At 43.3% G+C, this 139,291-nt stretch overlaps 1 protein-coding gene across 1 annotated transcript; it reads right to left on the bottom strand.

The window, feature by feature from the left end:
- Positions 1 to 51,010: 51,010 nt before the first annotated feature.
- On the bottom strand, positions 51,011 to 125,860 carry LOC145405302 (tRNA (uracil-5-)-methyltransferase homolog B-like). Its single transcript, XM_080276722.1, has 10 exons — positions 125,825 to 125,860; positions 124,194 to 124,280; positions 116,477 to 116,623; positions 115,810 to 115,980; positions 115,316 to 115,557; positions 114,860 to 114,977; positions 103,675 to 103,771; positions 71,119 to 71,261; positions 52,447 to 52,525; positions 51,011 to 51,249 (listed from the first exon to the last, which is right to left on the bottom strand). The coding sequence occupies exons 1-10, from the start codon at positions 125,858 to 125,860 to the stop codon at positions 51,011 to 51,013; spliced, it is 1,359 nt and encodes a 452-aa protein (XP_080132848.1).
- Positions 125,861 to 139,291: the final 13,431 nt, after the last annotated feature.

Raw genomic sequence — 139,291 nt, 5'->3', positions numbered from 1 at the left:
GTTGGGGTTTATTGGCCACGTAATGCCACTCAGGGATGAGTGAGGCTGGTCACTCTTGTCTTAAATGTCAGGACCAACTTGCCTAGCCCCGGGCTTCTATGCTGCTTATGGGGCAACACAGGATTGGATGATGATGTGATTCTGGCCGTATCTGGATGTGAACCTGGTGGACTGCAAGCTGAACTTGTCTTTTTCCTGCAGCCCACTATCCAGTTTTCAAGGGACAGGGAGGAGGGTGAGGGAAATAAGTGCCTCCACAAAAAGCACCCCCAGTACCACACTCTGAGTACAAAACAATAATATAATGTAAACTGGAGGAAACTGTCAAATCAGCTATATTGGGTGACTGGAACTTTTATGTAGATATTTTTTTTATGAACTTTGAGAGATTTATAATGAAGGTGGACTTTATGACTGGTGGTAATAATAGAAGTGTTGCATCATTAACTAGTAATATCTTGCAGTGCAGTGTTGTCCATCATCAGCAGTGGAGTCACCTCAACTCATCATCCTGGCTTCATGATGGCAACAAGATGTGTGCAGCTTTTATGCCATTGGAGTGTTGCTGTGGCTCTTTACATTGCACATCAGTAACAAATAATAATCTGATGGACTGGTGTTTGATGTGCTGCTGCTACAGTAAGGCAGGTTCCTTGTTTGTATACTATTTGTAAACAAAATACCACACATTATTAATGCTTTATATAAGGCAGTGTTAATGGTTTATATCAGGCATTGCTTATGACTTATACCAGATATTACTAATGGTTTATTCTAGACATTGTTAATGGTTTGTACCAGGCCCATTCAATGATGTTTTGATAGTGGTGATGGTGTTATATATAATGTGTTAAGATGGTGGTGGTGTGATGGCAGAAGAAATTAATTTGAATGATGGTTAGGGTTTGTGCGCCTGGCACCTGATCATCAGTCCTGTTATACTCTAGTGGTTTGTTGTTTTCCAACAGAACTGGGCCACTCCCACAACTTGTTTACCAGGTTGTGGTTGCATGAAATATGATGAGCCTTAGTTATTTAGTTAGGAAGTAGTCTCCGTGGTTGTTAGTCAAATCTTCCCTCCTGTTTGAAGACACTTTGCCATCAACTAAGATGAAAAGGGTTACAGATCTTTGTCAGGGTAGGGTAAATGCTGTGTGCCGGGGATATAGGTGTGTGTGTATCAGGGATATAGGTCAGTGTCACACACACAAATATCGTAGATTATATCTTGACAAGGGGTGGGGATATTACCGTTGTTCAGTACAGTATACACGTTTGTTCGTTCATTGTTATCAAGGCGTCAACATACTTGCACGTGTCAGCGTTGGTCAGCCAGTGGCGGCTGTCCATGCTGTCACAGGAAATGTGTGGGATAGCTCGGGTGGTGATTGTTGGCCTGATTTTGATAATTTCTGTATTGGTGTATTATGATGGGTTCATTTGTTATTAATGGACCGACAGTTACTGATAACCTTATGCCAGGAATTGGTCTCCCTCAAAATTGGTGATGATAGTAATTGTGCTGGTGGTGGTAGTTGTGATGTTGATAATTTTTGTGGAGGTATTGGTGGTGGTGATGATGATAGTTGTGATCCTGTTAAATGTGATGGTGTTGGCAGTTGTAAAGGCTGTTTGTGATGGTGCTAGTAGTTGTAAAGGTTGTTCATGATGGTTGTAATTGTGATACTGGTAACTGGTGTTGGTAGTGGTGATATTGGTACCCACTATTCACCCACCTGCCCATTCACCAAATCATGCAACTGTCTTTATCTGATTACCTTTTTATCAATTTACCCACTTACATATTTACCTGGTTACCTTTACTGGTTTACCAACCTGCTTATTTACCTGTATACTTAACAGTTTACCTACCTGCATATTTACCTGTATACTTCTCAGTTTACCCACATACATATTTACCTGTATACTTCTCAGTTTACCCACATACATATTTACCAGGTAACCTTTGTTGGTTTACACACATACATATTTACTTGTACTCTCATCAGTTAACCTACCTCCAAATGTACCTACTTATATAGTTACCAGCCAGCTTGTTGACCAACATAAGTTTACCTGTGTATTTACTTTAATGTTTATTTATCTGTTGCTGCCAGTTTAAATACAGATAGTCGTCAACTTATGACGGGGTCGTGTTCTGATGGATCAGTCACATGGCAAAAATGCCTATACAGTACAATACTGTCAGAAGTTTGACATACAGTATTTTACACATTACAGTCACACATGTGTGCAGACACTTTTATAGTTAATAATGTGCATAAATACTGCAAATAACTAACTCAGAGTATAGAGGAGTATTTAAATAATTGCAGAACAGCAGTAATAAACAAATAAAAACTATTCCTCCATGAACGTCTCAGCTGCCATCACGTTGGCACAGGAGCCTCACCTTGACGTTATGGAACATTCCTTTAGCATCACATAGAAAATAGGCTGTAGGCATGGCTTTGAGATGAAACAAGTGCATCCTTGGTAGCAAACTGTGTACAGTGTGATATATATATCTTTGCAGTAAAAGACACTGTAAACAACAACATGTAACAATTAACAGTACATTCAAATATTGATGACACAGCTGTTTATTACAGCTGTACAGTATTATTAATTTGACATTCAGTGCCATTATTCATACCGCTGGCATCACAGTCAGTTTATTGTGTGAGCGATCCTCGGGAACGCCATCACTGATGGCTACAACTGCTGTCGGTTGCAACTTGAAAGTGCTTGTGAAGGCTGTATGGGGCCTTTGTTGTAAGTTGAGGACTGCCTGTGTATTTTTAATAAGTGAACAAATAAATACAACTGAAATTAAGCATTTTTGACATGCCATTTAATGTATTAAAAATTGCTGATGTAATTCAGGTTTAAATTGCTGTTCTTATATCACATTTTAAATCCTGCGAACTGGTTAGGAGGGAGTTTTGGAAGTGGAGGCTGTGAGTTGTCATGTACTGTTTAAAGAATTACACATGTAGTAAGTCTCTGCTGATTAATGTTGATATAGAGTTGTATTGAAACACAACTTTGTATGTACATAAAGTAAGTCTGCTGATTTATGTTGTTATATACTATACTGTGATTGTACCCCTGTACAAATAATAAAGGTGAGCAAAGTGAGTGCAAGAATTATCGTGGCATAAGTTTATTGAGTGTGGTAGGGAAGGTATATGGAAGAATTATTCTAGAGAAAGTAAGAGAGATCAGAAGTCCTAGTGACTGATGAACAGGGTGGCTTTAGGAGTGGCACAGGATGTGAGGATCAAATATTTGCAGTGTGACAGATAGTGGAAAAGGCTTGTGAGAATGACTATAAGGAGTTTATGACATTCATGGATCTGGAAAAAGCATATGACAAAGTAGACAAGACAAGGATTGTGGAAGGTTTTGTGCATGTATGGTGTAGATGGTAAGCTGCTAGGTGCCGTCAAGAGTTTTTATGATGGTAGTGAAGCATGTGTAAGGGTTAATGGGCATCTAAGTGAATGGTTCACGATTGGTGTGGGGTTCGACAAGGTTGTGTGATGTCTCCGTGGTTGTCCAATATATATATGGATGGGGTGATGAGAGAGGTAATGGAAAGAGGGATGGCGTTGGTAATGAATGGTGATGGATGGAATATCTTAAATTTGTTGTATGCTGATGATGCAGTACTGCTTGCAAATACCAGACAAGAACTTGGTAGGCTATTGCAGTTTTGCTGATGTCTGTGAGTGTCATGCCTTGAGAGTAAATGTAGAAAAGAGTAAAGTGATGGTTATTGAGAGAGAAGGTGACTCCCAGTGCAATGTAACAGTGAATGGAGAGAGACTGGAGTTGGTGAGAGAGTTCAAATACCTGGGTACAGTGATAAAAAAGGGAGGAAAATGTGCAAAAGAAGTTGAAAGTCGAGTGACACAAGGAAGAAAAGTAGCTGGTATAATGAAGGCCTTGATAAGAAACGAGGCTGCACAAGGCTTATATGAAGGAGTGTTAGTGCCAACTTTAACATATGGATGTGAGACTGGTGTGGCATGGAAATGAAAAGTCAAGAGTAAGAGCAGTGGAGGTGGGACTGATGAGGAATGTATGTGGGGTACAGAGAGTGGATTGGATACGAAATAATGTGATTCGTGAAAGATGTGGCGTGAGGAAGTCTGTGGACACCAGAATCGAAGAGTGTAATGAGATGGTTTGGTCATGTGGAAAGAATGAATAACAATAGAATGGTGAAAATGGTATATCTGAGTGAATTTGAAGGAGGGGGGAGGCGAGGTAGGCTAAGGAGAAGGTGAAGGGATATGGTGGATGAGTGTGTGAGGAAGAGAGGCTTAGAAGTCGGTGAGGCTAGGGAACTGACAAGAGATCGAGCTGGCTGAATGAATGTTGTGAGGAGAAGCACATGATCAGGGATTTGGCACCCCTTTTTAATGTGACAGTGTCTGTATTGATCCTGTTGGGAACATTTGTGTAAAGCTACAGAACGTGGTGAATGTTTTTGGCGTATCAGATAGAGCCAGGATTCCGGGGGCCTGAATGATGAGTGAATGGAAGCGTGGCCTATTGGATTGGGCAAATTTGGGCTGTCTGGACATTGCTACTCCTCACCCTGCCCTTGGGTGGGAAAGGAGGTTCGGATAATGATGATGATATCCAACCAACAGCAGGACTACATTGTTCACCTCTCGACACTGCCAAAATTGGGTTTGTAAATCCCCTTCCATGACATTCTAAGTATCTTTCTTCTTAATTCACTCATTCCTTTTTTTATATCTTTTATTGTCTTTGTTCATTATTTATAAAAGAAAAAAATTTGGATAATAAAAGACCAGAATATCGGATGATGTCATTTTTTGTGTTTGTGATAAAGCCGGATGTGTGGGGGAGATTTATGCATTCTTTTATGCACTATTAATTATTGTAATGCTTAATTTCTTTGTTTTTCTTTAGCTTTCATGATTATTATGAATGCATATACAGTATATTTATATGTTAGTGAAATATATCTGTACAGTATAAAGTTTTGTAATTGGTGTCATAGGTATGGGGCCATATTTTACAAACAACGTACAGGGTTTTGCCATCAGTGATCCACTAAATTGAGGGTTTACTGTATGTCAGACATGGCAGACTGACCAGCATGCAGCTGCTTTGTCCTGAGTATATACACTTACCCTGCTGCTTTGCCTCTTGACCTTGATAATGTCATCCTTCATTAATGTAATTTATTAATAACAAAATCATTCAAAATATACAGGTAGGTCCTGTTACACAAGCCTGGGCAGTTTAGATCCATTCTCGGTCATCCAAGGTTCCAAGCTTTGCCAATCTGCTGTTATCAGTGAAAGCTTGGAGGTGAGCGGAAAATTTGCCTCTTACAGTGTTTTGATACAAATTATACTGCTTGTTGACATGTTTATTATTCAGGGTTGCTACACTCTCATCTTAAATGTCAGGACCAACTTGCCTAGCCCCGGGCTCCTACGCTGCTCATGGGGCAACGTAGGATTGGATGATGGATAGATACAGTGTTTTGATACAAATTATACTGCTTGTTGACATGTTTATTATTCAGGGTTGCTACACTCTCATCTTAAATGTCAGGACCAACCTGCCTAGCCCCGGGCTCCTACGCTGCTCATGGGGCAGTGTAGGATTGGATGATGGATGCTACATTCATGTTTCCCTACAAGTTGTTTGCAATCACTAATCAGATTTAAAAGTTTGTGGACTAGATGCAATATCAGTGACATTTCTTGGGATATTTATGTTTCTATTACAACAGATGAGCAGTAGTACAGGTCACACGTGAATTTGTATGTGTTTTAAAGGTAACTTGTTTATAATTCCTGTACATAATATTATGGATGTCAGCTGGTGGTGGTCAGTTAACCTAACCTTTTTCCCATAAGTTATGTACTTTTTTTTTACAATTTTACACTCAACAAGCAGATTTCCATAAGTATAATTATTACTTGTAATATCAGGAAGGAAAAAGGGTGTGTAGATCAGATATTTGTTCTAAGATGTTTAGTGGAGAAGTATCTAGAGAAGGGAAAGAAAGTGTATGCTGCATTCATGGACTTGGAGAAAGCTTATGACAGAATATTAGGCAAGGTATGTGGAAGGTATTAAGAATATATGGAGTGGAGGGGAAATTGTTGAGTCCTGTGAAGAGTATGTACGAAGGAGCTAGGGCTACGGTGTGAGTGGATGGTGAGCTGAGTTCTTTGATCTCAATGTGGGACTGAAACAGGGTTGTGTGATGTCTCCATGGCTGTTTAATATATACATGGATGGGGTTGTAAAGGAAGTGCAAGGTAGGGCAGTGGATATGGGGGTGGCTCTGATGAATGAGGGTGAGATTTGGAAGATTCCGGTATTACTGTTTGCTGACGATACAGTATTGTTGAGTGAAGACGAATGGGAGTTGCAAGGTTTGGTGAATGAATTTGGGACAGTGTGTAGGAGGAGGAAGCTGAAAGTTAATGTAAACAAAAGTAAAGTTAGGGTGTTTGAGAGGAATGAAGTCACAATGTACAGTAAGGTTGGATGGTGAGGATATGGAGACTGTGAGTGCATTCAAGTACTTGTGTAGTGTGATAAGTAAGGCTGGAACTTTGGGGGATGAAGTGCGTGAAAGGGTACAGCAGGGAAGGAAGGTTGTTGGTTCACTGAAAGCAGTGATGAGGAATAGGGAGGTGAGTATGGAAGTTAAGAAGTCACTGCATGATAGTATTATGATCCCTACCCTGATGTATGGAAGCAAGGCGTGGACCCTGCAAGAGGGGAAGAAATCAAGAGTGAGAGCAGTAGAAATGAGTTACTTGAGAGGAGCATGTGGAGGGACAGGTTGACGAATGAAGAAGTGAAGGAACGTTGTGGGTTGGATGTGGATGTGGTTGAGAAGATTAGGAGAAATACACTGAGGTGGTTCCGACATGTGGAGAGAATGGAGGATGAAAGACTGACTAAGAGGGTGTATGTAGATGAGGTGGAGGGATGGAGTTGAGAGGTATATGAGGGAGGGGGGGGGGTGAGTTGCGGGGAGGGTAGTCAAATGATGGGTGACAGAGCGACTTGGAGGCGTTTTGTCTGCGGCCACCCTTTGCAGGATTAGGGCGTCGGGTTATAGATAGATAGAACATCAGGACCCACCTGTATATGTTTGCAATAGTAAGTTGTAATGGAAGTGTACACTTGCATATGTTTGCAATAGTAAGTTGGAAATGTACATTTGTAGCTTAAAGGTCTTGAGTAAGGAAGATCCAAATCCACAGCCATTGTGACAAGATTTGTACTGTATACCCTTGGCTGGGTTGATCCACCATTTGGCCCAACACTGATGTACAGTGATGGATTCCTTCCCCACCTCCTAATGAAACAACCCTTGGCTGGATTGATCCACCATTTGGCCCAACACTGATGTACAGTGATGGATTCCCTCCCCCCATCCCCAATGAAACAACCCTTGGCTGGGTTGATCCACCATTTGGCCCAACACTGATGCACAGTGATGGATTCCCTCCCCTCCAATGAAGCAGTCATAGTTTTACTTCACCCCATAATTCAGGGACTTTCAGATGCAGGTGTACCTAATGTACACACACAGATATATATAATGAACATATGTTTATGTATTAAGATATTCAAATGTCAGACTTCAAACTTTATATTGTACCAATGCACTGCTTGTCCCAATTATACGAGTAAATCATTAAGAGAGGTTGTTGTATATTATGTGCTTAGTATCTGCGTAGTTTTATTTATCTCAGGACACTTGAAATGGAAGGGCCAGAAATTTCCTTCTGTAACCCTTTGATACAAAACACCCTTTTGAATTAAAATGGTAGCATAGCATAAAAGATGTTACCACACTGAAGGATAAACACCTGTATTATCATTCGTTAAAAATAAATCACCTGTAGGTAGTAAGCATAAAAGATGTAACCAAACTGAAGGGCTAACACCTGTATTATCATTGGTTAAGAATAAATTACTTATATATAGTTAGTAAGCATAGAAGATGTAACCAGACAAGGACACACCTGTATTATTTTTGGTTAACGTGTATGTATTATTTTGTACACAACATTAGTCTTGTTTTGTATTTCTCTCTCTCTTTTCTGTATTACTCCGTATCTTACTGCCCCTCTCTCTCTCTCTCTTCTCTCAAACTGACCCCTTTTCTCTCTTCACTGACCCCCCCCTCTCTCCTCTCTCACTGACCCCCCTCTCTCTTCTCTCTTACTGACTCCTCCCCCTCCTTTTGTCACGTACTGACCCGCCCCCTCTCTCTTGTCTCGTACTGACCCCTCTCTCTCTCTCTCTCACTGCCCCCCCCCCCTTCTCATTTTCATTGCCCCACTCTTTCATTCTTATTACCCCCCATTCTCTCATTTTCAGTCCCCCACCCCTCTGTCCTCTTATTGCACCCTCCCTCCCTCTCCCTTTCTCTCACTGCCCCCCCTGACTTTCTTTTACTGTGTCTCTCCTTACTAACCCCCCTCTCTCTAACTGTTGCCTCACTCTTACTCTCCCCCCCTCCCTGTCTCTCACTGAACCCCCTTCTCTTTCTTGCTGCCCCTCCTGCTCTTACTGAACCTCCCCCTCTTTCATACTGCCTCCCTTCTCTCTTTCTTTAACTCTCCCCCTCTTGTTTCTCTTTCTTACAGCCTCTCTCTTACTCCCTCCCCTCTCTGTTACTACTTCTTACTGAATCTCCCCCTTCCCCCCTTCTCTCTGAATCTCTCACTCACTGCCTCCCTCTCCTCTCACTTTCATACTGAAACCCCTCTCTCTCTTTCTCCTATTTAGTACTACTGTCCCTCCTCTCACTCTTATTGCGGGGGAGCGCAGTAGCTCAGTGGTAGGGTGTTGGGCTCATAATCGTGAGGTTGCGAGTTCGCCCCCCGCCCGGTGGCTGCCGTGCTGGGAGGGGTAGCGCTCTCCTGTAACCCTAGCAGGGCTATATGATCTGATGAGGTCTAGCTCGGGGATTAATCCCTTATCTCTCTTATTGCCCTCTCCTCATTCTTACTCCCCCCCCCCTTCTTACTGTCCCTTCCTCTTTTTAACTGCTCCCTCTCTCTTTCTTACTCCCCCCCCCCTCTCTTTCTTACTGCCTCTCTCTCAGTCTCTTAATCCCCACCCCTTCTCTTTTACTTCCCCCTTTCTCTTACTACTCTTCACGCCTCTCTCTCTGCCCCCTCTTCTAACAACTGCCCCTTGCTCGTTTGCAGTCCCCCCCCCCCTCCTTTTTCTTGCTGCCCTCCTCTATCTCTTACTTCCTTTATCATTTACAACCCCCCCCCCTTCTCTTACTGCCTCTCATAAAACTTCCTTCTCTCTCTTACTATCCCCTCTTTCTGTTACTTCCTCTCACTGAACTCCTTTCTCTCTTACTATCCCTTCTTTCTTGTACTTCCTCTCACTGAACTCCCTTCTCTCTTACTATCCCTTTCTTTCTTGTACTTCTCACTGAACTCCCTTCTCTCTCTTACTATCCCCTCTTTCATGTACTGCCTCTTACTGAACTCCCTTCTCTCTCATACTATCCCCTCTTTCTTATACTGCCTCTCACTAAACTCCTTCTCTCTCTCTCTTACTGTCCCCTTTCTTGTACTGCCTTTTATTGCCCCCCCCCCTTCTCCCTCTTGCTGCCCCTTCCTCTGCTTCTTACTGAACCCCCAATTTTTTTTTTCTCTTACTGCCCCCCCCCCCTTCTCTGTCTGTCTCTCTCTCTTTCATACTGCCCTCCCCCCTCATCTCTGTCCCACCTCTGTCACTGCCCCTCTCACTCATTGTCCCCTTTCTCTCTCACTGCCCCCCCTTCTCCCTCTTTCCCAGTCCCCCCCCCTCTCTCTCTCACTGACCCCTCCCCTCTCTTTCTGTAACTGCTACTCACTCACTACCCTCCTCCCCCCTCTCTTACTGCCTTCCCTCCCTTTCTCTCTCACTGAACCTCCTTTTTGTTTTCTCTTACTGTTCCCTCCTCTCTTACTGTCCCCCTTCTTTCTCTTCTTGCCCTCCCTCTTACTGCTTCTGCTCTCTTTCTCATAGTCCCCCTTCTCTCTTTCTTTTCCTGTCCCCTCCTCTCTTAACTGCCTCACTCACTACCCCGCCACATCTCTTACTGCCTCACTCACTACCCCCCCATCTCTTACTGCCTTCCCTCCCTCTCTCTTTCTGAACCTCCCTTTCACTTTTACTGCTCCTCCTTACTGTTTCTGCTCTGTCTCTTAGTCCCCCTCTTCTCTTACTGTCCCCTTTGTCCATCTCTTACTGTACCCATTCTCTCTCGTACTGTCACTTTCCCTTGTCCTTGTTGTCTCTTTTACTATCCTCCTCCCCTCTCTCTTACTGTCCCCCGTCTCTTTTTGTCTTAGTCCCCCCGCCTACCGCATTGGGCCCCGGATGGAGCATAATCACCTCGGGGTGAGCCCAGGACAGCATAATCACCTTGGGTGGGCCCCAGACGGAGCATAATCTCCCACCCAAGGAGATTATGCTCTATCCGGGGCCCACCAGGTGATTATGCTCCATCCAGGGCCCACAGTAATATGACCATCACATAATGTAACAGGTTATTAAATAAATACATATTGTAATAATTTTCTCTATTTGTACTTTATTAAACCCTCTCCCAGACATGAGATGAAGGAGGAAGGGGAACAAAGAGGAAAGGGAATAGGGAGGAGGAGGAGGGGGAAGGGGAACAAGGAGGAGGAGAAGAGGAAAGGGGAACAAGGAGAAGAGGGAAGAGGCAGGAGGAGGAGGAGGTGAGGGAAGAGGCAAGAGGAGGAGGAGAGGGAAGAGGCAAGAGGAGGAGGAGAGGGAAGAGGCAAGAGGGGGAAGGGGAAGAAGCATAATTAGGAGGAAGGGGAAAAGGGAGAAGGAGGAAGGAAAGGAGAAGAGGGAGAGAAAGGAGGGAAGAGGCAGGAGGGGGAAGGGGAAGAAGCATAATTAGGAGGAAGGGGAAAAGGAAGGAAAGGAGAAGAGGCAGGAGGAGGAAAGGGAAGAGGCAGGAGGAGGATGGGGAAGAGGCAGGAGAAGGAGGAGGATGGGGAAGAGGCAGGAGAAGGAGGAGGATGGGGAAGAGGCAGGAGGAGGAGGAGGATGGGGAAGAGGCAGGAGGAGGAGGAGCAGGAAGAGGCAGGAGGAGGAGGAGTAGGAAGAGGCAGGAGGAGGAGGAGTAGGAAGAGGCAGGAGGAGGAGGAGGAGTAGGAAGAGGCAGGAGGAGGAGGAGGAGTAGGAAGAGGCAGGAGGAGGAGGAAGAGAGGGAAGAGGCAGGAGGAGGAAGAGGAGAGGGAAGAGGCAGGAGGAGGAGGAGAGGGAAGAGGCAGGAGGAGGAGGAGTGGGAAGAGGCAGGAGGAGGAGGAAGGGGAAGAAGCAGGAGGAGGAGTGGGAAGAGGCAGAAGGAGGAGGAGGAGGAGGAAGAGGCAGGAGGAGGAGGAGGCAGGAGGAGGAGGAGAGGGAAGAGGCAGAAGGAGGAGGAGTGGGAAGAGGCAGGAGGAGGAGGAAGGGGAAGAAGCAGGAGGAGGAGGAGTGGGAAGAGGCAGGAGGAGGAGTGGGAAGAGGCAGGAGGAGGAGGAAGGGGAAGACTCAGGAGGAGGAGGAGTGGGAAGAGGCAGGAGGAGGAGGAAAGGGAAGAGGCAGGAGGAGGAGGAGTGGGAAGAGGCAGGAGGAGGAGGAAGGGGAAGAGGCAGGAGGAGGAGGAAGGGGAAGAGGCAAGAAGGAGGGGGAAGGGGAAGAGGCAAGGAGGGGGAAGGGGAAGAGGGAGGAGGGGGAAGAGGAGGAAGAAGAGGGAGAAGGGGAAAAAGCATAATTAGGAGGATGAGGAAGGAAGGGGAAGAGGAGGAGGGAGGAGGAAGGGGAAGAGGCAGGAGGAGGAGGATGGGGAGGAGGAGGAAGGGGAAGAAACATAATTAGGAGGAAGAGGAAGGGGAGGAGGAGAAGGGGAAGAAGCATAATTAGGAGGAAGAGGAAGGAGGAAGGGGAAAAGGGAGAAGGAGGAAGGAAAGAAGAGGGAGGAGGAGGAGGAAGGGGAAGAGGGAGGGGGAGGAGGAAGGGGAAGAGGGAGGAGGAGGAGGAAGGGGAAGAGGGAGGGGGAGGAGGAAGGGGAAGAGGGAGGAGGAGGAGGAAGGGGAAGAGGGAGGAGGAGGAGGAAGGAGGAGGAGGAAGAAGTGGGAAGAGGCAGGAGGAGGAGGAGTGGGAAGAGGCAGGAGGAGGAGTGGGAAGAGGCAGGAGGAGGAGGAGTGGGAAGAGGCAGGAAGAGGAGGAGGAGTGGGAAGAGGCAGGAGGAGGAGGAGGAGGAGTGGGAAGAGGCAGGAGGAGGAGGAGGAGGAGTGGGAAGAGGCAGGAGGAGGAGGAGGAGGAGTGGGAAGAGGCAGGAGGAGGAGGAGGAGGAGTGGGAAGAGGCAGGAGGAGGAGGAGGAGGAGTGGGAAGAGGCAGGAGGAGGAGGAGGAGGAGTGGGAAGAGGCAGGAGGAGGAGGAGGAGGAGGAAGAGGCAGGAGGAGGAGTGGGAAGAGGCAGGAGGAGGAGGAGGAGTGGGAAGAGGCAGGAGGAGGAGGAGTGGGAAGAGGCAGGAGGAGGAGGAGGAGGAGGAAGAGGCAGGAGGAGGAGGAGTGGGAAGAGGCAGGAGGAGGAGGAAGAGGCAGGAAGAGGCAGAAGGAGGAGGGAGAGGCAGGAGGAGGAGGAGGAGGAGGAAGAGGCAGGAGGAGGAGGAGGAGTGGGAAGAGGCAGGAGGAGGAGGAGGAGTGGGAAGAGGCAGGAGGAGTGGGAAGAGGCAGGAGGAGGAGGAGGAGGAAGAGGCAGGAGGAGGAGGAGGAGGAAGAGGCAGGAGGAGGAGGAGGAGTGGGAAGAGGCAGGAGGAGGAGGAGGAGGAAGAGGCAGGAGGAGGAGGAGGAGTGGGAAGAGGCAGGAGGAGGAGGAGGAGGAGTGGGAAAAGGCAGGAGGAGGAGGAGGAGTGGGAAGAGGCAGGAGGAGGAGGAGGAGGAGGAAGAGGCAGGAGGAGGAGGAGGAGGAAGGGGCAGGAGGAGGAGGAGGAGGAAGAGGCAGGAGGAGGAGGAGGAGGAAGAGGCAGGAGGAGGAGGAGGAGGAGGAGGAAGAGGCAGGAGGAGGAGGAGGAGGAGGAAGAGGCAGGAGGAGGCAGGAGGAGGAGGAGTGGGAAGAGGCAGGAGGAGGAGGAGTGGGAAGAGGCAGGAGGAGGAGGAGGAGTGGGAAAAGGCAGGAGGAGGAGGAGGAGTGGGAAGAGGCAGGAGGAGGAGGAGGAGTGGGAAGAGGCAGGAGGAGGAGGAGGAGTGGGAAGAGGCAGGAGGAGGAGGAGGAGTGGGAAGAGGCAGGAGGAGGAGGAGTGGGAAGAGGCAGGAGGAGGAGGAGGAGGAGGAGGAAGAGGCAGGAGGAGGAGGAGGAGTGGGAAGAGGCAGGAGGAGGAGGAGGAGTGGGAAGAGGCAGGAGGAGGAGGAGTGGGAAGAGGCAGGAGGAGGAGGAGGAGGAGGAGTGGGAAGAGGCAGGAGGAGGAGGAGGAGTGGGAAGAGGCAGGAGGAGGAGGAGTGGGAAGAGGCAGGAGGAGGAGGAGGAGGATAACAAGCATAATACCAGACTTGTGGTATAACTAAAATATACCAAAAAAAAGTGATATGAAGTATGACAAAATATATCAGAAAAAGCAATATGAGGCACAAAGAGACAAATACTGTGACTTCATACTGACCTATAAAAGCCCATTTAAAACACACACACACACACACACACACATATATATATATATATATATATATATATATATATATATATATATATATATACACACACACACACAGTATGCATAGAAAATACAAAATTATCACACCATGCTTTGCTGTAGTGATTTTTTTTTCTTTTTAATGAAACAATCATTTTAGGATGTCACCCTTATTATAAGATATCATCAAACGACAAGATAATCCAAGTACCTCTTATGACTAAACCTTTAAGTAACATCACCAAGTATTATGTCACCAAGCACATACTGGTACTTCGTCACCAAGTATTGTCACCAAGCATATACTGTAATGTCACCAAGCATATACTGGTACTTCGTCACCAAGTATTATGTCACCAAGCATATACTGTAATGTCACCAAGCATATACTGGTACTTCGTCACCAAGTATTGTCACCAAGCATATACTGTAATGTCACCAAGCATATACTGGTACTTTGTCACCAAGTATTATGTCACCAAGCATATACTGTAATGTCACCAGGCATATACTGGTACTTCGTCACCAAGTACTGTCACCAAGCATATACTGTAATGTCACCAAGCATATACTGGTACTTCGTCACCAAGCATAGATTTTAATGCCAACAACCATTTTACACTGCCACTAAGTAATTGTGTTACTAAACAAACTTTGTCAAAAATTGCAGCTTTCAGCTAGAGTGATCTTCATCCATATGCTTCTAGCAGCTCTAAAATATGGTCATAGTGAGGGACGCCTTCATGTGGTGGCGCTGATGTAACTGGGTACTTCTACTGCCCACCCACACAAACATCCCTCAACTATCTCCCAAACATGAGTCGTACCCTGCAGGAGAACAATTTCAACACCCCTCGCCTCATCTTTCAAACAACGGTTGTGGGCTGCAGGAAGACAATTTCAGGCTGCAATCCATAGGGTTTATTTTTCTAATGAACCTGGAGCCACAGCAACAATATATACATGAAGATCACTCTACCCAGGTCCACCACGAGGAGGTAAGCTGCTCGGACCCACACCATGCCCGTCCCAACCACCCTTCCATTGGACATGCTGCCATCATCATCATCATTGCATAGGCCTTGCAGTTTGATATGCTGAAATCTGTGTTGAACGATGGCAATAGACGTTTGACATTTGGAGAAACGTTTCAAACTGGAAGCATTTAGCCTTCAATTTCTTCTTGATCTTTGTCTTTGGAACACTCCGAGAACAGGAAGTGGTGTGTGTGACAAAGAAACCACACCAAGAGCAGGAACTGGTGTGAGACACAGAAACCACACCAGGAACAGGAACTGGTGTGTGATGCAAAGAAACCACACCAGGAACAGGAACTGATGTGTGTGACGCAAAGAAACCACACCAGGAACAGGAACTGGTGTGTGTGATGCAAAGAAACCACACCAGGAACAGGAACTGGTGTGTGTGACACAAAGAAACCACACCAGGAACAGGAACTGGTGTGTGTGATGCAAAGAAACCACACCAAGAACAGGAACTGGTGTGTGTGACGCAAAGAAACCACACCAGGAACAGGAACTGGTGTGTGTGACACAAAGAAACCACACCAAGAACAGGAACTGGTGTGTGTGACGCAAAGAAACCACTACAGGAACAGGAACTGGTGTGTGTGTGACGCAAAGAAACCACACCAGGAACAGGAACTGGTGGGTGTGACGCAAAGAAACCACACCAAGAACAGGAACTGGTGTGTGTGTGATGCAATGAAACCACACCAGGAACAGGAACTGGTGAGTGTGACGCAAAGAAACCACACCAGGAACAGGAATTGGTGTGTGTGACGCAAAGAAACCACACCAGGAGCAGGAACTGGTGAGTGTGACGCAAAGAAACCACACCAGGAACAGGAACTGGTGTGTGTGACGCAAAGAAACCACACCAGGAACAGGAACTGGTGTGTGTGACACAAAGAAACCACACCAGGAACAGGAACTGGTGTGTGTGATGCAAAGAAACCACACCAGGAACAGGAACTGGTGTGTGTGACGCAAAGAAACCACACCAGGAACAGGAACTGGTGTGTGTGTGGAATTGTAAGCTCACGCTGGGAACGGAATCGAATGCTGGCCGCAAAGCAATCCCCGCTGGTGCACGCTTAGCACCTTCCAAAAGAATGTACATCGAAAAAGTTCTAGCTAGCGAATCAAGCTGGCCCATACCACAGGCTTCATCCAGATATATTTTTTATACAGTGTAGCTTGGTGACATTTTGGTGACATCGTACTTTAGAATACCTTGGTGACGTTTCGGTGACATCATACTTTTATAATATATAAAAGTACAGTACTTCTAATCTGGAAACCTAGCAGCTTGGTGACATTTTTAACAATTAAAAATCTCATCCATTTAGGAAGCTAATGAATTGGAGGCACCCTGGAAGACACACACACACACACACACACATGCCTTTCTAAAGGCTTGCCAGTTACTACAGAATATTCAGGTGGTCCATGTGGCTGTGATCAAAAGCGATCTAACTCAAGGGGTGTTTGGGGTGCCATGCCCATCAGAGCAATGGTGCATGAACCATAGCCATCAGAGCAATGGAGTTAACCATAGCCATCAGAGCAATGGTGTATGAACCATAGCCATCAGAGCAATGGTGTGTGAAGACTGGGTGGATGTGACATATGTATCAGCGTCCCACGTATGACATTCAGGTAAGTGCTGGTGCCCTGATTAACGAGCAACACATCGGCCCAGACTATACTCAATTCAACAAGTCCGACACCATCAGGAATGACATCAGTGCCTCAGGTGTTGATGACCCCACAGATATGGTGCCAGGCAGGGTGAAAATGGCATATAGTCCGATTGTTTGTTGTACCCAGGGGTTATGGCCTCAAAAGCGTCCTCTCAGGTACATCCAACACCCACACGGCACATAATAAACATTTGTGATAAAAATTACTAAAATCAAAATTGAAAATACATTATTCAATGGAAAAAAATATAAAACAAACAACCACGTGATTGTCACACGCAAGGGCCGAGTGCATGTGATGGCCGGAACATCCTCCCTTTGTGACATCTCGCCGTTCACCTTACGTGCCCATTGTGGGTTCGCGCAGTACATCCTAGGGCCAGAGCATCACATTTAAGACCCCTTCTTAGCGACCCCCTCGTAAGAAGACCATCCCCACACAACAAGCAAGCATGGCGAGACGACATCAAATTGACAGAAACTGGGAGGATATGTATGTGTGGACTATTCTAAGTACCCAGCCACCCAGACCTCACACGAAGAGAGACAGTGAGAGAGGGGTAAGGGGGAGGGAGGGGGGGACATGACTCAGCCAGGGAAAACACCTGATATTCAGTCAGCTAAACGGTACGGAAAACCATACCGTGTCTGGGCTTGGCAAAGTTTTACGGCCGGACACCCACTCCTGACACCAACCCTCCCCAATTCATCCGGGCTTGGGACCGGCATTGAGTTGAGCTGGCATCCTCCTGGGATCAAACGCAACTCAATGGCTGGGTTAAAAGGTCATATACTCCTTCTAATTTAACTTGGCCTAAAACTGCCATCTACCCATGATTCCCTGCAAGGTTAACAAGCACCTGTCATCTGGTGTACGGATTATTTTTTTATATTTTTCCTCCCTCTGTTCTGTTATTGTATAATCATCATCATCATTGGGACCTCCTTGCCCACCCAGGGCAGGGTGAGGAGTAGAAATGTCCAGACAGCCCAAATTTGTCCAGTCCAATGGGCCACGCTTCCATTCACTCATCATTCAAGCCCATGGAATCCCGGCTGCATCAGATATGCCAAAAACATTCAACACGTTCTGTAGCTTCACATAAACATATCCAGTAGTCAATCTGGACTCTGTCACATTAAAAAAAGGGTTGCCAATTCCCTGATCATGCACTTCTCACAATATTCATCCAGCCAGCTCAATCTCCTGTCAGTTCCCTAGCCTCACTGACTTCCATACCTCTCTTCCTCACACACTCATCCATCAGATCCCTCCACCTTCTGCTTGGCCGACCTCGCCTCCTCCCTCCTTCAAATTCATCCAGCCAGCTCGATCTCTTGTCAGTTCCCTAGCCTCACCAACTTCCATACCTCTCTGCCTCACACACTCATCCACCATATCCCTCCACCTTCTCCTTGGCCTACCTTTCCTCCTCCCTCCTTCAAATTCACTCAGGTTAACCTTTTTCATCACTCTATTGTTATCCATTCTCTCCACATGACCATACCATCTTAGTACACTCTCTTCAATTCTGGTGTCCCCAGACTTCCTCACTCTGCGACTTTCATGAATCACATTCTTTCGTATCCTATCCACTCTCTGTACTCCATATACGGTACATATACATGACAACAGCAATAATAATGCAAATATATCAATGGAAATCACAATAGGAAAAAATCTACACAAGTAATCAGAAAAATTGCGCATCACAAAACAACAACAACAATAATAATAATAATAATAATAATAATGTACAGCAAATGCATAATAACAGGGTGAGAAAACGAATAACTCCCCTATATTTATTGCACGCTAATTCAATAAGCATTTTATAACCTGAGGCTGTTTCCCTCTTCTTCTTTTCTTTCTCTCTCTCCTTTTTTTTCAGTCTGATGATAAGTTTACTCTTTCAAAGCAAACACATGACCCCTTTCAGCTCAGTGACCTTATTTCACTAGTAACCAAGGAGATTCTACAGTACAATTGCAGTTGATTGATATGATTAGTAACAAAGGAGATTCTGAAGCCTGACTGCATGAAACAGAAGATTCATTTGACTAGTAACCAAGGAGACTAGAGTACAATCACAAGAATGAGGTTTGATTTGACTAGTAACCAAGGAGGTTCTTGAGTATGATTGCTGGGGAGGTTTGATTGGACTAGTAACCATGGAGTATGATCGCTGGGGAGGTCTGACTAGTAACCAAGGAGATTCTAGAGTATGATGGCTGGGGAGGTTTGATTTGACTAGTAACCAAGGAGATTCTAGAGTATGATCGCTGGGGAGGTTTGATTTGACTAGTAACCAAGGAGATTCTAAAGCTTGATTGCAGGAGAGGTTTAATTTTACTAGTAACCAAGGAGATTGTACAGAACGATTGCTGGAAATAGGTTTGATCTGAATAGTAACCAAGGAGGCTCTTATTGAACTTAGCCTATAATATTTTTTTAACAATCCAGAAATTAATTTGGTCTGAATAAAAAAAAAGACAGGTTATAAAATACTTAGTCACATATTAATAATCTATCTATCTAAATACCTAGGCTGCTTCCCCCAAGGAAAGGGAGGTGGCCGAGACAGGACGACACACTCTCCATTTACTCATCCATTCAAACACATTCATTCACATCTTAGCCCCAAAGGGGAGAACGGACAGATCCTCACCGCACCACACCGCCCAAGGGTCAACTGCGCAATGCAATCAGTGACATCCGCAGCAGGGCCCGACAGCAGAACTGGTTTACCCCTGCCACATCATAACAGACCCATCCCCTTACCCGCACCTGACCTGACTAGCTGATCAGACCAAATGCGGGAGAATATCCCCTCACGGCTGCGTCATCACTTATTTATTCACAATTTCTCTCCATTTATTTCTGTCATGCACAGCCACTCTTCCTTGCTCAACAGACATCCCTCTCGCATCCAGCGCTCTCTTCACACTGTCCATCCATCCTATTCGTGGTCTTCCTCTCAGCCTTACACCTCTCACATCAGATCTAGTTATCTTTTTCACCAATCGCTCATTATCCATTCTCTCCATATGCCCAAACCATCGCAACACCCTCTGCTCAACTCTACCAGCCATCTCCCGAACAACTCCAGTTCTCCTTCGCACTTCATCATTTCGCACCCGATCCATACGCGTCACTCCACACAAACTCCTCAGACACCTCATCTCCATTACATTCAAACTTTTCCTCTCTGCTACACCCATATTCCATGTTTCAGCCCCATATAATGCAGTCGGTACCACAACACCCTCATACAGCCTTCTCTTTACATCTATTCTAAGCGAACGACATTTAAACACTTTTTTCATTCCTCCCAGCACCTTTCCTACTTCATTTATTCTAAACTTCACTTCTGCATCTATTCTTCCATCCACAGCAACATGTGACCCTAGATATTTAAAACAATCTACCTCCTCAAGCAACTCACCATTCAAAACTATATTCATCCCCCTACCATCTATCAACCTCGTACACTTCATCACTTTACTCTTATTCTCATTTACTTTCAAATTCCTCCTTTCACACACCCTTCCAAACTCCTCTACCAACTGTCTCAATCTCTCCTCTGAATAATAATAATTAATAACAATAATGACAAGCTGCTCCTCCACTTATGAAATTATAATTATCATCATCACTGTCATTATCTATATATCATCTGTCTATCTGTCATTGTTCATTTATCTATAATAGTTTATATATCACTATCTATAAATTATCTATCACCATCTATCTATCATCACCACTACCTATCACAACTGTCTAGCCATCACTTCCACGATCTATCTAATCATCATCATCATCATCACAACTGTCTATCCATCATTATCTATCACCATCTATCTAATCATTATCATCACAACTGTCTACCCATCATTATCTATCACAATTGTACCTATCATCACCATCATCACAACTGTTCCTCATTGTCTATCACCATCTATCTATCTAATCATTATCATCACAACTGTCTAGCCATCATTATCACCATCTATCTAATCATCATAATCACAACTATCCATCATTGTCTATCACCATCTATCTATTACCATCATCACAACTGTCTATCCATCATTATCCATCACAATTGTATCTATCACCTATCTATCAATCTATCTATCAGAGGAACTCAATTTAGTGGTGAAGCAACTCTCAACATATCTATCCAACTATGTCAGTCTATCTATCCATAATATTTATCTATCTGCCTATCAGTCTACCTAAAAGGTGAAGAAACTTTTCACATTATCTATCCACCAATCTATCACTATATATCTATAACATTATCTATCCTATCCACCAATTTATCAGTCTATCTATTACATTTATCCTATCCACCAATCTATCAGTCTGTCTATCTATAACACTTATCTATCCTATCCACCAATCTATCAGTCTGTCTATCTATAACACTTATCTATCCTATCCACCAACCTATCAGTCTATCTATTACACTTATCTATCTGCCTATCAGTCTATCTAAAAGGTGCAGCAACTTAACATATCTATTTCACATGAGCTCATATGGTGGAGAAACTAACATCTATCTATCTATCAATTTATCTATCATAAGTGGTGGTACAACTGTCAACATACTTTAACTTGGTCAAAGAAAATGCTAGTCACAAAGAAGTGCTATGGAGGGATGTATTGCATAGTAATAACACTAGAAAATGATGCTAGTCTCAAAGAAGTGCTATGGAGGAATGTATAACATAGTATTAACACTAGAATATGATGCTAGTCACAAAGCAACGCTATGTAGGGATGTATAGGCCTAACATAGTATTAACACTAGAATATGATGCTAGTCACAAAAAAGTGGTATGGAGGGATGTAGAGCAATGTATTAGAACTAGAATATGATGCTAGTCACAAAGAAGTGCTATGGAGGGATGTAGAGCAAAGTATTAGCACAAGAATATAATGCTAGTCACAAAGAAGTACTATGTGGAGATGTATTGCCACAAAATTACAATACATTGGCCAAGTCAAACTGAAATATTGAATAACTCACGATTTTGATGTATTGTAGTGGTGGTGGTGGCAGTAGCAGTTGTAGTAACAGAAGCAGCAGCAGTAGTAGTAGTAGTAGTAATAACAGCAGCAACAGTAGTAGTAGTAGTAGTAGCAGCAGCAGCAGCAGTATTAGTAGTAGCAGCAGTAGTGCTGACAATTTCCTCATCATCGTCACTACACAGGATGGCCTTGCAAGAGTGCTCCTTGCCTGTGGTTGATGGGTCTGCTCCTTTAGACAACTGGGGTAACCAACAACTGAAAAAATAATCTGATTTTAGCAAGCGATATCAAGTTAAGGAACTCTCTCTCATGATAGGTTTTATCTAACTATCTATCTACCTATCTATCCATCTGATCTACCTTATATATCTATTCATGTATCAGCCTAGCAAACAATCACTCTATCTATCTTCTAACAATCAATTCATCTACTGAACATAATAAACAAACAATAACTTTGTATGCAGGGGAGGCATCATTCATTTGTATCGCTTCAGTAACATATTATTAACATATTACAATCTTTTGAGTAACATTATCAACACATTCCGATCATTGAGTACCAATTAACACATTCCAATCTTTTCAGTAACGCATGAACCCATTCCAATCGTTTGCGCATCACAAATAACACATTACGATCTTTTGCGTACCGTATCACTAATAACACATTACAATCTTTTGCGTATCACTAACAACACATTACAATCTTTTGCGTATCACTAACAACACATTACAATCTTTTGCATAGGGTGTGCCTGTTGAGACAGATGAGAATGGCAGTGCTTTAGTGGACATTTGTGCCGGGAGGGGGTTGGTGATAGCCCGTACCCTATTTAGGCACAAAATGATCCACAGGTATACATGGCGAGTGATGATAAGGGTGGGTGGTGAACTGAATGAAATGATGGCAATGATTAATTATGTGTGTGTGGATGAAAGAATGCGAAGGCGTGTAATGGATGCAAGAGCATATAGAGGTTGGGGGAGTGGACTTTCTGACCACCATTTGGTGGTGGTCAGAATTAAGGTCCAAGTAAAATGGAGAAATAGAAGGGAAGGACAGGAGGAAGGAGTAGGCACAAGGAGAGTGGAAAGGTTACAAGAGGATGAGAAGAAGGCAGAATATAAGAGAGAACTGGAGGAGCGATTGGGTAAATATGGACTGGAGCAGATGGAGGACGTGGAAGGTGTGTGCAAGATATTCATAGAAGAAATCTGTGCAGCATGTGAGGTGGTGTGTGGGAAGAAGAGAAGACGAAAGGGGGTGCAAGGAACAGCATGGTGGAATGAAGAGGTGAGACAGGCTGTGGCACAAAAAAAGAAAACATATAGTGAGTGGATGAGAAATAGGGTGTGGAAGAAGTTCAGAAACGGAAGAGAGAGTTATATGTACAGAAGAAGAGAGAGGTGAAAGGATTAGTGAGAGAGAGTAAGAGGAGGGTGGATAAGGAATTTGGAAGGAATTTGAGGGTAAAGTGGAGGGACTGTAAGAAAATGTTCTGGAAAGAAGTAAAGAGAGTCAGAGAGGGTGATGAAGTTAGTCGGGGAGTGAAAGATGAAAACAGTAAATTACTAGTGGAGAAGGGAGAAAAAGTGAGCAGATGGAGAGAACACTTTAATGAACTGTTGAACACAGAGAATGAAAGTAATGTGAGTATAAGTGGCTGGGGAATGGCTGGGAGAAGGAGGGATGTGAGAAGAGAGGAAGGAATCAGTAGGATGGAAGTTGTAGAAGCAATGAAGAAAGTCAAAATGGGGAAAGCCCCAGGAACTGATGAAGTGTGTGGTGAAATGCTGAAGCATGGGGGAGAGATATTAGTAGAATGGATGTGGAAGATGTGCAGGTTGACCTGGGAGGAAGGTAGAGTCCCGGGAGACTTAGAAGTCAGGTATAATTATTCCCTTGTACAAAGGAAAAGGGGGAAAAAGAAGTGTGTGGTAATCATGGGGGCATTTGTCTTAGTGTAATAGGAAAAGTATATGGTAGAATACTTATTGACAGAGTTAGGGAAATAACAGAAGAATTAGTTGGAGATGAACAGGGAGGTTTTAGGAAGGGAAGAGTTTGTGTAGATCAGATATTCATTCTTAGATCTTTAGTGGAAAAGTTTCTAGAGAAGGGAAAGAAGTTGTATGCGGCCTTCATGGATATGGGGAAAGCTTATGACAGGGTGGATAGACAAGGCTTGTGGAAAGTATGATATATGGAGTTGTTGGGAAGTTGTTGAATGCAGTGAAGAGTATGTATTAGGGGGCTAAGACTGCAGTGCTTGTGGGCAGTGAACTGAGTGAATTTTTCAATCTGAAGGCTGGGTTGAAACAGGGATGTGTCATGTCTACATGGTTGTTCAATCTGTATATGGATGGGGTTATAAAAGAGATACAGGGTAGGGCAGTGGATGTTGGAGTGGCCCTAATGAGAGAGGGCAGTGTTCGGAAACTCCCTGCACTGTTGTTTGCAGATGATAATGTGTTAAGTGGCAATGAAGGGGAGCTGCAAGCCTTGGCAGACGAGTTTGGGAGTGTGTGTAAGAAACGGAATCTAAAGGTGAATGTAGGGAAGAGTAAAGTTATGATCTTCGAGAGAAGTGAAGTCAGCGAATGTACAGTGAGGTTGGACGAGGAGGAATTGGAATATGTGAGTACCGGTAAGTTTAAGGACTTGGGTAGTATGATGAGTAAAGATGGAAGTTTGGAGGGCGAAGTGCTTGACAGGGTACAACAAAGAAGAAAGGTTGAAAGCAGTTCGAAGAAACAGGGAAGTGAGCATGGAAGTGAAAAAGCTACTACATGACAGTATTGTGTTACCAACTCTAACGTATGGAAGTGAAGCCTAGACCTTGTTGGAGGGACACAAGAGAGCAGTGGAAATGAGTTATTTGAGAGGAGCATGTGGAGTCACATGGAGAGACAAACTGACAAATGGGGATATAAAGGAGCGTTGTGGTGTAGATGTGGATGTGACAGAAAGCGTTAGGAGAAACACACTGAGGTGGTTTGGCCATATGGAGAGGATGGAGAATGAGAGACTGATGAGGAGTGTGAGTGAGGTGGAGGGGGAGAGAGGGAGGGAAGGTCAAGGGTGAGATGGAGGGATGGAGTGGAGAGGTATATGAGAGAGGGGGGTGTGAGCTGGGAGCTGGGCAGTGAAATGGCAGGGGACATGGCGACACGGAGGCGTTTTGTTGTGGCCACCCCGTACGGGATTAAGGCGTCTGGCAATAGATAAACAGATCACTAATAACACATTACAATCTTTTGTGTATCACTAATAACACATTACGATCTTTTGCGTATCACTAATAACACTTTACGATCTTTTGCATATCACTAATAACACTTTACGATCTTTTGCATATCACTAATAACACATTACGATCTTTTGCGTATTACTAATAACACATCACGAGCTTTAGCGTATCGCTAACTGCATATCACTAATAACACATTACGATCTTTTGCATACTATATCACTGACAACACATTACAATCTTTTGCGTGCCATATCACTAATAACACATTACAATCTTCTGCGTACCATATCACTAATAACACATTACGATCTTTTGTGTATCACTAATAACACCTTTCAATCTTTTCAGTAACACATTATTAACACATTCCAATCATTTCAGTAACACACCAGTAAAACATTCTGATCTTTTCAGTAACAGTGTACAGTATATTAACACACTGATCTTCCAACACACTAACACAGTTCGATCTTTTCAGTAACACACCATCAGCACAGTCTTTTGAGCTACACACTACTGTATTAACACAATCCGATCTTTTGACTAACACTTTATCACATTCCGATGTTTATAGTAACATGCTAGTAACATATTCTGATCTCTGAGTAACAATAATAACACACTCCAATCTTCTGAGTAACACTTTTGTAACACATTCTGTTCTGTTCCCATCCTCTGCATAACACATTCTACCATGTAATCATGTACCTCTAGGTGAAGGGAACAATTAGTGAGATAGGTGAAAGTAAACTATGTTTCTTATTATTACCATCAAAACAAGATACACCCACATGCATATACTGAAGCTGTTTTTAGAACAGTAAACCCTCGCTTTCCCATACCCCACTATACCAGATACCAGGCTTAAACTCTTACATACATGTACTGATGCTGTTTTTACTACACCAAAACCTCGCTGGACAGAATATCGGATTTAATGAACACTTGGAGATCCCTGGACAAACCATTGTACATACCAGATACCATCCAGTTAAATGGGACAAACCATGTGGACCAAATAAACGACTCTGGGCCCTCTGGACACTTTTTTATAATTTAACATACACTATCAATTACATGGGGCGTAGGAAACACCGATGCTGGTGGCGGTTCTTCCCTAGTGTTTGGGCAAGTCATAAAGAAAAGCAATGCAAGGGTGTGAAATTATGGACAAAGTCAGTGTAAAATGGGACGTTTTCATTTTTTGTCGTAGAACCTGCTGCTTCACTCATTATTTTTTCCATTATGAGTTTGAAATCCCACTTCAGGGGGGGACCATTAGACCTACCAGAATATCAGCTTCATCAGATTGGAAAGAATGTAAAGCAGTAATACTGTCCTATTCCGGCACTAAGCTACATGAAATTAATAGGCTGCAAAACGACAACAAACTGGACAAAGTTAAGTGAAGAGTACATAACAATGTAAGAAATTAGCTGGAAATGGAAAAGGTGTCTCCAGTAATTAATGAGAAGTTAACATTTTTCAGTTTTTTTTTTTTTCTTATACAGGATCACAACACAAAACCATTAAAAATCACCTTACTCCTATTTACCTCCTTTAACATACTTAATATTAGCAACTAGAATTGGCTTACCTAATACTGACAACTAGATGGAGGGATGGAGTGATGTAGGAGAGTGCAGTCACATGGCAGGGACAGGGCGACGTGAGCGGGGGATGAGTTGGAGAGAGGACAGCAAAATGACACAGTACTGGGCAACGTGGTGTCTCTGCCCATCCTCTACACCCAGGGGCGCACCCAGGGGGGGGGGGACCGGGCCTTCACCCTTAGCTCTCTGGGTCCTTTAAAAATTTATATATATATTTATTTTGATAACAGCAAAACATGAAAAACTGGCAAGTACAAACAAAGAGTAACACATGAGCCAGCAGCTCTGACTCTAAACCTGCATATGACCTCCCAGTAATTATCGGATTACCTGACCTCACCTCACTACGGCCCCCCTCCCCTTAGAAAATTCCTGGGTGCGCCCCTGTCTACACCTACGGAATTAAGGTGCCTGGCAATAAATAAGATAATGTAAGAAAATCCAAAGACAACAGAATTCCCCCCCCAAAAAAAAAAAAAATCCTACTTATCTTAATAACATATAGATTAGTAAGTAGAATAATGGAAGGAAATTAAAGTGGCAAAAAAGGCAAAATCTGAGCAGGAATTTCTTGTCTAAAAATTTTGGTATAAACCCTCAAAACCCGACAGCCATTAATCATATAAATCAGCAAATTCCTTTACCATACTTTTATTTTAGTTACCTCACCAACTTATCTAACATTAATAAGTAGAATAAATTGTGTAAATAGCCTGTGATGAGGAAAAAAAAATTGAATTATCTCGGAGTACTTGCTATGGCAACGGTCTTTGGTATCTGGTCTCACAATATAACCACTTATCAACCTAATTTCCAAAAATAGCTTAGTATACTTATATCCCAGTTCTCTCCATTAACTTTTCTAACATTAATAAGTATAATTAATGTAAGTAAATTTTTCACAAGTGGTCAAAAATTATCAGAATACAAAAATTACCAGGGCAACCATCTTCTGTGTACCTCACAATATATCATCACATAATACACCACGATTATCTTCACATATATCCTACTAATCTCCATTCACTTCTCTAACATTAGTCATAATAATAATTTGCGCAAAATACCTATAAATAGTAGAAGAGAACGGGATTAACAGGACGAAATTTGAAACGACTGAAAAACAATCAAGAAATAACTATACTGTTTTTACACTAACTTGGCCCAGATATTTGTCCTTTGCAGCATTTCACACAGCTTATTGATAGAAAAAGACAATTCTACCGCTCTACATCCATTTCATTGCACTTCGCGACTGGCACCGTATTCTTGGGTTAATCTTTCGTTAAAACCCAGTATTCAAGGCAGAGATCTGACAATTTTAGGACAAGTTAGGGTAAAAAGGGTATAATCACCTAAATAAACTAACCATATTCACCTCTTCCTTACCTCTATTAACTGATTTAACATTAATAAATGGATAAACAAGCTGTACCAGTAAGTAGGTAAAAGGTGGAATTAGAGACGGGGACTTAACTTTCTTAGACTTCACCTCACAATAGCACCAATCATATCCTCAAACAATCCTAATCTCCACTTACTTATAATTACCAGTAAACAGAAACGTGTTCATAAAATAGCTGCAACTAGAAAAAACTAAATTAAATATCGACAAAATTTAAAAAACCTAAAATCTATCTATTGCTGTCAATAATTTATCACAAAACACCAAATTCTTTACCATACTCTCATCCTCCTTATCCCTATTATATAACTTATTTAACATGAATAACAGAAAAAGGTGAATAAAGAGGCTGTAACAAGGTAGAAAAATGGAGTTAAATCAGGATATAATAACTTTCATCGCCTCACAGTAACACAATTTTATCTTAAAACAAAAACTTCCCTAACATTTATATTCTAGTTATCTCCATTTGCTTATCTAACACTAGCAGGCATATTATTGTACATAAATTACCCGCAAGAAGTCAATGTATATAGAATTACAGATGGATAATTATCTAAACTTTCTTACATTTGTTCTCACAAAAACACTAAGACATCCTTAACTGAAATCTAAGACAGTGGTTCCCAAAATTTAATATCTGCCGGAACGCTTTCTCAATCGCTATTGCTTCTCGGCACACACACACACACACACACACACACTTAATGATGTGAATCAATTGAAAATCACCGCAGAGCTTCGTCATTTTTACAGTTTTCAGCGTGGTGTATGGGCTTGCTTTTGGTCACAAAGACTATCAGTATCTGAAAGGATGCTTGTTAGTTGCAGGCGCTTATCAGGTTCTGCATCCAACTTGTCTGCATTGTTTTTAGTGGCAGTATAGCGTGAGAAACCAGCTTCACGCCTATACGGTGTAGCAAATGGCATCAGATGTTTCATAGCTCGTTTTGTAATATCAGGATACTCGTGCAAGAGCTTTCCCCAAAAGGTAAGCAGCGAGTCTTTATCAAATGTTGTTCTGAGCGTCTGTTCTGTTGAAATTTCAATCAGTTGCTAATTCTCGTTCAGACAGGGTTTGTCCTATTACAGAACCAGAATCCATAAATGGACAGAGGATCTGCCTGGCTGGGAAGTTATTCCCTCAAAGTATTACTTAATTGTTTTAAATGGTGAACAATGCATTCTCCTGAACTTCCATCCAACTACAAGGAATTTTTAGTCAGGAACGGATGAAGAGTTGGAAAACATTCACTTTGTTTTGCCTTTGCACAATCAACCTAAAAGTTTAATTTGAGAAGATTCAATTTGGCCTGAACCTTCAGTATGTCACATCTGAGCCTTGCAATGACAAGTTGTTTGTTTAGTTTTTATAAAAACATATGTAAGATATCCGTTTCATTGACTAGACTTCGTCACTAAACCTATTTGACAGAGAAAAGTCGTTTCCGGTAAGAAAGATTCTAATCTCATCTTTCGAATCACACACACGTAAATTTTGCCGCGGGATAACCAGCGCACCTCCGTGCGCAGTAACTGAGCAGTATGACTTGGGCCCATCGTCTAGCAGAGCCGTACGCAGCTGCGAATTTCGTGGTCTAGCTTTGATGAAATTTACCACCTTGAATACCTCATCAAGCATAACTTTAGTTCGCATGGCATCTTCTTTACTGCAAGTTCACATCTATGAAGGCAACAGTGTCTGCCTGATGGATCAATGTTTCTAATAAGAGCCAAACCACCTTTTACTGAGCCTGTCATTGCTTTTGCACCATCAGTGCAAACAGCAGTACGAATACAGTACTAATTTTAGCGAATTAAGTTCCCTTAGGTATGTTGTACAGTTACAGTACACCAATGACTTCGAATTTAAAATTCAAATATTCTACAGTTTTCTACCCTTCATTACAATGTAGCCGTCAATACTCACAGATATTTAAGTCAGACACGTATTGGATGCGTGCCTTGACACACGGAAACTTTGGTAGCCTACCACGGAATCGCGTAACCCTTTGGGAACCGGTGATCTCTCTAAGAAATTTACATTATCTAATTATACTAAGTAGATAAAAGTAAGTAAATTACATGTATCCTGTATATGGGAAGGAAGGTAACTCGTGCAGCATCCTTACCGGTGTCATATGCACGGAGTGACTCTATGCTGGAAGTTACCGTTCCCTTCTCTATTAAGCCTAAATTAACCTAACCTAACCAAACCTTAACCTAGATCAACCTAACCTAAATTAAACTTATTTTAATTCACGGAATGACTAATTTCACAATCTGCCTGTAACATACATATATATCTTTATATATATCCATATATCAACCTGTAGTTACCTACAGGTCTATAAGACATCCAACTATCTTCCTGACACATTTCATACAATGTTGTTGATAAATGGCACAAAATTTGAGATAACATGCAGATACCTTCAAAATATATGCCAAACGGCCACTCGGCGCATGCGCACTGAGCGGAACGGTGACTTTCAGCATAAGTTACTCCGTGCATACGACGAAATAAGGGGACAACCTGAAAAGCAGTCAACAATTTTACACCAAAAAACAATAAAAGTTTCTGACCATTCTAACCTCTAAACAATCTCTATTAACTTGCCTAAATTTACCGTGTGCAATAATGTAGCTAACTTGGTTGAAAACGGTTATGTTTGGAATCAAAGCTAAGTACATGGGACGCCGGCCTCTTGGGCGTCTGTGCACTCCATCACCATTTACCATCTCAAAACACCAATAACCCTTATGCTACCTAATTCAAAGTTATCTCTGTTACCTTTACTAAAACTAGTAACAAGAATAAAGTGGGCAAAATATGTGTAAGTAGTCAAAAATTTGAATTAGGACGGATACTCACGAAGCCAACTTCTCGGAGTCGCCTGCCCCAATCTCATATCACCTAAAAGCATCACAATTAAACCATTTCCCTACCATACCCACCTCCAAGTGATCACCATTAGCCTATCTAAAAATTAGTAAATATAGTAACGTTTGCAATTTAACTGTGACTAATAAAAAAAGATGAATTAAGGTCGGATGCTGACCCCGCTGCCCTCTCTTCAAAATGGCGTCGGGATACAATTTCCTGTCCGATCTGCTTGGCATTCATAAAACACCTTCAACAATTTCTGGGATTTTCTGGCGTCCATTAGCAACTTACTATTAACCGAAAAAGACTTGTTTGGTCAAATTTTTTCCAGTTTAATATTTCCCTACCTTGGTTGCAGTAAAGAAAAAATATAAAAATAAAACATTCTTATCCACGCGCACCTGATGAAAAACGTTTATAATTTTGGAACCTGCCCGCCGATTTCAAAAGTTCAAAGTTTGCTTCACTCATTTTACTTTAAACAGACCAAAAACTGCCATCTGTATATTTTGACCGATGAGTTACAGCAATAAATTAATAACAGAATATGAAACTGCTCACGAAGTGGTGTAGAAATAATGAAAGGACCTTTAAATTCATTCATACTAAAGTTCGTACTTCATTCAAGATAAAGAAATGAAAGAGAGAAGGGAGAAAGAAAAAAGAAATGGAAGGAAAAGAAGAGAATGAAAGATGGAAATAGAAAGAGAAGAAATGAGAAAGGAGAAACAACAAAATACAGTAGGAAAAAGAAAGAGGAAACAGAAGAAAGAATAAAACAAGAAAGGAGAAGGACGAAAACAAACAGAAAGAAGACAGAAGAGGAAGGAGGAAGAAGAGGAGGAGGATGAAGAGGAAGAGGAGAAAGAAGAGAAAGAGGAACAGGAAGGAGTAAGAACAAGAGGAGGAGGAATGAGGAAGAATAGGAAAAAGGAAGGGAAAGACGAAAAAAAAAAAAAAAAAAAAGGCAGATGAAGGACAGAGAGGAAGAGGAAGAATGGAAAAAGAAGAGGGGCAAGGGGAAGAAGGGAAAAAAATAGAAAAGGAAGAGGAAGACGAGGAGGAAAAGAGGATATAGAAGAGGAAGTGCCCCATCTCCTCTCCTTCCTTTTCTCCTCTTCATCAGACTTTTCCTTTCCTGCCTTCTCCTCCCATCTTTCCTTTCTTTTTTTTTTTTCATTAATGCATTCCTATCCTGACCCTTCTCCTCCCATCTTTCCTAATCCTTTCTTTGGTTTCCTCTCCTCGTTTTCTTATTTCTCATTTATGCATTCCTTTTCTGCCCCTTCTCCTATCTCTCAGTCTCCTCATTTTCACCAGTCTCCATCCCTCCTCTTACCTGTACTGGGATGTTCTCTACGGGTTTTACATATTTTGGCAGCTTTTGACAGATCTTCATTTATATGGTGTTTGCAATACCTTAAAGCTTGCTAGGCTACACTTTTCAGGGAAAGCCCAACCCTTGCTGTATGGGGCCACTCTTGGATCAGTATTACTGTATTATATTCTTTAGGCAACTAACCTCACTTTAGTTATCTCCATATTCACTTACCTCAGGCCTATGCTGGTTCCACCTTTATATTATTTTGTAGTATTTCCAACCACCCATCACCCATCAAAGAAATACAGGTAATATATTACAGTAGACCAGTTGGTCCACGCTAGGCAGCTCCCACACAAGTGTGACTAACAGAATAAGTTGTCATATTCCCACTGGTTGGGAAGACACCCAAGCACCTTTTCTTACCAGTTTATTTCTGCATATACATATCAGTGTTCCCCTGTTTATGATCACAAACTACCACCATTCATACATCAGTAAGGGAAAGAAATGAGTTGTGTAAGGTAAGCAAAACACATCACTGGGACTCAGGTGCTGGACTGCCTCCTGTGCTAAACACCACTGCCCACTACTAATGAAGGCTCTCTCCTTTACCTGATCTATTATCCTTTCCCAACTTTCTTGTCCCCTTTCAGGGGATGCTGACCACCAGTCCCCTGAGTTCATATCTTGCTGAGTGTGGTGAAAACAATACATGGAGCTAAATACTGAAGGATTTAATCAAACACTCAGGTCAAATGATGCCATCCTTTTTCTGAAGGAATCCCTAAACTGAGGTGAGCCATGGTACTGTACACATGGCTTGTATTCTCATTAATTAAGCAAGCTTCCCAGCCCTTAGCTATTTATATTTGGATACACCTGGGTAATAGGATTTTGTAAATTTTTCAGGAAGAGTATGGTGATATTTGAATTATTTAAATAACATACAAGAGGACAGCAAGAGGTAATAAACATCTGGTAGCTCTCATGACTGGAACGTCACTCAGCCATATTGCAGAACTTCGGCCTATCAGACTTCTTTCATTTCCCGAACTGCAGCTGGAACTCACTTCCCCAGAGTTGTTTCCCTCCAAACTTCAACTTACAGCTGTTCAAGTCCAACTGTTCATCATCCATCACCATCATCCGGACCTCCTTTCCCACCCTAGGGCAGGGTGAGGAGTAGCAATGTCCAGACAGCCCAAATTTGCCCAATCCAATGGGCCACGCTTCCATTCACTCATCATTCAAGCCCCTGTTATCCTGATTTGATCAGACATGCCAAAAACATTCACCACGTTCTGTAGCTTCACATAAACGTACCCGATTGAGTCAATCCAACTGTTACAGACATTTTATGAATGGAGGACACTAGTAATCTGGTGTATGGATTATTTTTTTTGTATTCATTTGTTTTTCCTTCCTCTGTTCTGTTATTTAAAAAAAATAAATTACTTGGGAAGAGGTGTTAGGAGGCTGCCTTAACTGACGAGAGTACAGGCCACGATTTAAAAAACTGTCTAAGCACTGAGTCACAAGAAGAACATAACTGAGGATAACTGAAGAAGGTTGGCAGACATAAGCAAATAAACTGGCAGAACAAAGCACATAAAGAACATAACAGAAGAAGGAGGCAGAAAAAAAGCACATACACATACAATATGACACTGATAGAACACAGCACAAAAAGAACATGAAAGTGTAGCTGCAAAAACCTGCAAGAACAAAGAACGTAACTATGAACATGCAAGGTTAACTGCAAAAGACTGTGTAAGCTGGGAGCAGGGCAATGAAATGGTGGGGTACAGGGCGACACGGAGGCGATTTGTTTGCAGCCATCCCTTACGGGATTAAGGTGTCTGGCAATAGACAGATAGACAGACAAAAACAAACACGCAAATTTAACTGCAAAAGCTTGGCAGAACAAAACATACACAAAAAACATGAAAGGATAACTACAAGAAATTGGAAAAACAAAAAGCATATGAGGGGAAAACGTAAGGTAGGTTAGTCCATGCTAGGTTGCTCCTGTAAGTGGCTATTCTACAAGCACAAGATGTAAATAGCAAAGAAAACTATCACACGAGTGGATGGCCCAGCCTACAAGAGGCCACATTATAAGTTGTATGGCAGGAACTGTAGCTCCTTTTTGTTAGTGATTTACCTTCCTTTTTTCAACTCAGTATTCTCCCGCACAATTGTCTTCATTATCAGTTGCGTACAAAAGGATGCTGAGATGCAATGAGAATGAATCACAGAGATGTGTTAAGTCTGCAAAAGCCACTTGTGGTATGACTCTGAGTAACTAAAACTTATGTTTCACATGATACGTAATTTATTTTTCATTGTGGGATGAAAAATTACAAGACACACACATAATTAAACATTCCCTACCATTCTTACACAACTGCAGTCAACGAACATTCTTACACAATTGCTCAGACATCTAACATTCTCACACAGTTGCAGAAGGAGGAGAAGGAAGGGGAAGAAGGAGGAGAAGGAAGGGGAAGAGGGAGGAGGAGGAGGGGGAAGAGACAGGAGGAGGGAGAAGATGCAGGAGGAGGAGGAGGAAGGGGAAGAGGAAGTGGCAGGGGGAGGGGGAGGGGGAAGGGAAAGAGGCACGGGGAGGTGGAGGAAGGGGAAGAGACAGGGGGAGGAGGGTGAAGAGGCAGTAGGAGGAGGAGGAGGAGGAAGAGGAAGTGGCAGGGGGAGGAGGAGAGGGAAGGGAAAGAGGCATGGGGAGGTGGAGGAAGGGGAAGAAACAGGAGGAGGAGGAAGGGGAAGAAACAGAAGGAGGGGGAAGAGGAAGGGGCAGGGGGAGGAGGAAGGGGAAAAGGCAGGAGGAGTAAGAGAGGGAAGAGGAAGTGGCAGGGGGAGGAGGATGGGGAAGGGGAAGAGGCAGGAGGGGGAAGAGAGAGAGGGAGAACACAATAGTTTCCATTTATACAACAAATCTTTTCATACGCAGAATAAAGCGTTGAAGTATAACAATGAAATACAAGTGATGGTGTTGTGGAGGAGTAATAACCGGCATCATCTCATTCTCACTCAGTAATATGGCAAACTAATGTCCACAAAATCAGACTCAACACAATCAATTTCCAGCCCAATAAAAACTCCTATAAATAAGACTCTTCTGTGTTATCTTGAATTAATTCTATGCACAGTATTTATCTCAGCTGGATAAATTCAATCCACAGCCTTTATCTCAGCCATGTTATAAATCCTTCCAGGAGTCATAACATTTCTATCTATGTCATAACACTTACGTACCCTGAATCACACAATATTCCAGTCTATCTATCTATCTTCAGCCAAGCACCTTAATTCCATATGGGGTGGCCATAAACAAATCACCTCCATGTCACCCTGTTCCCTGACATTTCACTGCCCTCCCCCCCCTCTCTCATAAACCTCTCCACTCCATCCCTCCATGTCATCCTCATTTCCCCCTCCCTCTCAAGTCACTACACAAATATGCAAAAAAATTAACACCACCACACCGTACCTCTGCACAGTACATACCATACTGTATTTTCTTCTATTACATTTATTACTAGCTAACTCAAAAACGATTACTACATCACTACAGTTACTTCCCTACTTACAAATTCATTTTTTTTGTAACATTTTTCCAAATTATAAACCAAATACAGTGCTTATGCTTCCCTACTTACAAATTTTCAGATATTTTTAAATTACTTTTTTTTCAAATTATAAACAAAATATACACTGCTTATAAATAAACAAAATATATACTGCTTATAAAATCTTAAGACAATGGTTCTAGATATGATTACACTTAAGTATATAACTAATACGAAAATGGTACTTCAGTCTGTGAATGCTTTGTAGATAACTGACCTTGGCTATGAGTATTTTTTTTTTTTCACACTTTTAACATTAGGAACTAACTCTTGGAATCAATTATGTTTATAAGCAGGGTTGCATGTATACTGACATTAGTAATATATGGACCTTGTAAACCACCATATTGTACACAGAATCGTAAAAATGACTTACAAAGGCAACATAGTGATGAAAAAGTTTCATAATAATCATCATCATCATAATCTAATCAGAGACACTCACAATCATAACAGCAGCAAAATATATGAACACTAAGCCAGTCAGCATTCATCTGCACTTACCTGCATCTGTGGAGAAACACTGGGTGCTTGTATTGTATTTCTGCCTAAGGTTTCCACTCCTAGTACTAACCAATGCTTTGACACTACATTATTTCTCGTCTTGGTTATATTCTACAGTTTATAAATGTTATGTTTATGTTCCCAATAATTACCTTTAATCATCAATAACAGCAATAAATAAAAGTAGTTTGATAGGTAAAAAGAGTCTTCATTACAGCAACATGTCTGATACCTATCTTTTTCTTCCTTTTTTTTCTTTATTAATCTTTATTAAACACTTTATTTCAGCAACAGATGTAGTATTACTGTAGTAGTTGTTCTCTCAATCCTAGGCTCATTTAGACATGAACTCAGTGGACTGCGTGAAATTGCCACTCCCAGAGTTCTTTTGTTGTAATTATGCTGCAGGATTATCCGTATTATGACAATGATGTGCATGTAATGAGTATGTGTGTTGTGGTGTTGGGGGCTGCATAAAAGAGAAGGCATAGAAAGTATTAACTTCTGAATATGAAGAATCTCTTCAGTTAATACTCTTGGTGTGGTGTGGTGAGAGGGTAGTTTGGTGGGATGTACTGTAGTGTGGTAAGAAGTGACTAAAGTCTCAAGCAGTGAAGCACCACACATCTGAAAACTTTAAGCCTCCTAGAGATGTTCCCACACCTAAAAATCTTCTCAGCTGAATATTATCGCCCAGAAATTGTTACAGATTATTTGCCTGTATGCCACATTACAAAGTGTAGTCAGAAACCATACAGGAGGGTCAGGCATGTTGTATTATCACAAAGTTCGGTAATTACTGCTGAATATTGGGGAATTGTTGAGCACTAAGTTTTAACCCTTTCAATGCAGTTATGTCTATTTGCTGTTTAATCTTGATACACCCAGACGATGGCAATGATGAGGATCCTACACGTGGTGGTGCTTTGACTACGGGTGGAGCAACTGCAGGATCCAACTGAGAGCCAAACCTCCTCATATTTCTCTGCACCTCACCTTAGGAAGGATCCTGGTGAGGCACTACCTACCACATAGGAGCACTTGTTCTACATATGGTGTATATAAGTGATGTACAGTACTTTTAAGATGACCTCACAGAAGCAGTTGCTCATCTGTGTTTGATAGGTCTGCTTGGCCACATAAACTGGGCTTCAGCAACAACAACAACATCTACACAATTTTATTCAACTTGTAAAAGATCCCTCACAATGAATGGCTTCGTGATGGCTGTATCCATCCCACTGAGTCTGATAAGTCTCTCCCAAGCTAAATAAAACCATCTGACAGTACAAAGGAAAAAATACAAACAATGCCACTGGATTGGAGGAGTCACCAGTATGGTCCTTTATCCCACCTAATGGTCATCGATTGATGCTAGGATGGGCATCCAGTCGCACAGTACTACTGCTCATTCCAAATTAGAATTACTCAACAATTAGAATCTTTCAACACCTGCACATACTCCCACACTCTTACTTCATCACATACAGTATAACTAATGTTCACAGCAAATTAGAATTATATAATACAACAGGTGGTGGCGACCATCACCCACTCACTTGATGTAGTACTGCCCATTTCTTCCTTCATATTCTTTTTCTGTGTCTGCCCTCCTCCCTCCCTGTTTCTCCCATCTTTCCTGTCACGTTTTATTACTCCTCTTTCCTTTTCAGGTGGCTTTACGTTGAGTGAAAGGCCTAATTGTTTCCTGTAAGCCAAGAAACCATTTACAATGCTGGGTGGTAACCATATAACTAACCCATACCTGCTCCCTACATGTCAATAAGTGGGCTGGCGAAGGGTCGCTGTCCTTCCCCACAAAACAACAAACTCAAAGTCAAACGGTAAAGTCAAATGGTCACCCTTTATGAGATTATAGCATCTGGCTATAGATAAGTAGAAAGACGATACAACAGTTACAGGTGAGAGCTGAGTGTTAGAGTGAGAGGGTATGGGCAGGTATAGAGAGCTGTGAACCATGGCCACATGTAAGTCAAATTTGGAATGGAGTATACATGCTCCAAAAGGCATCTAAATAGGGGTAAGGTCTTAACTTGAGAGGAAAGGGGAGGGCACTGGACTGAAGCAATTCTTATGATAAACAAAGGCTGATATATCAAACAAATATCAGTATATAAAGTAATGACAAACATCAGTGGCGATATAACATATACTTGTGTACTTGTACAGAACCCTCGTGTCCAACACGCATTTGTCCAGCACGATTCGCGTCCAACACGTGTTTGTCCAGCACGATTCGCGTCCAGCACGGAGAGCAAAAAATTAGTACGATTTAATTACTGTAACACCGGTGCGTTAGCATAACACAGACGGAGCTCCGAGAAGTGGGCAAAATCTGCAGAGTTCGCCTCTAGCACGATCACCCCCAGGCCAACACGGTCATACTGGACGTTCCCCTGACGCTGACACTCAATCAAAACTTCCAATCAAGTAGCCTCCCCCGCCTGCTATCGTGACGTGATCATGATGTCGCCCAATTAAAAATGCTTCTCCTCTCACATGATGTTTTGTTTAAATTTCTACTGCCACAGCACCACTCAGTTGCATAATTTGCATTGGACAGTGCTATTTTTCTCGCTGCAGTTTCTGCCATTGCTACTGCGTTTTACCCTGCTCACGATGCCTAGGAAGCCTTCTGAGAACCCCAAGAAGAGGCGGCACCTCCCACAGGCCATCAAGCTAGAAATCATCGAGAGGAAGAAGAAGGGGGAGAGGAATTTCAAAGGATTTATGAGGGAGGTTGAGAAGCAGCAGCCATTACCCGCTAGTGACGCCAGCAGCCATCCTCCGGGGACCCAGTAGGAATATTTACAGCCTCGGACACCACCTTCCATTCCCAGCAAGCCCACCAACACTATCTAAAAGGTTAGTTATCATTCATAGTACAGTACCATTTATTATAATTACAGTAGTACCAATATATGTATAGGTATATGGTAGGTATTTAGGGTGACTTTTCCTAGGGTTGCTGACATAATTCATTTTTCCCCATAAGCTCTGTTGTTTGTCCAACACATTTTTGGTCCAACAAGGGACCTGTTCATGACAATATTACCATGCTGGACGTGAGGGTACTGTATATAGTTCTGTAATGATGACTTCTGTTTTACCATCATTCAGCTTAAGTCTCCTCACACCCATCCAGATTTTAATATCGGTCATCAGGTATTCCAGTTTTTCTTGGTATCACTAATATCTCATCTTACCATACAGCTGAGTGTCATCAGCATAAAACTGATAGGTCACATCATATGGATCATGGAGTGACAATAAAATACTGGTACCACTAAGTGACAAACCAAATGGTTTCCTGTACACCAGGAACCACTTACTATGCTGAGTGGTAACCATATAAACAAATTATGGTGCCTGGTGGTTTGGTGGGCAGTTAAGGTGCTCCAATCGGCCTAAGCCTGTGCAGGTTTATACCCAAGTTTTCTACTCATGTAAAGCCATTCAAGGATGAGTGAGGCAGGTCAATCTCACCTTAAATGTCAGGGCCAACTTGCCTAGTCCCAGGTTCATACGCTCCTCATGGGGCAACACAGGATTAGATGATGATGATAAAATGTGAATACAGCTGAATCTAAAACAGATCCTTGAAGAACCCCAAATGAAAAGGAAACTGAGCACAAGTATGTGTTTGTCCAAAACTACTCAGATTTGTCAGACACATTCGATTCACGATGTGAAAAAGCATCATCACCAATACTGTAAAAATGTTGGTCATGCAGCAACAGTTCAAGATCTACTTCTACTCTGTCAGAAATCACAGACAGATCCAACAGAGCCAGAGGACATCCCCCTACAGGTGTTCAGAACCGATGTTTGGCCACTAAAATATGATAACACACTAAATAATCTATCTATCTATCTATTGCCAGATGCCTCAATCCTGTTTGGGGTGGCCACAAACAAATCGCCTCCAAGTCGTCCTGTCCCCTGCCATTTCACTGCCCTGCTCCCAACTCACACACCCCTCTCTCATATACCCCTCCACCCCATCCCTCCATCTCATCCTCGGCCGCCCCCTCCCTCTTCCCCCCTCCACCTCACTCACATACACTCTCTTCGTCAGTCTTTCACCCTCCATTCTCTCCACATGGCCAAACCACCTCAGTGTGTTCCTCATAACGCTTCCTATCACATCCACATCCACACCACAACGCTCCTTTATATCCTCATTCGTCAGCCTGTCTCTCCATGTGACTCCACAGGCTCCTCTTAAATAACTCATTTCCACTGCTCTCACTCTTGACTTGTGTCCTTCCAACAACGTCCAAGCTTCACTTCCGTACGTTAGAGTTGGTATCACAATACTGTCATGTAGTAACTTTTTCACTTCCATGCTCACTTCCCTGTTTCTTATCACTGCTTTCAAAGAACCAGCAATCTTTCTTCCCTGCTGTACCCTTTCAAGCACTTCACCCTCCAAACCTCCATCCTTACTCATCACACTACCCAAGTACTTAAACGTACTCACATTTTCCAATTCCTCACCATCCAACCTCGCTGTACATTCACTGACTTCACCCCTCTCAAAGACCATCACTTTACTCCTACCTACATTCACCTTTAGATTCCGTTTCTTACACACTCTCCCAAACTCATCCACCAAGCCTTGCAGCTCCCCTTCGTCTTCACTCAACAACACAGTATCATCTGCAAACAACAGTACAGGGAGTTTCCAAACACTATCCTCTCTCACCAGGGCCACTCCAACATCCACTACCCTACCTTGTACCTCTTTTATTACCCCATCCATGTACAGATTGAACAACCATGGAGACATGACACATCCCTGTTTCAACCCAACTTTCAAAGAGAAAAATTCACTTAGTTCACCAACCACAAGCACTGCAGCCTTCGCACCATCGTACATACTCTTCACAGCATTCAGCAACTTCCCATCTACTCCATATATTCTTAACACTTTCCACAATCCTTGTCTATCCACCCTGTCATATGCTTTCTCCAAATCCATGAAAGCCGCATAACTAAATAATAGCTAGTGATATCATCATCATCATCATCATCCGGACCTCCTTTCCCACCCTAGGACAGGGAGAGAGTAGCAACATCCAGATTGCCCAAGTCTGCCCACTCCAATGGGCCATGTTTTCATTCACTCATCATTCAAACCTCCGGAATCCTGGCTCTATCCAATATGCCAAAAACTTTCAATACGTTCTGCAGCTTCACATAAAAGTATCCAATAGAAGCGATCCGAACGCTGTCACGTTAAAAAGGGGTGCCAAATCCCAGATCATGCACTTCTCAAACATTCATCCAGCCAGCTCGATCTCTTGTCAGTCCCCTAGCCTCACCGACTTCCATACCTCTCTTCCTCACACACTCATTAACCATATTCCTCCACCTTCTCCTTGGCCTAAATTGCCTCCTCCCTCCATCCAATTTGCTCATATAAATCTTTTTCACCACTCTATTGTTATTTGAATAACCCACATGACCACACCACCTTAGTACACTCTCTTCACTTCTGGTTTCCATAGACTTCCTCACTCAGCAAATTTCATGAATCACATTATTTCGTATCCTATCCTCTCTCTGTACTCCGTATACATTTCTCAGCAGTCGCATCTCCAATGCTCTTACTCTTGACTTTTCATTTTCATGCCACACCACAGTCTCACATCCATATGTTAAAGTTGGAACTAACACTCTTTCATATAAGCCTCATGCAACTGCAACACTTAAGTCTCTGTTTCTTTTCAAAGCCTACACAGCACCAGCTACCTTCCTTCCTTGTGTCACTCTACTTTCCACTTGTTTTGCACATTTTCCTCTATTTTCTATCACTGTACCCAGGTATCTGAACTCTCTCACCAATTTCAGTCTCTCTCCATTCACTGTAACATCACACTGGGAGTCACCTTCTTTCTCAATTACCATCACTTTACTCTTTTCTACATTTACTCTCGAGGCACAATGCTCGCAGACATCAGCAAAACTCTGTATTGGTCTACCATGCTCTTATCCAGTATTTGCAAGTAGCAAATCTCACATCCATATGTTAAAGTTGGAACTAACACTCTTTCATATAAGCCTCATGCAACTGCAACACTTAAGTCTCTGTTTCTTTTCAAAGCCTACACAGCACCAGCTACCTTCCTTCCTTGTGTCACTCTACTTTCCACTTGTTTTGCACATTTTCCTCTATTTTCTATCACTGTACCCAGGTATCTGAACTCTCTCACCAATTCCAGTCTCTCTCCATTCACTGTAACATCACACTGGGAGTCACCTTCTTTCTCAATTACCATCACTTTACTCTTTTCTACATTTACTCTCGAGGCACAATGCTCGCAGACATCAGCAAAACTCTGTATTGGTCTACCATGCTCTTATCCAGTATTTGCAAGTAGCACTGCATCATCAGCATACAACAAATTTGAGATATTCCATCCACCACCATACATTACCAACATCATCCCTCTCTCCATTACTCATGTTTTTACGTCCCTCTTTTGTGGTGGATGGGGACACCCATCATCCACTCACTCAGTACAGAGATGCCATATGATCTATACACTGAGCGACAAGCCAGATTATTTCCTGTACCCAGGAAACCATTTACTTTGCTGGGTGGTAACCATATAACTGGGGCTTCTGGTAGGGTTAAGTGTCCCCCAGATTCCCCTATCCTATCTATTTATCTACCTATTGCCAGACGCCTTACTCCCTTATACAGGGTGGCCACAAACAAATTGCCTCCATGTCACCCTGTCCCCCACCATTTCACTGCCCTGCTCCCAATTCACACACCCCTCTCTCATATACCTCTCCACTCCATCCCTTCATCTCATCCTTGGCCTTCCCCTCCCACTCTCCCCCTCCACCTCACTCACATACACTCACCTTGTCAGTTTCTCACTCTACATATTCAAAATTACATAATCATGGCATTCGTTTCAGAGAGCCTCGGAGGGCCCAATACCTGCTCAGGGCCCCAACCAAATGGGCAGATTCACATGGCCATGTGGAATGTGAGAGGTGTGAATGAGGAGAGCAAGAGGGTGAAAGTGGTGAATGTGTTCAAGAATGCAAGATGTGCCGTGATGGCATTGTGTGAAATGAAGATGATAGGGTGTGAAGTGGAGGAGAGGGAGGGTGTGAAGGAATGGGCAAGGAAGATGCAAGGAAGGAGTTGCTTTGTCGATGAATGAGGTGTGGCAGAGTGGAATGAGAGACTACAAATGTGTCAGCTCGAGGTGTATATATGTCAAGTTCAAGTTTGAGAAGGTGAAAGTGGCAGTGATTGTAGTGTATGCACTGTGTGAGGGCTGGAGTGAAAGAGAGAAAGACAGGTTTTGAGATGAGCTGGATGAAGTAGTGGGAGATATGCCCAAGAGCAATAAGGTGATCGTAATGGGCGATATGAATGGAAGAGAAGACACTGGTCCTGAGGATGACAAAATAGGTTGTAATGAAGTACCAGGAGAAAATGATGATAATAGGAGGCGACTAAAGGATATGTGCCAGGAGAGAAGGTTGTGCATTTGTAACTCGTATTTCACACACAAAGATGCTCGTAAATATACATGGTATAGAGGAAACAGGGATCATGTTGAAAGAAGCCTGGTTGATTACGTGCTCGTAGAGAGGTCGATGATGGGAATGGCTCCTGATACGTGGGCCATGAGAGGACGATGTGGAAGACTGTCAGATCATATGATTGTGGTATGCAAGATGAAGCTGAGAGGAGTGAGGTGGATCTGGAGAGAGAGGAGCAGTCAGGGAGAAAGACTGAAAGTCAAGAAGCTGAGGATTAAAGAAGTGGCAGATGATTATAGGACCAAAGCAGAGGAAGAGTTAGAATCAGTGAATTGGAATAAAATGGATCTGGACAGCCTGTGGAATGCATATAGGGAATGCTTAGTTAGGAATGTTAGTGGTGTGTGGTGTGGCAAAAGTAACAACAAAAAAGAGAGGTACAGCATCGCTGGATGAGGAGGTTAAGGGAGTGGTGGAGGAAAAGAGGATGAAGTGGCTAAAGTGGTTCCAGGATGGGGGTTCAGTTGAAATAAGAACTGAATATACTGAGAGCAAGAGGCACGAAAAGAGACTAGTAAAGAGGAAAAAGGAGGAGATAAATGATGCTCTAGGAAGAAAAATGAATGCGAACTACTCTGAAAATAGGAAGTTCTTCTGGAAAGAGGTGTGGAAATGTAGAAGTGAAACGTTATGTTCGTTTTTAAAGGCTCCAACATGCTTGCATGTGTTGGCCTTGGTCACCTAATGGCGGCTCTCCACGCTGCGATCCATTGCAGCCTCCCTGTTCAGTCCCTTAACCCTGAGGTCACACTTAATGACCTCGTCCCATATCTTTCTTGGTCTACCCCTCATAACCCCACCCCCAATATTAACACTTCTCACCTTCCTCACCCAATTATCATGTGAAGGATGCAGGAAGTAGATGATTAACCCATGGAGATGAAGTAAGGACCAGATGGAAAGAATATTTTGAAAGCTTGATGAAGTGGAATAGAGAGAGAGCAGAGCAGCTGTAAACATGGTTGATTTTGGGGGGGTGCAGAGAAGGAATGCAATGCCAGGAGACGTGACACTTGCACACATGAAGAATGCTGTGAAGCAGCTGAAAAATGGGAAAGCAGCTGGAGTTGATGAGCTGTATGCAGAAATGATTATGAGTAGTGGAGAGAATAGAACGAAGTGCTTGTTGGAGATGTGTAAGAAGGCATGGATGAGTGAAACTATGCCAGCAAAGTGGAAAAAGGCTGTGATTGTACCCCTGTACAAAAAAAAAAAAAAAAAAAAAAAAAAAAAAAAAATGGGGGGGGGGGGCGAAATGAGTGCAAGAATTATCGTGGTATAAGTTTATTGAGTGTAGTAGGGAAGGTATATGGAAGAATTATTATTGAGAAAGTAAGAGAAATATCAAAAGTCCTACTGAATGACGAACAGGGTGGCTTCAGGAGTGGCAGAGGATGTGTGGATCAAATATTTGCAGTGAGACAGATTGCAAAGAAGGCTTGTGAGAAGGACCATAAGTTGTTTATGGCATTCATGAATCTTGAAAAAGCATACGACAAAATGGACAGAGAAGGACTGCGGAAAGTTTTGCGCATGTATAGTGTAGATGGTAAGCTGCTAGGTGCTCTCAAGAGTTTTTATGATGGTAGTGAAGCTTGTGTAAGGGTAAATGGGCATCTAATTGCATGGTTCACGATCGGTGCGGGCATGCGACAAGGTTGTGTGATGTCCCCATGGTTGTTCAATATATATACAGGTAAGCCCTTAATTCAGTATTAATTCACGCGAACTTGTTTCACGCGATTTCAGTTATCCACGAATTTTTCGTACACTAATTAAAACAAAATTATAGTATTCAAATAAATAATTTTAATATACAAGAGAAATAAATAAAATATAAAAATGCCTACCTGCTGCCCGTGTGCATGCATATATGTATGTGTGTGGGAGGTCTGTCTACCACGCACCACACAGGCAGTTTGAATCCGACGGTCGAACCATGCATGACTCGCAAATCGTTATTTGTGGCTTATTTTCCTGCCTTCCAGTGATTGCTTGCCTTGTCTGTCAACATGGGGCGTAAGCGCAGTGCTAGTGATGCATGTGGTAACACACCAAAACGGACTCATAAAGTGATGTTGCTGACAGAGAACGTTAAAGTGTTGGACAAACTCAAGGGAGGAAGGAGGAATGTCGGCGACAATTCTCCGTCAGGACGATTCCCCGTCATTTATTTACATACCAGTTTATTTAGCAATTACAGTACACTAGTTTTTTGCTTATATGAGTTATAAAATCCCCCTGAAAATCAGTTATTAAAGTATTAATTAATCAATAATCAGTATATTTATAGAATGACAGGGAATCGTCCATGTTTTGATGGTGAATTGACTTGATGGTGAATTGTCTCTGAACCGTGTGTTTGGGGTGAGTCAACTGTTCTTACAATAAAGAAGACAGAACGTAGCATACAGGAGTCAGTAAGGGCTAGTGCACCAGACTGTGCTAAAGTGTCTCCACCTACGCCTGTGAACTGGCTTGGAACGTATGTTTAGGGTGAATGAGTCAACTGTTTGGACAATAAAGAAGGCAGAATGTAGCATATGGGAGGTAGTGAGGGTTTGTGTACCAGACTGCTGAAGTGTCTCCACCTACGCCTGTGCTTGTCAGGTTTCAGTGTTAATTTTCTTACATTTTTGTTGTTTTTCATACTTTATGCTAGTTTATAAGGTGTATGTAGTGCATAAACAGTATTATTCAGATGTAATATACTTAGTAGACATGCATAACTGTGCACACAAGGGCAGAATGTACATGCGAATTTACCACACACGCGAAGGGTCTGGGAACGTAACACTCGCGTGAATTAAGGGCTTACCTGTATGTATATATGTATGTATATATATATATATATATATGGATGAGGTGATGAGAGATGTAAAAACACGAGTGATGGAGAGGGGGATGGCATTGGTAATGAATGGTGATGGATGGAATATCTCATATTTGTTGTATGATGATGCAGTAATGCTTGCAAATACCAGACAAGAACTTGGTTGGCTAGTGCAGAGTTTTGCTGATGTCTGTGAGCACTGTGCCTTGACAGTAAATGTAGAAAAGAATATAGTGATGGTTAATGAGAGAGAAGGTAACTCCCAGTACGATGTTACAGTGAATGGAGAGACACTGGAATTGGTGAGAGAGTTCAAATACCTGGGTACAGTGATAGAAAAGAGAGAAAAATGTGCAAAAGAAGTTGAAAATAGAGTGACACAAGGAAGAAAGGTAGCTGGTGCAATGAAAGCCTTGATAAGAAACAGAGGCTTGAGTGTTGGAGCTGAATGAGGCTTACATGAAGGGGTGTTAATGCCCACTTTAACATATGGATGTGAGACTATGGTGTGGCATTAAAATGAAAGTCAAGAGTAAGAGCAGTGGAGCTTGGACTGCTGAGAATGTATGTGGAGTACAGAGGATGGATAGGATACGAAATAATGTGATTCGTGAAAGATGTGGAGTGAGGAAGTTGGTGGACACCAGAATCGAAGTGAGTGTACTGAGATGGTATGGTTGTGTGGAGAGAATGGATAACAACAGAGTGGTGAAAGAGGTATATCTGAGCGAATCTGAAGGAGGGAGGAGGCAAGGTAGACCAAGGAGAAGGTGGAGAGATATGGTGGTTGAGTGTGTGTGGATTAGAGGTTTGGAAGTCAGTAAGGCTAGGGAACTGACAAGAGATCGAGCTGGCTGGATGAATGTTGTAAGGAGAAGTGCATGATCAGGGATTTGGCACCCCATTTACGGCAGTGTCCGGATTGACTCTATTGGGTATGTTTATGTGGAGCTACAAAATGTGGTGAATGTTTTTGGCGTATACAACAGAACCAGAATTCCAGGGTCTTGAATGATGAGTGAATGGAAGAGTGGCCCATTGGACTGGGCAAATTTGGGATGTCTGGACATTGCTACTCCTCACCCTGTCCTAGGGTGGGAAAGGAGGTCCGGATGATGATGATGATGATGATGATGATGATGATGATGATGATGATGATGATGATGATGAAGATTACTTCTCTCATCACTCCATCCATATTTATATTGAACAACCATGGGGATATCAAACAACTTTGTCGCACACCCACACTAATCGTGAACCATTCACTTAAGACGCCTATTTACTCTTACAAATGCCTCACTACCATCATAAAAACTCTTGATGGCACCTAGCACCTTTGCATCTACACTGTACATGCGCAAAACCTTCCACAATTCTTCTCTGCCTACTTTGTTGTATGCTTTTTCCAGATCCATAAATGCCATAAACACCTTGTAGTCTTTCTCACAAGCCTTTTCCACTATCTGTATCACGGCAAATGTTTGATCCACACATCCTCTGCCACTCCTAAAGAAATCCTGTTCATTACTCACTCGGACTTTTATCTCTCTTACTTTTCTTATAATAATTCTTCCATAAATTCTTCCATATACCTTCTCTACAACACTCAATACACTTATGCCACGATAATTCTTGCACTCATTTTGCTCACCTTTATTTCTGCATGTTTACTATTTTACAAATAAAGTTTGCTGCATATTCATACACATCTGACAACTGAAACACACTGGATGGATTGGGTGGCCAATATGTTTAAACCCTTTGGCCGCATTAGGTGACTGTTTTCGCCCTACCAGCTGTTCTTCATGACACGTCAGGTGACAACAGTCCACATTTATTATTATTATTATTAAAAAAAAAAAAAAAAAAAAAAAAAAAAAAAAAATCCACACATCTGTTGTTTTTTGTATAAATACGATAAGTTTCTATTTCTTTTATGTGACAACAACCAGTGTGCATGTGTCTAGTGTATATAAATACAAGTGAAAAACCTTGCTTGCAGTAAATAATCTCATCACTGCAAAATTTGAGAACAGCAAAAATTAATTATTTTCACATTTTTTTCTCAGAAAATTACAATTTTCTTGTATGAATACAGTGAGTTATGTCTACAATGTGGCAACAAACAATTTACACGAGTCTGGCATATACATACATACTAGTGAAAAACCTTGCTTGAAGCAAATAATCTCATCATCATTGCAAAATTAGACAAAAGCAAAAATTATTTTCACATTTCTTCTAAGAAAATCACAATTTTCTAGTAGAAAGATGCCTTTTGATCATTACCACAGTATAAAATGGAAACTCTACTGTCGTTTCTTATTAGAAAAGTGGCAACAAAGTTATAATTAGAACTTTCATTTTTTAGGGATTAAGGTCGCGTCCAGGGGAATGACCGAGAAATGATAGGTCGTGGCCAAAGAGTTAATATGATCTTTGATATAACATTTGATTTTGTTTACATCCAATGGATGAAATGGCCTCTTGTGTATCATGACTGGAATTCAACTAAGCATTCCTCACAAAAGATGCATTGACTAACTCATTTCATATTGCAAGATATCTTAGTTGCGAAGAATGAAACAAAATCAGAAGCCAATTGGGTATGAGATACAGAAGTTGGTTTATCAGTTACAGTATACTCTTCTGATTAATTAGATTATTCATAACTGCAACCATTTTTTTTTTTTTTTTGTTTTTTTTTTACCACATTCACCAACTTAATCTTGATAATACTTTACCTTTTGGGTTTTTACAGTATGGATGACTGCCCTTCTTGTCAAAACACAACACAAAGATTCTGTTTGGTCTGATGCAAGTGCCATCCACATTCTGTTTTCCTACACTGTCTCCGCACAAAGAATTACCATGTGCAGTGACTGCCTTTGCTACTTGACGAGAATGATGGTCAAAAATATACCCAAGCTCATTATTGTTATATATATATATTACTGTTTCATATATATATATAAAGGAGCGTTGTGATGTGGATGTGATAGGAAGCGTTAGGAGGAATACACTGAGGTGGTTTGCCATGTGGAGAGGATGGAGGGTGAAAGACTGACGAAGAGAGTTTATGTGAGTGAGTTGGGGGGGGGAGAGGGAGGGGGAGGCCGAGGATGAGATGGAGGGATGGAGTGGAGAGGTATATGAGAGAGGGGAGTGTAAGTTGGGAGCAGGGCAGTGAAATGGCGAGGGACAGGGAGACGTGGAGGCGATTTGTTTATGGCCACCCCGAATGGGATTGAGGTTTCTGGCAATAGATAGATAGATCATTATTGTTGTTGGAAAACAGCTCAAAAGATTCATCACCATCATCATCATCCGGACCTCCTTTCCTACCTTACTATGTCCAGGCAGCACAAATTTCCCCAATCCAAAGGGCCACGCTTCCATTCGCTCACCATTCAAGCCCTCGGAATCCTAGCTCTATCTGATACGCCAAAAACATTCACCATGTTCTGTAGCTTCACATAAATGTATCTGACAGAGTCAAAAGATTCATCCATTCATCCATCCATCATCCAATCCTACATTGCCCCATGAGGGGCATAGGAGCCCAGGGCTAGGCAAGTTGGTCCTGACATTTAAGATGAGAGTGAATCAAAGGATTCAATGTAGCTTAAATGCTGAGGAACTTCACAACACATTAGGTGATGGTAAATATTCCTGTAATTTATAAACTGGGTAATCTTTTCCTAACAAGGGGGTTTGGGGATTTCAAACCTGAAAGTAATCAAAGCATGGCTGGAGACAATGGAATCAGCTGAATCAATCTGCATATCTAATATGTGACTACAACCAACAGGGGGTAAGATCAAATCAAGGACATGTCCCAAGATGTGAGTTGATTGATGTACATGACTGAAAAAAAATGTTCTGGTCAATCAACTCAAGGAAAGCACAAGTGACAACCCTATGATATAACTATCTGCAAAGTTATGACTGAAGTCAGAGCAAAACTTTATTGAGTTGCTTTTTAGATAATGTTAAAATCAAATTAAACTCATCTTGAACTGACATTCTTCATCACTGAAATTAAGATAACATACAGTAATCAGTCATACTGTTGTTGTTGCTGTGGCACAAGCCTTATCTTGATGTCTGTGGTCAAGAATACCCACACCCAAACTGAATCAAGTAAGTGTGGCAAGTACAGAATGGATCTGCTCCTCTGGGCAGCCATGCCTTAAGTGACTGCCATCTTGAGATTTAACAAATCAAAAGAAAATATGGTAACAGCCAAGATCCCTTTCCTTTTTACCCTTTAGAGGCACAGGGGCTCAAAGCCGGGCAACTGTAGTCCAGCAGATGGCAGGGCCAATTCCCCTTGATGTCATAAGGTAGTCAAAAAAGCTCCAGTCACATCTTGGGGACTAAACCTACGCAGTGTCAAAATATGGCAGCATACAATAATAAGTCGACAATCAGGAATCAGCACGCTCAAACAGCATCACCAACTCAGTGTGGTCGGTGTGAGGAAACATGTCAACTGGCACCGCGTACCTTGGCAGGAAGGGAACGGATTTGTCCTTCTGTGTAGCCTTGCCCTGGGTGGATCCCAGTTTGACGAAATTCTCCATAGCGAATCCCTCAGGGTTACAACTAATGTAGATGAGCTTGGTAATCGCGTGGCACTGACGGATGGTGTGAATGACCTGAGGATCTGGCAACAGGAAAGGAGGAATTAGTCATCAACATTATCATTATCATCACCATCATCATCATCATCATGCTGACATCCTTGCCCACCCAAAGATGGGTCAAGGTAGGATCCACAGAGAGCGAAAAAAAATGAAAGAGGGAGAACTCAGCAGCATGCCCAAGACAATAAGGTCATACGCTCATTCCATCACCATTCAAGACCCTAGAATTCCTATTCCACCTGACAGGTGTAGCCTTCCACATATTAGTAACTTTTTTTTTTTTTTTTTAAATAGTCACAGTAAATAATGCATGAATAGCTTGTTTGGTACATAAATACTGAAGTAAATATATCAAAAATCATTATGAAAAAGTGTGGCTGACATCTGGATCTGGCGACTGAATAGGAGCAAAAAGAACAGTATGTTCTTAAACGCCACTCTTCTTGTGTTCTCATTCTCCATAACTCCCTTCAGTTGCATGAGATACTTTAAAATTTTTCTTGTTAATTGCAAATGATTTTATTCAGCCTCAGAAAGACTAACTGAAATGGAAAGGGAGCATATGCCATGAGGCGCTTAGCTGTGGTGCTCATCTCCATAACATAAGCCTTTGAGCCTGTAGCAGAGTATTCACCCAATAACCTGGGATACAAGGCCACTGCATCATCCAGGTCACCACAGTTACCTCCCCTTAGGTGTTACCCTTGGTACTCATTTTACCTACCAATCCACAAAGGGTGGATGGACACCAAGTCAAGTGACCCCAGCTGTCCACACCAGGATTTGAACCCTGGTGCTAACAGGCCGGCAGCTTAGCAGTCAGCGATTCTAACCACTCAGCCACCGTGGGGTACACCAGGACTAGGAATGTTACACTAGAACTGTACAACTATATTCTGTTCACTTTAATTACACATAAAATTGTTCTCTCTCCATTTGAATGCTGAGCTGTAACACGATAACAGCACTAAAATTTGGTGCCAGTTACTAGGAGGTGCAACAGAAGGGATGTTGAGCTGCAGATCTGTCTTACAGGAAGTAAACTGCAAAAAGGACAAATATCTCTATCATGTTGGCCTGAATACACAGGGGAAAAAAAATGTATAAAATAAAATAAAATGGGAATCAATTATACTGGAGAAGGCTGAATATCTCTACCATATTTAAGTGAATGAATACATGTAAATGCAAAGAACTCGAAAAACAATGATACTAACGTAGTCCACTTCTGCCGGGGTTAACAACAGCCACAACATCCGAGCAGTCACTCAACTCACAAGCTAACTGTGGTAAAATCTGAAAACAGACAAAGTAGTCAACACAGGAATACAACATTAGTAGCAATAGTGGTTGCAGCCCCAGGCTCATTAGAATAATGAACCAAGTGGACTGCAGGCTTAAACTGCCTGTCATCTGCAGTCCACCATCTTCTTTTCGGGGGACTGAGGAGTACAGCAGACCCTTGCTTTAGTGAACCTTGTTAGTCAGGATACTGGATTTAACAGACACTTCGATGGGCCTTGGACAAACCATCAGACATACCAGATACCATGCAGTAAATAAGAGAAATCATATGGACCTTCCAGAGGGCTCTGGGCCCACTGGATACTTTTTCACCTGTAATGTATATTATCTACTATCTGTTACATGGGGTGAATTACAGGCCTGTCAGATCTATCATTTGCTCCCCATGCATGAGATGACTCACAATGCAGTTACCAACATTGGTGGAGGTTTTTCCCACACACCGGAGCTAAGTTGGGGAGGCAGAGTTGGGATGTGGTGGCAAGTTGGGCTGTTGGTGGGCTACTTCCAGTCAGCCTGGCTGGGATCGGAGTCTGTGGACACACTGTACCACACATGGTTGGCCTCAGTCTTGTTTCTTTCATTGCACCAGCATCACCAGCTGTGGATCTCGTGTCTCTCAAGAATGGCAAGTGTTTCCCATAGTGACTGTGAAAAACTGTTTCTCATAAGGTATATCATAGCATCTCCTCTACTGAAAATGCAAAGAGGAGGATTATAACCATTGTGGAGAAGATGGAAGTGACCGAGGTGCATGAAAGAGGCACAAGCAAAGGCGGTCTCAAACGCAAGAATGGCCTTATGAGGTCGACCCTCCATAATATCCTGACGACAAAAGACAAAACAAAGGAGGTAATGAAGAAAATAGATGGGAGGAATGGGTAGGATGTGTTCAGGACCAGGAAGCTGCCCAATGAGAAACTCAACACAGCAGTATATGAGTGGTACATCCAAGAGTGCATTGAGGGTGTCCATTTGTGTGGCCTGGACATCCAACACGCAGCACAAAGGCATGCTATCTACCTTGGAATTAGAGATTTCAAGTGTAGTGATGACTCGCTGCTGAGGTTCAGCAGGAGCCATGCCATTAACATGGTCATAACTCAAGAGATGCTCAGCACTGATGTCGATGCTGTGGAGCTGTTTGTCCAGCATTTTCTGAAGCTGATGGAGAAAGAGAGCCTGAGTGAGTTTCGAATTTACAATGCAGATGAGACTGGGCTCTTCTGGCATGATCTCCCTCAAAATACCCAGGTTTCCAAAGATACTAACAGCACTCCATAATATAAAACAATGAAGGAGTGTCTCTCCATTCTGGTCTGTGCCAATGTTGATGGCTCGCATCATCTACAGCCAATCACAGTAGGTAAGAGCAAGCAACCCAACTCTTTGAAGGACATCATGGCCAAGTTTCCTGTGGTTTACCATGGTAACATGCCTGCCTGGTTTACCCAGGACATCATTCATAAGTGGTTCCACCACAGGTCTGACCCTTCCATAAGGCAGCAACAAAAAAAAAGGCATGGCATCAGTCCTGATGATATGAAGGCAGTGTTGCTGTTGGACACTGCACTAGCCCATCCCTCCTCTGCCAAACTCCACGACAAGGATGGAAGACTCAATGCCTTGTTCCTGCCAGCCAACATCACTGCCCTAACCCAGCCTATGGACTAAGGAGTTACAGTGCAAAGAGGCACTACAGAAACTTCTACCTGCACCAGTGCCTCACTGACTGAGGATGGGATGTACCAGGCTTGTTATGAGGACATCACAGGCAAGAAAACCCTGCACAAATTCAGGAAATTCATCTGGGCAGAAGAATGGAAGAAAGGGTCTCTTGCCACACTCACGGATGGATGGTGCAAACTTCTCAGAACCCCCAAGACTCCAGCACCACTGCATGATATTGAGGGGTTTAAGCCACTGGGGATGGCAGAAATGCTGGCAGCTGCAGGGCAGGGTGCTCCTGCTGAGAAGGAGCTACAAGAGTGGGTGGATGAGGATGCTGGTGTGTCTTGCTACCATCATCAGACAGAAGAGGAGATTGTGGCTGAACTATGACAAGACAAGAAACCAGCAAAAGAGGAAGACAAAGAAGAGGATGAGGACTGTCTGCCTGTAGCCAATGATGCTGCAGACAAAATCCTGGCCATGATAAAGTTGGATGGTCTCTGGCTCAACATGATGAGGTCATGTGGCTTATCAGGCTGGAGTTAATGTGGCAGCAGCAGCCAATGAAGATCCAGGCAAAGATCTTTCACCTTTTCAAGCCTGTGCTCTCTCCTGCTGCCAAGATTCACTGTGTCTGTGGCATCAACATTCTCAACCATCCTCCTCAAGCCCTCAGAATTCAGCACTACAGCCACCAAGAACCCTGCTCCCAGCACCTCAGGACTCTCTATACCAGATGTGACACCAGAGCCACGAGAAACCATCCTTGCTGACAGTAAAGATGAATGACAGTTAACTCAGTCTGCAGCATACAAGAAGAGTGGGAATGGAAGCAGTTTACATCCATCTATACAGGTACAGTGCATAATATGTTTCCTACTTTTTTTTTTTTTTTTACTCCAATCTGGTCTGAAATTGCCCTCTTCCCATCAAGACTATCGAGTTGTAATAAGACTATAGTATAGTAATGTTGTACTATAGTCGCTCTGCACGACTCTGAGGTTGTCAATATCATACCCTGGCAGCCTACCACTCAAAAGTGCGTCCGATTTCGTATCGTATTATACTGTACATGAATCATATTATTATGAATGAATATATTATACACAAATAATATTATACACAAACATATTATACACGAATCACATACGTCTTATGTTATACACGTAATGAGATGCACTGTTCAATGGTAGGTTGCCAGGGCATGATAATAACAACCTCTGAGTCGTGCGCCACGACTACAGTCATGAAGAAGCGGTGTGATAGGATGAGAAATTATGAGTCAAATGAGTGTAAAATGGGAATAGTTTTCCTTTACAGTACTAGATAATTTATTTTGCTCATTTATCTTCCAACATTAAAATGGGAATAGTTTTCCTTTACAGTACTAGATAATTTATTTTACTCATTTATCTTCCAACATTTTCTTGAAATCCTACTTCAGGAATGGAACCATCGGATATAACAAAGCACTGACTTTATCGGATCAGGCTTCCCCCCAATCCATCCTTTATAGCATGGGTCTACTGTAGTTAAGGGACATGTGCATGAGCAAGCAGCTGATCCACACAATTATATCGGTGCCACCACTTGAAAGTGTTCCTCTCCAACATAACTTAGTTTATAAGTGCTTTAAGTATGGTTGACTTTAACTGTTCACAAATGCATCTGATTTTAAAGGTCTATCTATCTATTGCCAGACACCTTAATTCCATAAAGGGTGGCCACAAACAAATCATCTCCATGTTGCCCTGTCCCCTGTCATTTCACTGCCCTGCTCCCAGCTCACACCCCCCTCTCTCATATACCTCTCCACCCCATCCCTCCATCTCATCCTTGGCCTCCTCCTCCCTCTCCCCCCCCACACCTCACTCACATACACTCTCCTCGCCAGTCTTTCACTCTTCATCCACTCCACATGGCCACAGCACCTCAATGTGTTTCTCCTAAAGCTTCCTATCACAGCCACACCACAATGCTCCTTCACATCCTCATTTGTCAGTCTGTCTCTCCATGTGACTCCACAGGCTCCTCTCAAATAACTCATTTCCACTGTTCTCACTCTTGACTTCTGTCCCTCCAACAAGGTCCATGCTTCACTACCATACGTCAGAGTTGGTATCACAATACAGTACTGTCATATAGTAACTTTTACGTCCCTGCTCAATTCCCTGTTTCTTATCACTGCTTTTGTGGAACCAGCAACCTTTCTTCCTTGTTATACCTTTTCAAGCACTTCACCCCCCAAACTTCCATCCTTACTCATCACACTACCCAAGTACTTGAACGCACTCACATTTTCCACTTCCTCCTCATCCAGCCTCACTGTACACTGACTGACTTCACTTCTCTCGAAGACCATAACTTTACTCTTCCCTACATTCATTTTTAGATTCCTTTTCTTACACACTCTTCCAAACTCATCCACCAAGCCTTGCAGCTCTCCTCCATCTTCACTTAACAACACAGTATCATCTGCAAACAACAGTACAGGGAGTTTCCAAACACTGCTCTCTCTCATTAAGGCCACTCCAACATCCACTGCCCTACCCTGTATCACTTTTATAACCCCATCCATATACAGATTGAACAACCATAGCGACATGACACACCTATCTATTTATCTATTGCCAGCTGCCTTCATCCCTTATACGAGGTGGCCACAACCAAAGCGCTTGCATGTCACCCTGTCCCCCGCCATTTCACTGCCCTGCTCCCAGTTCACACCACCCTCTCTCATATACCTCTCCATTCCATCCCTCCATTTCATCCTTGGCCTTCCCCTCCCTCTCTCCCCTTCCACCTCGCTCACATACTCTCTCCTCGTCAGCCTCTCACTCTCCATCCTCTCCATGTGGCCAAACCACCTCAGTGTATTTCTCCTACTGCTTCCTATCACATCCACATCCACACCACAACGCTTCTTCACATCCTCATTTCTCAGTCTGTCTCTCCATGTGACTCAACAGGCTCCTCTCAAAAAACTCATTTCCACTGCTCTCACTCTTGACTTGTGTCCCTCCATATTGGTCCAAGCTTAACTGCCATGTGTTAGAGCTGGTATCACAATACTGTCATGTAATAACTTTTTCACTTCCATGCTCACTTCCCTGTTTCTTATCACTGCCTTCAAGGAACCAGCAACCTTTCTTCCTTGTTGTACCCTTTCAAGCACTTCACCCTCCAAATTTCCATCCTTACTTATCACACTACCCAAGTACTTAAACGTACTCACATTTTCCAATTCCTCATCATTCAACCTCACTGTACATTCACTGACTTCACCTCTCTCGACGACCAAAACTTTACTCTTCCCTACATTCATCTTTAGATTCCGTTTCTTAAACACTCTCCCAAACTCATCCACCAAGCATTGCAGCTCCCCTTCGTCTTCACATACCATGACACATCCTTGTTTCAATCCAATCTTCAAATAGAAAAATTCGCTCAGTTCACTATCCACACGCACTGCAGCCTTAGCACCCTCATACGTACTCTTCACAGTATTCAACAACTTCCCATCTAATCCATATAGTCTTAATACTTTCCACAGTCCTTGTCTATCCACCCTGTCATATGCTTTCTCCAAATCCATGAAGGCTGCATACTACTTCTTTCCCTTTTCTAGAAACTTTTCCACTAAAAATCTGAGAATGAATATCTGATGTACACAGCCTCTTCCCTTCCTAAAACCTCCCTGTTCTTCTCCAACTGATTCCTCTGTTATTTCCCCAACTCTGTCAATATGTATCCTACCATATACTTTTCCTATTACACAAAGAAGACAAATCCCCGTATGATTACCACACACTTCTTTTTCCTTTTTTCCATTGTACAGGGGAATATTTATACCTGACTTCCAATCCTCCGGGACTCAACCTTCCTCCCAGGCCAGTCAGTACATCTTCCACATCCATTCTACTACTATCTCTCTCACATGCTTCAGCATTTCACCACACACTCCATCAATTCCTGGGGCTTTCCCCATTTTGAGTTTCTTCATTGCTTCCACAACTTCCATCCTACTGGTTTCTTCATCTCTTCTCACATCCCTCTGTCTCCCAAACATTCCCCAGCCATTTATACTCACATTACTTTCATTTCTCTCTGTTCAACAATTCCTTAAAGTATTCTTTTCATGTGCTCATTTTTTCTTCCTTCTCCACTAGTAAGATACCATTTTTATTCTTCACTCCTTGACTAAGTTTTTTGCAGTTGCTGACATAATTCATTTTTCCTCATAAGCTCTGTTGTTTGTCCAACACGTTTTTGGTCCAACACGGGACCTGTGCATGACAATATTACCGTGTTGGACGCGAGGGTACTGTATATACATATGTATATATATACATATATATATATATATATATATATATATATATATATATATATATATATACAGTATATAGTAATCCCTGTAATATCCGGACGCCCATTTTCTGGACATCCCCAATAACCAGACGTTTTCGTCCTGGGATCCAATATTCCTAAAATGGGCCAAAGACCACAAAAATTTTTTTTAAAATCTGACTTTTTTCCCACCCGTAAACTGAAATTGCCGCGTGGTGACGAACAGCTGTTACACCATGGTCCCTTCACCCCTTCCTTCCTCCCTCCTCCCCCCTCCCCTGTCAGGGTTGCCATTCGGTATTTTTCATTACCAAATGTGGGCCAATTTGGTAATGAAAAATTCGTTTGGTAATGAATCAGAATAATACAATACCAAACGGATTTTTCACACGTATGAGGATACACAGGATGGAGATGGTGGATTGCTTGCTCTCTCTGATTAATTTGGAAGCCTATATAGCGTGATAATAATCAACATGCTGTTAATTATCAGAAGAGTGATTACATGTATTTCCACTTGTGTATATAATCAGTGAAGAATAGATGCTTGCTTTACAAATTTGGTAATGAAAGTTAAAAATGGTAATGAAAATTGAGGAGTTTGGTAATGTGGCCATTGCAATCTGGCAACTCTGTTACCCCGCCATCATCAACTGTCACAGCCTAACTCCAATCGAGAGCAGATGCTTATAGCAATGCAAGCCACAGGTGCTCGTTTTTGTGCATAAACAGTGAATAAACTGCAATACCTCACCACTAGAACACACGAGAATTTACAGTGTTGTGCAGTGATAAGAAATTAGAATATAGAGTGCAAAGGATTAACTGTGGACTGCAAACTGGCGGTTCAAACCAGTCCAGGAGCCAGGGACTTGTTGTAAGTACCCAGAATGTATAATATTGTATAAACTCACCTCTAAAACCTCATTTTATGGTTCTTTTCAATTTATTTCAGTCTTTTATGTCCCTTATTGGTGTGATCTGGGTCTTAAATAGGTGCAATGCATGTCCAGAGGGGGTTGTATAGGTGTTTTTCTGAGTTAGGGTCCATAAGTACAAGTCCAGAAGGCTGGGGCCCAATATCCGGACAGGATCACTATCCGGACATGCCTTTGGCTCTATTACATCGGATACTGGAGGGATTACTTATATATACATATATATATATATATATATACACAGTAATCTTCCAAATATCTGACATAATAGAGCTAAAGGCATGTTCGGAAATTGAGCCCGTCTGGATATTGGGCCTCTGCCTCCTGGACTGGTACTTAAGGACCCTAACCCAACCTAACTCAGAAAAACGCCTACTGTACTTAACTTCCTACCAGACATGCATAACACCTATTTAAGACCCTAGTCACACCAATAAGGGACATAAAGCATGAAATAAATGAAAACGAACCAGAGAATGAGGAATTAGAAGTGAGTATGGAAAATATTTAGCAGTGTACAGGGTACTTACAGCATGTCTGTGGCTGCCTCCTCTAAGGCTCTGGCAGCGGTGAAAATGCTCTTGAAGCACATACAGTAATCCAGTGTTGTGCTGCATTTAATTCTTTGCACTGTGAGTTATAATTGTTTATCACTGTACATTCTGTTCTTAATTGCACCACACCGGTTTCAACTGCCAGTTTGCACTCCACACTTAATCCTTTGCACTCTGAGTTCTAATTTCTTAACACTGCACAACACTATAAATTCCCATGTGGTCTAGTGGCGAGGTACTGCAGTTTAACCACTATTTATCCATAAAAATGAGCACATGCGATGAGCATCTACTCACAATGGTAGTTAGGCAGTAACTGGGGAGGGGGGAGGAACAACAGGGGGCCGACGGCCATGCGTAAAGACAGCTTTTAGGCACTGCGTGCCAATTTCAAATTACAGGTGGGAAAAAAATTTGGGTTTTTTTAGGATTTTTTTCGTTTTTGTGCCATTTTTGGGTTCCAAAGGCCCAGGCCCAAAATGACCGGAAATTGAGGTTTCCAGGAATTGGGTATCCGGTTATTACAGGGATTACTGTATATATATTATACAGTAAGCTCTCTAGTATCTGGACGCCCCGTAAATGGACACCCCGATACCCGGAGATTTTGGGCTACAAAAAAAAAAAAAAAAAAAAAAAAAAAAAAAAAAAAAAAAAAAAAATCCGAATTCACTTTCACCCATAATTTGAACTAAGCGCGCAGCACTGAACAGCTGTGTTTACGCACAGCCCCTTTCTTCCTCCCCTCCCGGGCCTCCCCAGTTACCGCCTAACGACCATCTAGGCTAGATGCTCACCACAATGGATGCCGAACGTGCTCGTTTTTGTTATTAAACAGTGAATAAACTGCAATACCTTGCCACTAGATCACATGGGAATTTACAGTGTTGTGCAGTGTTAAGAAATTAGATTTTAAAGTGCAAAGGATTAAATGCAGAGTGCAAACTGGCGGCTGAAACTGGCACGGCGCAAGTAAGAACAGAATGTGCAATGTTAAACAATTATAACTCACAGTGCAAAAGGAATAACCCACCGCATGCCAGTGCCATTTTAAAATGGTCTGACATAATTCCACAGCCAGTGCCAGTGCCATTTTAAAATGGTTTAAAATAAAAAAATTCACCATGACCGCATTTTTCAAGATTCGCAGGTAAAAATTGGCAGGCATGTATGGTAACTGTTCCTCTACTATCCCCCAGGCTGTCAAGGCCATACACACACTTTCTCCCCCCCCTCACGCTCACCCTGCCTCACTCTGCCTGTGTGCCTCACCCAGTGCTGTACATAGTGAAGGCATTTTGTAAATATTTTCATGTAAGTGTAAGTTGTAAATATTTTCTTGTAAGTGTAAGGACTATATAGTGAAGTCAAGTTGTAAATACCTTCTTGTAAGTGCCAGGACTGTACGTAATGAAGTGAGGTTGTACTCATCTTCAAGTAAGTGTAAGATAATGCATTCACAGTGAGAAAGACAAACAAACTGTGAAAGATGTTGAAGTAATAAGTAATCAGAAAAGTGTACTGAACATTGCTACACCTTCCCAAACATAAATACCTGAGTATACCTTACACAGAAAACGACTTTCTCTTCCCTACATGATGAGCGTGAGAGACCGGCTATACCTGTATACGAGTATGTAGGACTCAATAAAACCCATTTCTGAGCCTTGATGAGCATTTTAATGGTGAAATTCATTGTTTCCACATCAAAATCTATCATTTTAGCACAAAAAAAAAAAAAAAAAAAAAAAAAAAAAAAAAAAAAAAAAAAGGGTCGAAAAATGGCCGGCACTGGGACGACCCATAGGGCTAAAAATAGCTAGCACATGACGGGTTAAGTGCAGCACAACACTGTATTAATGAACGTGCTTCAAGAGCATTTTCACCACTGAGAGAGCCTTTAGAGAAGGTGGGTTAATCTTCATAACAGCCACGGACGTGTTGTAAGTACCCTGTACGCTGCTGAATATTTTCCATACTCACCTCTAAATCCTCATTCTCTGGTTCCTTTTCATTTATTTCATGTTTTCTGTCCTTTATTTGTGTGAATAGGGCCTTGAATAGGTGCTATGCATGTCCAGTAGGGAGTTATGTAGGTGTTTTCTTGAGTTAGGCTGGGTTAGAGTTCATAATGACCAGTCCAGGAAGCAGGGTCCCAGTATCCAGACGATCCCACTTCCTGGACATGCCTTTAGCTGTATTACATAATTATGATATTGGGAAGATTACTGTATATATATATATCCATCATCCAATCCTACGTTGCCCCATGAGGAGCATAGGAGCCTGGGGCTAGGCAGTTGGTCCTGACATTTAAGATGAGAGTGACCAACCTCACTCATCCCTGAGTGGCATTACGTGAGCAATAAACCCCAACCATCCCTTGGATATAAACCTTCACTGGCTCAATCCGATTGGAGCACAATAATTACCCACTAAACCACCAGGTGCCAAAATTTGGTTATGTGGTTACCACCCAGCGTAGTAAATGGTTTCCTGGTGTACAGGAAACCATTTGGCTTGTCACTCAGTGTAGAGTCACCCACAGGCAGAAGCAAGAGGAAAGAATGAAGGAATGAAAGACAGAAGAGGGAGTGTAAACTCACCCGTAGGCAGAAGGACGAGGAAAGAATGAAGGAAAGAAAGACAGAAGATGGAAGGAAAGAAGGATGGAGGAGGGGACAGGGCAGACACTCGAGAGCAGCACTACACTGAGTGAGTGGATGGTGAATGCCCCCCACCTACCACAAATATATATATATATATATATATATATATATATACACACACACGAGGTGCTACCCAAAATTCCAGTAATTTGAATATTGTAGGAAAATAAGGTACCTTTCCTCCAAGTTCTCAGAGGTGCCTTTGAAGTAGGCCCCTTGGGCATGAATACAGTGGTCCCAGCATTTTTTCCACGAGTCCATGCATCCTTGGAAGGCTTCAGGTGTGGTTGTCTTGAGCACCTCCTGTGATTCTGTCTGGATCTCCTCAATCAAGTAAAATCGACGTTCTTTCAGTCGTAATTTCAGCTTGGGAAACAGAAAAAAGTTGCAGGGGGCAAGGTCATGAGAATAGGATGGATGGGGATTGACTACCATGTTAATGGAAGCCAGGAATTGCTGGACAACAACTGATGTGTGGGTGGGGGCATTGTCATGATGCTTCCTTGTTCTTCCACTGTTCTGGACGTTTAAAGCTAGGGCTACGGTGCGAGTGGATGGTGAGCTGAGTGACTTCTTTGATCTCAGTGTGGGACTGAAACAGGGTTGTGTGATGTCTCCATGGCTGTTTAATATATACATGGGTGGGGTTGTAAAAGAGGTGCAAGGTAGGGCAGTGAATGTGGGGCTGGCCCTAATGAATGAGGGTGAGATTTGGAAGCTTCCGGTGTTGCTGTTTGCTGATGATACAGTATTGTTGAGTGAAGATGAATGGGAGTTGCAAGGTTTGGTGAATGAATTTGGGACAGTGTGTAGGAGGAGGAATCTGAAAGTTAATGTAAACAAAAGTAAAGTTATGGCGTTTGAGAGGAATGAAGTCACAGAGTGTGCAGTGAGGTTGGATGGTGTGGATATGGACAATGTGAGTGCATTCAAGTACTTGGGTAGTGTGATAAGTAAGGATGGAACTTCGGGGGATGAAGTGTGTGAAAGGGTGCAGCAGGGAAGGAAGGTTGTTGGTACACTGAAAGCAGTGATGAGAAATAGGGAGGCGAGTATGGAAGTTAAGAAGTCACTGCATGATAGTATTGTGATCCCTACCCTGACGTATGGAAGCGAGGCGTGGACCTTGCAAGAGGGGAACAAATCAAGAGTGAGAGCAGTGGAAATGAGTTACTTGAGAGGAGCATTTGGAGTGACGTGGAGGGACAGGTTGACGAATGAAGAAGTGAAGGAGCGTTGTGGGGTAGATGTAGATGTGGTTGAGAAGATTAGGAGAAATACACTGAGGTGGTTTGGACATGTGGAGAGAATGGAGAATGAAAGACTGACTAGGAGGGTGTATGTAGGTGTGGTGGAGGGAGGGAGAGGGAGGGGTAGACCGAGGATGAGGTGGAGGGATGGAGTTGAGAGGTATATGAGGGAGGGGGGGGTGAGTTGGGGGGAGGGTAGTCAAATGGTGGGTGACAGAGCGACTTGGAGGCGTTTTGTCTGAGGCCACCCTTTACGGGATTAGGCCGTCGGGCTATAGATAGATAGATAGATAGATAGTTCTCCCTCAGACACTGCAAAACTTCGCAGTAAAACTTTCCGATGACAGACTGACTGGATGGGATGAATTTATTGTGAACAATCCCTTGGATATCGAAGAAAACGATCAACATCGACTTGACATCACTGCGCCACTGGTTCACCATTGTAAAACAACCAAACCACCTACACACCACGTTACAATAGTAAGTGTAGCTTAACAATACGTTCACTCACAGACACGGCCAGGGCCACACTGACGAACAAGGGATACTGCTGACTCCTCCTAGTGGCAAAAGACAAAACTGCAAACAGTTGGCTCCTTCTGTTCAAATTACTGGAACTTTTCGGTGGTACCTTTGTGTGCGTGCGTGCGTGCATGTGTGTGTGTGTGTGTGTGTGTGTGTGTGTGTGTGTGTGTGTGTGTGTGTGTGTGTGTGTGTGTGTGTGTGTTAGGGAGAGTGGGTGGAGAGTGTGATTTGTGAAAGGATTGAACTTGCTGGAGAGTCTCTTGAGTGTGTGGAAGTTTTGTTACTTGAAGACATGTTATGTGCTGAAGGTGGGGCTGGAGTTAGGTCTGTGGCTAAAGTAAGGAGTGGTTGGAAGAAGTTCAGGGAGCTGTTTTGCCTCTCCTAACTCTGTGAGGGCTCTCCCTTCATGTGAATGGATCTTTGTATGCAGCATGTGTTGGGAGTGTAATGCTGTATGGTAGTGAGACTTGGGGAGTAAAAGAAGAGGATTTTTTCAGACTCAAATGTACAGAAATGACAATGATTAGGTGGATGTGCAGTGTGTCCCTGAGATTAAGGCCTGGGGGGGGGGGGCTAGATTTATGAAGGAAGAGTTGAGGGATAGGATGAGATTGGAGTGTACTGGTGTTGTGATAAGGAGAGGTAGATTGAGATGGTTTGGTCAAGTGGAGAGGATGAGGGAAGATAACTGGATGCAGAAAGTGGGAAGTGTTAATGTTAGGAGTTGGGTTGTGAGAGGTAGACTGAAAAAGACCTGAGATGAGGTCATTAAGTGTGACCTCAGGGATAAAGGACTGAATAGGGATGCTGCCAGAGCTCAAGCGGCATGGACAGCTGCCATTAAGTGACCAAGGCCAACGCATGCAAGCATGTAGGAGCCTTCAAAAACGAATGAACGAACGTATATTCCTTCATTCCCCATCTAATCCAGTGTTGCCCCATAAGGAGTGTAGGAGCCTGGGACAAGGCCAGTTAAGCCTGACATTTAAGATGAGAATGACCAGCCTCGCTCATCCCTGAGTGGCATTATACGATCAATAAACCCCAACCATCCCTAGGATATAAACCTACGCAGGCTCAATCCAATTGGAGCATCTTAATTACTCACTAAACCACCAGGCATCATAATTTGGTTATATGGTTACCACCCAGCACGGTAAACGATTTCCCGGTGTACAGGAAACCATTTAGCTTGTCACTCAGTGTAGAGTCACCCACAGACAGAAGGAAGAGGAAAGACTAACGGAAAGATATACAGAAGAGGGAGTATTAAGTCACTCGTAGGCAGAAGGAAGAGGAAAGAGTGAAGGAAAGAAAGACAGAAGAGGAAGAGAGGAAAGGGCAGACACCCAAAGCAGCACTACATCAAGTGTGTGGATTACGAGCGTCCCCACCTATATATAAATATATATCATCATCATCCGGACCTCCTTTTCCACTCCAGGGCAGGGTGAGGAGTAGCAATGTCCAGAAAGCCAATTTGCCCAATTCAATCAGCCACGCTTCCATTCACTCATCATTCAGGCCCCCAGAATCCTGGCTCTATTGGATACACCAAAAACATTCACCATGTTCTGTAGCTTCACATGACCATATCCGATTGAGTCAATCCAGATGCTGCCATGTTAAAAAGGGGTGCCAATCCCTGATCATGCACTTCTCCCCACAACACTCATCCAGCCAGCTCGATCTCTTGTCAGTTCCCTAACCTCACCAACTTCCAAACCTCTCTTCTTCACACACTCATCCACCATATCTCTCCACCTTCTCATTGGCCTACCTTGCCTCCTCCCTCCTTCAAATTCACTTAGATATACCTTTTTCACCACTCTATTGTTATCCATTCCCTCCACATGACCATACCATCTCAGTACACTATCTTCAATTCTGGTGTCTTCACTCCACATTTTTCACGAATCACATTACTTTGTATCCTACCCACCCTCTGTACTCCAAGTGCATTCCTCAGCAGTCCCATCTCCACCACTCTTACTCTTTACTTTACATTTTCAAGCCACATAGTCTCACATCCATGTTAAAGTATGCGCTAACACTCCTTCATGTAGGCCTCATGCAGCTGCAACACTCAAGCCTCTGTCTTATCAAGGCCATTGCACCTGCTGCTTTCCTTCCTTGTGTCACTCTACTTTCAACTTCTTTTGCACATTTTCCTCTATTTACTATCACTGTACCCAGGTATCTGAACTCTCTCACCAATTCCAGTCTCTCTCCATTCACTGTAACATTGCACTGGGAGTCACCTTCTCTCTCAATAACCATCACTTTACTCTTCTCTACATTTACTCTCAAGGTATGACGCTCACACACATCAGCAAAACCCTGCACTAGCCTACAGAGTTCTTTTGTCCGGTACTTCCAAGCAGTACTGCATCACCAGCATACAACAAATTTGAGATAGTCCATCCACTACCATTCATTACCAATGCCATCAATCTCTCCACTACTAGTGTTTTTACTTCTTTCATCACCCCATCCATATACATATTGAACAACCAAGGGGACATCACACAACCGTGTTGCACGTCCAGACCGATCGTGAACCCTTCACTTAGATGCCCATTAACCCTTACACATGCTTCACTACCATCATAAAAACTCTTGACGTTACCTAACAGCTTACCATCTACATTGTACATGCGCAAAACTTTCCACAATCCTTCTCTGTCCACTTTGTCATATGCTTTTTCCTGATCGATAAATGCCATAAACACCTTATGGTCCTTCTCACAAGCCTTCTCCACTCTCTGTCTCACTGCAAATATTTGATTCACACATCCTCTGCCACTTCTAAAGCCATTCTGTTCATCACTCACTAGGACTGATAATATCTCTCATACTTTCTCTACAACAATATGTACATATAAATACAGTAGAACCTCTTTGGTCCGGACCCCTTTAATCCGGACTTCTGTTAATTCGGACAAAATTTAAAAATAATAAGCTCCAAAAATATGTTGAAAGTAATTCTAAAGTCATTTTCAGTATTGGCGCGGAAAGCGATCATCATTCGTTTAACCTTGGATCACGCTAGGTCTCAACATGGGCGCCTGTTTAAACACATGCTAGCATTCGTTCCATCAACTAGTTCACCAACCACTAATATTTTTACACTGTATTTCAAAAGTTAATCCTTACCATGCCCCTTAATGCAAGTGTAGCTTCTGCAATGAATAAAGGTGTTAAAAGGAGGAGTTTGCTTACACAAAAATGGGTCAGAATATTCTGCAGTGTTTAGTGATTTATTTTTTGTACTTAAATGTGCTTTACTTGTACATCAAACACTAGCTTCTTGCCCATATGGGCGTTATCAGTATGCCAAAGATGACAATGTATTTTTTGCTTACATAAGTTTTATTTTTATTCCGAATATTACAGTTAACTAATTAAGTTATTTTTTTGCCTGCACGGGCCTTAGTCACTTACTACAATTTAAAATGTAGGCTAGTTTCTTATCATGGCCTTACCTGTAAATTATGCAATACAAAACTATCGTACATGATTAGTTTGGTTATTTTAGTATCCTTTCATCTTTTGCAGTTATGTAGGGTTGACATATGCAACATATGTTAATAATTAACAAACATACCATATGTAGAGAGTTTTTGGTATGAAATGGAGATTACCCTGATGGTCCGGACAATCTGCTAATTCGGACAACCCTTCCCCCCATATAGTCCGAATGAGAGAGGTTCTACTGTATATATATATCTATATATATATCTATATATCTATCTATCTATCTATATATATATATATATATATATATATACAGATATAGATATATATATACAGTATATTTATATATACAGGTTATCCCTTAATTCACGCGAACTTTTTTCACACGATTTCGGTTATCCACGAATTTTTCGTACAATAGTTAAAACAAAATTATAGTATTCAAATAAGTAATTTCAATATACAAGAGAAATAAATAAAATATAAAAAATGCCTACCTGCTGCCCGTGTGCACACATATATGTATGTGTGTGTGTGTATGTGTGTGTGGGAGCCTGGGAGGTCGGTCTACCACGCACCACATAGTCAGTTTGAATCAGACAGTCGAACCATGCAAGACTTGCAAATCGTTATTTGTGGCTTATTTTTCTGCCTTCCAGTAATTGCCTGCCTTGTCTGTCAACATGGGGCATAAGCGTAGTGCTAGTGATGCATGTGGTAACACACCAAAACTGACTTGTAAAGTGATGTTGCTGACAGAGAAAGTTAAAGTGTTGGACAAACTTCAGGGAGGAATGTCGCCGACAATTCTCCGTCAGGACGATTCCCCGTCATTTATTTACATACCAGTTTATTTAGCAAGTACAGTACACTAGTTTTTTACTTATATGAGTTATAAAATCCCCCTGAAAATTAGTTATTAAAGTATTAATTAATCAATAATAAGTATATTTAATAGAATGACGGGGAATTGTCCATGTTTTGACGGTGAATTGACTTGATGGTGAATTGTCTCAGAACCGTATGTTTGGCGTGAGTCAACTGTTCATACAATAAAGAAGGAGAACGTAGCATACGAGAGACAGTGAGGGCCAGTGCACCAGACTGTGTAGAAGTGTCTCCACCTACGCCTGTGAACTGTCTTGTAACCACATGTTTGGGGTGAATGAGTCAACTGTTCATACAATAAAGAAGGCAGAATGTAGCATACGGGAGGCAGTGAGGACTAGTGCACCAGGCTGCTGAAGTGTCTCCACCTACGCCCGTGCTTGTCAGGTTTCAGTTAAATTTCTTACATTTTTGTTGTTTTTAATACTTTATGCTGGTTTATAAGGTGTATGTAGTGCATAAACAGTATTATTCAGATGTAATATACGTATAGACATGCGTAATTATGTGCACACAAGGGCAGAACATATACGCGAATTTACCACATACACGAAGGGTCTGGGAGCCTAACCCTCGCGTGAATTAAGGGCTTACCTGTATATATATACAGTATATGTATATATATATATATATATATATATATATATTGTATATGGGTGTATATATATATATATATATATATATATATATATATATATATATATACAATAAATATAAATATATACAGTATATATATATATATATATATACAGTATATACAGTACCCTCGTGTCCAACACGGTAATATTGTCATGCATGGGTCACGTGTTGGACCAAAAACGTGTTGGACTAACAACAGAGCTTATGGGGAAAAATGTATCATGTCAGCAACCCTCGGAAAAGTCACCCTAAATACCTACCATATACCTATACATATATCGGTACTACTGTAATTATAATAAATGGTACTGTGCTATGAATGATAACTCACCTTTTAGGATAGTGTTGGTGGGCTTGCTGGGAATGCAAGGTGGTATCCAAGGCCGTAGGTAGTCCTACTGGGTCCCCAGAGGATGGCTGCTGGCGTCACTAGCGGGTAATGGCTGTTGCTCCTCCTCAACCTCCCTCATAAATCCTTCGAAATCACACACAGAATCACTATCTTCGTCCACAGCCATGGAAGGTCCTGCTTCTGCCTGTCCTAGCACTATGTAATCCTCGGCAAACAGCATGCTTCTCACACTGTTGCCAGAGCCCCGTCTCGTGACTGTGGAAAGTGATCGCTGTCGCTGACTCGGTAGAGAATAAGAAGCAACTTTGTTTATAAACTTGTACACACGCCGATGAGAAGGGTTTCAAAACGATTGATATTTATTCTAAAATATTAATATGTATTCAGTGTCAGGCTAAATGTTCAATGCTGTAGTACGATACATTCTCTGTCGAGTCGCCTGGGTTTTGGTCACACTGTTTTGCCCGTCGTATCCTCGGCAGGAATCCATCCAGATGAATTCCAAATGCCCGTGGTATCGTCGGCAATTTTACCACGTTACCGTTCCAATTTACCATCGTATCCTCGGCAAACCTGGTATGAAGTGCCGTGTGATAGCCTTCGGCTGCCAGGATCCTGTCTTGGTTTTTTATTATGATCCTCACGTTGGCTTCATTCATGTCGTAGGCCTTAGCAATGTCAACTTTCCTCTCCCCTTTCTTCTTCCTCTCGATGCTTTCTAGTTTGGTGCCCTGAGGGAGGTGCCGACACTTCTTGGGGTTCTCAGAAGGTTTCCTAGGCATCGTGAGCATGGTAAAATGCAGTAACAAGGGCAGAAAATGCAGCAAGAAAAAAGCACCTTCCAATGCAATTATGCGACTGAGTGGCGCTGTGGCAGGAGAAATTTAAACAAAACATCACGTGACATCAGAAGCGTTTTTAATTGGGCGGGATCACGATCACATCACGATAGCGGGCGGGGAAGGCTACTTGATCAGAAGTTTTCATTGGCTATCATCATCATGGGAATGTCCAGTATGACCGTGTTGGACCGGGGGTGAGTGTGCTAGAGTTGAACTCTGCGGATTTCGCCCACTTCTCGGAGCTCTGTGCGTGTTATGCTAACACATTCGTGTTGCAGTAATTAAATTGTATTAAATAATACTAATTATTTGCTCTCCGTGCTGGACCTGAATCGTGCTTGACTAACACATGTTGGACACGAGGGTACTGTATATATATATATATATAGTATATATAAAAAACTGGCAACCCTGAATATACAAAACCTTCTCTGCCTTTCCGGAAAAAAATTGTGTGTTTGTGCGTGAGTTGAGCACGGCATTCCTGCGGGCATCCTCCACTGCACCTGACACCATCTCAATCCCAACCGTCTCTCGCACATGGAGGGCCATGGTTATACTAATGGACCCTGAGGAAGACAAAGTAAAATATCATGATTATTACCATTGTCACTGATCATAATCATTGTACTTCTGACCAATTATTCCACCCTAGGATGGGGTGAGGTAAGGCAGAGTAAAAAAAAAAAAAAAAAAAAAAAAAAAGTTGACAAAGACAAACTAACCAAAGTCTGACCAGTCATAATAATTACAACAATAACAACAAAAATATTGATGATGATGATAATAATAATAATAATTATAATAATAATGATAACACAAAATAATAATAATAATAATAATAATAATAATAAAAATTATAATAATAATGATTATAATACAAACTAATATTAATAATACAGTGATCCCTTGGTTATCACACACTTGGTTATAGCAACTCTTCCCCCCTCTGACTTCCTCATGACTGACATCAAAATCTCTTCAACTGATTTAGTATCTGCCAACACTGACCTCAGTACTAACAAGGCATAAGGGCCTGATGGGGTCCCTCCTGTTGTCCTCAAGAATTGTGCTTCTGTGCTTACACCCTGCCTAGCCCTTCAACACTAACCTTATGTTTTTGTCATACCAACACTAACCATGGGTGGCTCACATTCGATATTGAAAAACTGCAAATAGAAACTAAATAGAAACCTATATTCAAACAGACTTATATATGGGAACAACTATCTTTGTACTTGATATTTTCATTATAGGAAACTGAAAATAAGATTAATTTCTTATGTAAATCAAGTACTGACAAAAATGTCTAAAAACAATTTTTCTTTTACAAGTTACACTGAATGGAAGCATGGCCCAATGGACTGGGCAAACTTAGGCCGTCTGGACGTTGCTGCTCCTCACCCTGCCCTTGGGTGGGAAAGGAGGTCCAGGTGGTGATGATGATGATGATGATGATGATGATGATGATGATGATGATGATGATGATCCAGCCAAATTACTAAACAAAAAACATAATTGCACAATGTCTTCTAAACTCCTCCCACATCCTCCTATGAGTTCTTTGGGCCACTTCCGAAGGGTTGACCATCCCCCAGCTACTCTGTTTCCTGTAGGGTTAATGAATCTGTGTTAAACCAACCATGGGTGTCACACATCCAACTGACCCCCTACAGCAGAAATTAGCAGTCTGAGCAGGATGGGCATAACATCCTCCTCCACAACTGCCTACTGGATGAAGGTACTGGAGCTCACAGGCAACTTGGACATCTGCTTCCCTACGTAACTGTAATGATGTCATGGGCGCCGGATGCCTCCCACCAATGGTTGGTATTTAAGGGCTAGGTACACTCTTTCACCTTTGTCTATCAACTTGTACCTTTCCTTCTTGCTGGAAGTTTGCTCTCATTCAGCCTGTCCCAAAGAAGGGTAACCATTCCCACCCAATTGCTTTAACATCCTTATTTCAAAAATTTTTAAGTCTATTCTTGCCAGAAAAAAAGTTTTAAAGCACCTTTCCTATCACACCTTTCTTTCAAATCTTCAGTATGGGTTCCACCAGGGACACTCCATTATCGATCTTCTAACCTACCTTTCAGACTCCTGGTCATTCTCCTTTCGGGACTTGGGCAAAAGCTTTGCCACTGCACTTGACATCTCAAAGGCTTTCGACTGAGTCTGGTATAAATCTTTAATTTCTAAACAGCCCTCTTACGGCTTCTGTCCTTCTATCTGTGCCTTCATTTCTAGCTTCCTTTCTGGTCATTCTATAGCTGCTGTTGTATACAGGCACCATTCTTCTCCTAGAGCTATCAATAGTGATGTTCCCCAGAGTTCTGTCCCATCATCAACTCTCTTCCTTTTATTTGTCACTGCCCTTCTAAAGCTGTACATCTAACCCTATCCACTTATACTCTGATGACTCCACCCTTCACCTCTCCATTCGCTTTCCACAGTGTCCAACTCAGCAGTTACTTCAACAAACAGGGATAAGGCTATTGCATATCTAATGTCTGACTTTGCTCATATCTCTGATTGGGGTAAAAGTAATCTTGTTTTTAATGCATCAAACACTTGTTCTTACAACTTTCAACCTCACAAAATCTCATGCGAGAGTATCCTCTAATCTTTAACAATATTCAACTCAATCCTCCATCATCTTTAAACAACACCTGGGGTTTCATTCTCTCAGGATTTATCTTGGAAAGATCATATTACCTTTCTTATCAAAACTGCTTCCAAAAGATTAGGTGTGCTAAGCCAACTCCGTGCCTTCTTTACCCTTGCACGGATGTTGACTTTATACACGGGTTTTATTCACCCCTGCATAGAGTACAACTCTCATGTGTGGGGAGGCTCCCCACACACAACTCTTCTCAACAAGGTGGAGTCAAAGGCTTTCTGTCTCATTAATCCCTTAACCGCGGGGATGTTGGAAGCGGTCCGTGCCCATCCCACAGGGATAATCGCCCTCTAACTGTTTTTTTAAAAATATTTGCCAAAAATCAGTTATTAGTCTTAGAATATTATAATTATATATGCATATGGCACATACCTTCAGCTTTCTCCTGGGATGTTTGTTAAGCTTTCGTCAACTACCGTAGGACTTGTGGAGACTTCTGAAGTTGGGTAACGAAGTCTCCACTTTACACTTCCCGACACCCCGTAATATGATTACCACTGCCTAATGTTATCACTAGAAACACCATTCTATGGATTTCAAGTAGTTTGGAATCCATACTAAAAAAAAAAAAACTGTGAAAGCAATGTAAATTACAAGCCCATACGAGCTTTCCACCCGCGCTTGTTCCCCGCTGGTATTCTGTCATTTATTATTTATAAGCACTCACACTTTATATTCCTAGTACTTTATTACACGTATTTATATATACAGTATTTATCCATAAGTTTTCTTCAGTAACAGTAGTTTATTTTCACGCCAGGCATTCACTTTCTCGTTCAGTAAACTGGCATAGAAAACGAAGCTTTCACATTCACTGTTATTACTCCATGTACAGTAATCCGTCCACTATCCGACGTAATAGAGCCATAGGCATGTCCGGAAAGTGGTCCTGTCCAGATAGTGGGCACCAACCTCCTGGACTTGTACTTATGGACCCTAACTCAGAAAAACACCTATACAACTCCCACTGGATATGCATAGCACCTATTTAAGACCCAAATCACATCAATAAGGGACATAAAAGACTGAAATAAATATAAAAGAAGCATAAAATGAGGTTTTTGAGGTAGGTTCATACAATAGTAAACATTCAGGGTACTTACAAGTCCCTGGCTCCTGGACTGGTAGTTAAGGACCCTAACCTAGCCTAACTCAGAAAAACACCTCCCTACTGCACATGCATAGCATCTATGACACTACATATTCACACCAATAAGGGACATAAAAGAGTGAAATGAGGTGTTTCAGGTAAGTATAGTATGGAAAATACAGTACAGTACAGTATGAAACATCCTGCCTACTTACAGCAAGTCCATGGCCATCTCGATGAATAACCGCCTCCTCTCAGACTCTAACAGTAAGAAGGATTTCCTGAAGCACTTGCAGTACACTGATCATGAAGTCTTGCACTGAACTCAGTCATTCGCACTCAGAAGTCCATTCTCTTCACACTGCGCACTCTTGTTTTATGTTCCATTGTAACTTAATAAGTGTTGCACTCTGCACTTTAAGTCTTTCCATTCATAAAACCAATTTCAAAACAAATCACAAGTTTATTTACACTAAATTTAGTCCAAAAATTTTGTCTTTTCACTCAAATTTCTACTTTCTTTACAATACTGTATGCACTGTTTTTCTTTCACTGCACAACACTAAATTCCCGTGTGGTCTAGTGGAGAAGTTCTTGCCGTTTAATCATTGTCAGAGTCTGAGAGTGTCGCTGGCAGGTGACCTAGGGGTGTGTTGCTGGGTTGGGGCGATGGCGTACCCGCTGCAGATGACTCGGAAGATAGACGCAAACTCACGTCGAGCAGTGACTCCACCGTGGCTGATGTGCTGGGCTGTGGCTCGGAGCATGAGGGCCTGTCTTGGGGAGGCAACGGAGTGGAGCCAGGGCTGGGTACAGCAGGGGTCACGGGCCTGAAAAAGCTGTCAATCGTTGACTGACGCAAGGAACGACGATTCTGACGATTTATGATGCACTGCCTGAAAGCACGCACTTCCTCCACAAGTCCCAAGGGCCCCATCTCCCTGTCGCAGTCCGGGTGTTCCAGGTAGTCCAGAACGAATTCTAGGTGTTCCCGAAGTGCGCTCAGCTTGGGGATGGCTGGAGTTGTGTCATGCTGAGAGGAATCCGCATCATCGTCGCCGTCCTCGTCAGAATTTTCAAGCTGGGTACTGACACCTGCAACTGAAGATGCGATCTCGATTATCAGACAAGGTCTGATACCCAGGATTGCCCTCGTCGTCATCCAACCACTCACACACTTCGTCCACATCAACATCATCGCCGTGCGCACGTAGACGTGCATGGAAGTCATCCACGTCGAAACCTAGGAAATCGTACTCCACATCCATTCCGAGAAGCAGACGAGACCAACCATTTTCTAGTCTTGACAGGGATTTCCTTCTATGCACTGGCCTAGTTGTAAATGGCAGACTTGATGTTGTAGTGGAGAAGGTTTTCCAAAGTCTGCTGGCCTTGCATGTCCTGTCCCTCCCTGCGCTCGTCCTCGTCCTCGAGAACAACTATCACTTCGTCCAGGAACTTCCGTCGGTATAGGCGCTTCATTGCCACAATCACTCCTTGGTCCATTGGTTGGATGAGAGCAGTAGTATTAGGTGGCAGAAACATGCACCTAATGCGGCCATTCTCAGCCACCAAGTCCTTGTTGCACGGATGGGCAGGTGCATTGTCGAGGAGAAGGAGGGCCTTTACCTGGTTGCGTGGCATTCCCAGTTTCTCCGTCTGGTAATGTATGACCTCCTTGACGAAATGGCGGTGGAACCAGTCTTTGAAGATGTGGGCTGTGAACCATGCCTTCAAGGAATGGTACCAGATGACAGGAAGGACATCCATCACCCCATGAAGACACCGAGGCTGCTTTGCATGGCCAACAATAACGGGTTTAAGCCGGTGCATGCCGTTAGCACTGGCACAACACAAAGCAGATAGCCGTTGCTTGGAGAGCTTGTGGCCAGGTGCACGCTTCTGCATCTCCTCGGCTAGAGTGTTCGTAGGCAAAGAGCAATAGAATAAACCAGTTTCGTCAGCGTTGTAGACTTGACCGAGAGTGAGGTCCTCCCTGTCAATCAAGCCCTTCACCTTGTGCCGAAACTCCTCTACTCCATCCTTGTTAGCGTCCAAAGCTTCGCCATGAGACTTACAGTTGGTAAGGCCATGCCGTAACTTAAACGCAAAGAGCCAACCCTCGGATGCCTTGAAGTCTAGGGCGTCATGAAGCCTTGCGAACTTCTCAGCAGCAGCCTTCAGCTCCGTACCACATACCATCACAACAGCAGCACGTTGCTGTCGATACCAAATCAACGTGGAGCAGTCGACTTCAGCAACCTTGGGAGTAAACATCATCTTCCTCTCCACGTTGCGTTTGCTTTTCGACAAGAAGTCAGCTGTGTACTCCATGAGTTTGTCTTGGGATCTCTTAATATCAAACAAAGTACATCGGGCCAGACTGAACTCACGGAGGATGCGTGAAGAAGACCATCCCGCATCTACACTCTCCAATATCTCCCGCTTCTTCTCCTGAGTCAATACCACTCTCTTCCTCTTCTCAGGTGGCGGGGCCATCATCACACACACAAAGGAGAAGCCCGAGAGCAGCAGGAGTGCCTGCAGCAGGTAAGGCACCACCACAAAAGCGAGCATGTGGGCTGCCATGACGACAAGCGTTCACTCATGACAAGAGACAGGCGGAAAGTGGAAAGGATGCAGGGGAGCTCTAGCGGACGTCGGAGGAATGACGCGCCACAACAAAGCTGTCCCGCGCGCGCCAAGTTCATATTACGGGCGGGAATTTTTCTTTTTATCCCCCCCCAATTTTTTGCGGTTCTCGGACCATTTTGGGAATATTGGATCCCGGGACGATTATGTCCGGTAAGCGGGGATGTCCAGAAAGTGGGCGTCCGGAAAGTAGAGGGATTACTGTATTTGTACTTATATTCTTATATTACTAATTATTTACATTTCTATTTACATTTTCTGTTTAATATTTACATGGATGGTGTTGTAAGGGAGGTGAATGCAAGAGTTTTAGGTGGTCTGAGTCTGGTAAATGTTGATGGAGGAGAGTGGAATCTGAAGCAGCTGCTGTTTGCAGATGATACTGCACTGGTGACTGATTCAGAGGAGAGATTGAGAGAGTTGGTAGAGGAGTTTGGAAGGGTGTGTGAAAGGAGGAAATTGAAAGTAAATGAGAATAAGAGTAAAGTGATGAAGTGTACGAGGTTGATAGATGGTAGGGGGATGAATATAGTTTTGAATGGTGAGTTGCTTGAGGAGGTAGATTGTTTTAAATATCTAGGGTCACATGTTGCTGTGGATGGAAGAATAGATGCAGAAGTGAAGTTTAGAATAAATGAAGTAGGAAAGGTGCTGGGAGGAATGAAAAAAGTGTTTAAATGTCGTTCACTTAGAATGGATGTAAAGAGAAGGCTGTATGAGGGTGTTGTGGTACCGACTGCATTATATGGGTCTGAAACATGGAATATGGGTGTAGCAGAGAGGAAAAGTTTGAATGTAATGGAGATGAGATGTCTGAGGAGTATGTGTGGAGTGACGCGTATGGATCGGGTGCGAAATGATGAAGTGCGAAGGAGAACTGGAGTTGTTCGGGAGATGGCTGGTAGAGTTGAGCAGAGGGTGTTGCAATGGTTTGGGCATATGGAGAGAATGGATAATGAGCGATTGGTGAAAAAGATAACTAGATCTGATGTGAGAGGTGTAAGACTGAGAGGAAGACCACGAATAGGATGGATGGACAGTGTGAAGAGAGCGCTGGATGCGAGAGGGATGTCTGTTGAGCAAGGAAGAGTGGCTGTGCGTGACAGAAATAAATGGAGAGAAATTGTGAATGAATAAGTGATGACGCAGCCCTGAGGGGATATTCTCCCGCATTTGGTCTGATCAGCTAGTCAGGTCAGGTGCGGGTAAGGGGATGGGTCTGTTATGATGTGGCAGGGGTAAACCAGTTCTGCTGTCGGGCCCTGCTGCGGATGTCACTGATTGCATTGCCCAGTTGACCCTTGTGCGGTGTGGTGCGGTGAGGATCTGTCCGTTCTCCCCTTTGGGGCTAAGATGCGAATGAATGTGTTTGAATGGATGAGTAAATGGAGAGTGAGTCGTCCTGTCTCGGCTACCTCCCTTTCCTTGGGGGAAGCAGCCTAGGTATATAGATAGATAGATAGACATTTCTATTTTATTAACACTATGTTATGCACTGTCACTTGTGGATCGCAGCCTTCCTCTTCGTAGTGGCAGACATTTGCACCATTCTGCTGTTCAATTATATTTACATCCATTGCTTTCACTTGCTATTAACACATTATTTACATTTCCACTTGCACTGTTTTAGAAATGCTTCAGGCTGTGGTAATCAAAGAAGCAGGGTACACAGAGGGGAACCTGGCACTCAGCGCACTGCCAAGAGGTGCGTTTGTGCTCAGGTGTGCGTTGGGTGGTTTGTGCACACACCTGGCACCTGCGGATCGCAGCCTTCCTCTTCGTAGTGGCAGACATTTGCACCAATCTGTGCCGATCCATGTACACCCTCTGCTCAAGTCTGTCGGGAAGTCTTACGGCATGGCATCTTGGAGCTGCTGCTGTCTATCTATCTATCTATTGCCAGACGCCTCAATCCCGTTTGGGGTGGCCACAAACAAATCGCCTCCAAGTCGCCCTGTCCCCCGCCATTTCACTGCCCTGCTCCCAACTCACACCCCCCTCTCTCATATACCTCTCCACCCCATCCTCGGCCTCCCCCTCCCTCTTCCCCCCTCCACCTCACTCACATACACTCTCTTCGTCAGTCTTTCGCCCTCCATCCTCTCCACATGGCCAAACCACCTCAGTGTGTTCCTCATAACGCTTCCTATCACATCCACATCCACACCACAACGCTCCTTTATATCCTCATTCGTTAGCCTGTCTCTCCACGTGACTCCACAGGCTCCTCTTAAATAACTCATTTCCACTGCTCTCACTCTTGACTTGTGTCCTTCCAACAATGTCCAAGCTTCACTTCCGTATGTTAGATTTGGTATCAAAATACTGTCATGTAGTAACTTTTTCACTTCCATGCTCACTTCCCTGTTTCTTATCACTGCTTTCAAGGAACCAGCAACCTTTCTTCCCTGCTGTACCCTTTCAAGCACTTCACCCTCCAAACCTCCATCCTTACTCATCACACTACCCAAATACTTAAACGTACTCACATTTTACAATTCCTCATCATCTAACCTCGCTGTACATTCACTAACTTCAACTCTCTCAAAGACCATCACTTTACTCTTCCCTACATTCACCTTTAGGTTCCGTTTCTTACACACTCTCCCAAACTCATCCACCAAGCCTTGCAGCTCCCCTTCGTCTTCACTCAACAACACAGTATCATCTGCAAACAACAGTACAGGGAGTTTCCAAACACTATCCTCTCTCACCAGGGCCACTCCAACATCCACTACCCTACCTTGTACCTCTTTTATTACCCCATCCATGTACAGATTGAACAACCATGGAGACATGACACATCCCTGTTTCAACCCAACTTTCAAAGAGAAAAATTCACTTAGTTCACCATCCACACGCACTGCAGCCTTCGCACCATCATACATACTCTTCACAGCATTCAACAACTTCCCATCTACTCCATATATTCTTAACACTTTCCACAATCCTTGTCTATCCACCCTGTCATATGCTTTCTCCAAATCCATGAAAGCCGCATACAACTTCTTTCCCTTCTCTAGAAACTTTTCCACTAAAGATCTAAGAATGAATATCTGATCTACACAACCTCTTCCCTTCCTAAAGCCTCCCTGTTCTTCTCCAACTAATTTCTCTGTTCTTTCTCTAACTCTGTCTATAAGTATCCTACCATACACTTTTCCTATTATACTAAGAAGACAAATGCCCCTATGATTACTACACACTTCTTTTTCCCCTTTTCCTTTGTACAAGGGAATAATTATACCTGACTTCCAATCCTCCGGGACTCTACCTTCCTCCCAGGCCAATCTGCACATCTTCCACATCCATTCTACTACTATCTCTCCCCCATGCTTCAGCATTTCACCACACACTCCATCAATTCCTGGGGCTTTCCCCGATTTAACTTTCTTCATTGCTTCCACAACTTCTATCCTACTGATTTCTTCCTGTCTTCTCACCTCCCTCCTTCTCCCAGCCATTCCCCAGCCACTTATACTTGCATTACTTCCATCCTCTACGTTCAACAATTCCTTAAAGTGTTCTCTCCATCTGCTCACTTTTTCTCCCTTCTCCACTAGTAATCTACCATTTTTATCTTTCATTCCCCTGCTAACTTCACTTCCACCCTGTCTTACTCTTTTCACTTCTCTCCAGAACATTTTCTTACAGTCCCTCCACTTTACACTCAAATTCCTTCCAAATTCCTCATCCACTCTCTTCTTACTCTTTCTTACTAATCTTTTCACCTCTCTCTTCCTTTCCACATATAACTCTCTCTTCCGCCTCTCAACTTCTTCCACGCCCCTATTTCTCACCCATTCATTGTATGCTTTCTTCTTTTGTGCCACAGCCTGTTTCACCTCTTCAGTCCACCATGCTGTTCCTTGTACCCCCCTCCGCCTTCTCTTCCTTCCACACACCACATCACATGCTGCACATATTTCTTCTGTAAATATCTTACACACACCTTCCACGTCTCCCATCTGCTCCAATTCATATTTGCCCAATCGTTCCTCCACTTCTCTCTTATACTCTGCCTTTTTCTCATCCTCTTGTAACCTTTCCACTCTCCTTGCAACTACTCCTTCCTCTCGTCTTTCCCTTCTTCTATTCCTCCATCTCACTTGCATCCTAATTCTGGCCACCACCAAGTAGTGGTCAGAAAGTCCACTCCCCCAACCTCTATACACTCTTGCATCCTTTACACATTTTCGCATCCTTTCATCCACACACACATAATCAAAATCATTGCCTTCCTTTCATTCAGTTCACCACCCACCCTTCTCATCACTCGCCATGTATACCTGTGGATCATTTTATGCCTGAAGAGGGTATTGGCTATCACCAACCCCCTTCCAGCACAAATGTCCACTAATGCACTCCCATTCTCATCTATCTCGGCAGGCACACCCCACTCACCAACTATTCCATCCACCTTCACATTACCAACTTTACCATTCATATCACCAATCAAAAACACTCTCTCATTCCTTCCAAACTTTTCCATGCACATTTCCACATTTGTCCAGAACTCTTCTCTCACTCTTCTAGCACGATCTTGCGTTGGCGCATACACACACACAATCACCCACATTTGTATTCCAACTTTCAACTTTACCCACACAATCCTTGACCCAAGTGATCCATACTGTCTTATGCTCTTCTTCCATCTTTTACTCACAACTATACACACTCCTTCCTTTGCCCTCTCATTCTCATCTACTCCTGCACATATACCCCATCCATACTCCCATTCTCTCACACTTTCTCCTCTCCATTTTGTTTCAGTTATTCCACATACATCCACTTTCGCACCCTCAAGCACCTGGACAATCTCTCTCTCTTTCACCTCATCATTCGCTCCTCTTACATTCCATGTACTCATTACCAAGTCCTTTGTCCGGTCCTGGGTCGTCATCGTTTGGTCAGTCCTTGTCCGAGGCTTCTTGTTTGTTTTTTTAGTTAGTTGTTTTCCGGGGAGGGGCACTAACCCTCCGCCAACCCTTTTAGCACCCTACCATATCTCTCAAGCAGCTGCTGAACACAGGTCCTGGCAAACAACCTCAGGGAGAAGGACTTAGGTGGCTTTACCTTCACCTTGTACAGGATGGAGGCGTTCAGCATCATGTCAATGAGATGCAGAAACACTTTCCTGTACCACCTAGTATTCTTCCTGAGGCAGTCAATCTCTCCAATCATCATGTCGGACTTGTCCACCAGCCGGATGTTGATATTATAGTCGACGACAGCATCAGGTTTCACCACAGGTTCGCCTGTCCTACAGTCGACCTTCCCACTGTCTTGAAGTTCCCCCTTGTGTACGGTGGTAAGCATGTGCATGACCCTCTTGTCATGCCACCGTATTGCCAGCATCTTCTCAGACTTGCTTAGGTGCACGTCTCCCCGCTGCGAAGTTCCTGCCTTGGGGAATTTGGGGAAGTGGGCACGATTGCTCTTGACAGTGCCGTAGGAGCTGATGCTGTGCTCTGAAAGGTATTTAACAAGTTTCAGTGCTGTATAATAGTTGCCAGTATAGAGCACATGATTCCCACCAAAATACCTTTCAAGTAGCACTTTCACTACACAGCCTGAGAAGCCAAAGGGGTGTGTTTTGTCCAGATCGACAGTGCTGGCTGAATAGATGACAAAGTCAAGGATGTATCCCGTCTTACAGTACAAAGAACTTCATTCCAAACCAATAACGTTTGCTTGGAATGTACTGTACGAACCTCAGACATCCTCTGAACAGAACCAGGGATTCATCTATGACAACCTTCTGAAATGGGTGGAAGAATGACATAAATTTATCCTTCATTCTGTTCAGAATCTCCCGGATCTTCCAGAGTGGGTCAGTCTGGGAAGGTACATCATTGTTGGTGAAGTGCAGGTTTACCATGATGTTAAGTAACCGATCTCTGGCAATGTACTTACTGAAGGTGGGTAATGGTAGTAAAGGGTCCATGGACCAGTAATCTTCCAACCCATGCTTCCATGAATAAGGCATCAGAAGCATGAGGCCGAAGAACACAAACAGTTCCTGCAATCCAAGCACGATCCATTGTTGCATTTTCGCTGTACCTGCACCACTTGCAGCACGTTGTGACTCGTACCTATTGGTCTCATCACATATGTGCAGCATGACTTTGTCATCAAGGAAGGCCAAAAGGTACTCCACACACTCAGCATCCTCTTCAAGAATGAAGGCAGGCTGTATCCCTGAGGAACTCTCATCAAAGTGGAGTTGTTCCAGGAAGAAATTGGAACCTTCCGTCCACATGAAGGCATCCAAGGTTCCCTCTCGTGGCGATGTAGGTTGGGGGAGGGTGGATAAGGGTGGCTGCGAGGCAGACTGGGCCATTTCAAGGTCACTCCGACTGACCCTAGGTTGCCGTATACCACTAGCAGCCCTTACTCTAGACAACTCTACTTTTACGACGAGTAAGAGATTTAACTCGTCCCCTACGGCCTGCCTTCACTGTAGGTGCTGGTGGAGACTCCGACGACGAAGACTCTAGAGAAACTTCGGCTGAAGAGGTGGAAGATATTAGTGATGTGGGGCTGGGAGAGCGGGAAGATGATTCACCTCGGGATTCATGGCAGGCTGGGTCACACGGGGCCATTGTTCTGGGGCTAACCCACCTCCTCTTCACTCCATTTCCAAATTCCTTCCCTTGCTGCACTAAGGGCTCCTTTCTCTTGGAGCCAAGACGAACCTGGGACAGTGAAGCACTCATACTTGGAGTTTCTGTCACCATTTCCTCCACAGGCTCATCACACGATTCACAAGAAAGATCGTAGTCACTGTCCATCATTATCATTAATAAATCACAAGTTCATGTTCAACAGCAGAGTCACTTAGTCCTTTACTTCTTCTCACATGAGGTTTAGTAGGGGTATAGGTCACAGGGCCCTTTGCAGAGGGCTCAGAAGTGGCAGAAATGGAGGGGCACAAATCCGACATGGTTTCATCTCAATAGACGACAGTAAGCTGAATGACGTGGCATATATGGGCAGCCAAGGGTTGACAATGTCAGTGTGGTGACAGCTGCTAATTTATATGCTATGAAATGATTGGCACGAAATCTAGAAAATACATAACAAATTAGGTAGTTCCAGGTGAATATAAATATCACTTAGGCTTCTCCCTTCCTTTCTTATATATATACAGTAATCTCTATACTATCTGGACGCCCACATTCTGGACACCCCACTTACCGGACATTGTGAACTCAAAAATGGCCAAAAAACGAAAAAATCCCCCCAAAAAACTATTTTTTCCCTTCCCGTAATTTGAAATTGCCGTGCGGCGCCAAGCAGCTGTTTACACCATGGCCCCTTTACCCCATCCTTCCTCCCCCCTCCCCCCTCCCCTGTCAGGGTTGCCATTTGGTATTTTTTATTACCAAACATGGGCCAATTTGGTAATGAATCAGAATAATGCATTACCAAATGGATTTTTCACATGCATGAGGATACACAGGATGGAGATCGTGGATTGTCTGCTCTCTCCGATTAATGTGCTAGACTACATAGCGTGAAAACAATCAACATGCTGTTAATTATAAGGAGAGTGATTACATGTATTTCTACTTGTATATATAATTAGTGAAGAATAAATGCTAGCTTTACAAATTTGGTAATGAAAATCGAGGAGTTTAGTAATGTGGCTGTTGCGATCTGGCAACTCTGTTTCCCTGTCACCAACACTCAACAGTTACTGCTTAACTTTGATCACGAGTGGATGCCTATCAGTGTGGATGCCACACGTGCTCGTTTTTTTTGTGAATAAACAGTGAATAAACTAAAATACTTCGCCAGTAGACCACACGGGAATTTACAGTGTTGTGCAGTGTTAAGAAATTAGAATTTAGAGTGCAAAGGATTAATTGTGGAGTGCAAACTGGCGTGGTGCAATTAACAATGTGCAGTGTTGTAACAATTATAACTCACAGTGCAAAGAATTACTGTAAGTGCAGCACAACACTGGATTACTGTACATGGTTCAAGAGCATTTTCATCACTCCCACAGCCTAAGAAGGCGGTCACAGACGTGCTGTAAGTACCCTGGCTGAGGTACAGTCACTTCTAATTCCTCATTCTTTGGTTCCTTTTCATTTATTTCATGCTTTACGTCCATTATTGGTGTGAATAGGTTTTAAATAGGTTTAAATAGGTGCTATGCATGTCCGGTAGGGAGTTATTTAGGTGGCTTTCAAAGTTAGGCTGGGTTAGGGACCTCAGTGCCAGTCCAGCAGGCAGGTGCCCACTTTCCAGATGCGACCACTTTCAGGACATGCCTTTGGCCCTATTACGTCGGATAGTGGAGGGATTACTGTATTTTTATTACGAGAATAGGTCTATCTATCTATCTATTGCCAGACGCCTCAATCCCGTTTGGGGTGGCCACAAACAAATCGCCTCCAAGTCGCCCTGTCCCCCGCCATTTCACTCCCCTGCTCCCAACTCACACCCCCCTCTCTCATATACCTCTCCACCCCATCCCTCCATCTCATCCTCGGCCTCCCCCTCCCTCTTCCCCCCTCCACCTCACTCACATACACTCTCTTCGTCAGTCTTTCACCCTCCATCCTCTCCACATGGCCAAACCACCTCAGTGTGTTCCTCATAACGCTTCCTATCACATCCACATCAACACCACAACACTCCTTTATATCCTCATTTGTCAGCCTGTCTCTCCACGTGACTCCACAGGCTCCTCTTAAATAACTCATTTCCACTGCTCTCACTCTTGACTTGTGTCCTTCCAACAATGTCCAAGCTTCACTTCCGTACGTCAGAGTTGGTATCACAATACTGTCATATAGTAACTTTTTCACTTCCATGCTCACTTCCCTGTTTCTTATCACTGCTTTCAAGGAACCAGCAACCTTTCTTCCCTGCTGTACCCTTTCAAGCACTTCACCCTCCAAACCTCCATCCTTACTCATCACACTACCCAAATACTTAAACGTACTCACATTTTCCAATTCCTCACCATCCAACCTCGCTGTACATTCACTAACTTCACCTCTCTCAAAGACCATCACTTTACTCTTCCCTACATTCACCTTTAGGTTCCGTTTCTTACACACTCTCTCAAACTCATCCACCAAGCCTTGCAGCTCCCCTTCGTCTTCACTCAACAACACAGTATCATCTGTAAACATCAGTACAGGGAGTTTCCAAACACTATCCTCTCTCACCAGGGCGACTCCAACATCCACTACCCTACCTTGTACCTCTTTTATTACCCCATCCATGTACAGATTGAACAACCATGGAGACATGACACATCCCTGTTTCAAACCAACTTTCAAAGAGAAAAATTCACTTAGTTCACCATCCACACGCACTGCAGCCTTCGCACCATCGTACATAGGTCATACAGCATATTTCAAGCGGAAATAAGCAGGGAAAATCAGCGAACGACTGCACATGGGGTATTGCCAGGTGATAACTAGCCAATTCCAGGTGTATGGCATTATCAATTACCTTTTTTCTTTTTTATACAGTCAACCCTCGGCTATCACGGGTTTTGCTATCGCGTTTCATGGCTATCACGGACAGGTGAAATGCAACACGATTACCTTTATCGCGACCTCAAATACTGCTATCGCGGACGATGGTCGGCCAGAAACATTCAAATCGCGCGGGCTCCGCCCATGCGTATACTCGCGCCCTGATTGGCGCGACGTCACAGGCTACCAGAGCGCTGATTGGCCCAAGACATGGTTACAGCTACCCATCCTTCCCGCCAAGGCTCAGAGAGAGTCCGCGTTACCAGTCGACAGCAGCTATAGCCGTGAAGACCTATTGTTCAACCACAATGGCCACCAATACCCCATCCAACCCTCCTACCATTGGTGCACGTAACGCGGCTAACCCAGGACGGCAAGTGAGGAAGAGGAAGAACCTGCCTTATGCTCAGAAACTGGAAATTGTGCGGCTGATCGACGGTGGTGAGAGCAAGTGCAGCGTGGGGAAGAAATTTGGTATCAACGAGTCCACGGTCCGAGGAATCTACCAGAAACGAGAGCACATAAGGAAGCACATGGAATTGGCATCGTCAGAGGGAGCCAGCAACGCCTTGCGGAGTCGTAATCAGGTGCTCCTTAAGACAGAACAGTTGCTGGCCAGGTATCTTGATCGGCAGGCACGGAGGAACCAGGCGGTGGAGATGCGTGAGGTCATGGACACAGCCAGGGAGATAAATGTTGGGGTTGCAAGGAAGCTGGCTATTGCACAACCACCAATGTTTGTGGCCTCCAAGGGATGGGTGGATAAATTTATGAAACGGCAACGGATCAAGAACAAGAAAATCAGTGGTGAGGCAGCAAGTGCGGACATGGCAGCGGCTAAGGAGTATCCCGACTTTTTAAAGCACGTGATTGAGGAGGGCCAATATACACCTGACCAAATATTCAACATGGTTGAGACGAACTTCTTTTGGAAAACTATGCCCAGGCGGACATTCATCACAGCCAACTCTGCCCACGTACGAGGAAGGAAGGCGATGAAGGCACGGTTCACCCTCTTGTTTACAATGAATGCGTCAGGAACATGCCGCCTTAAACCAACAGTTATTCATTGTGCTAAATGTCCACGGGCCTACAAGCGACAGGATATGAGCAACCTGAATGTGCACTGGATGTCTTCAAAGAAGGGGTACATGTCGGCAAAGCTGTCGCAAGATTGGATGAAGGAGGCGTTCATTCCCCAGGTCAAGAAGCACTGCGCCCAAAACAACATCCGCTTCAACATTCTGTTGCTGCTGGATAATGCCCCAGGACATTCACCTCTACTGAGGGATGCAGACCCTAACGTCAAAGTTGAATTCTTGCCACCCAACACGACATCATTGATTCAGCCCCTGGACCAGGAGGTAATATCTGTGGTCAAGTCTGCCTACTCGCGACGGCAATTCAGGATAATGAGGGAAGCTACCAAGGATGCCCAGCTCATCCAGCACCTAGTGGACAGTGATGGTGATGATGATGATGATGACGAAGTGCAAGGTGATAGTGAACATGACAGAAAAGTGTTTCTTTACTGGAAAAAGTACAATATTAAGCAAGCTGTGGACTTAATGGTGCAATGCTGGGATGATGTGACACAGAAAACAATTCATTACGCTTGGCGAAATATTTTGGAGGAGCTACCTGAGGACCGACATGGGAATGTGGCAGGTGAGCCACAGTCTGTGCAGGCGGAGATTCAGGCAGCAGTGGAAGAGGCACGGCAAATTCCTGGGACTGGCTTTGCTGACACAACGGAGGACGACATTCGCGACATGATTCAGCCACCCCCTGTTACTGCAGCCGACATCCTAGAGAAGGAGAATGTGGCAGAGGAGGACATGAGTGAGAGTGGTGAGGAGAACATCGGTGGTGATGCTGGGAGTCGTGGGGGACTCAGCATAGCCAACATAAAGGAAATCATCGACTTGGGTGTAAGGCTACGTCATCTCATCGAGCAAGATGTTAGCACCAACAGTGAGGCAAATTCTTCGGCGATTATGAAGGCACTGGAAGGTTACCACCAACAATACCATGCCCATATCAACAACCTACAACAACGCCAGATAACAGACTTCCTACGCCGTCGCAACGAGGCTCAGCCCAACCCACAGCCAGGACCATCCCGTGAGCCTCAGGTGGATTCTGATAATGGAGCTGATGACTTTGAAGATTTTGAGGGTCCCTTCCAGACTCCTGATGAAGCTGATCAATTCCTAGATGAGATAGAACGTCGGAGGGGTGGCCAGTAATACTCCACCCCAGCCTCAGAACCCCTTCAACCCACCCAAGCCCCTCATCCTCTCCAAAAACGTTAAGTAAAATGGCTTATTACAGTTAATTCTGTTTTATTTATAACCTTTATGTACTGTACTGTTGTTAATTTGCAGCATTGGTTTGTAATCCCAGGTATTTTAGTGAAGGAGATGTGAAAATAGGGTAAGGTTGGGGTAAAGTTGGAGGTCAGGGAACCAATTAGAATTTTTCCCATTAGTTCTTAAGTATGGCTATCGCGATTTTGGCTATGGCGGGTCGCCTAGGGTACCAATTACTCGCAATAGCAGAGGGTTGGGTGTATATATTATTTTGTATAAGAATAATGTACAGGGCTCATTTCAGTGGACGAAATCAGTGGAAAAATCTGGGCAAGATTTGCGTAGCGCAGCACGGCTGGGCAGGCAGGAAGGGAGGGTAGTGGAGGGGAGGTAAGGAGGGGAGTCAAGAACGGGGAAAAGTGAACAAATTGTCAACAATGGATGGAAATACAGATGACATTAGCAGTGCTGACTATTGTTGGACACTGGCAGTACTGACAGATGATACAAGTCAGCACTTGAAAGCCCAGGCGAATTAAAAATAACACAGAATCACAAAAGTGACATCCTGCGGTATGATCCATTGTGCCCGAGCGTCACGAAAGCAATGCCCCGCAGTTAAGGGGTTAACTCTCCTCCTCTTACCGGCTCTCTTTAAGCTCTGTCTCTTCGCTGTACTGCTGCATCTTTATCTCTTGTCTATCACTACTTCAATGGTCATTGCTCCTCTGAACTATCTGCTTGCATCCCTCCACCACTACGGTGGGCATGTAGCACCTGTTTAGCAACAAATTCTCATCTCTTTTCTGTCTAACTCACTAATACAAGATTTAACCATAACTCCCAATCCTTCATGTATGCAACAGGTCAACTCTGGAAGTGTCTCCCTCTGTCTGTATTTCCTACTGCCTATGATATCCAGTCTTTCAAATGCAGTATGTCCTGGCATCTCAGAATGAACAGACCTTCAATTTGGCTTTGTTTTTCCTTAGGGAACAATTTTGCATACTCCTTGCCTTTGGTTCCTTCTTTCTAGCATTTATATATATATATATATATATATATATATATATATACAATAACCTCTCAAATAACGCGAGGGTTAGGTTTCTGGAGAGGTCGCATTAGTTAAAACACGTTATTTGAACATAATTTTCCCAAAAGAAACAATGGTAACACTGGGGGTTACGTTCCTGGACTCTGGGAAAGTCTACCCATTTGGGGAGTTATGCTACTCTAAACTTAAAAGCAACAATATTATTTTGAAAGAAAATCCACATAAAAAACAAAAACATTATAACTGGGGAAAAATAAACAACATTTGGGGCCCTAGTTGGGCCGAAGCGTTCTTTACGTCTCCCCAAATACATACTGTTTTCGTTTTCTAAGTGGATTTTCTTTCAATTCTGCTTCATTCATGGCACTGTGAAAGTTCCTCAACATTATTAATGCATTAGTAGGTCATAAAAACACTAAAGTAAAAGCAACATTTTCATTATAGTAAGTAGGTCACAAACAATAACAACACACACCCTCATTTCATCTATGCATCACTTGTCGTCTGCTGCCGTCCCTCCTCACCCCTCTCCCCCACCTCCCGCTGCTCCCCACCCTAAATTTGTTGTCCCTCCTCGCTCTGCTGTCCTTCCTCTTCCTCTTCCTCTGACTCCCGTGCTACTGGTGATGAAGATAACTCCCTTAAGATTTCTGTCTTCTTCATAAAGAACTGCTCTATCTTGGTCTGAGTGGTTTTCTTCTTTCTGTTCTGCAGCATCAAGTTGTAACAATTTAGATCTGCCATCACTTTCCTGGCCAAATTTTGTCCAAAAATGAGCCAAATTGCTCAGAATAGGGCCACTCTTCATTTTCAAATACTATAGTTCAAATAAAACCAGTTTAAGAAACACGCAAATAAAAAACTCTATTTCTGCAAAAACTCCCACACAAGGTCTATCAGCTTGGGACTGTCCAAGGCACGCGCGGCTAATCTGAAACCATCATGTACGTGTAAAGTCGCGTTAAATTGAGAAAGCCTTGTTAGTTAAACATATCTTCTTAAATATTTGCTCATGTTAAAACGAAAACGCTTTTTTTAAACTCGTGTTAGTTGAGAGGTTATTGTATATATATGTAAAGCATCTTAAATGCAGGACCAACTTGCCTAGCCCCAGGCTCCTACACTCCTCATGGGGCAATGTAGGATTGGATGATGGATGGATGGATGGATATATATAGCAGCTGTTGTTATCAAAGCAAGATGAAAATCTACACTCCTGCCATTATTGTGCATTTTCGGGTCAAAAACATCATTACTGTGCACAGAAGCTGGTTTTTGCCAACAATGATGTGCAGTATCTGTGGTTTCTGATGACTGAGGGACTCAAAGATGTGACCCTACTCTAGGAGTTAATCCCACATGGTGAAGACCACAAGCTCAACTCTTACCCTTAGAACCCCATACCTCAAGCACATCTCAGGTCTCTTTATGCTAGACATTTCTCCCTTATTGGGCCCTTTTCATCACTTTCTATAGCACAATCCTATATATCCGGTATCCAGCTAATTAGGTTATAAGGCAACTGGGAAAATTCATGGACTGGCAAATGTGTAAACAAAAATATAAGTGTGTCCCACCCCTGCACGAGATATGCCACATTTTCATGAGGTTTTCAAACTGGTCGAGACCGGCTGAGACTAGTCCCATGGCTGTTCTGGTGAGACAGTTTCAGAAATATCAGACCAGTCAAAATTGGTCTTAAGTGGTCCTGCCCTGGAGCCAGGACTGGGTTTACCTAGTCCTGTGTACAAAGGATGCATGGTAGCACTAGACAACAATGAGAGCCAGGAGCACTCCATGTCCAGGGTAAACAGCTGATACAGCAAAGATGGTCGACAGAAGTAAAACATACATACATGCATCATCTAATCCGGTGTAGCCCCATGAGTAGCATAGGAGCCCAATACTAGGCAAGGTGGTCCTGACCCTCAAGATGAGAGTGACCAGCCTGACTCATCCCTGAGTGGCATTATGTGAGAAATAAACCCCCACCATGCCTTGGATATAAACTTGTACAGGCTCAATCTGACTGGAGCACCTTAATTACCCACTAAATCACCAGGTGCCATAATCTGGTTATATGTTTACCACCCAGTGTAGTAAATGGTTTTCTTATGTACAGGAAACCATTTAGCCTGTCACTCAGTATAGAGTCACCCATAGACAGAAAGGAAGAGGAAAGAATGAAGGAAGAAATGAAGAAGGAAGAAAGGAAAGGGCATTCACCCAAGAGCTACACTACATCAAGTAAGTATATGGTGGCACTAAATATCATTTTAAAAAGTGAATTTTGCACAAATGACAGTTAACAGTGACACTGGACAGTGATGTAAATGTTGATGTTACTTGAAATTAATACTTATTTAACTCTGAATTGAAAAAGATGATCAATTATACCTGAACTAGTGAAACAATAACGTCTACAGACAAATTCAAATTTTGTGAGTCTCTATGGATTACTATGGTGGTGGCAGGACTTACAACTATTTCCCAGAAATAATTCCTTTAAGATGAGTACTGCATCCTTTGCCTCAGGTTATTAGTTCTCTTTTAACTTAAAAGGGAAGCTACAGTTATTTCACTTCATGGAGTACTGGTAACTCATTATCATGATTCTAAAAGTGACACACTGGCAAGCTGTCATATTTTCTTTTACATGACACTGAAACACCTACTGTGTACTTTAATACTGATGATATTTACTGCGAAAATAATTTATTACCATCTTATTCTCTCTGTTTACATAACTCAGCTGATTCTATCACAACTCCACCCACTCCATCCTCCAGTGTCTGGACAACATCCCCCGGAGGACAATATCCCCCCATGCACAATATCCCCTGAGGATAAAATCCCACTGGACAATATCCCTTGACAACAAATTTTGCCCCATTTTTCTGTACTCTACCTCCTCACCCTTACTGGTTACATATCGCAGATCATACAGATTGACCCTGTGTTATATGTTAGATTTGGTTAAAATTTTAAGTGGGGGTGCTCACCATCCACTCACTTGATGTTGTGCTGCTGTCGGGTGTCTGCCCTTTCCTCTCCTCCATCCTTCTTTCCTTCCATCCTCTTCTGTCTTTCCTTCATTCTTTCCTTGTCCTTCTGCCCACAGGTAACTTTACATTCCCTCTTCTTTTTTTCCTTCATTCTTTCCTCTTCCTTCTGCCTGTGGATGACTCTACACTGAGTGACATGTCAAATGGTTTCCTGTACACCAGGAAACCATTTACTATGCTGGGTGGTAACCATATAACCAAATTTTGGCCCCTGGTGGTTTAATGGGTAATTATTGCGGTCCAATCGGATTCAGCCGGTGAAGGTTTATATCCAAGGGATGGTTGGGGTTGATTGCTCGTTTAATGCCACTCAGGAATGAGTGAGGCTGGTCACTCTCATCTTAAATGTCAAGACCAACTGCCTAGCCCCGGGCTCCTACACTCCTCAAGGGGCAATGTAGGATTGGATGATGAATGGATGGATGGATTATTAACCTCAGAGGATACTGTGTGCAAGGGGATATTATCTGGGGGATTTTGTCCTTGGGGGATACTGTGCATGGAGGGATATTATCCAGGGGGATTCTGTCCTCAGGGAACACTGTGCATGAGGAGATACTATCCTCTGTGGGATATTGTCCTAGAATCCCATCTTCCAGTCAATAGAAGCACATTAAAGATGGAACTGGTCTAAAATCCATTCTCGTGAGCATCAAGTAGGTTCAGAAAACTTTGATTGATCTTGGATGGTCTAAAAAGATCTCTCGAAAATTTGGCTACTGTCATGTGTCACATGAAACTGGGTGAAGTCGTTTCCAGTCAAGGTCGTTTCCCACCTCATCCCCTTCCCAGCCCTCCTTCCCCCTCTTTCCCCTCCTCTAATTCAGTCGCCTTCTATTCCTCTTCAAATCACCAGTCGGCTTACAACCACCAGTCAGTATATCAGCATTCTTGCAATTGTGTTGTTGTATCATGATAGTGATTTTTATACTCCTTGATTCCTAATGTGCAAACTAATCTTAAGTGCATTGTGCTCACCTTGAAACAGAGGCTGGACATGTGCAACTGACTTGAAAAAGGTGAACATTACAAGACACTGGTAACAGAACTGAACTCAGGAAATTTCACGATTTATGGTTCAAGTCTCAGGGACCGAAACTCAAAGAATTTTTCATGAAAAACACTACAAATAAATGCACTGAAAAAAGGCATACTCTTCATCGGCCGAAAATGTGTGGTACCACTATGGTTTTCAACCTAACAAACTGACTCTAAGTACCAACAACCTTGCAATGTCCTAAAATGTCTTGGCAAGTCCATTATGTTAAATACTATTCATTACTTTCTTCACAAAAAACATTGAAAAATAAACTAAAGAAGTAAATCTTGAGCATTTACTAGTAAACTGATTTTGGAAAGAAGCGTTGTACAACAGAATTATCACAACTACCATACACTTGTGTACAGTACTATATACAGCCGCGGCCCACCAATTTATTCCACACCTGATTACCGTCACCTCATCCCTCACTCACCACAGCTGTTTTGCAGATGTAATAAATACATATGAATTGTAAGCATGGTAATTTTTTCCAACAAAACAAACCTTTATTTCTATCAGCTAGATTTTTCCTTCTCTCCCAATGCAAATGCATTCTAAAATGAATTTATACATCATCTTAGAATGCATTTGCTTCAGCAGAGAAGATAAAATCTATCTGATAGAAATGGTTTGTTTTGCTGGATAAAATTACTGCACTTGCAATTCATACGTGTTTATTGCATCATCCGCACAACAGTTGTGTGGCCAGTGAGGGGTGAACTGATGGTGGACAAGAGAGGAATAAAATTGGTGGGCCGTGATCGTATACACAAGTGTGAGTATGGGAGTTGTGATAATTCTACTGTACAACAATTGTGTCTAAAATCAGTTCACCAATAAATGTTCAAGATTTATTTCTTTAGATTACTTTTCCATATTTTATGAATAACAAATAATATATTTAACAAGGTAGGGTAGTGGATGTTGGAGTGGCCCTGGTGAGAGAGGGTAGTGTTTGGAAACTCCCTGTACTGTTGTTTGCAGATGATAATGTGTTGTTTAGTGAAGACGAAGGAGAGCTGCAAGGCTTGGTGGATGAGTTTGGGAGAGTGTGGAAGAAACGGAATCTAAAGGTGAATGTAGGGAGGAGTAAAGTGATGGTCTTTGAGAGAGGTGAAGTCAGTGAATGTACAGTGAGGTTGGATGGTGAGGAATTGGAAAATGTGAGTACGTTTAAGTTCTTGGGTAGTGTGAGGAGTAAGGATGGAGGTTTGGAGAGTGAAGTGCTTGAAAGGGTACAGCAGGGAAGAAAGGTTGCTGGTTCCTTGAAAGCAGTGATAAGAAGCAGAGAAGTGAGCATGGAAGTGAAAAAGTTACTACATGACAGTATTGTGATACCAACTCTAACGTATGGAAATGAAGCTTGGACGTTGCTGGAAGGACACAAGTCAAGAGTGCGAGCAATGGAAAAGAGTTACAGTATTTAAGAGGAGCCTGTGGAGTCACATGGAGAGACAGGCTGACGAACGAGAATATAAAGGACCGTTGTGGTGTGGATGTGGATGTGATAGAAGCATTAGGAGAAATACACTGAGGCAGTTTGGCCATGTGGAGAGGATGGAGGGTGAAAGACTGACGAAGAGAGTGTATGTGAGTGAGGTGGAGGGGGGAAGAGGGAGGGGGAGGCCGAGCATGAGATGGAGGGATGGGGTGGAGAGGTATATGAGAGAGGGGGGGGGTGAGTTGGGAGCGGGGCAGCGAAATGGCGGGGGACAGGGCGATGTGGAGGCGATTTGTTTGTGGCCACACCGAACAGGATTGAGGCATCTGGCAATAGATAGAATAGATAGACATTTAACAAAATTAACCAACTGCATGCATTTTCCACTGCTGCAAGACAGTGCAATCACACATGTTATGTCAATGTAGCGTGTTTAACCCCTTAAACGCGGCCGTGTACGGCCGATCCCCCATGTGGCGGGGTTGTAGCGGGGTCTGAGTACCTGTGGGAAAATATTTGCCAAAAATCAGAGATTAACCCTAGAACATTAAAATTTTTATGGCATATAGTACTTACATTCAGCTTTCTCCTGAGACAGATGTTGAGCCTTCGTGGACTACCAAAGGACTTGTGAAGACTTGCAAAGTTGGGTAACAAAGTCTTCACTTTCACACCTCCAGAAACCCGGTTTTCTTTCTACCACAGCCTCAATCTGTCACAGTACACTTTATACAACAACGTACAGGTAGTTTGGAATCCATATTTGTACAATAAGCACTGAAAATAAGACTATAATGAACGGAGCGTACGGCCAACATGCAGCGCGGCGGCGATCTTCCCGTCACTGAACACACATTTCCATTTTCACAGCTAAAAACACGTATACTACATTATTTTCCCTCATAGTACTTCGCAAAGGCTCACTTGGCACTATTACGGCCCTAAAAATCACTGTCACTGCCAGTATTGTGAAGCGGGAATGAGGAAGACCACCGCGGCGCGAGTTTATTCAGCCTTACGGCAGGCACTTTATTCTCGCTCCTGTCGGCCACTCGCACTTCATTTCTATCACTCACTTTCACTCTAGCTGTCAGTTTTTTGCCTTATTCATCAGTGTCACTGTCATTTGTTATAAAAATAATATTTTCTACACAACAAACTGTCACTGTCAGAACATAGAATAGAAACATATGCTTTCAACTTCTTACACTGGAGTGACTGTCACTCTCAATACTTATATTATTACCATGTACAATTATTTACACAAAAAAACACTGTCACTGTCAGTGCTTTTACAACTACATACACTAATTTACACTCATCAGACTGTCACTGTCAGTACGTAAAAGAAAACTAAACACTAGTATCACTGTCACTCTCAGTATTATTTTCAAGATTCTTACCCTTATTTTCAATATCTAGTCAGGCTGTGGTAGTCAAAGAAACACGGGTCAGCACAGAGGGGAATTTTGCACTCTTTGCACTGCAAGGAGGTGCGCCTAAATGTTCTGTCCTGCCTGGTAGTGTGGCTGCACACATGACACCTCCTGAGTGCTTTTCCCCTCTTGGCAGTGGCAGGCAGTGGCTCCAGGCGGTGTCGCTGAAGGTAGTCCTGACACTGTAGGCGGTCTGGAGGTGTGTGTGGGTGGCGCCTGGGACCTGATGGCAGTACCTGCCCAAAACGCTGGAGCAGCTGGTACACACAAGTCTTTGAAAAATGCCGGAGAGAGTAGTTTGCTGGCTTCCTGTTCTTGATCTTATACAGGATGAAGGCATTCAGTATGCACATATCAAGCAAGTGCAAGAACACCTTCCTGTACCAGCGACAGTTCCTCCCCAGGGAGTCTATCTCTCCGATCATCATGTCAGACTTGTCCACCAGCCGCATATTGACGTTGTAGTCAATCACAGCATCAGGCTTCATCACAGGCTCACGTCCTTCTGTCGACCTTCCCTGTGGCTTGCATTTCCCCCTTGTGAACTGTAGTGAGCACATTGACGATTCTCTTATCGTGCCACCTGATCGCCAGCATCTTGTCAGTTTTCTTCAGGTGCACGTCTCCCCACTTTGATCTTTCAGCCTCGGGGAAGGCAGGGTAGTGTGCCCTATTGCTACGGACAGTGCCACATGATCCGACGCCGTGTTCAGAAAGGTACTTGGCGAGTTTGGGAGCTGTATAATAATTGTCCGTATACAGGATATGATTCCCGCCAAAGTACTTTTCCAAAAGCACTTTCACCACAGAACCAGAGAATCCAAGGGGGTCAGTCTTGTCCAAGTCCACATTGCTGGCGGTGTAGATAACGAAGTCTAAGATGAACCCCGTCTTGCAGTCGCACAGCACGAAAAACTTTATTCCAAAGCGGTGGCGTTTGCTAGGAATATACTGCACGAACCGAAGACGGCCCCTGAACAAAACCAAGGACTCATCAATCACAACTTTCTTGAAGGGGTGAAGGAACGTCGTAAACTTATCCTTGATCAGGTTCAGGATTCCCCCTCACTTTCCATAGTGGGTCAGTTTGGGAAGGCTCATCGTTGTTCGCAAAGTGAATGTAAGTCATGAGTTGCCTGAAACGATCGCGACTCATGTATTTATTGAAGATGGGTGTGGGGCAAAGATCGTCAGCACTCCAGTATTCCTCGAGCTTGTGCTTCCAATTGTGGGGCATCAAAAGCATCAAGCTGATAAATACAAACAGTTCCCTGATCGTTACAGGAACCCATGCTGCCATCCGCGACGTGGATGGCGTTGCAGCTTCACCTTCACCTTCACGAACTGCAGCAGATTGCCCCTCGAACCTGTTCATCTCGGTACAAATCTGCTCCATTACTTCGTTATCCAGGAAGGCCAACAGGTAGTTCAAACATTCACCATCCTCTGGGACAGGGAAGTCAGCCTGTATTCCACACCCACTGGCATCAAAGGGCAGATCTTCCGGCACAAAATCTGAGCCCTCAGACCACACGTAGGCATCCAGAGTGCCCTGCCTAGGCTGGGAGGTGGTGGGGGCGGCGGGGGGTGAGGCAGGCCGTATGGCAGTGGGTGAGGCAGGCGGTGAGGCAGAGGCTGTGCTAGGTCGTGTCGGTGTAGTGGTGGTGGTGGTGGGGAGATAAGCCGAAGGTTCAAGGTCACTCGCAGTGGCCTGACTGGTGAGTTGCCTAATGCGAGTAACCTTAGCAAGTCTTACACTAGGAGACAATGTTCTACTCCTACTAGCACGGACACTGGGCCTACGGAAACCTCTACGTAAACTAGACTGCCTACTTCCCTTCCGAGGTGGTGAAGGAGACTCCGAAGACTCCGGAGAAAGTGCAGCTGCAGATGACGACGAGAGAATGGGGCTGGGTGTGCGTGGCGATATGGCGGCGGCGGCGTGACGTGGCGTAGGGGACAATGGCCGGTCTGAGGAAGACAATGGCTGGGAAGCTGGGTCACCACTTCGTCTCCTCTTGGACACCTTTCCATACACTAGGCCCCTTTTCACTGGAGCCTTGCCTGTTGAGGTGCTGGGCACAGGAATAGTCACTTCTGGCGCCTCAGACTCAGCACTCGATAGTGTGTCTGACTCTGCCAGGCTAGATAAAACACCGACGTCACTTCCATAATCCATGGACGCTTTCAATAACTCACTTGCTATAGCCGAGTCACTAAGTCCCTTAGCAGTTCCTGGTAAGGGTTTGTAAGGGGTGGAGGTCACAAAACCCTTTTTCGGAGGGCTGGAAGGCACAGACTCGGAAGAGCTTGAGTTTGACATGGTGTCACCTTGAAAGATTCTGGTGGACTGATGCTAAACAGGGGCAAACCGCGGGAAAAAATGATAGTGTGACAACTGGGGAAACAAGCGTTTCCAATTAGCATAAAGTGCTTGCGAGAGGAAGGCGCAGATTGACACATATGAGCCGTCCGCGCGCTGCCATATCGCACGACGAGGGAGGGCCGGGCAGCGGTGCGTGGGTGGGTAAAAAAAATGATACTTGGCAACAACTGAGGTCAGTAGTACAAAGGTCAAGTGTGCTAAAAGTAGCTAAAGGGTGGCGGTACTGATAGACAATACCAGCTGGAGCCTGCTTGCCCGCAGTTATTCAAAATTTACTAGAATCGCAAACGCGACGATCCGCCGTTATGTCCTTTTGGCCGAGCATCGCAAATGAGACGATCCGCGTTTAAGGGGTTAAGAGGGGGTTATGTTTCAAATGGAATTGTTTGTGTGGCCCTGAATACAGGTGGTACTGTATATACTGCAATGATTTAGTCAACATATAAGAGCATACATCAGATATCTGTGAAACATCAATAACCTGGGGGGTAAATTCCCCAAGCTTCCAGGTTAACTGGGCTTGTATTATATTAACCTAACTGTGCCTATGTGTGCTTCTGACACTTACCATAACAGTATGTATGTATGTATTTGGTGGGTGTAGTAAAAGGGAAAACTTTGGTTTGTAAGTGGGATGCCTGGTACCAATTAGGATAAATCCCATACATTCTGTGCTTGCTTTCATTATCACACAATTCCATTATCATGCACCGTTTTCAGTACCAATTATGCTCAATTACCAAGGGATCTGCATAACAATAATTAAAATTAAATACAGTAATCCCTTGATTATCCAGACGGTCCGTATCCAGCCATGCTCCGCTTCCAGATGTTAGGCCTTGGCTCTATTATACCCATATCCGGATTTATTTGTCCGTAATCGGACATAAAAGTTCTAGCTTCAGTGGCTGGCCAGCCTACGAAGTACCTGTATTTAAAAAAAAGAAAAAAAAAGAAAAAAAAAAAAGGGTCCATTGGGTGGCTCACTGGTCTCTCTGTCCATGCACGGCTAACAGACTATAACCCACAAGCTGAAATAAAATGGCTATCCAGTTCCCTACCGAACGGTTGATATCCCCCAGCTCTCGATCACCAGTAACATATCGGCAGCGCATGAAGAAAACAAAGCATAACCCACAAGCTGAGCGTGAATGGCTGTCAGGCTCCTACCGAATGGTCGAAATCCCCCAGTCACCCTGATCACCAGTAACATTCCAGCAGCGCACGAGGAAAACAAAGCGTTACCCACAAGCTGAGCTAAAATGGCAGTCTAGGTCCTTACCAAATGGTGAAAGATCCCTGGCTGGATGGATTAATGGGAACGTACTGGCCTCGGAGGAATAACACAGAGCCTAACCCACCACCAGAGCAAAAGCGCCCATCCACCTCCTCACTGAACGATGAAAGTCCCCTGGCATCCCTCGCTTCTCCCCCTGCCCCGTCCCTCCTCCATCCCTCCTCAAGCTCACCACTTCCCAGCTTATCTCCCTCCCTCTCCCTCAGTCCTCCCCATCTATACCTCGCCCACCATCCCTGCATGAATTTTTTTAGTTTTTAGCGTTTTATTCCAATACTGTTGGTCATATCGAAATTCCGAAAACACCACAAGGAAGCTCATGAAATTCTGCATCTAGACATATGCTTAGTTTTTGCACGGTGTGAGCAAAATTTTGCGCTATGATGTTGGGAAGTTAATTGATAGTATTTTTATCTCTATCTATCTATCTATTGCCAGACGCCTCAATCCAACAAGTTTATTCTCACTGCTTTTCTGTACTTTTACTCATCAGTTTTGTGTTTTTATTAGCTTATGTTATAGTATAAACAACACTGAAGATGAAGGTATACAATTTGTACAAGATAGTATAACCAATTTCCAAGGGGCATACTGAAACTGAAAGAAATGTTTATCTTTCTGCCATGGAGTCAGCCATCACTCTTGCTGTCTCAGAAACTTTTTAAATTCATGATAGGGTTAAAAATACTGCAACTGTCGTCTTCACTGATTTTTTTGTGAACTTTCTTTGTTTATGCATTGCTTTCTTAGTGTCTGGCATTACAATGGATATTCCCATGTGTGTTTTGATGTCTACTGTAAATACAGCTGAATGACCAGAGAACACTGCCAAATTAGGCGGGGTACTGTACAACATAGGTAGACTATTTGTAAATTTTTTTGTTTGTGCATTGTTTTGCTAGTGTCTAGCACTACACTGGACATACCCACTTGTGTTTTGATGTCTAAATATTGTACTGCTGAACGACTGCAGAACACTGCCAAAACTAGAAGGAGTGCTGTGCATATTGGTATATATATACTTTTTGTTTATGCATTGTTTTCTTAGTGTTTAAGATTATAATGCATATTGCAATGTGTGCTTTGACGTCTAAAAACTGACAAAAGACCTCAGAACACTGCCAAAATTATGAGGGGTGCTGTACATATTGGTAGTTGTTGTTGTTTTTTTTTTTTTTTTTTTTTTTTTTTTTTTTTGTGTTTGGGATTATACTGCATAGGCCAGAAGGAGCTGAAAGACCGCAGAACACTGCCAAAATTAGGAGGGGTACTGTGCATACTGACAGTTTTTATTTTTATTTTGTTTGTTTGTTTATGCATTGTTTTCTTAGTGTTTAGGATTACACTGCATATTGCAATGTGTGTTTCGATGTCCAAAAACAGCCAAAAGACTGATGAACACTGCCAAGATTAGGAAGGGTACTGTACATATAGGTTGGGTATGGGGACAGTAGAGGATATTGCTCCATATCCTGACGCTGCCCGTATTCAGACATTGCCTGTATCTGGTCATGCCTATGGCTCTATTATGTTGGATAATTGAGGGAGTACTGTAATACAATCATCATAATCATCATCTAATCCTGTGTTGCCCCAAGAGAAGTGTAGGAGCCCAGGGCTAAGCAAGTTGGTCCTGACATTTAAAACGAGAGTGACCAGCCTCACTCGTCCATGAGTGGCATTAAGTGAGCAGTAAACTCCAACCTCCCCTTGGATATAAATTTGCTCAGGCTCAATCCAATTGGAGCAGTTTAATTACTCACCAGGTGCCATTATTTGGTTATATGGTTACCACCCAGAATAGTAAATGGTTTCCTAGAGTACAGGAAACCATTTGGCTTGTCACTCAGTGTAGAGTCAGCCACAGACAGAAGAAAGAGGAACGAATGAAGGAGAGACAGATGAGGGAGTGTAAAGTTGCCTGTAGGCAGAAGAAAGAGGAAAGAATGAAGAAAAGAAAGCCAGAAGAAGGAAGAGGAAAGAACGAAGAAAAGAAGACAGATGAGGAAGAGAGGAAAGAGCAGACACCCGAAGCAGCACTACACTGAGTGGGTACAGTATAATAATAAAACAATAATAAATCATGAGTGTCAGTCATCATCATCACCACCGCCAACAACACTGTATTTCTATTTTTTTTTTTTTTTGTCCACCTGATGATCTGGTGAGGCAGAGCTCAGAAAGTAAAGAAAGAAGAAAAAAAAAAATGATAAAGGTATAACTAATCAACAGCATGACTAGTGAAATGAACCAAACACACATTTATTTATCATTCATAAATAATACAGTGGCCTTACGTCCAGTATGGTAATTAGATTAAACAACACTGTCGTACTGGACTAATTCCCTACCGGAGAAATAATAAACCTTATGGGGAAAATTATTTAGATAAGAGAAGACTAATTTAAGGCACAACAAGCTCTAGAATATTGTAAAAATGATAGGCAAACGCACAAAATTGCAAGTAGCATGCACACATGCATTCATACGCACACACAGTGGTACCGTCCAACATGCTATTAGGGTGTTAGCATGCCAGTAAGCACAAGGAGACTGACACTCACTGATGTCACCTCTCCCAGCTAATTCATGTTCTGATTAGCTGTGGCACCTCTCAACGTCTCAGAATAATGAATCCCCCCCCCCCCCAAAAAAAAAGGGTATTCATGCATTGTGGAAGCAAACATAACTAATATCAGTTCTCTGTAGTAAACGAAAATATGTCCTACTGAATGTTTTGAGTGTCTGCTGTACTAAAGGTGATTTGTACAATGTGTGTTGGATGCGAGGCCACTGTAGTGGTTGCAACCTCAGACCCATCTAAATGTGAACCTGGCAGACTGCAGGCCAAAGCTGCTTTCTTCTGCAGTTCATCCTTCCCCTGTCAGCTGATAGGAAGGGAATTGAAGGATATCTGTAAAACCAGCCACTGCTATTGCCTGGGCATATCAATGCCACCAGTTGAAGGCATCCCTCATCAGCACCATACAGTATATATGTAGTAGTGTCTTGTTATACCTATGCCACAGCAGATGTCAAGCAGGACAGTGATGGGCGAGACCTCAGCAATCTCTCTCACAGTGCTGTATAGTATTTCTGCTCCCTGTGTGTTGACCTGCAAAACGGAATGTAAAATATGTGATGACTGATAGTATACAATTTTCTGAGAGTTCAATTGTTTCCTAGGTTATGGAAAACTATCTCGTTTGTAACTCAGTGCAGAGCTGCCTGAAAGTGGTTCTACATACAGTGAGTGCATAGCAGGCATTCTCACCTACCAGATTAAATGACAATACATGTATATAAGTAAGCAGAAAATGTGGTTATGAATATAGTATTTAAAAAAATGGGCAGATTTGCATGGCCATGTGAAATGTAAGAGGAGTGAATGAGGAGAGCTAGAGGGTGGACATGGTGAATGTGTTCAAGTGTGCAAGATATGCCATGATGGCATTGTATGAAACAAAGATGATAGGGTGTAAAGTGCAAGAGTGGAAGGGTGTGAAATGTGTATGATCAGGCATGAACGGGCAAGGATGATCCAAAGAAGGAGTTGCCTTGTTGATGAATGAGGTGTGGCAGAGTGGAATGTGGGATTACAAATGTGTCAGCTTCAATGAGATGTATGTATGTCAAGTTCAAGTTTGAGGAGAAAGTGGCAGTGATTGAAGCATATGCACCGTGTGATGACAGGAGTGAGAGCTGGATGAAGCTGTGGGAGAAATGCCCAGGAGCTATACACTTAACTCCCACTATTCAACAGGGATGCATTCCATAAAAAGTGGTTGAACAATGAATTGGTCAAATAATGGACCAATTATTCCCATTAGATTAAGAAAGAGGGGGGTTAGGTTCCTGACCACCTTCATCACTCAAAAAGTATTCAATAAAGATGGAAAAATACCAGTTAATATGAATCAAAGTGACACAGAGATTTGAACTGTTTTCCTATAGACCTACGTTCTCTTGGAAAATTATTTTAGTACTACATTCATTTCAGATGACTAATATTTGGTTTTCGATAAAAAAACATTGGAGACCAAACAAAATATATCTACTGGGCAATATTAAAGCAAGCCACCTGAACGTTTTCGATAGTGTTTATTGCCGAATCTGGAGACTGGACATGATGTCACCACATTAAACAAACTCAAATGTACTCAATTTAAACCATAAATAGTAGTGGAAGCCTAACTGGAGGCACTGAAACCTAACTGCAGGGTTTCGCCCCCAGGACCCCCAAAAGATTATAACCTACCTAACCTAGTGCAAACTAAGACGTGCATTAAGTAAAACTGGTGCCAAAACATTATTATGCGTTAAGAGAGTTTGTTAATCATTGGCGCAATCGTCCTCAGGGTTGCCATTTGTTATTTTTCATTACCAATGTGGGACAATTTGGTAATGAAAAATTTGTTCGGTAATGAATCAGCATGATCAAACGGATTTCTCGTGTATGAAGATACAGAGGATGGATACAGTGGATTGCCTGCTCTCATTGATTAATATGCTACCCTACATAGCATGAAAATAATCAACATGCTGCTAATTATATGGGGAGTGATTATTTCCATGTGTATATATAATTAGAGAAGAATAAATGCTTGCTTTATGAATTTGCTGAAGAAAAGTTAAATTTGGTAATGAAAATTGAGGAGTTTGATAATGTGGCTGAGTTCAGATCTGGCAAACCTGACTGTCACCCGACCATGCGATGGCGAAACACTCACTCAGGTTGGTGAGCACATGAATGCGCTTGACAGGGGTAACAATAGGGGTCTTAGGTGGAGCCATGGTGGTGCTGCAGTATTCCACAAGGTCAAAAAAGAAATGCAGACGGATGAAGAGGCAACCGATCAGCAGGTCAGAGCACAGGAGACAGGCAGCTCAGCCAGTCTGCCTGGCAGCTTTGTCAAAATGGCAGGGATAATCATGTCAAACAACGAAAAAGGGTAAAGATTTGTAAATGTTGAAACAAATAATTGTCGAATAACGATCGGTCAAAAAACAATGGTTTGGTGTAACGTGATTGTAATGGGCGATATAAATGGTGGAGTAGGCACCTGTCCTGATGTTGACATAATGGGCTGTAATGGAGTACCGAGAGAAAATGATAATGGAAATATATGTCAGGAAAGAAGGTTGTGCATTTCTAACTCATACAGTAATCCCTCCACTATCCGATGTAATAGAGCCAAAGGCATGTCCGGAAAGTGGTCCCGTCCGGATAGTGGGCCCCTGCCTCCTGGACTGATACTTATGGACCCTAACCCAGCCTAACTTTGAAAGCCTAACTTTGGAAGCCACCTAAATAGCTCCCTACCGCACATGCATAGCACCTATTTAAACCTATTTAAAACCCTATTCACACCAATAATGGACATAAAGCATGATATAAATGAAAAGGAACCAAAGAATGAGGAATTAGAAGTGACTGCACCTCAGCCAGGGTACTTACAGCACGTTTGTGGCCACCTTTTGTAAGGTTTTGGCAGTGGTGAAAATGCTCTTGACGCACGTACAGTAATCCAGTGTTGTGCTGCACTTACAGTAATTCTTTGCACTGTGAGCTATAACTGTTTAACACTGCACATTGTTAACTGCATCAGGCCAGTTTCAACCGACAGTTTCAACCGCCAGGTTTGCACTCCACAATTAATCCTTTGCACTCTAAATTCTAATTTCTTAACAATGCACAACACTGTAAATTCCCGTGTGGTCTAGTGGCGAGGTATTGCAGTTTATTCACTTTAATTCACAACAAAAATGAGCAAGTGTGGCTTCCAATATGATAAGCTACCACTCGCAATCGAAGTTAGGCAATAACTGTTTGGGTGTTGGTGAGGGGGAAACAGAGTTGCCAGATCGCAACAGCCACATTACCAAACTCCTCAGTTTTCATTACCAAATTTAACTCTTCATTACCAAATTTGTAAAGGTAACATTTATTCTTCAATAATTACATATACAAGTGGAAATACATGTAATCACTCTTATAATTAACAGCATGTTTGATTATTTTCACAATATGTATGTTACCAGGGAAAGAGCAAACAATCCACCATCTCCATCCTGTGTATCCTTATACGTGTGAAAAATCTGTTTGGTAATGCATTACTCTGATTCATTACCAAACGAATATTTCATGACCAAATTGGCCCACATTTGGTAATAAAAAATACCAAATGGTAACCCTGACAGGGGAGGGGGGAGGAAGGAAGGGGTGAGGGTCTGAAGTGTAACAGCTGTTCGGTGCTGCGCGGCAATTTCAAATTACAGGTGGGAAAAAATTCAGATTTTGGGGGGATTTTTTTCTTTTTTTGGCCATTTTTGGGTTCCGAAGGTCCAGGCCCACAATATCTGGTAAGTGGGGATGTCCGGAAAGTGCGTATCCAGAAAGTACAGGGATTACTTTCAAACACAAAGATGCACAAAAATGTACATGGTATAGAGGGAACAGGGATCATGCTGAAAGGAGCCTGATTGATTATGTGCTCGTAGAGAGGTCGATGGTGGGAAGTGTTGCTGATACGAGGGCAGTGAGAGGACGATGTAGAGGTCTGTCAGATCATATGACTGTGGTATGCAAGATCAAGCTGAGAGGAGTAAGGTGGGCCAGGAGAGAGAGGAGCAGTTAGGGAGAAAGACTGAAAGTTGAGAAGCTGAGGATCTAAGAAATGGCAGATGAATACAGGACCAAAGTAGGGGAGGAGTTGGAATGAGTGAACTGGAATTAAATGGATCAGGACAGTCTGTGGAATGCATATAGGGATTGAATAGTTAGGAATGATAAAGTGGTGTTTGGTGTGGCAAGCGTAACAGCAAAGAAAGGTACGACATGGTGGGATGAAGAGGTTAAGAAGCAGTAGAGGAAAAGTGGAAGAAGTGGCTAGAGTGGTAACAGGACAAGGGTTCAATTAAAATAAGAGCTGAATATATTGAGAGCAAGAAACACATAAAGAAACTAGTGAAGAGGAAAATGAAAGAGATAAATGATGATCTAGGAAGAAAAATGAATGTAAATTACTTTGAAAATAGGAAGTTATTCTGGAAAGAAGTGCAGAAATGTATTAGTGACAGCAGAAAGAAGTGTGAAAGTGTGAAGAATGTAAATGGTAGATTATTAATCCATGGGGATGAAGTAGGACCAGATGGAAAGAATAATTTGAAAGTATGATGAATGGGAATGGAGAAAGCAAAGCGACTGTAAACATGATTGGGCCTGGGGATGTGCAGAGAAGGAATGCAGTACCAGGAAACGTGACACTTGCACAGGTGAAGAATGCTGTGAAGCAACTCAATAATGGGAAACCAGCTGGAGCTGATGAGGCGTATGCAGAAGTGATTATGAGTAGTGGAGAGCGCAGAATGAAGTGCTTGTTGGGGATATGTAAGAAGGCATGGATGAGTGAAACTGTGCCAGCAGTGGAAAAAGGCTGTGACTGTACCACTGTACAAAAATAAGGGTGAGCAATGTGAATGCAAGAATTATCGTGGTATAAGTTTATTCAGTGTTGAAGGGAAGGTGTATGGAAGAATTATTATAGAGAAAGTAAGAGAGACATCAGAAGTCCTAGTGAGTTATGGACAGGCTGGCTTTAGGAGTGGCAGAGGATGTGTGGATCAAATATTTGCAGTGAGACAGATACTGAAGAAGGACTATAAGGTGTTTGTAGCATTTTTGGATCTGGAAAAAGCATACGACAATGTAGACAGAGAAGGATTGCGGAACTTTTTGCGCATGTATGGTGTAGATGGTAAGCTGCTTGGTGCCATCAAGAGTTTTTATGATGGTAGGGAGGCATGTGTAAGGGTAAACGGGCATCTAAGTGCATGGTTCACGATCAATGTGGCCGTGCGACAAGGTTGTGAGATATTCCTATGGTTGTTCAATATATATATGGATGGGGTGATGAGAGAAGAAAAAACATGAGTAACAGAGAGAGGGATCTCGCTGGTAATGAATGGTGATGGATGGAATATCTCAAATTTGTTGTGTGCTGATGATGCAGTGCTACTTGTAAATACCAGACAAGAACTTGGTAGACTGGTACAGAGTTATGCAGATGTCTGTGAGTGTCGTGCCTTGAGAGTAAATGTAGAAAACAGTAAAGTGATGGTAATGGAGAGAGAAGGTGACTCCCAGTGTGATGTGACAGTGAATAGAGAGAGACTGGAACTGGTGAGAGAGTTCAAATACCTGGGTACAATGACAGAAAAGAGAGGAAAATGTGCAAAAGAAGTGGAAAGTGTACTTTCCACTTCTTTTGCACAATGAAGGAAAGTAACCAGTGCTATGAAGGCCTTGATAAGAAACAGAGGCTTTAGTGTTGCAGCTGCACAAGGCTTACATGAAAGAGTGTTAGTGCCAACTTTAACACATGGATGCGGGACTATGGTGTAGCATGAAAATGAAAAGTCAAGAGTGAGAGCAGTGGAGATGGGACTGCTGAGTAATGTATGTGGAGTACAGAGGGTGGATAGGACACGAAACAATGTAATTCATGAAAGATGCGGAGTGAAGAAGTCTGGGGACACCAGAATTGAAGAGAGTGTACTTAGATGGTGTGGTCATGTGGAGAGAATGGATAACAATAGAGTGGTGAAAAAAGTATATCTGAGCGAATTTGAAGGAGAGAAGAGAAGAAGTAGGCCAAGGAGAAGGTGGAAGGATATGGTGGATGAATGTGTGAGGAAGAGAGGTATGGAAGTCAATGAGGCTAAAGACCTGACAAGACATGAGCTGGCTGGATAAATGTTGTGAGAAAAGCATGATCAGTGATTTGGCATCCTTTTTTAATGTGACAGTGTCCAGATTGACTCTACCGTATACATTTATGTGATGCTAAAGAATGTGATGAAAGTTTTGGCGCATTAGATAGAGCCAGGATTCCAGGGGGTTGAATGATGCGCAAACAGAAGCGTGGCTCATTGGACTGGGCAAACTTAGGCTGTCTGGGCACTACTACTCCTCACCCTGCCACAGGGTGGGAAAGGAGGTCTGGATGATGATGACGATAGGGGAGGGTGGGGGGGGGGGACTCATCCACCACTATCAGCATCCAGACCTCTTTCCACACTTGTAGATGGTGTGAAGTTAAGCTTCCCCAGTGAGTAAAAACAAAGTCTGGATACCCCCTCCCTATTGCCAAGCCCTGAGGGAACACAGGCTTATATGGTTACCATCTAGGATAGTAAATGGCTTACAGGGCCCTGGAAGCCATTTGGCTTGTCACTCAGTGTATACTTCTCTGTAGATAGCACTACACTGGGTAAGTGACTGATGGATGCCCCTATTGAATAGGGTACTTAAAAAAAAAAAAGTACGAGGTTTAGATCACCTGGACTGAGAGGACCTTTTTGCAAAAGATGATGGAAGCACAAGAGGGTATGAAAACTAAGTGGGGAATAGCAGATGTCTCATCATCATCATCATCATCATCATCAGCCGGACCTCCTTTCCCACCCTAGGGCAGAGTGAGGATTAGCAACATCCAGACAGCCCAAGTTTGCCAAATCCAAAGGGCCACACATCCATTCACTCACCATTCAAACCCCCGGAATCCTGGCTCTATCTGATATGCCAAAAACATTCACCACGTTCTGTAGCTTCACATAAACATATCTGATAGAGTCAATCTGGACACTGTCATGCCAACAAGGAGTGCCAAATCCCTGATCAAGCGCTTCTCCTCACAATATTCATCCAGCCAACTCGATCTCTTGTCAGTCCCCTAGCCTCATTGACTTCCAAACCTCTCTTCCTCACACACTCATCTATCATATCCCTCCACCTTCTCCTCGGCCTACCTCACCTCCTCCCTCCTTAAAATTCACTCAGATATACCTTTTTCACCACTCTATTGTTATCCATGCTCTCCACATGACCATACCATCTCAGGACACTCTCTTCGATTCTGGTGTCCACAGACATCCACACTCCATATTTTTTACGAATCATGTAATTTCGTATCCTATCCGCTCTCTGTACTCCACATACATTCCTCAGCAGTCCCACCTCCACTACTCTCACTACTGACTTAACATTTTCATGCCACACCATAGTCTCACATCCATATAAGTTGGCACTAACACTCCTTCGGGCAAGCCTCGTGCATCTGCTCACTCAAGCGTATGTTTCTTATCAAGGCCTTCATTGTACCAGCTACTTTCCTTCCTTGTGTCACTGTACTTTCCACTTCTTTTGCACATCTTCCTCTCTCTTCTCTCATTGTACCCAGGTATTTGAACTCTCTCACCAGTTCTAGTCTCTCTCCATTCACTGCCACATCACACTGGGAGTCACTTCCTCTCTCAATAACCAACACTTTACTCTTTTCTACATTTACTTTCAAGGCATGACGCTCACAGACATCAGCAAAACTCTTTGAAATATTCCATCCATGACCATTCATTACCAATGCCATCCCCTTCTCCAGTGCTCATGTTTTGCTTCTCTCATCACCCCATCCATATATATACTGAACAACCATATGGACATCACTAAACCTTGTCGCACACTCACATCGATCATGAACCAATCACTTAGATGGCCATTTACCCTTACACCATACTTCACTACCATCATAAAAACTTGACAGCACCTAGCAGATCAGATATTCATTCTTAGATCTTTAGTGGAAAAGTTTCTAGAGAAGGGAAAGAAGTTGTATGCGGCTTTCATGGATTTGGAGAAAGCATATGACAGGGTGGATAGACGAGGATTGTGGAAAGTGTTAAGAATATATGGAGTAGATGGGAAGTTGTTGAATGCTGTGAAGAGTATGTACGATGGTGCGAAAGCTGCAGTGCGTGTGGATGGTGAACTAAGTGAATTTTTCTCTTTGAAAGTTGGGTTGAAACAGGGATGTGTCATGTCTCCATGGTTGTTCAATCTGTACATGGATGGGGTAATAAAAGAGGTACAAGGTAGGGTAGTGGATGTTGGAGTGGCCCTGGTGAGAGAGGATAGTGTTTGGAAACTCCCTGTACTGTTGTTTGCAGATGATAATGTGTTGTTGAGTGAAGACGAAGGGGAGCTGCAAGGCTTGGTGGACGAGTTTGGGAGAGTGTGTAAGAAACGGAATCTGAAGGTGAATGTAGGGAAGAGTAAAGTGATGGTCTTTGAGAGAGGTGAAGTCAGTGAATGTACAGCGACGTTGGATGGTGAGGAAGTGGAAAATGTGAGTACGTTTAAGTACTTGGGTAGTGTGATGAGTAAGGATGGAGGTTTGGAGGGTGAAGTGCTTGAAAGGGTACAGCAGGGAAGAAAGGTTGCTGGTTCTTTGAAAGCAGTGATAAGAAACAGGGAAGTGAGCATGGAAGTGAAAAAGTTACTATATGACAGTATTGTGATACCAACTCTAATGTACGGAAGTGAAGCTTGGACGTTGTTGGAAGGACACAAGTCAAGAGTGAGAGCAGTGGATATGAGTTATTTAAGAGGAGCCTGTGGAGTCACATGGAGAGAGAGGCTGACGAATGAGGATATAAAGGAACGTTGTGGTGTTGATGTGGATGTGATAGGGAGCGTTATGAGAAACACACTGAGGTGGTTTGGCCATGTGGAGAGGATGAAGGGTGAAAGCCTGACGAAGAGAGTGTATGTGAGTGAGGTGGAGGGGGGAAGAGGGAGGGGGAGGCCGAGGATGAGATGGAGGGATGGGGTGGAGAGGTATATGAGAGAGGGGGGTGTGGGTTGGGAGCAGGGCAGTGAAATGGCGGGGGACAGGGCGACTTGGAGGCGATTTGTTTGTGGCCACCCCAAACGCGATTGAGGCATCTGGCAATAGATAGATAGACAGATAGACCTAGCAGCTTACCATCTACACCGTACATGCACAAAACCTTCTACAATCCTCCTCTGTCTACTTTGTTGAATGCTTTTTCCAGATCCATGAATGCCATGAACACCTTATGGTCCTTCTCATAAGCCATTTCCACTATCTCTCTTACTGCAAATATTTGATCCACATATCCTCTGCCACTCCTAAAACCACCTGTTCATCACTCACTAGGACTTCTGATATCTTTCTTACTTTCTCTATAATAATTCTTCCATATACTTTCCCTACCACACTCAATAAACTTATGCCACGTTAATTCTTCCACTCACCTTTATTTTTGTACAAAGGTACAATCACAGCTTTTTTCCACTCTGCTGGCACAGTTTCACTCATCCATGCCTTCTTACACATCCACAACAAGCACTTCATTCCACTCTCTTCACTACAAGTAATCGTCTCTGCATACACCTCATCAACCCCAGCTCCTTTCCCATTTTTCAGCCACTTCTCAGCGTTCTTCACCTGTGCGACTGTCACGTATCACGGCACTGCATTCCTTCTCTGTACACACCAAACCCAATCATGTTTACAGTGGCTCTACTCTTTCTATTCTCATTCATTAGACTTTCAAAATATTCTTTCCATCTGGTCCTTACTTCATCCCCATGGGTTAATAATCTACCACCCACATCCTTCATACCTTCACATTTCTTTCTGCTGTCACCTCTACATTTCTGCACCCCTTTCCAGAATAACTTCCTATTTTCAGAGTAGTTTGCATTCATTTTTCTTTCTAGATCATCATTTACTGGTACCTCCTTCTTTCTCCTCTTCACTAGTCTCTTTACATGATTCTTGCTCTCAATATATTCAGTTCTTCTTCAAATTGAACCACTGTCCTGTAACCATTCTAGCCACTTCTTCCTCTTTTCCTTCACTGCTCTCTTAACCTCTTCATCTCACCATGTCATACCTTTCTTCTTTGTTGTTACTCTTGCCACACCAAACACCGCTCTAGCATTCCTAACTAAGCAATCCCTACATGCATTCCACAAACTGTCCTGATCCATTTCACTCATTCCAACTCCTCCCCTACTTTGATCCCGTATTCATCTGTCATTTCTTTGATCCTCAGCTTCTCGACTTTCAGTCTTTCTCCCTGACTGCTCCTCTCTCCCTCGGTCCACCTCACTCCTCTCAGTTTGATTTTGCATACCACAATCATTTGATCTGACAGACCTCTAGATCGTCCTCTCGTGGCCCTCAAATGAGCAACCATTCCCATCATCGACCTCTTTATGAGCACGCAATCAATCAGATTCCTTTCAGCATGATCCCCGTTCCCTCTATACCATGTACATTTTTGTGCATCTTTGTGTGTGAAATACGAGTCACAAATGCACAACCTCCCTTCCTGACAAATCCTTCAATTGCTTCCCATTATCATTTTCTCTTGGTACTCCATTACAACCCATTATGTCATCCTCAGGACCAGTGCTTGCTCTTCCATTCATATCACCGTTTACGATCACTTTATAGCTCCTGGGCATTTCTCTCACTGCTTCATCCAGCTCATTCCAAAACCTGTCTTTCTCTCTCTCAAGCCTGTCATCACATGGTGCATGCACTACGATCACAGTCACTTTCACCTTCTCAAACATGTACTTGACATCTCGAGCTGACAAATCCGTAATCTCTCATTCCACTCTGCTCCACCTCATTCATCAACAAAGCAAATCCTTCCTTGCATCTTCCACGCCCACTCAGGCCCGATCTTACACATTTCACACCATCCCACTTCTCCACTTCACACCCTTTCTTCTTTGTTTCACATAATGCCATCACGGCAAATCTAGCACTCTTGAACACATTTACCACTTCCACCCTCTTGCTCTCCTCATTCACACCTCTCACATTCCACATGACCATGAAAATTTGCCCATTTGGGCAGGTATTGGGCCCTCCGAGGCTCTCCAAAACATCTGCCATGCTTATGTGATTTTAGATAGGGAATCTGGGGGACACTTAACCCTGCCAGATACCCCAGTTATATGGTTACCACCCAGCATAGTAAATGGCTTCCTGGGTACCGTACAGGAAACCACTTGACCTGTCGCTCAGTGTAGAGACCATACGGCATCCCTTCATTGAGTGAGTTGATGATAGGCCCCTCTATCATCTCCCCCACCTACCATCTCAATAATGTGAAAAAATTTAGTTTCCCAAACGGATATATAGATATCTGGAATGGGCTGGAGGAGGAGGTGATGCACGCAAAGAATATCCATGTGTTTAAAACTAGATTGGATGATAGTAGATACAGGGAAAGGACAATACAAGCTTAACTCAAATCCTGTATACTACAACTAGGTATATACAACCAGATACTGTAAATACACACATAAAAACAAACTTACTTGGAAAAATGCATCTGGTGATATTTGAAAGGAGCAATCCAAGCAGGTTTCTGTGATATACTCTTTGCCAGCAATGAGGCAGTAGGGAGCTTGTTCTCTGGTGCAGCGGGTGTGTGGACTGAAGAAAAAAAGTGGCTATAGTCTGTTTATCTTAACTTGGTTCAGATTTTCATCCTTCTGTACTTAACTCCTATATACACCTCACCCTCTTGGGGGCAATGCCTCCTCTATTTCCCTGCACCTCGCCATGAGGGCCCCTGCTCTGACCCTGAAAAGGCACTATATGCCACATGAAGGCAGCTGCCTGCTTGTGCTCAATGGATGTGCTTGGCCAGACAGACTAGGGTATAGCAACAACAACAACTGCTGCTCCTTTTTTACGTGCTTGTTAAAAACCCATGTCCTTCCACATTCCCAACTTAAAACCCAGGTTGAAAGCAAAGGTGCTTCACTCACCATGCCTGGAGATAGAGTGAATCCAGCCTGCATTCAGCCCCTTCTCCCTCAAAGAAATATCTCCTTAAGTCATCCATTATTTCTAGTATTTCTTCCTGTGACAGATCTTGTGGATGAATGAAAGCTATAGCCATTTTTTCTCCCTTCTGAGTGGAGCGCACCATCAGGTTCCGCCACACACCACCAGTATCAAATCTGTGGCAGGCAGGGTGTGGAGACTGGTGGATGTAATTCTGGAAACTCTGTCAAACGAGAATTATTATTAGGACAAAGTGATATCATTATTGGGTTAAGAAATATATAAGCGAGGGGCATGTAGCCAGAAGGAGGGCATATACTGTACTGTACCTCTTCACCCCATCCCTTTGTCTTATCCTTAGTCTTCCCCTCCCCTTGTCTCTCTCTATTTCACTCACATGCACTCTCCTAGCCAAATATAATATACCATACCTCTCCACCCCATCCCTCCATCTCATCCTTAGTCTTCCCCTTACCCGAGCTATGTCCTTATGGGAGTCACGCATGTTGATAACGTAGGTTGGAGGTACGCATATCATGTGGGGGTCTGTGGGTCTGCCAACGAAGAATCCTACAGTCTTGGGGCTTCTGTCAACCCCAAAGTGGATGCTGAATTCATCCTTGTTTCTATATCCTACAAGTTCAGGCTGAAAAATATAACAGGTAAGTATATACAGCTATACACTTTTCACCAACTTGGCCTAAAATTACCATCTCTCCACCTTCAATGTCTAGCTGTAACAACAACTTCATACTAAAATATGAAGCAGGTCATGAAGAAGTATTAGAGAAAGAATGTAAAGTCATAATACTGTGCTTTTCTGCCACTGCAGTATGTGAAACAGGCACTATATGGATGGAAATCGAGGCCAAGTTACGTAGGACAAACTACAGGCTGGACCGTAAATAGCATTCCACTGGAAACCCATGTGGCAGTAACTTAAGTGTTGCGGGGACAGGTCAGTTGACTAGTGTGGGTATAGTTGTGGCATTTGGAACTGGGAAATGATTAAATGATGAGGAGAAGATAATGATAAGACTGAGCCAACTTCAAAACAAATGAAAAATCAGCCATTAGAATGGAAGTGGAGCATTATACAGTGTATGGGCCATTCTGTAGCACTGACTATGAGCAATACTCACAGATGGCCTGGTTGGTTCAAGAGGACAGGGAAGACCTTTGAGAGTTTTACCAAGGGGTGCTCGGACATCATGCAGCCTCCTCCCCAACACCCTCAACACTTGGTTCATCTGCTGGGTTTTCATCTTTAGCTGCTTAAAGTACGGCATCTGCAACGAGTTTCATTCTCCTGTATCTCTCTTTCCATCCCCATATTTCTCTTTTCATTCCCCTATATCTCTCTTTTCATTTCCATTTATTTCCCTCTCTATTCCCCTGTATTTCTCTTTTCATTCTCCTGTATCTATCTTTTCATCCCCTGTATTTCTCTTTTCATTCTCCTGTATCTATCTTCTCATCCCCTGTATTTCTCTTTTCATTCCCCTGTACAGGTATACCCTGGTTTAATGATGCTATTGGCTAGGTAAAAACCCATCATTAGGCAGGGTATCATATATCGGGGTAGATTTAACATGTAAAGTACCGGGAAGCATTTTTCAGCCTTGGGTTTCCCCCCCAACCAAGTCCAAAACCCACGGAGGAAGGAAAGAGGTGAAGTTGGTATGGCTCACTAATCCAGGGCAGTGAGGTGAAGCTGATGATCTGTCATCCTGAAGCCTTCAATATGGCAGATATCCGGGTGACATACCCAAATGAACAGGATTTCCACACACTGATTGCCATAAAAAACAAAGTAAATTAACCTTTTCCATCAAAAGATACATTTACCATATGCATTTTGTGTGACAGGATATTCAGAGGAACAGTTTTGCAAAGTGGTGAGTCAAACCAATACTCAAAACTATCTAACTATGCTTATCGTGCTATAGTTATCCGTGACTTATCTGAGCTGCAGAACAAAACTAAATTTTCAGATTTAGAAAGTCACATGTCTGCATGTGACCCTCTTTATAACCATTAGTACTGCCAATCAAAGTATTAGTAGTAGAAGTTGTTCCCTAGGCAGTCTGGCCGAACAGCCCCGAGTCCCTTAGGAAGGCCATGACCGAGACCGGGTTTTCCCACAGAGCTCTCAAACAGTTAATGCTGTGTTGTTGGTGTAGGTAATTGTGTGCAATGCAGTCTTCCATAATGTGCTTAATAGTATGGGATGCTGTGTTGCATCCTGAACAGGCATCAGCGACAGAGTCATCCAGCTTCTTCTGGTAGCTTAAGAGGGCTGGATGGTGCCCACATCTCAGCCTGGCCAGGTGGACCCTGTCCTCATGAGGAAGATAGGATTCAGAAGGGTGGATGTCAGGAGGCCGTGCATGCATTTGTGTGTTGTCTTTAAGTGACTGAATGGAGCAGCGAGTGATCTGAGTATGGATATGCTTCTGGAAGCTGGTCTGAGGTGGGTGAGGGGGGAGAGACGACAGTATTTGTGTATGGTATCGTGTGCTGGGTGTTGTTTTGATGTTCCTTGGTGTGGGCGGATGTGCTGCCATGTACTGTAGTGGATGTTGTGGGTTTGTGGAGGCTGCATCAAGAAACTGGGTGCCTCTCATGTCTAGGTGATCCTTGACTTTGAGGACTTTGGTTTCTTGATGTAGGTGGTCTGTGGGTGTGGTAGCTGTGCAGCCTGTGATTATTTTTAGAGCCTTGTTCTCTATGGTGTGTAGAGTGTTGTAGTGTGTTTTGGTGAGGTTAGAAGCCCAGGCACGGCTTGCATAATTCATCACTGAGCGTATGTATTGTTTGTATACTGTGGTGGTGGTTTCTTTGTTGTGTCCGAATGTTGTATGGGCAAGTGACCTCAAGGCATTGAGTCTTGGTGTTATTTTATTTTTAATGTTTGTGATGTGTTGTTTAAATGACACTGATGTATTGTATGTTACACCAAGGATTTTGGGTGTGTGTGTGTGTGGTAGGGGAGTGTTGTTCATGGTAAGGTGTGGGATGTGACTGTGTTCTGCTGTCCAGTTTGTGAGAAGAGTCACTGTAGATCTCTTAACTCATACCATCCATCAATCAATTGATCTTTTTGGAGAAACTCATGCAGCAGCTCTTGATATCTCTAAAGCTTTCGACAGAGTATGGCACTGTTCCCTGCTGTCCAAACTCCCTTGCTATGGACTAACGTCTTTTGTTCCTTTGATTTCTTCATATCTTAGTGACAGGAAAATAAGAGTAAAAGTAGATGATATATATTCCAATTTCCACTCAATTAATCCCGGCGTGCCGCAAGGATCAGTTCTGGCGCCAACCCTATTTCTGGTTCATATTAATGATCTCATATCTGTCACCCACAATCCCATTCACTCATATGCAGATGACTCAACACTACATAGTTCATTCACACTCAGACATCAATTTACAAAGTCTAATATCTGTACCTCTCAACACAGTACAGCCATCTCCATAAATCATGATCTATCTACAATCAGTGAATGGGGACAAAACAACCTTGTCTCTTTTAATGCTAGTAAAACTAAATATATACAGTTTACTAATAGACAGATATTGCCAGATTCGTACATTACCTTCAGTGCTACTAATATTCCCATCTCCAAAACTATTGAAATTCTTGGTGTCTCAATTAACAGTGCCCTCAGCTGGACCTCTCATGTCAGATCACTTGCTAAAACCACCTCAAAGAAACTTGGATTATTGTACAGAGTCCGTAACTTCTTCGCCGATGAGCAGTTAGCTATAATTTATAAGAGTCATGTGCGCTCTCAGCTTGAATATTGCTCACCCTTGTGGAATGGTTGTGGAGAGGTTGCATTAAGACAACTAGACAAAATTCAGAATAAAGCTGTTAGAATCATTAACAACCCTGCCATTACATATAAACTACCTCTCCTGCAAGTAAGAAGGAATGTTGCCTCCCTTGCATTATTTTACAGATATTTTTTTGGCAAACGCTCAGACGAAGTTGCGTCAATGGTGCCACCTCTCCATGCCTTCCCTCATGCTACACGGGCATCTGGTAGTGCTCAAGACTGGAATGTCACTCAGCTATATTGCAGAACATCTGCCTATCAGAATTCTTTCATTCACCGAACTGCATCTCTCTGGAACTCGCTTCCCCAGAGTTGTTTCCCTCCAAATTTCAACCCACAACTGTTCAAGTCTAACTGTTACAGATATTTCATGAACAAAGGACACCAGTAATCTGGTGTATGGATTATTTTTTTTTTACTCATTTGTTTTTCCTTCCTCCGTCGGTTAAAAAAAAAAAAAAAAAAAAAAAAAAAAAAATTGGCTGGGGCTATTTTGAGCTTGTTTGTGGTGAACCATTCGTGTAGTGTGTTGAGGTAAGGTTGAATAATGTGTGCAGCTGTGTTTGCGTTTTGGTGCGTACATGTGTTATATCATCTGCATAGGAAGCTGTGGTGTGTGGGGTGTGGGTACGTTGTGCATGTATAGGTTAAAGAGTGTAGGGGACAAAACAGATCCTTGGGGGACGCCGTTTGTGAAGTTTCTGATGTTAGATGACTGACCGACAAATGTTACGTGTGCACATCTGTCTGCTAAGTAGTTTGCCAGCCATCTTTTTGTGTTATTGTGCATGTTTGCGTTGAGTATTTTGTTTGTGAGGTTGTGGCGGAGGATGGCATCAAAAGCTCTGCTAATGTCTAGTGTGATTAGGATTGTTCTGTGTGGTGGCCTAGCTGTATTCTTGCCATCGAAAACTCTCTGTGTGAGGTCTGTAAGAAGGGTGTTTGTGGAGTGTAGCGGCCTAAAGCCATGTTGTGGCTGGGCTAGGGGAATGTGAGGTGTGACTAGCTGTAGTATCAGTCGTTCAGTGACTTTAGAGGAGGTGCAGAGGAGTGTGATGGGGCGATGTGAGGAGGGTAACGTAGGGTCTTTGTTGGGTTTAGGGATAGTGATGATATTGCCATGCTTCCCAAAGTTGGGTATTATGTTGTGTGAGTAGCTGTAGTTTGATATGTTGGTGAGTGCCTGTAGGGCTTGTGGTCCTAGGTGTTTAAGGTGAATGTTGCTTATGTTGTCTGGTTCACAGGCAGATGAGTGCTTGAGGTTGTTAATGATGGGCTTCGTCTGGTTGTCAGTGAAAGGTGCGTAGTCTGGGTCTGTGGGGAACTGTCTCTTCCGTCGGATGATACGTCGGTCTTCGGGATGGGGGTTTAGATGGCTGACTTGTGAAAAGTGATTGATGAGAGTGTTTGCTTGTTGTTTGTTTGAGGGTATGGTGTCTGTTGTTGTGATGGCAGCGTGTGATTGTGTGGTGCTGCTGTTGGAAAGTGTGATGCTGTTTAGTGTTTTGTAGAGTTTGCTGATGTTTGTTTTGTGATCAAGTGTCTGGAGGTAATTTTTCCAGTTTAGTGTTTGCTGTTCTGATATTTTATTGTTTATTTGAGTGTTGAGTTCTTGTATTTGTTGTACGGTGTCTTGTGTATGGGGTGTTGGGGAGTGTCGCAGTGTGTCCTGTTGTCTGATGAGGCCTTGAATTTCTGGTGTGAAGTTGGGGTTGTGTCTCTTTCTGTTGCCTCTAGGGATGTGTCTTTTGTCTGCGTTTTGAATAATTGTATTGAAAGTGTGCACAGCGGTGTTGATGTCTGTGATGGGTGTACTGTTTAGTGTTTCAAGATGTTGTTCTGTTTCAGTTACACAGGCCTCCCAGTTGGCTCTCTTATAATTAGTGTATGTGTGTTCGTGGCCAGCTGGGGTGATTCTGGTTTTGGTAGTGATGATGATTGGGAGGTGATCAGAACCTAGGGTTTTGACCACTCTCCATGATGTAGTGGGGGCGAGGTATGGGGAGCAGAAGGTAATGTCTGGAGATGATGGGAGGAAGAGGGCTTGGTGTGGGATATGGGTATGTTGGTCTAGACTGTTTAGTATGAAAAGGTGATCTGTCTGGGTTTGTAGTACCAGCCCTCTGTCTGTGACAGGGTTGTTGACACGCCAGGCCGACGACTTGGCGTTGAAATCACCACCCAGGATGATGTTGGGTATGTTAGTGATGTGGTGTATCTGTGGAGAGTAATTGTGTGGTACTGTGGGGGACAACTGGGGGGGAATATATGTGTTAGCAATTGTTATGTGTGTTTTGTTGCCAGTGCGTATTTTAATTGATTGTATTTCTGTTGTGGTGTCACGTGGGGGGAGAAGTGACTTTGTGTGTGCACTGGTATCTGCAAAGTTGATGGATTTGTGTACCAGGATGATGAGTCCACTGCCACCGCCATCGGCTCGGTCTTGTCAAATGGTGGTGAAGTTATGAAATGTCGGTGTTTTCTGTGCTCTGTGTAGTTTTGTTTCTTGTAAGATGGCAATGTGTATGTTCTGTTGTTTGATGAATTGTGTGAGTTCATGTTTTTTGGTGTTTATGCCATCTATGTTTCACTGGAGGATGTTTATGTTGTGTGTGCGATGTGTGTTGGCTGCTGCAGCACAGGGAGGAGGTGGTGTGGGTGTTGGGGTAGGGGTAGGAGGAGGTTGAGATGGAGGTAAGGGTTGAGGTGGATTAGGATGGGTTGGAATGGGAGGAGCTGGGGGACTGGATGGTGTGGGAAGGGTCGGTGGGTTTGGCTGTGGAGGTGTGAAGGAAGTAGGAGTAGGATTGGAAGGGGGGTTGATGGGTGGAGGAGCATAAGGAGCAGGTCCAGGTGTTTGTAATGTTTTCTGGATGCAAGTGTTGTGCATGTGTAATGGGTCCAGTTCTTGCAGGAACTGCACTGAACTGAACCCTTTGTCTGTCGGCTCTATGTGATAGGCTTTGAGCATGTTGGACATATGTATTTGTTGGTGGGTCCTGGATTGCTCTCAAAGTCCCCGGCTAGAAGAAGTCGTTGAGAAATGACAGCTGGGGAGTAATTTCTCGGTGTAGAAAAAACAGTGTTGTTGTGTGTGTTGTGTTGGGAGATGTGGTACTTGCCCGGGAGACCAAAGCCACTCCCAGGTACTCGAGCCCAGAGAGGGGCCGGGGGGGTTTGTGGTCCAAAGTGGCTGCTGAGACCTATTTACAGGTGAGGTATTCCTATGAAGGAATACATTTTACAGCAAGAAACACTGCTCTAAATGCTGTTAAAAGTAGAATTACTATGAATAAGTTAGTGGTTTAGTCACATATAAATATGTTATAAAAGAAACATCAGTGAATTGTTGGTAGCCTATATAAAGCTTGTAATGAGTCTAAATTGGTTTCCATATCCTTTTAGTATGCAGAAAAACATAATATAAGTAAAATAGTAGTTATTTAAGAAATAAATCTACCGCATCAGTAAATGTAATCAATAAACAATACCATCATTATGGGCAAGGAGTGTCTTGAAGGTAGTAACAAATGTGGTAGGTGTGGGCTGTCACCTGGGTATCCGCCGTATTGAAGGCGTCTGGATGACAGATCAGCTGCTTCACAGTCAGGTCCTGTGGTCGTCTCCACCTCTTTCCTACCTCCATGCAAAAACCCACCCAAATGAGCCCAAAAATAAGTTTAAAGCTAATCTAAATGGCCTACCAGCTGTAAAAGAAGCTGACCTAAGCCTAGCACCTGCAAATAACTCACTAGAACCATCAAATAAAATCTGAAAATCATCAAATATAAGTCTGGAAAAAATCAAGCTTAGTAAACTGTACCCTAATATGACAATGTTCACCCTGCCTATGGCTAAAACACATTAATCTAAGTCTAAAAACAGTTTATAAATCAACCTAAACACACAATTTTAATCTAAAATATCATCAAAATTAGTAAAAAAATCAAAACCCATTGTTAAGCAGGGGTTTGGCCATCTTTAGGCAGGGTATGGTGGTATTACTACCCCCATCGTTACGCCGGGGTATCGCACATACGGGTATCGTATATCAAGATATTACTGTACCTCTCTTTTTATTCCCCTATATTTCTCTTTCCATTAGTCTGTATTCTTCTTTTCATCCCCTGTGTCTCTCTCTTTTCATTCCCTTATAGCTCTCTTTCCATTTCCCTGTACAGTACTTCTCTTTTCCTTCTCATGAATTTCTCTTTTCATAATTAACACATTTAATGTTGTTATTCTTGTGGCCCCAGACTCATCCGGACGTGAAGCCAATGAACTGCAGGTTGAAAATGCCCTTTTTCTGCAGCCCACCATCCTGCTTTCTGGGAATGGGAGGGAAGTTGAGGGACATTTATATAACCAAGCAGTGGAGTTGCTCTGTCATATTTATGGCTCCAAATTAAGACATCCTGCTCTTGTACCAATGTCAGCATTAGAAATGAAAAAATACACAATCTGTGACAAAAATTGACGGCTTCCTAATAATTCACTAACTGATCAACTCTGCTCTTTCCACATTACTCCCATGTAGGCAGTAAATGCACTGCCTCCACTTACTGGTGATACTGTTCAGCATATCTGAGTCCAATCATTCTAGGACACTGTTGGTTTACTGGAATAGGATTATAAAATACTAGCCAAAAAGGGCGGACCTTTTCAGCTAGCTCCTGCACAGGGCTAAATGGGCCTTTGGCCAATATACCTAATGTAACTTTTCAACATACAATTAATCCTAATAAATTACATACCAAAACACTCCCTGGATCATCCTGATTCAGAATGTGTATCATATGTGGGGGTAGACCCTAAGGGAGCCGGGTTTATAAGTAAGAAGCATACAAACACTCGTCTTTATTATTAGAGATAGTGGTTGTGGTGTCATGAGAAGATAATGCCATGTACTAATGTTAATTCATAGTAGTAACTGAAAATATGGTCAGACGATATGGCGTAAAATACATGCACAGTATCTCATGAATAGCAGATTAAAAAAAAATATATATTTTACCTCACATAGTGGAGTAATGACTTGTGCTAGCAGCTGGTACTGGCTTTCTTCTGTGACAGCTTGTGATAATGGTGGATTTCTATTGGGCTGGAATATAATTTACAAGATACAGTATGCATACAAGAGTAAATAATATATACAGTATATGTGTGTGTATATATATATATATATATATACAGTAATCCCTCCAATATCCGACATAATAGAGCCATAGGCAGGTCCGGATAGTGGTCCTGTCCGGATATTGGGCCCCAGCTTATGGACTTGTACTTATGGACCCTAACTCTGAAAAACACCTATACAACTCCCTCTGGACATGCATTGCACCTATTTAAGACCCAAATCACACCAATAAGGGACATAAAAGATTGAAATAAATGCAAAAGAACCATAAAATGAGGTTTTAGAGGTGAGTTTATACAATATTAAACATTCTGGGTACTTACAAGTCCCTTGCTCCTGGACTGGTTTGAACCGCCAGTTTGCAGTCCACAGTTAATCCTCTGCACTCTAAATTCTAATTTCTTAACACTGCACAACACTGTAAATTCCTGTGTGTTCTAGTGGCAAGGTATTGCAGTTTATTCACTGTTTATTCACAAAAAACAAGCACCTGTGGCTTGCACTGTTATGAGTGTCTGCTCTCCATCGGAGTTAAGCTGTGACTGTTGATGTTGGTGGGGTAACAGAGTTGCCAGATCGCAACAGCCACATTACCAATCTCCTCAACTTTCATTGTCAAATATAACTTTTCATTACCAAATTCATAAAGCTAGCATATATTCTTCACTAATTATATATACAAGTGGAAATACATGTAATCACTCTCCTTATAACTAACACCATGTTGATTATTTTCACACTATGTAGGGTAGCAGATTAATCAGAGAGAGCAAACAATCCACCATCTCCATCCTGTGTATCCTCATACATGTGAAAAATCCATTTGGTAATGCATTATACTAATGCATTACCAAACGAATTTTTCATTACCAAATTGGCCCACACTTGGTAATGAAAAATACCAAATGGCAGCCTGACAGGGGAGGGGGGAGGGGGAGGAAGGAAGGGGTGAAGGGACCATGGGGTAACAGCTGTTCGGCGCCAGGCGGGAATTTCAAATTATGGGAGGGAAAAAAGTCAGATTTTTTTGCGGTTTTTGGCCCATTTTGGGAATATTGGATCCCAGGAGGATTATGTCCGGTTAGTGGGGGTGTTCGGATATTGGGCGTTCGGATATTAGAGGGATTACTGTATATATATATATATATATATATATATATATACCTGTATATATATATATATATATATATATATACACGTATATATATATATCTATAAGACTTGGACACCCATATCCCGGACACCTCAAGTCCCGAACATTTTGGCCTTGAGTTCATTAGTCCAAGTCTCGTAATATTCTCTACGATATTCAGACATTACAGACACCAAAAATGGCCAAAAAAGGTAAAGGTGGGAAAAAAAAAAAAAAAAAAAAAAAAAAAAGGCCAATATGTGTTCATCCCTATTCTAAATTTGCCGCATGGTGACAAACAGCTGTGTTTTGCCACGTAGTTCTGGCTACGTCCACTAAAGCGCCCCTGCATCCTCACCAGTACCCGCCTACCTACCGTCGTGACTGCAAGCTCGTCGTCATGGCTGCCCATGTGTTTGTTTTTGTGGTGGATAGTGTATAAACTGCAATACCTCGCCACTAGACCACATGGGAATTTACAGTGTTGTGCAATGTTAGGAAATTAGAATTCATAGTGCAAAAGATTAAGTGCAGAGCGCAACTGGCGTGGTGCAAGTAAGAACAGGAAGTGCAATGTTAAACAATTATAATTCACAGCACAAAGCATTACGTGCAGCACAACACTGGATTACTGTACAGTGGGGCACCAATTTTCGCGCCTAATTGGGTCCAAAAATAATGCGCGAAAGTGGAATTAGCGAAAGTTGGGGCATTGTCTTTATGGCAAAAAGGCTAATTGGTTCCCGGTTATCCTAAAGTAACATCAGATTTTCATTTTCACTTGCAATACAGTACATCAAATCACTATTGTACATTGCATTGTGAGATACAAACAATAAAAACTGTACAGTACACATTATATGAGGAGAAACATACCACAGAGACCAGGTTGAGGTGTTTAATGGATGTTGGGGGTAAGTATCCAAGGCGCGTGGCGGGCTTATTTAGCCACGCCAGACGTATTGGCGCCACCTCTTGCTGCCTCGCTACCACTCTCTCTCTCTGCCTCCTCAGATGCAACTTGATGCAACACTTCCACTCTGTGCTGAATTTCCCTTTGTGCTAGGTTCTCTTGAACAAATCCATTGAAATCTTCATCCAGGTTAAGCTCCTCTATGGCCTTGGCCTTGGCCTTTCCTCCCGACTTTGAATGTCCCGGCCACTTTTTATCACCACCACTACCTCCCGGCCCTCCCCCCACACCACCAGGCTCTCCCCCCACACCACCAGGCCCTTTCCCCACACTACCAGGTATAGTAGAGGCCATTGAACCGTGAGAATCCAACACAATGGAGCTAGCACGCTCGTACACAATGGCGGGAATGGGTGGACAGAGAGTTGACATGACGTCATTCAAGATGGCGGTGGGTTGCGAGCGGGCGGTGCAGGAAATTCAAAGTTCAAAATATTGTCCCAAACCCAAAATTTGTGCGCGAAAATCGATTTTTTTCAAGCGAAAGTGGAAGTTAGGGAATATTTGGTGCATGCCGCGAAAGTGGATTCCGCGAATCCTGCTGTAGCGAAAGTTGGTGCATTACTGTATGTGTTTCAAGTGCACCTTCACCACTGTCTGAGCCACAGAGGAGGCAGGCAAACCTTTGCGACGGCCACAGACGTGTCGTAAATACCCTGCATACCACTAAATATTATCCATACTCACCTCTAATTTCTCATTCTCTGGTTCCTTTTCATTTATTTCATGGTTTCTGTCCCTTATTTGTGTGCACAGGGTTTTAAATAGGTGCTGTACATGCAGGGTTTTAAATAGGTGCTGTACATGTCTGGTAGGGAGTTATTTAACTGGCTTTCAAAGTTGGGTTAAGTTGGGGTGTATGAGTACCCGTCCAGGGGCATTTTTCCCAAGTCCTGGACAAAACCAAGTCCCGGACATGCCTCTGGCTCTACTACGTCGGACCTTGCAGGGATTACTGTATAACCATATATCCATATATATATATATATATATATATATATATATATATATATATATATATAAAACGTGTCAAGTGGGGTTGGTGGAGGATTAGTGCCCCTCCCTGTAAAACAATTAACTCTAAGCCTTGGCCACCCCGTTTGAGATACATGGCGTCTGGCAATGAATGAATGATGACATATATAGTGTGGGGTGAAGAGAAGACGAAAGGGAGTGCAGGGAACAACATGATGGAATGAAGAGGTGATGGAGGCTGCGGCACAAAAGAAGTAAGCATATAGTGAGTGTATGAGAAACAGGGGTGTCGAAGAAGTTGAGAGATGGAAGAGAAAGTTATGTGTCAGCAGGAAAAGCGAGGTGAAAAGATTAGTAAGAAAGAGTAAGAAGAAAGTGGATGAGGAATTTGGAAGAAATTTGAGTGCAAAATGGAGGGAATATAAGAAAATGTTCTGGAATGAGGTAAAGAGAGTTAGACAGGGTGCGAAAGAAGTTAGATGGGGAGTGAAAAATAAAAATGGTAGATTACTAGTGGAGAAGGAAGAAAAAATGACCAGATGGAGTGAAAACTTTAAAGAATTGTTGAACATAGACAATGGAAGTAATGTATGTATAAATGGCTGAGGAATGGCTGGGAGAAGGAGGGAGGTGAGAAGACAGGAAGAAATCAGAAGGATGGAAGTTGTGGAAGCAATGAAGAAAGTTAAAATGGGGAAAGCCCCAGAAATTGATGGAGTGTGTGGTGAAATCCTGAAGCATGGAGGAGAGATAGTAACAGAATGGATGTGGAAGATGTGCAGATTGGCCTGGGAGAAAGATAGCGTCCCAGAGGATGGGAAGTCAGGTACAATTATTCTGCTGTACAAAGGAAAAGGGGAAAAAGAAGTGTGTTGTAATCATAGGGGCATTTGACTTCTTAGTGTAATAGGAAAAGCATATGGTAGGATACTTATTGACAGAGTTAGGGAAATAACAGAAGAATTAGTTGGGGAAGAACAGGGAGGTTTTAGGAAGGGAAGAGGTTGTGTACATCAGATATTCATTCTTAGATCTTTAGTGGAAAAGTTTCTAGAGAAGGGAAAGAAGTTGTATGTGGCCTTCATGGATTTTGAGAAAGCATATGACAGGGTGGATAGACAAAAACTGTGGAAAGTATTAAGAATATATGGAGTAGATGGCAAGTTGGTGAATGCTGTGAAGAGTATGTATGAAGGTGCTGAGGCTGCAGTGCTTGTGGATACTGAACGGAGTGAATTTTTGTACTTGAAGGTTCAATTGAAACAGGGATGTGTCATGTCTCCATGGTTGTTCAATCTGTATATGGATGAGGTTATAAAAGATACACAAAGTAGGGCAGTGGATGTTGGAGTGGCCCTAATGAGAGAGGACAGTGTTTCGAAACTCCCTGTACTATTGTTTGCAGATGATACTGTGTTGTTAAGTGAAGATGAAGGGGAGCTGCAAGGCTTGGTGGATGAGTTTGGGAGAGTGTGTAAGAAACGGAATCTAAAGGTGAATGTAGGAAGAGTACAGTGATGGTCTTTGAGAGAAGTGAAGTCAGTGAATGTGCAGTGAGGTTGGATGAGGAGGAAATGGAAAATGTGAGTGCGTTAAGTCCTTGGGTAGTGTGATGAATAAGGATGGAAGTTTAGAGGGTGAAGTGCTTGAAAGGGTACATCCATCCATCCATCATCCAATCCTACATTGCCCCATGAGGACCGTAGAAGCTTGGGGCTAGGCAGTTGGTTCCGACATTTAAGATGAGAGTGAATGAAAGGGTACAACACGGAAGAAAGGTTGCTGGTTCCTTGAAAGCAGTGATAAGAAACAGGGAAATGAGCAAGGAAGTGCAAATGTTGCTACATGACAGTATTGTGATACCAACTCTAGTGCATGGAAGTGAAGCTTGGACGTTGTTGGAGGAACAGAAGTCAAGAGTGAGAGCAGTGGAAATGAGTCAATCGAGAGGAGAATATGGAGTCACATGGAGAGACAGACTGACAAATGAGGAAGTGAAGGAGCATTGTGGTGTGTATGTGGATGTGATAGGAAGTGCTGGGAGAAACATATTAAGGTGGTTTGGCCATGTGGAGAGGATAGAGAGTGAGAGAATGAATAGGAGAATGTACATGAGTGAAGTTGAGAGGGTAGAGGGAGGGGGAGGCCAAGGATAAGATGGAGGGATGGAGTGGAGAGGTATATGAGAGAGGAGGGTGTGAGCTGGGAGCAGGGCAGTGAAATGGCAGGGTACAGGGCGACATGGATGCGATCTGTTTGTGGCCACCCCTTACAGGATTAAGGCGTCTGGCAATAGACAGATAGACAGACTGAAATATATATACAGTTTATAAACAGTAATCACTCATTTATCTGGACATAATAGAGCCAAAGGCATGTCTTAGTAGTGGTAACATCCAGATAATGAACATTATTCCCCTACTATACCCAGACCTTACCTATACCCAACCTCCACCCTATACCTAGCCCATTTGTACAGTACCTACGCTTAATCTGGCAGTGTTTTCCGGTCCTTCAGGCATATTTAGACATCAAAATACACATAAGAATAACACACAGGAATATTCAAAGTAATGCTAATTACCAAGGAATGCATGCAGAAAAACCAGTGAAAACCAAAAAACACCCTACCTATGCACTAATATAACCACAGTACCCCTCCTTATTTTTCTGTGTTTTCTGGTCATTCTGTCATATTTTTACATGAAAACATGCATAGGATTATCCAATATAATTTTCGACACCAAGAAAACCATTGGGGGGGAAAAAAAAAAAAACATCCTTGCTTTACACTACTGTATGTATTGTACCCCTCCTAATTTTGGCACTGTTTTCAGGTCAGTCTGCAATATTTGGACATCAAAACATTGATAAAAATATCCAAAGCAATGCTAAACACCAAGAAAACTATGGGAAAAAAACACTGAAAACCAAAAAACACCCGACCTATACACAACTGTATGTACAGTACCCTTCCTAATTTTGGCACTGTTGTCAGGTCAATCTACCATACTTAGACAAAACACACAAAGGAATATCCAAAGTAATGCAAAATACCAAGAAAACCATAAAATAAAAAATGAAAACCAAAAAATACCTGACCAATACACAACTGTATGTACAGTACCCCTCCTAATTTTTGCACTGTTTTCAGGTCAATCTGCCATTTTTAAACATCAAAACACACACAGGATTAATCCATATTAATGCTAAACATCATGAAAACAATGCTAACTATCTACCTATCTACTGCCAGATACCTGAATCCCATTAAGGGTGGCCACAGACAAATCCCATCCATGTCGCCCTGTACCCTGCCATTTCACTGCTCTGCTCCCAGCTCTCACACCCCTCTCTCACATACCTCTCCACTTCATCCCTCCATCTCATCCTCGGCCTTCCCCTCCCTCTCCCCTCCTCAACATCACTCACATACACTCTCCTCATCAGTCTCTCACTCTCCATCCTCTCCACATGGCCAAGCCACCTCAATGTATTTCTCCTAATGCTTCCTATCACATCCACATCCACACTACAATGTTCCTTCATTTCCTCAGTTGTCAGTCTGTCTCTCCATGTGACTCCATATGCTCCTCTCAAATAACTCATTTCCACTGCTCCCACCCTTGACTTGTCCTTCCAATAACGTCCAAGCTTCACTTCCATACGTTAGAGTTGGTATCACAATACTGTCATGTAGTAACTTTTTCACTTCCTTGCTCATTTCCCTGTTACTTATGACTGCTTTCAAGGAACCAGCAACCATTCTTCCCTGTTGTACCCTTTCAAGCACTTCACCCTCTAAACTTCCATCCTTATTCATCACCCTACACAAGTACTTAAATGTACTCACATTTTCCATTTCCTCCTCATCCAACCTCATTGTGCATTCACTGACTTCACTTCTCTCGAAGACCATCACTTTACTCTTCCCTACATTCACCTTTAGTTTCTCTTTCTTACACACTCTCCCAAACTCATCCACCAAGCCTTGCAGCTCCCCTTCGTCTTCACTTAACAACACAGTATCATCTGCAAAGAACAGTACAGGGAGTTTCCAAACACTACCCTCTCTCCTTAGGGCCACTTCAATATCCACTCCCCTACTTTATATCTCCTTCATAACTCCATCCATATACAGTATGAGCAACCATGGAGGCATAAACACTCCCCCAAACTCATCCACCAAGCCTTGCAGCTCCCCTTCGTCTTCACTTAACAACATAGTGTCATCTGCAAACAACAGTACAGGGACTTTCGAAACACTGCCCTCTCTCTTTAGGGCCACTCCAACATCCACTGCCCTACCTTGTATATCTTTTATAACCCCATTCATATACAGATTGAACAACCATGGAGACATGACACATCCCTGTTTCAATCGAACCTTCAAGCAGAAAAATTCACTCAGTTCACTATCCACACAAACTGCAGCCTCAGTGCCCTCATGCATACTTTTCACAGCATTCAACAACTTCCCATCTACTCCACATATTCATAACACTTTCCACAATCCTTGTCTATCCACCCTGTCATATGCTTTCTTCAAATCCATGAAAGCCGCATACAACTTCTTTCCCTTCTCTAGAAACTTTTCCACTAAAGATCTAAGAATGAATATCTGATCTACACAACCTCTTCCCTTCCTAAAGCCTCCTTGTTCTTCCCCAACCAATTCCTCTATTATTTCCCTAGGTCTGTCAATAAGTAACCTACCATACACTTTTCCTATTACACTAAGAAGACAAATGCCCCTATGATTACCACACTTCTTTTTCCCTTTCTCCTTTGTACAAGGGAATAATTATACCTGACTTCCAATCCTCTGGGACTCTACCTTCCTCCCAGGCCAATCTGCACATCGTCCACATCCATTCTACTACTATCTCTCTCCCATGCTTCAGCATTTCATCGATCACTCCATCTATTCCTGGGGCTTTCCCCAATTTGACTTTCTTCATTACTTCCACAACTTCTATCCTACTGATTTCTTCCTGTCTTCTCACCTCCCTCCTTCTTCCAGCCATTCCCCAGCCACTTATACTCGTATTACTTCCATTCTCTATGTTCAACAATTCCTTAAACTGTTCTCTCCATCCGCTCACTTTTTCTCCCTTCTCCATTAGTAATCTACCATTTTTATCCTTCACTCCCCTACTAACTTCACTGCCACCCTATCTTACTCTCTTCACCTCTTTCCAGAACATTTTTTTACAGTCCCTCCACTTTACACTCAAATTCCTTCCAAATTCCTCGTCCACTCTCTTCTTACTAATCTTTTCACCTTTCTCTTCCTTTCTACATATAACTCTCTCTTCCACCTCTCAACTTCTTCCATGCCCTATTTCTCATCCATTCATTGTATGCTTTCTTCTTTTGTGCCACAGCCTGTCTCACCTCTTCATTCCACCATGCTGTTCCTTGCACCCCCTTCCGTCTCCTCTTCACCCCAGACACCACACCACATCTATCTATCTATCTATCTATCTATTGTCAGACGCCTCAATCCCGTTTGGGGTGGCCACAAACAAATCGCCTCCAAGTCGCCCTGTCCCCCGCCATTTCACTGCCCTGCTCCCAACTCACACCCCCCTCTCTCATATACCTCTCCACCCCATCCCTCCATCTCATCCTCAGCCTCCCCCTCCCTCTTCCCCCCTCCACCTCACTCACATACACTCTCTTCGTCAGTCTTTCACCCTCCATCCTCTCCATATGGCCAAACCACCTCAGTGTGTTCCTCATAACGCTCCCTATCACATCCACATCTACACCACAACGTTCCTTTATATCCTCATTCGTCAGCCTATCTCTCCATGTGACTCCACATGCTGCATATATTTCTTTCGTGAATATCTTGCACACACCTTCCACGTCCCCCATCTGCTCCAATTCATATTTATCCAATTGTTCCTCTACTTCTCTCTTATATTCTGCCATTTTCTCATCCTCTTGTAACCCTTCCACTCTCCTTGCAACTACTCCTTCCTCCCGTCCTTCCCTTCTTCTATTACTCCATCCTACTTGGATCTTGATTCTGGCCACCACTAAGTAGTGGTCAGAAAGTCCACTCCCCCAACCTCTATAAGCTCTTGCATCCATTACACATCTTTGCATCCATTTATCCACACACACATAATCAATCATTGCCTTCCACTCATTCAGTTCACCACCCACCTTTCTCATCACTCGCCATGTATACCTGTGGATCATTTTGTGCCTGAAGAGGGTATTGGCTGTCACCAATCACACAGTATAAATATCTTGATGCCAAAACAATGGTCATCATCAGTAAAATAAGATTACTCACAGGCTCAAACATACAGGAATGGGAATGATTAGGTGGATGTGCAGTGAGTTAGAGTGCAAGGCCTGGGAGGGGGGTCTAGGTTTTAGCTGGAAGAATTGAGAGGTAGGATGGGACTGGAGTATAATGGTGGTGTGATGAGGAGAGGTAGATTGAGATGGTTAGGGTATGTGGAAAGGATCGGGGATGATAAATGGGTGCAGAAAGTGAAGTGTTAATGCTAGGGATAGGGTAGTGACAAGGAGACTGAAAAAGACCTGGGACAAGGTCACCGAGTCTGACCTCAGGGTTATGGGATTAAACAGGGAAGCTGCCAGAGAATGAGCACCCCGAAACAACATCAGCAACTTGTCAATCATAAGCTTTTGAAAAGCCCCAAAATAGCATCTGAGTTAGCCTTTGAGGTTTTTCAAAACTGGCCTGATCTTGTGCAAACTGTTTGTTGGGTGTGAGGTGGTGTTATCAGAAAAATGAAGGAACTGCAGGCTGTTTTGGTAAGTGTTCTGAGCCATGTGCTTGCTGAACGCATCCACCCATGTCAAAACATTGGTTGTCCAATAATAAATAAGCGCATGTTTCTTCACGGAGGGCATCAACATCGTCAGTGCCATGAACATGTACAAGGTAGGCACTGTCATGTCAGTACAATGCCGTGCCCTCCAGGTCTCTTTCTGTGCCTGGTCTGCAGTAGTTTGGTGAAAAAAGTGGTTGGTCTCTGTCACAATCATCGTCATCAGTTGTTCATCGAAAAACATGAAGAAGCTAAGCACTGAATTAGTCGTCATTGGTCCTGTCATGTCCCGAACACCTGAGTTACTGTTGCCGAAGGTGAGGGTCCATGGTGTGAAGTCTGTCATCTCTGTCCATGTGTAGGCTGCACAGGAAGGAGACATGTGCACTACCGATTGCTGCCTGGACTGCCTTAGCAACCTCCGACGTTGTGTGGAAGATTTATGTACCTTATGTGCATGCCTAGGGGCTGACTGAATCTCTGGCTCCAATGATGATGTCCTTGTTGCATGACGCGGTGGTGCAACATCTCTCAAAGGTGAGAGGGCAAATGAGGTGGAGGGATGTCATAAGAAGGCATGTGAGGTGGAGGGAGGTGTTGTGAGGGCACGTGAGGTGGTGGGAAGTGGTAAGAGGGCACATGAGGTGGAGGGAGGTAGTGATGTGGGAGGAGTGGGCGTGGCAGTATGAGCCTGGTGCTCCTGCACTGGCGGCACATTTTCCTCCGATGTTCTTTCCAGCAGGAAATAGTTGCTTCACCACCATTCTCTTCTTTTTATGTGGTGGGGCAACACTTTAATGATGCAAAAGTGAAGCATACTCACTGCTCTTGGAAGAATCATCGACATCGTCCCCCTTGTCAGGTGGTGTTGCACATCACTCATTGCTCTTCTCGTCACTAAACTCATCAGCACTAGGCATGCTCCTCCTCAGATCCAATCCTGTCGGTGTCGCTCTCCCCATCCCTGGGTAACAGTTCCGACCTTGATTTCAGGGCTGGTCAGGCCCATATGCACGCACAGAGGGTGGTGGTGCTAGCTGGTGGAGGCATGGCCACGAGTGATAATCGGACATCCACTCATCATGGCAGCAAGCGCTTAACTGACAGATGGATGTGTGAGAGAGTAGTGTAGGTCAGTCTCAAGACGTCCCAAATGTTCGTTCACTTCTCAAAAATTTTTGCAATTTTTTACAAGTTGTGCTGCACTGACGCTGGTGTCCATGCTACGGGAAAACGTTGTTCAACGCTGGCGGCCACTGAAGGGTTAACAGAGCCCAGCAAAGGCAATGAATGCTGTGTTGGGCTGGATGTTGCAACGATGGATAATTGAGAGTTTACTGTACAGTCAGCTCTCCCTTAACTCACGATCTGAGTGAGTGAACCTCTCATAATATGAAAGGCAATTTTTAAGGCAAGGAAATGGTCAAAAAGCGAATGACAGATAATATGCGGGTGAAAAAAATCTGTCCATTCTTTCGGGACCATACTACGCTGCGAAGGTAGGGATTACGTGGCCTGAGGCCACATATTATGGTTTAGAGAGTCATTACTCAAAAAAATTGGTCATAACGCTGTGGGAACAGACATAAAGTGGGCAGTGATGGTCATAGCACGGGTTGCATCAGCCAACGACATATGGCTGTAACGTGCCTGTGCAGGATGTCGTCACAGTTCACTGAGCATTCTTGCCCTACTTGAGCCTACCCTCTTCCCTAGCTCTGGCTCCACAAGTGCTGCATATTATCTTTGCTCCCCCCCCCCCCATCTGACCCAGCCCAACGATGCCGCCCCACTGTGACCCAGCGAGATGTCAAAAGAGTCTGAACCAGGAGCAGAAGCCTGATGTCATCAAGCAGAAGGAGAAAGGAGAACATAATTGTGCCACTCCCAAGGTGTGTCAAGTCAATGAGTCAACTATACTGTACATACAATCCTGGAGAAGAAGGACACCATTATGAAGACCGTGCAGGCCTACAGGGGATCTCCAATGGACCAGAGGATTCAAGTGTCTGACTCAGCGCTTGTTATGATGGAGAGGTTCCTGGTCATCTACTTGAACCGAAAGGAGAGGGAAGGAGTTCCAATCGACTATATTAACATAAGGAGGACGGCCCGTCACCTGTATGCTGTAGCTTGCCATGAGCTGTCCCAATCCCCAGGCAGATTTAAGATGTCAAGTGATTAATTTGCCAAGTTTCAGAAAAGGAAGGATTTGAAAAGAGTACAGGTGACAGGAGAACGAGCATTAGCAGATGCCGGAGCAGCAGAGGCGTTCAAGGATGTCCTAAAGGGAATCATCAGGGATGGGGGTTACACTCTGAAGCAAATATATAACATAGATGAGACAGGTCTCTGATACACGAGGATGCTAAGGACTACCTATATCTTGAGAGAACACAGGCAAGGCAAGGGTAGGAAAGTTGATAAGGTAAGCATCATTCTACCTCCGTCTTGCAATGTTGCAGGCCATGAGGCCATTAACTGTAAGTAAAAAAAAAAAAAAAACTGTGTTTCACACAGTTAAAGCACAAGAATGAGTCAGGGCTTTATTGGAAGAAATCAAAGACAGGGTGAATGACTAGGGATATATTAAATAGGTGGTACAAGAAATACTTTATTTCTGATACAAGGAGAAGGTGTGAGGAGTTGGGCATAAAATCCTGTTGGTGCTTGACAATGCACCAGGGCACCCAGTCTACTTGGAGTGTTTGCATGAAAGTGTTACGGTAGAGTTTTTGCCAGATAACATGATTTCCCTCCTGCAACCCCTTGACCAGGAAAATATAGCTTCTTAGAAGTACCATTATGAGATGATCATGTTTGAGTATCTGAGAGAGGCCACAGACAACTGTGAGGAAGAATATCTCCTCCAGGAGGAAGTGTTTGTTGGTGACAAGTATTGGAGGCATCTGATGAAGAGGTTCTGGATGACCCAACAGATCCCCAGCCAGCTCCCTCCCGTTCACCTCAGCCTGACCCAGCTGACCCGTTGCTCAGTTCTTCTCATGTGCCTCAGCCTGACCCTTCGCAGCATCGCCTATTAACTGTGGAAGCTTTTTGGAAAAGTACAATATGAGGAATGTCGTTGTGATAATTCTTAAGGCGTGGGACTGGGTGATAGTGGCAATGATAAATCATGCCTGGAGCAAGCTGGTACCTGAGTTGTGTGTCGTTAGAGGTGGTGAGGTGCAGTCACTACAGGCTGTGTGGCAGGAAGCGGTACAGGCGAGCAGAGCTGTGCCAGGTTATTAGGTCGTGCAACAGGAGGATTTGGTCAAGGTTGTGGGGGACAACACGATACCAAAGGACGCCATGCAAAGCACTGAAGAGCTCGACAAGGAACACCATGAGACAGAGGAGCAGGGGGATCAGGCTAAGGCATGAACCACAGCACCAGTTACGACCATGGGTTGCATATATAACATCTTGGCTGGTGCAGGGGCGCTCAAGGAAGCCAACATGGTTTATGAAGTGGATGAGGTTCGGGAGGCTGATATGCTAGACACTGGGTTGAACGCAATGTAATCATATGAAGACCTAAGGCAAGAGAAAATATGACAATGCCACAGATTCTACGCACCCAATACTGTACTTTTGTCTTCAACAGATGCCAAAGCAGTCTGTGGGTTCCTTTGACTTCGAGGGGTTTGTGCACAAGGCAGAAGAGTTGCAACAGAGGATTGTGGATGTACAGGATTTACCTTTCAGATGAGGACTCCATGGAGCCAGCGTGGCAAAAGGATTGTGCTGGGGACCAGCAGGAGTCCTGCCCTGCCTCGGAACCCCAGTCCCCCTCCCTCCAGCAAGCCCACAACCTCTTCAATTCAAGGTGAGGAATCCTCCAGTGTTTGTATGTAATGAAGTCATTATAAGCTAGGTAAATGTCCTCGGAATAATCCCTGAAAATAGCCCCCAGAAGTGAACTTGGGGCTGGATTGGGTACCATAAAACCCTTTAACATGTAAACATATGGCTTTGTAACACAAAAATCTCAAAAAGCAGGGCCTTACAGATACAATATTTGCACGTTACGTGAGGGCTCTCTGTATATAAAACTTCATTGTCATCTTTCTTATCATTACCATCATTGATCTCTTTTCCAGGATGGGGTAAGGAAAACAATGACAATTAGTATAAAAAGCTGTATAAAGCATTACAAATAATAATGGTCCTACAAAATATGGTGGCACCCAGTACTGCAGCAGTAAAATATTGTACTGACAAACTGACAGCTGTAGCACTACTACATTCGAGGACTGCATTTATCACTCACCTAATAACTTTTTTATCCAACCTTCTTATTTGTCTCCTATCAATATGATAAGAGGTGGCAAATCAGATGACGAAGGAGAAGAGGGCTATCATAGGTGAGCAGTATGTGTAGAATGATGAAGGAAGGGGAGTGGTGAACACTGGGGATATTAAAGACACATGGAGAAAGCATTACAGCCCGGTTGTTGTATAAGGAGTTTGACTGGAACAAGGAAGGTTTGGAGCCAGCAGATCCGGTGATTGTCACCTTGCTTCTGACTGATGCTGCTACTGTGAGTGGGGCAACAGGCAGGATGCAGGTGGGGAGGGCAGCAGGTGTGTCTGGGTTAACTCATGAAATGTTGAAAGCCTTAGGAGATATGCAAGGTTAGTCACTGCCCTGATAAATACACTTATATATGTGGTAGGTGGGGGCGCCCATCATCTACTCACTCAATGTAGAGTGATGCCATATGAGCTCTACACTGAGTGACAAGCCAAATGGCTTCCTGTACCCAGGGAACCATTTACTACGCTGGGTGGTAACCATATAACCGGGGTTTCTGGCAAGGTAAAATGTCCCCCAGATTCCTCTATCCAAAATCACTTAATCATGGCAGTCGTTTCAGAGAGCCTCGGAGGGCCCAATACCTGCCCAGGGCCCCATGTGGAATGTGAGAGGTGTTAATGAGGACAGAAAGAGGGTGGAAGTGGTGAATATGTTCAAGAGTGCAAGATGTGGTGTGATGGCACTGTGTGAAACGAAGATGAAAGGGTGCAAAGTGGAGGAGTGGGAGGGTGTGAAATGTGTAAGATCGGGAATGAA

This window comes from Coenobita brevimanus, chromosome 66, assembly GCF_032717465.1.
Source record: "Coenobita brevimanus isolate Jiangsu-jjx chromosome 66, ASM3271746v2, whole genome shotgun sequence".
Classification (NCBI taxonomy): Eukaryota; Metazoa; Arthropoda; class Malacostraca; order Decapoda; family Coenobitidae; genus Coenobita; species Coenobita brevimanus.
The sequence above is the reverse complement of the archived record's forward strand: the minus strand, read 5'-3'. Positions and strand labels throughout refer to the sequence as shown.

Coding starts and splice junctions, on each gene's coding strand:
- LOC145405302 (XM_080276722.1), bottom strand. CDS start 125,860: ATGGGCAGCCATGACGACGAGCTTGCAGTCACGACG. Junction 124,281..125,824: donor ACGAGCTTGCAGTCACGACG/GTAGGTAGGCGG, acceptor ATTATATTCCAG/CCCAATAGAAATCCACCATT. Junction 114,978..115,315: donor TCACTCTATCTCCAGGCATG/GTGAGTGAAGCA, acceptor TTTTTTCTTCAG/TCCACACACCCGCTGCACCA.